This window comes from Schistocerca cancellata, chromosome 5 (assembly GCF_023864275.1).
Source record: "Schistocerca cancellata isolate TAMUIC-IGC-003103 chromosome 5, iqSchCanc2.1, whole genome shotgun sequence".
Lineage (NCBI taxonomy): Eukaryota > Metazoa > Arthropoda > Insecta > Orthoptera > Acrididae > Schistocerca > Schistocerca cancellata.
Genome location: NC_064630.1, coordinates 672,003,947 through 672,148,125, shown reverse-complemented (window position 1 = coordinate 672,148,125; position 144,179 = coordinate 672,003,947).

Genomic DNA, 144,179 nt, shown 5'->3' with positions numbered 1-144,179 from the left:
CGCAAATTTCCACAAAGTGCGCAACCCAGTCCCGAAAGTGGATGAACCGAAGCCGTGATAAACTCTGAGAGGTTCGTTTGCTGTTGCGCAATACTCGCAGAGAACTTTATCGAACTTTATTTTGTGTGTGAGTGTTTCCGTAGCTATGTTGCAAACACTACTACGTTCTTGTCCCTTATAAACAGTTTCTTTTGACCTATATGAGTCGTGACAAGCTCCGCAAGAAAAACATTTTCCCGCTCTCTGTCTTCCACTCAAAGATACTCACACGTAATACACTGATGGGACAAATTACAATGAAATGAATACCCTTTATTGAAAATCTGTGCCCTCACCGGGACTCGAACATGGGATCTCCTGCTTATATGGTAGACAGTCTATCCATCTGAGCCACCGAAAACACAGAGGACAGTGCGACTGCAGGGATCTATCTCTGACACGCTTCCCGTGAGACCCACTTTCCAACTTATTGCCCCGCACTATATTCATAGTGCCCCTGCCCATTACATTCATTACTCGCGCCTTTTTCCGATTCCCGTAAGAGTTCGGACACTGTTTGTATATCTGCACCGAAGAAGATGGTCAAAAGGCGAGTGAGCCTTAACCATATGGACCGAGCGAGGTGGCGCAGTGGTTATCACACTGGACTCGCATTCGGGAGGACGACGGTTCAATCCCGTCTCCAACCATCCTGATTTAGGTTTTCTGTGATTTCCCTAAATCGTTTCAGACAAATGCCGGGATTTGAAAGGGCACGGCCGATTTCCTTCTCGATCCTTCCCTAACCCGAGCTTGCGCTCCGTCTCTCATGACCTCGTTGTCGACGGGACGTTAAACACTAACCACCTAACCACCAATTAACTATATGGTATCTGTTCTTTCGGACATGTCTGAAAAAACAGATACCATCGGTGACCATGCAGCTCGTTAGAATGAAATTTCAATGAAATGAATACTCCTAGCTGCATACACTCGTTGATAAAAGGCAACGGAGACGCTGAAAAATATGAATAAAATTAAATAATGTAACTAACGTGAGACTGGTACCAGTGGAAAACATTAATTATTTTTATTGGGTGTTTTTACGTTTGTTTGACAAGTTGAACTCCCTTAAGGACGTGTTCTCTTTCTGTGTGTCCCTAATTCCACTGTGGTAAACCTCGAGAGCTCGGCTCGCGGTATGCTGGCCTTGACGACTGGGAATCGAACCTGAGATCTCCTGCTTACATGGGAGGCACTCTATCCATCTGAGCCACCGAGGGCACAGAGGGTAGTACAATTGCAGGGACTTATCTCTGGCACGCCTCCCATAAGACCCACATTCCCAACTTGTTGTCCCGCACTATATTCATAGTGCCCCTGCCCATTACACCCATTACTCGCGGTTTTGCCGATTCCAGTAAGAGTTCGGGCCCTCTTTGTACATCCACACAGAAGAAGATGGTCAAATGGCCAGTGAGCCATATATATGTTGTGACAAAATTCGTGGGATAGCGAAATCAAATGGTTCAAATGGCTCTGTGCACTATGGGACTTAACATCTGAAGTCATCAGTCCCCTAGAACTTAAAACTACTTAAACCTAACTAACCTAAGGACATCACACACATCCATGCCCGAGGCAGGATTCGAGCCTGCGACCGTAGCAGTCGCGCGGTTCCAGACTGAAGCGCCTAGAACCGCTCGGCCACAACGGCCAGCGATAGCGAAATCCATATATACAGATGCCAGTAGTATCGTGTACAGAAGGCACAAGGATGGCATTGGTGGAGCTCACATTTGTATTCAGATGATTCATATGAAAAGCTTTCCCGCGTGATTATGTACACACTACAAGAATTAAGGGACTTTGAATGCGGAATGGTAGTTGGAGCTAGGCGCACCGGACATTCCATTTCGGATATCGTTAGGGAATTCAACATTCCGAGAACCACAGTGTCTAGAGTGTGCCGAAAATACCACATTTGAGGCTTTACCTGCCATCACGGACAACGCACTGGCCGACGGCCTTCACATAACGACCGAGAGCAGCGGCGTTTACGTAGAGTTGTCGGTGCTAACAAACAAGCAACACTTCCTCCTGTGCAATCTTGCCACCTTATGAGATTCACTAACTGCCTTCCGTCGACAACAGGCTCAAGAGTCGACACCTGAACTCCACCTCCCCACGCTATGGTTTCTTCACTGGTCACATGTCTGGAAGACACAACATATTAATCGTGAAACACTGGTTGAAAATGAACTAGCACATAACAATACGTGACAGCAATGTACGACATGTCTGGTGATGTGTAAAAGTTCTCATAGCGGCCAACTGGTATATGTGATAGGATATCTGCGTTGGTGTGTTTTAGTGAAGCAGAATATTCTATTTCACAACAGTATGCCGATAGCAACAATGAGCATCTTAACAATCTTTGTTGGCTTTTGAGCAATTCTGCACTACAGCACAGAATATCGTTACCAAAGCTACGCGATCATTTTGCAGTAAAAATTCGTACCTGCACAAATAGTTATGGAACTTTTTTTTCAGTGGCTATGAGGGCTACAGCTTCTCGCTACCTAAGTGTAACCTCATTGCGCTTAGTTGAAAGAACTGGATATGAAAGCAATGTTTTTATCCCCTTTCTCCATTTTATTTGATAACATTGTCACAGTATCTATAACCTAAGCATCGAATTGAATTATTAATTGCTGCAAAAATGTGTGTGTGAATTTCCAACTGCTCAGGTCATCGGTCCCTAGACTTACACACTACTTGAACTAACGTATGCTAAGAACAACGCATACACCCATGCCCGAGGGAGGACTCGAACCTCCGGCGGGAGAGATTAATTGCTCCCGAGGTTTGTACGTTACTAAGGATTTAGAACCTAATTGAGCATTGTTCAGTTTATCAAACGTAATTGTTATATATTTGATCATATGTTGTCTTCCATATACTATCTTTCATAGCTACCCAACTGTCATCTACTGCATTCCTTTCCTCTGTTTCAATCAACTCTTTTCCCAATGCTCCATGTGAAGCTCTCAACAATCTATGGTTCTTACCATTTATCCAAGTCCTACCTCCTCCATTTCTTACCGTTTTGCCCGCCGGAGTGGCCGTGCGGTTCTAGGCGCTACACTCTGGAACCGAGCGACCGCTACGATCGCAAGTTCGAATCCTGCCTCGGGCATGGATGTGTGTGATGTCCCTAGGTTAGTTAGGTTTAAGTAGTTCCAAGTTCTATGGGACTGATGACCTCAGATGTGAAGTTGCATAGTGCTCAGAGCCATTTTTGTACTGATGATCTCAGAAGTTAAGTCGCATAGTGCTCAGAGCCATTTGAACCATCTTACCGTTTTGCAATTTCTTCACTTTAAACCTGCACTTTGTAACCAACGAATTAAGCTTAGGGTACACACCTGCAAATGACAATGTCTTGTAGTTCAAAATACAGTTTCGAAATTTTTGTCTTACCCCCACATAATCAATCTAAAATGTGAAACCATCTAGTACCTCCACACCTCTTTCATGTATATAATCTTCTTATATGATTCTTAACCAATTCTTAAATCTCTTATAAAACATTTAAGAATGATTGGAATTACGCTCCTAGAACATAAGGGATCAGTCCTATTTACAACAGCTGGGACGCCGAGTGCATAGCGGATCTACCTCCAACCAATCTCTGTAAGCCATGGCCAGCTGTTAAGTGGTCATGAGCCAGGACTCCTGTTTCTTAAGCATGATTAAGCACACTTCATCTCTTGAGAAGATTCAAGAACATTCCACTGACATTATAAGGAAATGCCATAGACTAACCTGGAACGCCACCGAAATTTCGCCGGCAGGCGGTGACCGAGCGTTTCTAGGTGCTTCAGTCCGGAACCACGCGTCTGCTACGGCCGCAGGTTCGAATCCTGCCTCGGGCATGGATGTGTGTGATGTCCTTAGGTTAGTTAGGTTTAAGTAGTTCTAAGTTCTAGGGGACTATGACTTCAGCTGCTCAGTCCCACAGTGCTTAGAGCCATTTGAACCATTTTGAACCGAAATTTCCACGCCTTATACTGAGATTGACAAATTTCTGTCAGTCGTGGATGGCAAGTAAACTGTTATGCATCAGGATACTTGTTTCGTAAGTATAACAATCCAACACCCCATCTCTTACAAATTATTTAAGAACTGTTTGAATAAGATTCTAAAGACTTCACGCAGATATTCTACTAAGGGTATCTGGGACACCATCAAGTGAGATTTGAAACTTCCCGGCAGATTAAAACTGTGTGCTGGACCGAGACTGGAACTCGAGACCTTTACCTTTCGTGTGCAAGTGCTCTACTAATTAAGCTACCAAAGCACGAAGTGTCGGAACATTGATGCTGTCAACGGCTTCCTGAATGGCTGTTGACAGCTCAGCAAAGGCTTTAGGATTATTGCTGTACAACTTGTCTTTAAAAAGGAGTGGTATGTGTTCCGATCCGGAGAATATGATGGCCAACCGAGGCCCATGCCAGGGGCCTCTGGGCACCCCAGAGCGAGAATGTTGTCCCCGAAGTGCTCCTCCAGGACATCAAACACTCTCCTGCTTCAGTGGGGTCACTCCCCGTCTTGCATAAACGACATCTTCTTGAAATTAGGGTTATTTTTTATAAAGGGGATGAAATCATCTTCTAAATCCTTCACATACATCCGGTGGTCACTGTGCCATCAAGGGATGTCTCACCGGTTATTCCGTGACTGGACATTGCACAGCACACAGTCACCCGTCGAGGGTGAAGACATTTCTAGATCGCGAAATGAGGATTCTCAGTACCCCAAATGCGCTAAATTTACTTATTGACGAACGCATCCAAATGAAAGTGGGCTTTGTCGCTAACCCAAACCAAATTCACATCAAAGTACTGTTCGTCAGTTCTGTGGACAATTCTTTTGGCTAAAAAACATCCGCTGTTCCACGGTCCTGGGGCATAATGGATGATTTGTTTGAATTTTGTATGGGAAGAGGTGCAGGTCTTCAACAACAATTTGTCGCAGTGTTTTCCGATTGATTCCCTACTGTTGTGCAGCTTGCTTGATCGATTTCCTGGGACTGGTTTGAAACACAGCGCGTGTCTTCTCGATGTTTACAGGCGTTTTCACCCTTTTTGGACGGTCGACATTGCCAACACTATCATCACGAGCGCTACCCGTTCTCTCAAACTTGCGAATGAATCATATTCTTAATTGTTAATACACTTGGACTGGTTGTCTTCAACTTGAACTCCGTCGCAATCTTTCTTTGAGCCGCAGTTGGGCCGTTATGGCTCGCATAGTACGCTTTAACAAGCGCTATATGCTCACGCACGCTGCAACGTGAGATTTTCACGTGCGAATGGCCGACAACAAGAAGGCGCGTTCCCATGCGTATACTAATTCCCATCATGACCCACAGACAATCGTGCAGTCTGAGCGTCCTAATGCAAACCGTTCAGAAGGTATGACGATTTTATTTCATGCAGTTCAATAACTGTCACCCTGCAAATTCTTTTCCCTTCAAATTACTTTCCGCTATTTCAAAAGACGGCGCACAAGCTCGGATTACGAAAGCATAGGGAAGGAAATCGTCCGTGTTGGTTTCATGGAAACCATTCCACCATTTTCCTGGTGCTATTTAGGAAAATGACGAAAAATTAAAATCAGGCTGACCTGATGTGGATTTGAACCATCGTCCTCCACAGTGCGAGTCCAGTGTGCTCATATACTTGGAAAAGAAATCGTCATTTTAATATCCATCAAAACTCAGCTGCTGGTGAGATTTCTTCAACTAATATATACGAGCCATTTCATAGCACTGCTGCATAGCTTGCCCATGCGTCAACATCTTCAAACGTATGTTTGCCACATATGTGTGATTGTGTGTGTGTGTGTGTGTGTGTGTGTGTGTGTGTGTGTGTGTGTGAGAGAGAGAGAGAGAGAGAGAGAGAGAGAGAGAGAGAGAGACGTATGGCTGATTCATTTCAGTTGTAATCAATAAGACAAAGAGACTATTAAACAACGACGAGGTAGCTGTAAAACTGCACAGCCAAAATTGTAAAATTTAAAATATAACAACAAAGACAAAAATATCATTGACCCACAACAACGGCACACTCTCAATACATCATAAAATGGCTCTGAACACTATGGGACTTAACATCTGAGATCATCAGTCCCCTAGAACTTAGAACTACTTAAACCTAACTAACCTAAGGACATCACACACATCCATGCCAGAGGCAGGATTCGAACCTGCGACCGTAGCGGTCGTCTCAATACATCCCAACAAGTAGTGTCATATCTCTCTTGAAAGCTATTATAAAAACTAATTAACGGAAAAATCACAACTCTACGAAGAATATAAAATAAAAGTATAAATATGTTGACAGCGATTTCCAACGATGAAAAGGTTACATCGTTAAAATTATGTGCATTATGTTAGATTTTTTTTTTCCTTCAGAGACAGAACGTGGCCTGATTTCCACTAGAATAAGAGTAGAAATTACTGGGTACGGCATTTAAAATTCTCATCCGCAGATTCCAATAGAGTAATTAGTGGCAATCGCATTCCTCATAAATCAGAATTATCGCAGCAGCAATTAAACACTTGTGATTGCGGATTCAAAGTTTTATCGTTGCGGGACAGGTCCAACCAGCGAAGAACAATGCAGCTCCGAGCACGCACAGCGATGTGTGGTAGTGTTAATGAGGCTGAGTGATATGCGTAAATCTGTCAGGTTTAAGCCTTTACATGCGTTAAGCCGCAGTCTGTCTCCAGTCTCGCTCTAAAAACTCAGTTTGCAGTTCGACTTTTCGCTTTCTGCAACTTCATTTAAGGCAACTTAGCTGTGGACGCCTAGAGAAATAGTAACAGTTTTTATGAGGTTTATTTACTTGGCTCTAACTAAAAAACGCGTGCTCTTTGTAGGACGAAAACTGTGGGACAATAAGAGTGCTACTTGCTGAACGTTTTAATATATAATTAATCACGTTAGTTCTCATACTGACGTTATTACAGTTTTTCTCTGAAGATCAGAAAATATATGTTGTATTTGTCGGTCAATACTCGCAATCTATGCCCTGATTAACTGTCTTACTTAGATGCTTGAAACTTTACATTAAAACATGTTCCTCTACATGGCAGACTACTATCATGTCATTTCAGTCACAAGTTTTTATTCTTGAAATATTTAGCTCCGATAGTCAAAATTAAGGATTGTATTGTATTATATGTTAACTGTGGGCCTAGAAACGACGGAGAGGCTCCGTCCCCGCCGCAGTTGCAGTGGTCCACAACCCCACGATGATTACCACAGTCCACTACACCCCTCCGCCGCCCCACACCAAACCAACCTTTCAGGGTTATCGTGCGGTTCGGCCCCCAGAGAAGAACTTGTTTGCACAACAATCGCCCACATAGTGTAGATGAGGCGGAATAAGGGAAATCAGCCGGGATTTACCGAGACAGATGGAAAACCGCCTAAAACCATCTATAGACTGGTCAGCACAACGGATATCGACACAAGTCCGCCGGAAGGATTCGTGCCGGGGACAAGGCGCTCCTTCCCGCCCGGAAAGACGTACGTTAGACCGCACGGCTAACCTGGCGGGCCAAATTAAGGATACTTTTCTATAACTAATCAGTAAGCATTTTTCTTCCTGTTGTTAGTACGTTAGTGTCTGTAGTCTGCTTCACTTACAATAATATCCTGAAACATCCCAAAAAGCATCTATCTCAAATAGATTGTGCAAGTGTCAGAAAATTTAACTCTCAGGAAATTCAAGTCAAAGCTATACTTCATCTACAGAATACCTCTGTTGTTGCTAATACATTCTAGCTGCATAATTTTATTGGTTTACAGTAGATGTTTCTCATCTTCTCTCTTCCTTTCCTTGATTTTCCTCGTTATTTTGGCCTCTTTAGTTGCCTCAATGACCCACTTCTCAGCTTTGGCCACTCTCTTGGAATCAACAGCCAACAATGATTGCCTCATACCGAACCCAGAATATATTCTTAGGAACTCTAGAACTTCACACCAGTAGAAAAACATTTTTTTAGAAGCATAATAACTTTCGAGAATAACAAAATAGCAAAATCTCAATCTACAGAAAGCAAATTAAAGCAACAAACCCCTGTTTCTCCCTCTTGTGTCCAATCATACAAAATGTCAACAGACGTCCGTACAATCGTGTTCTGCACGGAAGATGGCATTCCGGTCGACGGACAACCACGTCATCGATGACGTCAGGATACCAGTCAAACAGGGTAGTGTTTCCCGGGTAGTCCCATCCACAATCGCTGTGTATACAGTCAAAGACGGTGCAGAATGGCATAAAGAAGACGTCTATCAGACCCTCTGCGGCGGAGGGCCATAACAAGAATTGGAGCAGGACAGTCGCAAACTGATGTGGTCTGAAGGCTTCATGTGAATCGCTCTGTTGTTTCACCGATGTGGCGACAGTTTATAGAGACCGGAACAGTATCCCGAAGACCAGGGCATGGCCTACCACGAGCCATATTAAAAAGAGAGGGCCATTATTTCGCCATAAGTTGTAATGGTCCCCTAGTCGCAGATATTGCTAATTGCTATAATCGCACTATTTCACTCCCATTTGCGGAGCTTGTTAGCACTTGATGTTAGGTTGGCGCCATTAAAATGCATTGTGTTGTGGTAATCGCTGCTACTTGCTGGATCGCTGCTGTGTCTCGATGCTGATGCTGGCTCTAAATCTGGTTGTCTAGGGTTAAAAACATGAGGTCCCGTGTTTTTTATGTGCTTTTGATGATAAAGAACGAGCGAAACCAACAAATATGTAAACTTCAAATATTTATTACTCCGGTGGCCATCTTAATTCCACTGCCCACCACAGACTATGACACAACACAAAGTAGTACTTCCTTTACATGTTCTTTGCATTCTTTATCCACCTCAAACAATAACACACAAACACACTTTAACAAAGTGACATTCCGACTGCCTCCCGACACTTCTTGCTGCTTGTATTTATAACATTGTCAAAGAACTACTAAAAAGAGATATAGTTTATAAGTCACATGTACATCTGTTATCATAATTTGTGCAGAAAAGTTATTAATTTGCATCGAGTGACATAATTTAACATGTTATTAAAATGACAGACAGATTTGTCGACTTGACAGAATAATTCTTTGTTACAAAAAGGCCGTTTTTTAGAAGTTTGTCAATTGACTTCTCTAATTTGCATAAATAAGTACATAACATGAATTATTAAGAATTACATTGGTTTTCGTCTAAAATAGGATTGATTTCGTGAATACTGAGTGAAACCGCTCCTAGTGAACAAATAGGTTTCACTGGGTGATTTTTATTTAAGGAGATCCAAAATACCTAAGTTGGCCACTATTTTTCGTACTTCATATTAATTATTTAAGATGAACTTAGTGTTTTTACATGATGACATTTGCTGTATCAGTGATCAAGTGATATAAACTTTTGTGTGGGTCAGTTATTCAGTATAATTTAATGGGTTGACTGTTTATGGAGACATGTTATGCAATCATTTTTAACATACACAATAACTTTTCTATAATCATAAATACTCGTTAAACTGGTTGAATTTGGAGGGCATCGCATACTTCGGTACAGTAAAGCCTTTAAAATGTTCCGTTACAAAGTGCACGACGGTACTGCCTTAGTACTGCACGCCAACTGGCGTCTAAGCTCCAGCATCCACTGGACGTATTGTATCGAGACAAACGGTGTACAGATAGCTTCGGCAGAGTGGTCTTTACTGTCGGAGACCTTCTGCATGTGTACCTCTGATGCGTCTTCACAGAAGGAAACAAGAGGAGACGTCAACATGCCAACTGGACGGTCGATTAGTAGGCCAATATCCTTTACACACATGAGTCTCAATTTGGTCTGGAGACTGATTCTCGACGCATACGCATCTGGAGAGAAAGTGGAACACGATTTCGGAATCCTAACTTTGTGGAAAGAGACCGATATCGTGGAGGATTCATCATGGCGTGGGCAGGGATTATGTTGACCACTCGAACACCTCTTCATGAAATTGTACGGCTGAATCGGCAAGGTTCAACTGCTATCAAGTTGTTCTTATTGTGTTCTTCAGTCCTGAGACTGGTTTGATGCAGCTCTCTCTGCTACTCTGTCCTGTGCAAGCTTCTTCATCTCCCAGTACCTTCTGCAACCTACATCCCTTTGAATCTTCTTAGTATATTCGCCTCTTGATCTCCCTCTACAATTTTTACCCTCCACGCTGCCCTCCAATACTAAATTGGTGATCCCTTGATGCCTCAGAAAAGCCCTACCGACCGATCCCTTCTTCTAGTCAATTGTGCCACAAACTTCTCTTCTCCCCAATCCTATTCAGTACCTCCTCATTAATTATGTGCTCTACCCATCTATTCTTCAGCATTCTTCTGTAGCACCACATTTCGAAAGCCTTTATTCTCCTCCTGTCCAAACTATTTATCGTCCATGTTTCACTTCCATACTTGGCTACACTCCATACAAATACTTTCAGAAATGACTTCGTGACACTTAAATCTATACTCGTCGACGGCCCGCCCAAGACACGTTCCACTATCGAACACCGACTCGTTCAGCGGTACCTGAATACCAAGTCCCCCGTTTCATCAGCGTCAGCCAAGGAATCCCTAGAAATAAAATGAAATACTGCTTTTATTAATTCCTCTTGTGGTATGTACTTTCCGTCTCTCGAGAGACTGACGTCATGTTAAGATAAAACTTAGACGTACGGTGTCCAGCTGAATTAGTCACCGAATATAGAAACTTTTACACACGAAATGGGATTGTTATGTGTCCATTTCTGTTCATTCTACACCTGAAACTTTACGGGATAAATAATAATTCACACACTCGTATTTTACAGAAAGATTCCTTTTATAGTAGAAACACACAACGTACGTAATAAAATTCATCCTATTTATTGGAAGATACTACACTCCTGGAAATGGAAAAAAGAACACATTGACACCGGTGTGTCAGACCCACCATATTTGCTCCGGACACTGCGAGAGGGCTGTACAAGCAATGATCACACGCACGGCACAGCGGACACACCAGGAACCGCGGTGTTGGCCGTCGAATGGCGCTAGCTGCGCAGTATTTGTGCACCGCCGCCGTCAGTGTCAGCCAGTTTGCCGTGGCATACGGAGCTCCATCGCAGTCTTTAACACTGGTAGCATGCCGCGACAGCGTGGACGTGAACCGTATGTGCAGTTGACGGACTTTAAGCGAGGGCGTATAGTGGGCATGCGGGAGGCCGGGTGGACGTACCGCCGAATTGCTCAACACGTGGGGCGTGAGGTCTCCACAGTACATCGATGTTGTCGCCAGTGGTCGGCGGAAGGTGCACGTGCCCGTCGACCTGGGACCGGACCGCAGCGACGCACGGATGCACGCCAAGACCGTAGGATCCTACGCAGTGCCGTAGGGGACCGCACCGCCACTTCCCAGCAAATTAGGGACACTGTTGCTCCTGGGGTATCGGCGAGGACCATTCGCAACCGTCTCCATGAAGCTGGGCTACGGTCCCGCACACCGTTAGGCCGTCTTCCGCTCACGCCCCAACATCGTGCGGCCCGCCTCCAGTGGTGTCGCGACAGGCGTGAATGGAGGGACGAATGGAGACGTGTCGTCTTCAGCGATGAGAGTCGCTTCTGCCTTGGTGCCAATGATGGTCGTATGCGTGTTTGGCGCCGTGCAGGTGAGCGCCACAATCAGGACTGCATACGACCGAGGCACACAGGGCCAACACCCGGCATCATAGTGTGGGGAGCGATCTCCTACACTGGCCGTACACCACTGGTGATCGTCGAGGGGACACTGAATAGTGCACGGTACATCCAAACCGTCATCGAACCCATCGTTCTACCATTCCTAGACCGGCAAGGGAACTTGCTGTTCCAACAGGACAATGCACGTCCGCATGTATCCCGTGCCACCCAACGTGCTCTACAAGGTGTAAGTCAACTACCCTGGGCAGCAAGATCTCCGGATCTGTCCCCCATTGAACATGTTTGGGACTGGATGAAGCGTCGTCTCACGCGGTCTGCACGTCCAGCACGAACGCTGGTCCAACTGAGGCGTCAGGTGGAAATGGCATGGCAAGTCGTTCCACAGGACTACATTCAGCATCTCTACGATCGTCTCCATAGGAGAATAGCAGCCTGCATTGCTGCGAAAGGTGGATATACACTGTACTAGTGCCGACATTGTGCATGCTCTGTTGCCTGTGTCTATGTGCCTGTGGTTCTGTCAGTGTGATCATGTGATGTGTCTGACCCCAGGAATGTGTCAATAAAGTTTCCCCTTCCTGGGACAATGAATTGACGGTGTTCTTATTTCAATTTCCAGGACTGTATTTCTTGCTTGTAATCAATATTTAGCGCACACATGATATTAAAATGAACGGAGGTACACTTTTCTCAACGTAAACATTGTTGTTGTTGTTGTGGTCTCCAGTCATAGACTGCTTTGATGCAGCTCTCCATGCTACTGTATCCTGTGCAAGCTTCTTCATCTTCCAGTACCTACTGCAACCTACATCCTTCTGAATCTGCTTAGTGTATTATTCTCTTGGTCTCCCTCTACGATTTTTACCCTCCACGCTGCCCTCCAATACTAAATTGGTGATCCCTTTATGCCTCAGAACATGTCCTACCAACCGATCCCTTCTTCTAGTCAAGTTGTGCCACAAATTTCTCTTCTCCACAGTTCTATCCAATATCTCCTCATTAGTTATGTGATCTACCCATCTGATCTTCAGCATTCTTCTGTAGCATCAAATTTCGAAAGCTTCTATTCTCTTTTTGTCTAAACTATTTATCGTCCACGTTTCACTTCCATACATGGCTACACTCCATACAAATACTTTCAGAAATGACTTCCTGACACTTAAATCTATACTCGATGTTAACTAATTTCTCTTCTTCAGAAACGCTTTCCTTGCCATTGCCAGTCTACATTTTATATCCTCTCTACTTCGACCATCATCAGTTATTTTGCTCCCCAAATAGCAAAACTCCTTTACTACTTTAAGTGTCTCATTTCCTAATCTAATTCGCTCAGCATCACCCGACTTAATTCGACTACATTCCATTATCCTCGTTTTGGTTTTGTTCATGTTCATCTTATATCCTCCTTTTAAGACACTATCCATTCCTTTCAACTGCTCTTCCAAGTCCTTTGCTGTCTCTGACAGAATTATAATGTCATCGGCAAACCTTGAAGTTTTTTTTCATCTCCATGGATTTTAATAGCTACTCCGAATTTTTCTTTTGTTTCCTTCACTGCTTGCTCAGTATACAGACTGAATAACACCGGGGAAAGACTACAACCCTGTCTCACTCCATTCCCAACCACTGCTTCCCTTTCATGTCCCTCGACTCTTATAACTGCCATCTGGTTTCTGTACAAATTGTAAATAGCCTTTCGCTCCCTGTATTTTACCCCAGCCACCTTCAGAATTTGAGAGGGAGTATTCCAGTCAATATTGTCAAAAGCTTTCTCTAAGTCTACAAATGCTAGAAACGTAGGTTTTCCTTTCCTTAATCTAGCTTCTAAGATAAGTCGTATCGCGACGAAATCCTGGAACCTCAGGTGTGGTTGTTGCGAGGTGGTGTGGGCCCAGACTTCATACTGATTGAATATAATGCTTGAGCTCATAGAGAACGGGTGGTTGGTGTTTTCTTGGAAACGAAAGAAATTGCATGCATGGCGTGGCCTGCTCGTTCTCCCGATCTGAATCCCATAGAGCATGCCTGGGATGCACTTGGGAGACCGGCTGCAACATGGCAGCATCCACCAACCACTCTCTAAGAGTTTCGAGCAGCTCTGCAGAAAGAATGGGAGTTATTGCCTCAATATGATCTAATGGCATCACTCGCAGAACGTCCTTGTCAGGCCTGCATTGCTGCCAGAGATGGTCACAACCCACTCTGAGCGTATTAACCAGTAGCCGGAATGTGTGTGCAAATCCGTTAAGTTGAAGAAAACGAAGTACATTTTTGTCTACCGCTATGCAAGTTGCAGTGGCTTTCGTTCGGTGTTCTTTAGATTGTTTCTACTTCACTATCACCTATTACTCTGTTTTGTGACAAAATAAACGCAACGTTGCAAATTTTTCGTTCGTTGCTTTAATTTTGGACACCGGTGTAGAAGGTGTTTCAAGGATTTCCTTGCGGGGCGGGGTGTGGCTGTGTACGTAGAAAACGGTATTCGATTTGGGTCTATTGACATATCACGGCACTGTACTGAACATATATTTGAGTGTTGTGCAGGGGCAGTTGAATTTAATGAAACTAAACTCCGAATTGTTGTTGTTTATAGGTCCCCTAACTCTGACTTCAGAGCATATCTGCTCAAGCTAGAGAGGGCTCTTGATTCACTGAGTAGGAAGTACCAAAAATTAGTTATATGTGGTGACATCAATATAAATTTTGTGTATAATGGTGCAAGAAAAGGGATGTTGGTAGATCTCCTAAATTCGTATGATCTGACGCAGACTCTGTTTTTTTCAACTAGGGTGCAGGGGAACAGTAGCACAGCCACAGACAATGTTTTTATTCATTCTTCATTATTAGATGGGCATTCTGTTGATAAAAGCGTGAATGGCCTTTCAGACCATGATGCACAAATTTCAACACTTAAAGGGTTTTGTACGCAAACAAATGTCACATGTAATTACAAACTATGTAGGAAAGTTAATCCAATAGCAATAGAGAGTTTTTTAAACCTTGTCAAGGAACATGAGTGGCAGGATGTTTATAGTGCCGATAACGTAGATAATGCTTTCCTTAACACATTTCTCATGCTCTTTGAGAGTTACTCTCCATTAGAACGTCCTAAACGGGGTATTAGCAGTAAGAGGCAACCATGATGGCTGACTAATGGGATAACGATATCATGTAGAACAGAGCGGGAATTATATCAAAATGTTAGAAGTAGTCACAATCAAACTGCAGTAGACCATTACAGACAGTATTGTAAGATGCTTAAAAATTTTATTACGAAGCAAAGAGTATGTGGTATGGAAACAGAATAGCTAATTCACAGGATGAAATTAAAACTATATGGTCAGTTGTGAAGGAAACGTCTGGTCAGCAGCACAAGGTCGACAATAAAAAGTCAGTTCGCGGTAAAAATATTTCTGTTCCTGATAAATCAGACATATGTACAGTATTTAACAATCATTTTCTGAACATTGCTGGTGAACTAAATAAAAATTTAGCTTCTACAGGTAACACTCTCTCGGCAAATGCCTTTCCGAGATCGATGTCTTAAATACTCCTCTGTGATACAGACTAGGGGGGGGGGGGGGGAGTGCGGCCGGTGTGCCGGGGGGTTCTAGGCGCTACAGTCCGGAACCGCGCGACTGCTCCGGTCGCAGGTTCGTCCTGCCTCGGGCATGGATGTGTGTGATGTCCTTAGGTTAGTTAGGTTTAAGTAGTTCTAAGTTCAAGGGGACTGATGACCTCAGCAGTTAAGTCCCATAGTGCTCAGAGCCATTAGAGCCACAGAGAAGGGGGAGATTAAGTCAATAATTAAATAACTGAAGACTAAGGACTCTCATGGTTATGGTGGGGTGCCTAGCAGAATATTAAAGTACTGTGCTGCACATGTTAGTCCTGTATTTAGCCTTATTTGTAACTTTACTTTAGGAGTGGTCACTTTCCTGAACGATTTAAGTACTCAGTAGTAAAGCCGATTTATAAAAAGGGAAAAAGGGATAATGTAGACAATTTTAGACCTATTCCTATGCCACTAGTGTCTGTTAAAGTTATTGAAAAGCCTGTGTATGTAAGGATAATTGATCATTTTACATCACACGATTTGCTATCAAATGTACAGTTCGGCTTTAGAAATCGCTTAACAATTGAAAATGCTATGTTCTCTTTTCTCTGGTTGTTCCTGAATGGGTTAAACAAAAGGTTTCGAACGCTAGACATGTATTTTTTTATTTTTATTTAACTAAGGCGTTTGATTGTGTTGATCACAGAATATTGCTCCTGAAGTTGGACCATTATGGAATACGGGGAGTAGCTCACAATTGGTTCACCTCTTACTTTAGCAACAGGCAGCAAAAGGTCATTGTTCACAATGTTGAGAATGGCTGTGATGTGGGGTCTAAGTGGGGTTGGTCAAGTAGGGGATGGCCCAAGGGTCAGTTTTGGGGCCACTCCTGTTCCTTATTTATCTAAATGATGTGTCCTCTATTATTACGGGTAACTCTAAAATAGTTCTGTTTGCTGATGACACTAGATTGGTAGTAAAGGATGTTGTGCGCAACATTGGCTCGGTTTCAAATAGTGCAGATTTTGTCCCAAATTCATGGCTTGTAGAAAATAAACTAACGCTGAATCACAGTAAGACTCAGTTTTTATAGTTTCTAACATACAATTCAACAAAATCTGACGTTTTAATTTCACCGAATGGGCATATGATTTGTGAAACTGAACAGTTCAGATTTCTAGGTGTTCAGATAGATAGTAAACTGTCGCGGAAAGCCCACGTTCAGGATCTTGTTCAAAGACTTCATGCTGGCATTTTTACTGTTCTAACGGTATCTGAAGTGACACCGAAATTAGTCTACTTTGCATATTTTCACTCACTAATGTCGTATGGTGCTATATTCTGGGGTAACTCTTCCCATTCTAAAATGATATTTTTGGCTCAGAAATGGGCTGTTCGGGCAATAAGTGGTGTAATCCACGAACCTCTTGTCGACCTCTGTTGACGAGTCTGGCTATTTTGACATTGGGCTCTCAGTATATATATTCCTTACTGTCATTTCTTGTTAACAATATTAGCTTATTCCCAAGAATAATCAACTTTCACTCAGTTAATACTCGGCAGAAATCAAACCTGCATTTGGATCGGACTTCTTTAACTCTTGTGCAGAAAGGTGTGCAATATACTGCTGCATCCATTTTCAATAAGCTACCACTCGAATTCAAAAATCTTAGCAGTAATTCACGCGCTTTCAAATCGAAACTGAAGAGTTTCCTAACGGGTTACTCCTTCTATTATGTCGAGGAGTTCCTTGAAAAAGTAAGCTGATTCTTGTTGTATTGTTGAGTGCTTTTACTTAAACTTATGTATTAACTTTTTTTCGGTTTCATAAACATTTTATTTTTATCTGTTATTACTTCTATGTTGTAATTTCATGTACTGACACGTTCTATGAACTTGGAGATTTGATCCTCAATTTGGTCCTGCGGAACTTGACGTGTAAATAAAATAAAATAAAATATAGAGAAAACATAAGACATTCATACCACGCAATTCAAGAAACAGTTGTTTATTATATCTTTCTTGGGATGGAGTGTAGTGTCAACATTTGACGTATGGAAACAGGCGGGAACGTGGGTTTCCGCGCTCACCCAGAGCTATTTAAGTTGGTTTAAAAACAGTTTCCTGGTGTCCAATTCACTTCTTTTAACTACCATTTTGTTCAAAAAAATAAGCACGGTTTTAAGACGAAAAACAAAAATCCTACTTTTTTTAGCGGATTCGCATGCAAGTGACCTTAAGATATAAATTCTGTACGAAAACAGTCTACGTTGTGATCTAAAGTAAAGTTCCACCTTGTTTTACAGAAATAAATAATTGTTTCTCGCATTGTGCAGTTATTATGGATTACACTGCCTCACAAAAGAAGTGAAGTATACACGAAACGTGGTCAGGAGTCACTGTAACTTCTACACGTAGACACCATTGTCAGATATGTAAATCACGAGGGTTAGTCAAATGAAAACCTTAAATATATTTTTAAATATTATTTATTGTTCAGAAGTGGTACAAAGCTGTATCAGTGTTCAACATAATCTCCCCCACGCTCAATGCAAGTCCTCCAGCGCATACAAAGTGCATAAATTCCTTTAGAAAAAAAATATTTTGGTAGTCCGCGCTAACACTCATGCACCACGTGGCGTACCTCTTCATCAGAATGGAACTTCTTTCCTCCCATTGCGTCTTTGAATGGTCCAATGTGTGGAAATCACTCGGGGCAAGGTCTGGTGAGTATGGTGGATGAGGAAGACACTGAAAATGCAGGTCTGTGATTGCTGCAACTGTTGCACGGGCAGTGTAGGGCCTTGCACTGTCATGTAGCAAAAGGACACCTGCTGACAGCAATCCACGTCGCTTTGATTTGATTGCAGGCCGCAGATGATTTTTTAGGAGATCTGTGTATGATGCACTGGTGACAGAGGTCCCTCTGGGCATGTAATGCTCCAAAATGACGCCTTTTTCGTCCCAAAAGAGAGTCAGCATAGCCTTCCCTGCTTACGGTTCTGTTCAAAACTTCTTTGGTTTTGGTGATGGCGAATGGTGCGATTCCTTGCTCGCTCTCTTCGTTTCTGGTTGGTGGAAGTGAACCCGGGTTTCGTCCCCGTAACGATTCTTGCAAGGAAGCCATCACCTTCTCGTTCAAAGCGCCGAAGAAGTTCTTCACAAGCATCAACACGTCGTTCTCTCATTTCAGGAGGCAGCTGCCGTGGCACCCATCTTGCAGACACTTTGTGAAACTCGAGCACATCATGCACAATGTGGTGTGCTGACCCATCACTAATCTGTAAACATGCTTCAATGTCATTCAGTGTCACTCAGCGGTTTTCCATCACTATGGCTTCAACTGCTGCAATGTTCTGTGGAGTCACAACTCGTTGTGCCTGACCTGGACGAGGAACAACTTCCACTGAAGTCACACCATTTGCGAACTTCCTACCCCATTCGTAGACTTGCTGCTGTGACAAGCATGTATCACCGCACTGAACCTTCATTCGTCGATGAATTTCAATAGATTTCACACCTTCACTACCCAAAATACCGAATAACAGAACGCTGTTCTTCCCCGGTGCAAGTCGCAAGTGGGGTGGCCATCTTTATACTGTGACGGTATGTGTGCATCTGCACTATGCTGCCATCTACAGGCCATTCTGCACGCTGTTTGTAGCACGCTTACCAACTTACAGGACAACCGCGCGAAATTTCGATTTGTTATTACAAATTTAAGGTTTTCATTTGACTCACCCTCGTATTAGAACTGGGACAGATGGGATGGCCACCACACTGCATTACTGTAGTTACCACGCATGGTAGGGGAGCGAAAAGCGTCAGATGTTGAGTAATGGCTGTGAAGGACACGCAGATCGAGAGAGACAGTGTTATTGTAGACCTTCAGAGTTTGAAAAGGGCCTAATCGTCAGTTTCCATTTGGTCGGGTGGTCGAATCATGCAATATCCAGATTTTCGGTGCTTTCGGATGTGACAGTGGCTTGATGTGAACTGCATGGGAACGTTAGGTTAGGTATACTCACCGTTAAGATTGAGGTCGACCACGGCTGACCACCACAAGGGAGGATCACTGTGTTATGCACGAAGCACACCGTGTCCTCTTCACAGATGCGTCTGTCATCCGATAACAAGTAATGGACTCCAAGCAATGTTCTCTGTACACTCGCATCTTTGGTCAGATTAGCAGCAGACGGAGTAGAGAGTTTTTCTCCCGCGGGTAGGAAGCCGTTAGCACCACAACACAAACGGCCGTGCCCAGAAACATGGACTGGTGTGCTCCGAACGTACATGCCCAGAAATTTCTTTCTCAAATTAAGGCTCATGTTAGATACCAGTAGACATCTTGGCAAGGAGTACCTTCTTTGCCTGTGCTAATATGCTTTTTACATCCTCCTTGCTTTGATCATCATGGTTTACTGTGCTTCCAAGATGACACCATTCTTAGTCTACATCATTATCGCCAAGTTTTCTCGCCACTCTCATTTCTGCTGCTTCTCGTTACTTTAGTCTTCTCCGGTTTACTCTCCGTGCATATTCTGTACTCAATCAACTATTCAGTCCAGTTGCGACATAGCAGATTATTACGAGTTGTCATCTTGCACAGAAAGCGTAGGTTCCAGTGGAGCTGGGAGGAGGGCAGATGCTGGTTATCACGCTGGCACAGCTCACGCTGGCTATTGGGCCGAGCGAGCTATGTGCTCGTACTTGACTAACGCTGCGTACAGAACGTTATACATACTCTCTATGAATATGTGGAAGTACTATGAAATATTAATCGATCTTTTTCCTATTTACTGTGCTAAATTCTATGGATAACTGAAAGACACTCTTAAAATTTCAGATCAATAACTTTAATAGTTTCGCAGGTATACATTTTTGCCTAAAACACATAATAATTTTGCTGACATTGTGAAACTTGAGATAGGGACTGTATTGTGTTCATCTACAGTATCAACTGAAACTGCAATCATGTGGATACGTTCACATAATCTGATTTTCTGGATTTTTATTTAGTTTCACTGTCGCAGATTTCTGACGTAATTAAAAGTAATTTGGACAATTATTGTTTCATCGTGTTTTGGTTGTTTGAGTATTTTGGAGAGACTGAGAGAGTGAATGGAGGACATACGTAAAGTGAGAATGTTATATTTTATTAAAACTATGTAAATGTATGAGTGAGGAAGTTGTTGTGCAATATGGAAATTTGTGACGTATGTCCGACAAAGCCGGCCGCGGTGGCCGACCGGTTCTAGGCGCTTCAGTCCGGAACCACGCGACTGCTACGGTCGCAGGTTCGAATCCTGCCTCGGGCGGTGATGTGTGTGATGTCCTTAGGTTAGTTAGGTTTAAGTAGTCTAAGTTCTAAGGGACTGATGACCTCAGATGTCAAGTCCCATAGTGCTCAGAGCCATTTGAATCATTTTGTCCGAGAGAGCTTTCTTTTGTTCTAATAAAATTCCATGTCATTCCAAGCATGTGTGTCAGTTTGTACCTCTCTATCTACATTATTCCGTGATTTATTCAGTTTTCAAATTTATACTGACTTTTTGATCACCCGGTATATATAGAATAAATCTGGGCGTATCACCCTTCTCTGGCTCAGTCTTGACGATACCCTTGTCTCTGACGAACACTCCCCGTCGAGGACAATGTACTGGGTTCTATTACTTAAAAAGTAAATGTTTGCTTTATATGCTATATATTATGTACCTGATCGAAGGTTGAGCTGGCAACCTTACATGTACAATTTTTATGAAAATTTTTGGGCTACTTTAATTGAAATGTCACAGCAAACTCAGAATCCCACAACAGAAACCATATAGCAATATTTCGACACGTTTTGCAAGTCAGTGTGATGTAACATGCGGTATGCCTCTTTCTTGTGGTGGCACCTATGAGAACACTGCCCATGTGCACAGTGTAGAACAAGTTTATTAATAAGTATATACACAAAAGCTCCTACTTAGAGTAAGTTACTTACAGATGAAAATTTCAATGGTACTTATATTTTCAACAAGGAAAGCAAATCATGATTAATTGGCCAAAGGCTAACATGAGTAACAATAATGTTTAAGCCGAAGTTCTCGAGGAATTTTCTGAAGTCAACAACACAATCAGTACGTAGGTGGCATAAGGCCAAAGTCTGAAGAAGATAAGTTAATGTCAAAAGCACGATGGAGAAAAAATGGCTTAAATGGCTCTAAGCACTATGGTACTTAACATCTGAGACCATCAGTCCCCTAGACTTAGAACTACTTAAACCTAACTAACCTGAGAACATCACACACATCCATGCCCGAGGCAGGATTCTAACCTGCGACTGTAGCTGCAGCGCGATTCCGGACTGAAGCGCCTAGAACCGCTCGGCCACAGCGGCCTGCCACCCCGACAGAGATTTGAAGCTAAGCAGTGTACAGCAACTGTCAGAGTATGGTTCGTAAAGAGAGCTCTGATTAATGGGCTGTGGATGCAACTGGGACTGGCTCACATAACTTGTAGTAATGAATGGTTTAGTGCTGAGACCAAACTGCCTGTATGTCATTGAGCAGTAGCCTAGGTACTGTCAGAGCACGTGCAGCACATGGAGCTGCTGGCGAGCGTCTGACATGGTATAGGAACATAGTGCTTCCAGTAACAGTGCCTTGGTTGTGGAAGTACACTCTGCTGGCAACGGACTTGACACCTATCGGCCCAGCTACCAGAAACTGTGGATAAAAATCAGCTTGTTGTTGTCGTCGTCGTTGTTGTTGTCTAGAACATTTACCAGCATGCAAAATGAGGGCGAATCAGTGTTTGCCTTGCAGACGCTTGTGCCTGCCCCCTGATGTGCGGCTACCCGCAGGATGTGACGATGTCGCAGGTTTGCATGTTGCTGTCTTGTAACAGAGACATGTATGCCTTTGGCAAACTATACATAGGCATAGAACTCCATTCTTACTTGAGCATTAACATATACCTGTACATGACTGTACTTAAGAGCCTAAAAATAAATGTGTTATTATAATATAAAGTGTTTATGGCAAGTGTGTATTTTTATTTCTCCCTATAAAAACTCATTTAAGTTATTACGGTCGTACCAGTGTCACCACGACCAGGTGAACAAAATACACTCTTCACAAGGACTTTGTTGTAAATGCTTCATTGCAACCAGACAACATATGTCTGAAAATTGTAGGTCCATTATATTGTAGCAAGAAATATGTCCTTATGTCCTTGCTAAGGCATCCACATGGAACTCACTTTATACATCTATGCATGTTTTCAAAAACACTATCCAGCCCTAATACAAAACTCTGCAGTAGGTTCTTCCAGATACTGATGATATTTCATATGAGACTTTCACCAAAAACAGTGACATCCCATCACCTGAGGTATTGTAATTCAGTACTGTGTTTATATTTCATGATGTTGCAATGTAAGTTAAAGGTCAAACAAGGAAATATTTCTGTCCAAATTAGTAATGGCAATGGTTTTATCTTAGTCACATGCATAGTAGGAATCCAAAGCAATTAATAGGGGATAATGGAGACACTATTGTTGTTTACGAGCTTTATAACACGAATTTAAGACACATGTATCAAGCACATGTAGGAATCGACACGGCTTTTGACGAATCTACAACTTTATCCAAGCTTGTTGGAATCATTCATATCCAAAACAAGGCAACTGCCTTATCCCGGTGGAACATTCAGGAGGTTTTCAAAAAACGATGTGTATGCACAGTGAAGCAGTAAGGTAATTACACCATTATATATCAAAATATGGGCAAATTTACAAATGCATTCACTCACAATCGCTGTGAGAGGGAAAGGCAGAACACGTATCTTCACATAACTGGAAAATTCAGAGTCTCAGCTGTAGTGCCAAATACACAAGAGGCACTGAGACACTCAATACAAGTATTGGGGAAGCAAATGCTTACCGTCAGACCATTTTGAAGTAGATCAGTCAGTTAATTGCAAGGGTTGATATGATTGAAAAGAAATGAAATGAGAGTGTATGTAAGTTGTAGACTATTTCAATGTCTACTCAGTGTATAACAACATGTCAATAAAACATAAAGTCGTTGAAGTGCGCAAAACTATCCAGGGTAAACCACAGTTGCTGAGATTTCGGTGTTTGGAAAGAAACTAACCACTCAGAGAAGCTTTTAGGCCTGTTACTGAATTGCTCAAATGACTCTCGAAGGCAAATGACTCAGGAGAAGATGCTATTGGCGATTTAATTAAACATTATACCGGTGGTAGCATATATAGAACATATGGAGTAAGCACGGAAAAACCATATATGTTGGGTAAACATTCTGTAAGTTTAACCAAGAATGTAATACAGCTTGGTGATAGAGAATTTGAATGAATGCCAGGTTTACTGGATTAAATATTCATAAAAGCATGGAAGGTCAGGAAGTATTAATCGAGAGATATAGAAAGGTGTGGTCAAATACTACATATAGCATAAGTGCATAAGAAAGCCAATGGAGTAGTAACAAAATGCCCTAAAAGTTTGAAATACAAAAATATTACCAACCCCAAATTATTAGATATACTTGGCACTGAGTTTATTGATATACGGAATAAAAGCTTAACGATCGATCTCCACAATACATATATTATGATGACATAGCTGAACAATTGTTAACACCCATAGCATCAGCCGTACCTGAGAATACACCTTATCCAAACGAAATCACTCCATTAATTTGAGAACGTTAAGGAAGTAAGAAAGAAGGAAGGAAGACTGGGCTTAATGTCCCATCGACATTGAGGTCATTAGAGATGGAGCACAAGTTAGAACTGTGTCAAGGATCGGGAAGGAAACCCGTCATGCTCTTTCAAAGGAACCATCATGGCATTTACCTGGAGCAATGTAGAGAAATCGTGGAAGATCTAAATCTGAATGGCAAGACACTTCAGAACTTTGAGGAAGACGTATTATCAGCCAATGGCGGTAGTAGTTCACGAAATACTCAAAGAAGGACACATTATAATTCGAGGTTTGGACGACTTATGACAGATGCAGCTTGTAGATATTAGAACAAAGGTTTAATAAATTTTAATGGTCTTACTCAAAATATGTTTGGGCATTACGTGTGAAAACAAAGTTGGAGAAAGCAGTTGCACAAGTGAATGGCCAACTGTTGCAGATGTGAACCAGATGCATTCTAGGTAACATTCAAATTGCTGATGGTGGATAGTTTCATGATAGATATTTCGAGATGGTAAATTAATGGTATTGAATACACCACTGCTTGATATTCTTCCAGATGAAGGCAAGTACCGTGGAATGTTTGAATGATCAATGCACAAATGTGGATGCATTTCAGATTTTGCAGATCTTATAAACGGAGATCTTATAAATGGACTGATATTACCCCACAAATCATTCATCAATATAAATAAATTATACATTGAAAAATAACAATAAAATCAGATTAATTCAGGATAATGAGATTCTAAATACGGTATACAGTTGTAATAAAATACTGGTTCCACACAAACAGTAATATACGTGATTTAGTGTGTATTTCAAAATACAATTCTGCATTCAAGAAATCATACCAAACTGTCCAATGGAGATATTTACAATTTCCAAGTGCAACGTACAAACTGTAGAACTTGCATCTTAAGGCTAGTAGCGGGGTGAAATACCTGGAATTTTTTCATTGAAAACAATATGGTGAAGCACTGAACTGGATGCACTTTTCATATAGTGTGTCATGTAGTGAACTCGAGAAATTAATTGAAATCAAACACAAAGGGTACAAAATTAAGGAGTTCATTTATTAACGTAAAAGATTGCTTGTATGATCAAAACATGAAAGAAATGTATTTATTTTCTTGCTGTTTAGACTAAACAAAACAAAATTATAAATATCAGGGCCGATTTGACTGGGCATGGACTCGACTCAGGTATTAAGGGAAAGGAGGAAGGAATGAATCGTCTCACCATTCTTCGTTATCGTTCATCATATACTGCTGTCGGCGTCAGGCGCTGCATAGGTGCAGCGCGTCACGTCGGAGCTGTGTTGCACTGGTGGGCCTCCCTCATCAGCAATCACGGCTTTGCGGTTGGGGCCAGGTGCGACCTCCGCAATGTCTGCCCACCGTCGGTTGCGTGGCCGAAGCTGTGCTATCACGGCGTCAGGAGGCGGCCGTTCCTCTCGGTGGAAGAGCGCCCGTGTCCTCTCGCTTCTGCGGTGTCCACACGACTCTATCTATCTCTGAGCTCAACTCCCCTTCGAAATATTCTTCCTTTTCGGCATTGTCATTGGCGGACGAAATTTTCAATGCAGCCCATTGACAGATCGCCGTTTCATCGCCACGCCTCTCTGCACGAGATGGAAACTTCCTATCTGGCGTGGGCTGGCGTGTATATCTTTCTCACGATTTCACATTCTTAAGATATTTTTCTGCATTCAGAGGCTGTTGGGAGAGCAGCTACACAACACTTCTTTATAACCGCTCTCTCTGTGTGAGCCCTGAACAGACTCTTGTTTGGACTCCGTCTCAAAATCTGCTAGCGTCCTCGGTTTACAAGGAATGTCCTCACTGTTGAGAAAAACATGTTCTTAAGAATGCTGGCTTCTTTCACATGTCTCCCAGCGCCAATTCCCCGCGACCTGTGTCCGTGGGGTATTGGAATTGTCGGCACGTCCCTGCTTTTGGTTCAAATGGCTCGTAGCACTGTGGGACTTAACTTCTAAGGTCATCAGTCCCCTAGAACTTAGAACTACTTAAACCTAACTAACCTAAGAACATCACACACATCCATGCCCGAGGCAGGATTCGAACCCGCGACCGTAGCGATCACGCGGTTCCAGACTGTAGCGCCTAGAATCGCACGGCCACCCCGGCCGGCCGTCCCTGCTTTCTAAGGCAGGTAAAATGACTACCACCAGGCCAGAAGAACTCAGATGCTTTCGCACGTACATCCTTGGTATTCCGTCCTAATAGCTGCAGGTGTCCATCAGCTCTCGGCACGCTTCTCATTGTCAGATGGGCCTTTCGCATCATGTCCCACCTTGAGCGAGGTGAGGAGGTGGGACCGGCTTCCCGCTCTGTGCTTTCAGAATAACGGCAGTGTCCCTTTTCTCGGGGGCTCGCCGCAGAGAGTCCGGCCTCTTCCTCCTCGACGGCCGCGGCCGCTCGCAGCGACTTGGCGAAAGTGGCTGCAGTATTACAATATCGAGAACAGGACTCTGCTTCAATGGCTTGGCTTCCCTCCGTCGTACAACAGTTGGGTTGAAGCCAACCATACAGTATATAAAATGGCATGCAAACCTCAAACTGTGCAGTAACATAACATGCTTGATAGGAAGTACATCAGCAGAGGTAGCGTAATTCTCGACAAGTTACCTGTAGAACTGCACGTCCGAAGTTATAACTGCTGCAGACTGGGAACGAAGTTTCATAAACGACTTGTGCATTTTGATAAGCCAATATACTACATGACACCTGTAAGTAACATCATTTTGCATGCACTGCAGATAAAGATATCCCAAAACTTCAAGTTACAGTTCGAATTTTAACTGACAGAGCTAGGGAAATAGTTAAATGGTTGCAAGAGGAGTATGATTTAGTGTAATGACGCACCTATCATTGGCAAAGCATTGCATTCAGAAATTAAAATGGTTATGGCTTTGTATTTTAGCTGAAATATGCACACTCCTCGATGTATGTTGAAGTACAGGAACAAGAAGATGCCCACATCCATTCAATTATTATTGATGGCAGCAAGAAACCTTCTGAACAGAAAAACCGATTAAAATACCTATAATCCTATCACTACCTACATCAGATGATATCCTTTCATTCTTAATTCCAGCACTGGCAGGATATTCAACAATACACTGTTTAGTTGGAGATGTAACACCCTTCGCCAGAACAATGAGAAAAGAAGAAAATGCACAATAGGAGCCTAACTAACCGAAAACATGTAGTGAGTTAATGCAGTCTATGGCTTCTGGAAACGAATTATCTTTCATGGCACACAGGAAAGGGGTAGGACTGTTCATTAAGGAAAAAAGTATCTATGTGTTATTCAGCCCGACAGACCACTTTAAATATCGATACGCTAAAAATTCGTAAAAAAGTTTTTCATTCCATTATCCTGCAGGATTTTTATGCAAAATACGATACCTAAGGCAATACAGAAGTCTAATGAATGCAGAATTGCATGTTTAGACATTGAAAAAGGAGCTAGAACCCTCCAATTGGTAAAGATTGTTGCTTGGTATGCCCATATAAATTGTTGACATTCAAGTGCATGATGTACCTTTAATCGCTAGACGTTTTATTTAACTTTTCACTTACTCTTGAGTTATTTGCCTTGGTGTGCCAATGGGTACATTACCAAAGCTCGCCACAAAACCCCATGCTCGGAAAACAGCACGATATGGAGCACCCTGAATAGTTCAATGCTGAATTCTGAGCATTTGTGCGTGAAATCCCATGAAATCTCTGGCACAATGGAGTAGAATTCAGGATTCAGCACGTACATTCCCATGTATACGCTTTTTAATCGATCGAAAATGTTGCAAGTAAGTGTATATGATGTTAAACCCCTGCCAAACGCCCACGACATACCCATATTCCACATACATTATGACGTTGGCCGTAAGTTTACTAGAGAATGTAGTTGTTGTTGTTGTTGTTGTGGGCTTCAGTCCTGAGACTGGTTTGATGCAGCTCTCCATGCTACTCTATCCTGGGCAAGTTTCTTCATCTCCCAGAACCTACTGCAACCTACATCCTTCTGATACTGTTTAGTGTATTCACCTCTTGGTCTCCCTCTACGATTTTTACCCTCCACGCTGCCCTCCAATACTAAATTGGTGATCCCTTGATGCCCCAGAACATGTCCTACCAACCGATCCCTTCTTCTAGTCAAGTTGCACCACGAACTTCTCTTCTCCCCAATCCTATTCAATACCTCCTCATTAGTTATATGATCTACCCATCTAGTCTTCAGCATTATTCTGCAGCACCGCATTTCGAAAGCTTCTATTCGCTTCTTGTCCAAACAAGTTATCATCCATGTTTCACTTCCATACATGGCTACGATCCATACAAATACTTCCAGAAATGACTTCCTGACATTTAAATCTATACTCGATGTTAACAAATTTCTCTTCTTCAGAAACGCTTTCCTTGCCATTGTCAGTCTACATTTTACATCCTCTCTACTTCGACCATCATCAGTTATTTTACTCCCCAAATAGCAAAATTCCTTTACTACTCTAAGTGTCTCATTTCCTAATCTAATTCCCTCAGCATCACCCGACTTAATTCGACTACATTCCATTATCTTTGTTTTGGTTATGTTGATGTTCATCTTATACCCTCCTTTCATGACACTGTCCATTCCGTTCAACTGCTCCTCCCAGTCCTTTGCTGTCTCTGCCAGAATTACAATGTCATCGGCGAACCTCAAAGTTTTTATTTATTCTCCATGGATTTTAATACCTACTCCGAATTTTTCTTTTGTTTCCTTTACTGCTTGCTCAATATACAGATTGAATAACATCGGGGAGAGGCTACAACCCTGTCTCACTCCCTTTCATGTCCCTCGACTCGTATAACTGCCATCTGGTTTCTGTACAAATTGTAAATAGCCTTTCGCTCCCTGTATTTTACCCCTGCCACCTTCAGAATTTGAAAGACAGTATTCCAGGCAACATTGTCAAAAGCTTTCTCTAAGTCTACAAAAGCTAGAAACGTAGGTTTGCCTTTCCTTAACCTAGCTTCTAAGATAAGTGGTAGGGTCAGTATTGACTCACTTGTATCAATGTTTCTACGGAATCCAAACTGATCTTCCCCGAGGTCGGTTTCTACCAGTTTTTCCATTCGTCTGTAGAGAATTCGCGTTAGTATTTTCCATCCGTGACTTATTAAACTGATTGTTCGGTAGTTTTCACATCTGTCAGCAACTGCTTTCTTTGGGATTGGAATTATTATATTCTTCTTCATGTCATAGGGTATTTCGCCTGTCTCATACATCTTGCTCACCAGATGGTAGAGTTTTGTCAGGACTGGCTCTCCCAAGGCCGTCAGTAGTTCTAATGGAATGTTGTCTACTCCTGGGGCCTTGTTTCGACTCAGGTCTTTCAGTGCTCTGTCAAACTCTTCACGCAGTATCGGATCTCCCATTTTATCTTCATCTACATCCTCTTCCATTTCCATAATATTGTCCTCAAGTACATTGCCCTTGTATAGACCCTCTATATACTCCCTCCACCTTTCTGCTTTCCCTTCTTTGCTTAGAACTGGGTTTCCATCTGAGCTCTTGATATTCATACAAGTGGTTCTCTTTTCTCCAAAGGTCTCTTTAATTTTCCTGTAGGCAGTATCTATCTTACCCCTAGTGAGATAAGCCTCAACATCCTTACATTTGTCCTCTAGCCATCCCTGCTTAGCCATTTTGCACTTCTTGTTAATCTCATTTTTCAGACGTTTGTATTCCTTTTTGCCTGCTTTATTTACTGCAGTTTTATATTTTCTCCTTTCATCAATTAAATTCAATATTTCCTTTGCTACCCAAGGATTTCTACTAGCCCTCGTCTTTTTACCTACTAGGTCCTCTGCTGCCTTCACTACTTCATCTCTCAAAGCAACCCATTCTTCTTCTACTGTATTTCTTTCCCCCATTCCTGTCAATTGTTCCCTTATGCTCTCCCTGAAACTCTGTACAACCTTTGGTTCTTTCAGTTTATCCAGGTCCCATCTCCTTAAATTCCCACCTTTTTGCAGTTTCTTCAGTTTTAATCTACAGTTCATAACCAATAGATTATGATCAGAGTCCACATCTGCCCCTGGAAATGTCTTACAATTTATAACCTGGTTCCTAAATCTCTGTCTTACCATTATATAATCTATCTGATACCTTTTAGTATCTCCAGGGTTCTTCCATGTATACAACCTTCTATCATGATTCTTAAACCAAGTGTTAGCTATAATTAAGTTGTGCTCTGTGCAAAATTCTACCAGGCGGCTTCCTCTTTCATCTCTTAGCCCCAATCCATATTCACCTACTACGTTTCCTTCTCTCCCTTTTCCTACACTCGAATTCCAGTCACCCATGACTATTAAATTTTCGTCTCCCTTCACTATCTGAATAATTTCTTTTATTTCATCATACATTTCTTCAATTTCTTCGTCATCTCCAGAACTAGTTGGCATATAAACTTGTACTACTGTAGTAGGCGTGGGCTTCGTGTCTATCTTGGTCACAATAATGCGTTCACTATGCTGTATGTAGTAGCTTACCCGCACTCCTATTTTTTTATTCATTATTAAACCGACACCTGCATTACCCCTATTTGATTTTGTATTTATAACCCTGTATTCGCCTGAGCAAAAGTCTTGTTCCTCCTGCCAGCGAACTTCACTAATTCCTGCTATCCATTTCCCTTTTTAAATTTTCTAAGCTACCTGCTCGATTAAGGGATCTGACATTCCACGCTCCGATCCGTAGAACGCCAGTTTTCTTTCTCCTGATAACGACGTCCACTTGAGTAGTCCCCGCCCGGAGATCCGAATGGGGGACTATTTTACCTCCGGAATATTTTACCCAAGAAGACGCCACCATCACTTAACCATCCAGTAAAGCTACATGCCCTCGGTAAAAATTACGGCTGTAGTTTCCCCCTGCTTTCAGCCGTTCGCAGTACCAGCACAGAAAGGCCGTTTTGGTTAGTGTTACAAGATCAGTCAATCATCCAGACTGTTGCCCCTGCAACTACTGAAAAGGCTGCTGCCCCTCTTCAGGAACCACACGTTTGTCTGGCCTCCCAACAGATGCTCCTCCGTTATGATTGCACCTACGGTACGGCTATCTGTATCGCTGAGGCACGCAAACCTCCCCACCAACGGCAAGGTCCATGGTTCTTGGGGGGGTGAGAGAATGTAGTATTTTTGGCAATTTGGTTTCTAGGGTTTTTCAATCAAATTCGAATATTTGTACAAGAAGACTTTTTCTTTATAGGACCCGTCTGAATAGCCATGTGAAAAGCACACAACTTCTTTTACATGACATTAAACTGTATGTTCTGAGTCTGCTGAACTACAATAATTGCATTCCAGCCACTGCTTTCGGAAATACATTTTTTTAACTACACGGTTAAAATTTTGTGTACTTTTTTGGTACGTTACCTTAAATAATTTTAATTATACGTAACTTTACGCTCTTCTTTTAGTTCCGTAGACTCAGGATATATATGTTATTACTCCCTGAAAATTGGAATACTCTACTCGAAGTGGTTTCTGAGATTTAGGGAAAAATGAAACAGAAAATGTAAATTTTCATGAACGGCTTCTCAAGTTTCAAAAAACTGTAACTCAATATATGCTGATTTTTTTTCGTTTTCAGCACCCTGCACCCTACACCATACTGTATATCATCCTCTTGATCTTTTTCCAAGTTTTTTCTTCTTTACTTCTTTCTGGGCTCCTTAGTGGCCAACTGTGCTGCATACTCTACTTTATAAATGCGAACCTTCTCCATCCGTTCAAGATCTCCGATGCAGTTTGCTCTAGGATTAATTTCCATATGCTGTAGCACTTTCAGCCTACCAACGTTGTCAATCATTAAAAGCAATAACAGCATCACTGACCCCCACTTTAGTGCCTTCATTCCAAAAAATGTTTTTTGGTGAGCGAGTCCATATACGATTACTGAACGACTCATTGGTATTTGAGTCCGACCATGCAGACTCTTCTTCAGTAATTCAGGATTTGCCAGGTCTCTGAAAATAGGTTTAATGATATCCAAGCCTGCTGCTGGGATGGAATTTTTATGGCTGTATGAACTGTTTGAGTACTGAGCATTGTGGTAACTGCACCATGAATCAGGTCCAGGAGGGCAAAGGTGGTGTACTGGTTTTTCATTAGTTGACAATCTGCAGAAAAAGGTAGCCCATACTGCCTGCTTCATTTTCAATAAATCAGCGGTGTTATTTCTAATGGCCATCCCATAATACTGCTGTAGTTAATCAATCATTTTATCTGTCAGCCTGCCTCTTATGGTTTTACCATCAGAAAGTTTCTTGTCTCTCAAACCTTGTTTTAATTTCCTCAACCTGGTGTCCATCCCCTTCTGGATATGACCAACACTGTTAACCTTTATAACACAACAATCCACAGCCTTCTATACCAAAAACTGCCGACTTTAACTTGAAGTAATGCACGTAAAAATTTGAACATTTTCAACCGGTGTAGATTATATTTAAAAAAATAGAATAACATACTTCCCATGTAAGTGTATAAGTGATATATATATATAATTTTATTCGGAAAATTGCAAATTTTATAATTAGATAGATATCCGAAAATGTGAAAAAAAATTCCGTTCTAACGTCCCTTAAGCCGATTGGCTTCGACCAACGAGCAGGTGGATTTTGATTGATGAAACGTTTAGACTGAAACATTTAGACCGTATGGAAACTTTAAATTTGACAGTTACATGTTGACTGGAGCTTGTGAACATCTCTGTACTCGCCACACTACAGTATTCCAAAGCCATTCTGGGAACCTGCCTACCTGTTTTTTTTGAATACGAATAATTGTTTCAGACTGAGTGTAATGTTCAGCGAATTCCGAGAACAGGCAAAATTTTACGTCTGCAGTTTTTCCAAGATTACGTACTACAGATCTCATGCTCTTTACACCAATAATATGACAGGTTCACTTTTTCTGTTAACATTTGTCGATAAAATTCTGCTTCGACTTCAAAAATCAATTACTTTTATTAATTCTTTGACACGAGCAAAATTATTTGTGGTAAGAATAAAGTTAAGGAGTGTCCTGTTCCGCTAAAGCTTCCTGCATCCCAAAAAGATTTCTATTGCTGCCTCTACATATTAAGTTCGGCTTAGCGAAGCAGTTTGTGGAACTCTCATTCAAAGGTGGAGAATGCTTTAGCTATCTCTGTAAAAAGTTTTCGTGTCTGTTACAAGTTAAAGTGAAAGAAAGGGTATTTGCTAGACCTGGCAATAGAAAAACGATATTCGATTCCAAGTTAAATCAAGAAGAATACGAGTGAGAGGAAGGCCTGGGTATCAAAATCAACGTTTCGTCAAGACATCAAAATTATGGAAATACGGTATCAGTCCCACTGGAAAAACCAATATGATGGGAGGTTACTGTAGATCACTTCAGCGAGACGTGCGATAGGCAATTCATAGAGGAAAAAGCTGTACTAGATTAAGAAGAAGAGAGAAATTAACTAAATGGCAATCGACACACAATTCCTGTACAATAAAGTTGTGTTTTCATGTTATAATTCACTAAAATTTGTGTTCATACCGAAAAATTAGTTTTCATTCCAATTACATCGGTGTTATAAACTTCCCAGTCATAACCTCCTTAGACCAGATGTAGTATGTACATTACCTAAAACTTTTGTTCTTTACTAGCTCAAGGAGTAAATTGAGCGCTCTGTGCCTAATTTTAGCATATACACAATGTCCCTTATGTGCATGATTTGTTTTCGTTGCTGAAGGTTCTCAGTAAGTGGGAGTACTTACAGTAATTGAAAAGAAGTTGTTTATCAGAGTGTCAGCATGTCTTGGAGAAGTAAAGTTAATTTTTGTTAGTTTTTAGCAATTCTCAACTACAATTTTAGAATGTTTTTCAATATGTTAATACGCCCGACACTATCGAGAAAGTGTTTGGCTGCTTTATCACAATAACAGGGTGACACCTTTTTCTTTTCTTGGATCACTGGGCACTACACTTTCACATTCCTATGACATTGTTTTCACAATTTTTAAGTGTTTAAGACTGAGTTCTCTGAATATTGCATATTTTTTAGTTATTTCCTAACGTAAGCAGTATTCACTTTAAAGATGTCCTAAAATTTTTGTGAACCACAGCAATTAATTAAAATCACCCATTTAGTCTTATGTTTTCCCATACAGTACGTTTATCACCAATCCAAACTCTTCATTCATAAAATATAAGGTCTTATTTTACGTTTTTTATTTCCAATGTAGCAGAATTCTTTCACTTCGTCCATTAAATGGTCCTCAGTTTGAATTTGCTGGTCGCTCATCTCTTTTCTGCTGCTCATTCTTCCTTTTGATATTCTGGGACAGTTATTTGATGTGTGAATAAGGCATCATAAACCATTTAATTTTTAATTGGGAGAGAGAGATATGCGTAAAGTTGTAAGCGCTGAATATGTCGAGAGTAACATTTGTAGAACACTAAAATGACGGCGTCAGTTTAAGATTGCTTGGATGGAGAAACTAGCCCAAGATTCGGGGCTATGGAGTACAATGTAAAAACGAGAGCACTTATGATTCCAAAGAAAGTAATAGCCCTCCATGGTGTGCTTGGGGGAAATAAGCTTTATCACAAAAAATTAGCGCAGAGTTATTCACTTGCTGTTCTAGACTCACGTTCCGTCACGAACTAAACTTCAGGAAGACGTCATAAGGAACAACGAAGAGTCAGAAATTTTATAGTAGGCCTCGCAATACAGCCTGCTTTCCCAGTATTGCAGTGTGCTGCCCTAGTCTGGTCTGATACGATTAAAGCGATCCCTCTGCCGTGCCCGGAAGCTATCAGGTAGTGTGGGAAGCTGGTAGATTGCCGTCAGCTGCATAAATACAGCAGAACAGAACACGGGCTGCGTAATCTCACGGTAACCAATAATAATCGACGGAGAGCACCCGAAATCCACCGCGACACAGAAACAGCTCGTGGAAGCTATAAACATACGCCCCAATGCCCAGATCGCTTATATTAACGAACTCTAATAAATTAACTAAACATAATGCCATTTGTTCGACTATAAAAAAATTATTTATACAAAAATAAGTGCTAAAAATCTGAGAACACTTCACGTGCTAAATTTTTCTGATTCATCACCACAGCTGATGAATCTGCGACGGCCAGAAAAGCTACTTTCGTTCTTTTCCGATTCATTTATTTCTCCTTTGTTAGTAAAATGTAGTATGTCGTAATCAGCCTAGTATTGACGACTTGGGAGCTACTTGAACTATAACACAGCTCTACAAAATAAAATTTTTTTTTCGTTGCCAGGGAAGTTTGAACGAAAATGGGATATTGTTATGATACTCATTCCGAGTATATTTGTACTTTTTTCAAATTGGCTCTGGTTTTTGAGATATAGGTTATTTGTGGAAATGAGAGTTTCATGTGGATAATATCGACTGCAGGGTCCATATATGGTGTAATGTATTTGCTACCTGTTTTTTAATTAGTGATATTGTACTATCTTTATTAAACAATTGTGCTCAGGGAGTGCATCTGTGTGGTTCAGGATTACATCATGCAAACATCACACTGTCAGCATGTGTTCAGTCCTGTTGTGCGCTGCGTGTGTTGAAGATATTGAGGGTTGTGCAGATTTGAATTCGGCGGTACTCGACATTCATTTGTTGGCCGAGGTAATCCCCGCAACAGCCGATAGGTAGCGTTCAGTGTAAACAAGAAAAATGGCGATGGTCGAAAGTCACACACATGTGCAGTGCAGCTTCAAGGAGATAAAACCTTTTCATCGTGACGTAGCAAATAAGAGGTGAGTATTCATTTCACACAAAACAATTAATGATGTTTGTTGGATGTGATTGACATGCAAATACAAGAAAGTTCTGCATAATATGTAGTATTTGTGCAATTTTGTTTTAGGAAAACATGGTTCTTCACGCCGTCTTTGCGTGAACCATCCAGATGAGTTCTGCTACATTTGTGGTGAATACGTTCTTCAAAAGAACAGGAAGAATATCACTCCTTTTGTGAAGGAAGCGTATCTGGCATATTTCGGAATTAAACTTGGAGATCAAGACAAGGCGTGGGCACCCCATAAAGTTTGTAAATGCTGTGTGGAGTGCTTACGGCAGTGGACAAAACGAAAAAGGAAAAGCTTAAACTTCGGAGTGAATATGGTATGGCGAGAGCAGAAGAACCATACAGATGATTGCTATTTTTGCATTGTTAATGTGAAAGGTTTTAATAGGTTCAAAAAACGAAAGTGGGAATATCCCGATTTGGAGTCAGCAAGAAGACCGGTGGTGCACAGCAACGATGTTCCTGTACCAACCTTCACAACATTACCCACGCTAACATCATCAGATGACGAGGTGCACGGCGAGGAATGTACAAGTAGTGGTTCGGAATACGAAGGACGTGAGACACAACCCCAGCAGTTCGACCAGAAGGAGCTCAGTGACTTGATACGAGAACTCAATCTTTCAAAGCAAGCATCAGAACTCTTAGCATCCAGGCTTAAGGAAAAGAACTGTCTTCATCCAAGTGTTAAAATAACAGCTTACCGGACGAGAGAAGAAAACCTTCTTCCATACTTCAACCAAGAAGAGGTTACAGTGTATTGCAGCAATATACCTGGACTTTTACTTGAATTGGGGCTGCCGGAATATACACTCCTGGAAATGGAAAAAAGAACACATTGACACCGGTGTGTCAGACCCACCATACTTGCTCCGGACACTGCGAGAGGACTATACAAGCAATGATCACACGCACGGCACAGCGGACACACCAGGAACCGCGGTGTTGGCCGTCGAATGGCGCTAGCTGCGCAGCATTTGTGCACCGCCGCCGTCAGTGTCAGCCAGTTTGCTGTGGCATACGGAGCTCCATCGCAGTCTTTAACACTGGTAGCATGCCGCGACAGCGTGCACATGAACCGTATGTGCAGCTGACGGACTTTGAGCGAGGGCGTATAGTGGGCATGCGGGAGGCCGGGTGGACGTACCGCCGAATTGCTCAACACGTGGGGCGTGAGGTCTCCACAGTACATCGATGTTGTCGCCAATGGTCGGCGGAAGGTGCACGTGCCCGTCAACCTGGGACCGGACCGCAGCGACGCACGGATGCACGCCAAGACCGTAGGATCCTACGCAGTGCCGTAGGGGACCGCACCGCCACTTCCCAGCAAATTAAGGACACTGTTGCTCCTGGGGTATCGGCGAGGACCATTCACAACCGTCTCCATGAAGCTGGGCTACGGTCCCGCACACCGTTAGGCCGTCTTCCGCTCACGCCCCAACATCGTGCAGCCCGCCTCCAGTGGTGTCGCGACAGGCGTGAATGGAGGGACGAATGGAGACGTGTCGTTTTCAGCGATGAGAGTCGCTTCTGCCTTGGTGCCAATGATGGTCGCATGCGTGTTTGGCGCCGTGCAGGTGAGCGCCACAATCAGGACTGCATACGACCGAGGCACACAGGGCCAACACCCGGCATCATGGTGTGGGGAGCGATCTCCTACACTGGCCGTACACCACTGGTGATCGTCGAGGGGACACTGAATAGTGCACGGTACATCCAAACCGTCATCGAACCCATCGTTCTACCATTCCTAGACCGGCAAGGGAACTTGCTGTTCCAACAGGACAATGCACGTCCGCATGTATCCCGTGCCACCCAACGTGCTCTAGAAGGTGTAAGTCAACTACCCTGGCCAGCAAGATCTCCGGATCTGTCCCCCATTGAGCATGTTTGGGACTGGATGAAGCGTCGTCTCACGCGGTCTGCACGTCCAGCACGAACGCTGGTCCAACTGAGGCGCCAGGTGGAAATGGCATGGCAAGCCGTTCCACAGGACTACATCCAGCATCTCTATGATCGTCTCCATGGGAGAATAGCAGCCTGCATTGCTGCGAAAGGTGGATATACACTGTACTAGTGCCGACATTGTGCATGCTCTGTTGCCTGTGTCTATGTGCCTGTGGTTCTGTCAGTGTGATCATGTGATGTATCTGACCCCAGGAATGTGTCAATAAAGTTTCCCCTTCCTGGGACAATGAATTCACGGTGTTCTTATTTCAATTTCCAGGAGTGTAGACCAGAGGACTGGCGTCTCTTCATAGACAGTTCCACTAGAAGTTTAAAATGTGTTCTCCTACACAATGGCAATCGTTACGCATCTATTCCAATTGCCCACTCAACAAAACTTTGTGAAGCATATGCTAACATCAAGATGGTTCTGCAGAAAATTCAGTATATGCAGCACCAGTGGTTGATTTGTGTTGATTTGAAAATGGTGAACTTCTTGCTTGGACAACAAAGTGGATACACAAAGAACCCATGTTTTATCTGCATGTGGGATAGTAGGGCAAAGCACGAACATTGGAAGCAGAAAACATGGCCTCCAAGGGAACATATGGCTGTTGGTAAAGCAAACATCATTAATGAACCTCTGGTTAGTAGGGACAAGATTGTTCTTCCACCATTACATATTAAGTTAGGACTAATGAAGCAATTCACCGAAGCTTTAGACAGAAATGGTAATTGCTTCACATACATCTGCAATACGTTCCCTGTACTCAGTAGTGAAAAACTTAAGGCAGGAATATTTGATGGTCCTCAAATTCGCAGGCTCATCAACGATACCAATTTTACAAGTGTCATGACTGTCACTGAAGCATCGGCCTGGAACAGTTTTGTCGCTGTTGTAAAATGTTTTTGGACAATCATAAAGCTCCGAATTACGAGGAACTGGTCAAAAACATGCTCACTAACTTTCAAAGCTTAGGAGCTAACATGAGCATAAAATTGCACTTCCTTCACAGCCACTTGGATCGATTTCCTCGTAATCTAGGTGATTTCAGTGAGGAACAAGGAGAGCGGTTCCATCAAGATATGAAAGGAATAGAGGAAAGATATAAAGGAAGATGGGACAGGCATATGATGGCAGATTATTGCTGGAATCTGCAACGTGACTGTTCTGAAGAGACCTATAAAAGGAAAGCGTGCAGGAAGCGGTTCGTCATGGACGGAAAATGATATACTTATAGAGAAACTTTTCAATTATGTTTTATACGTGGACAAATGCCTATCGGGTTTTCATAGAAGCTATTTATAAAAATTATTTTCTTTTTTCATTGTAGTTTGTAGCTCTCGAGTTCAGTATTAGCAATTTTTTCTAATTTTTTGAATAAATCATACATTATCTCAAAAACTAGAGCCAAACTGCATAAATGGTTGCTATATTCGTCCTCAGCACCAGTAACCCATCCTAAAGCCACTCAAATATCCTTGGCAAGAAAATGAGTGTTGACCAGTGTAATTAGTAGCTCTCGCTACCAACAGCCACGATAGAGGTAGGTTAATCATACACATTTCCACACTAACACCAAATGACACCACACACAGTAAAAAAAGCAACGACTGTGTGCCTCTCTGGTCCCAATAAGACGCGTGAATTACATTTGCATTTGCGTGTATAAACAGGTATATCTTAAGTCATGCAAATAAAACCAAAATATTCAGACCTCTGATGCTTAAGATTTGTTTCATTTCAGGGTCTGTTTCGAGCGTGAGCCATCATGATATGCAGTGGGACCTAAGGTGTACTGAACGCAAAGTCACAGACTGATGGTAAATAGAGTGCTACACCATGAACATCTTGACCTTAAGCCACTAGACTGATACATCAGACTCAACTGATCCTTTGAAAATGGTCTGTAAAAGCCTGTGACTGAAAAACTTGGTTTCTTTATAAATAACTTTCCTGCTACCAGTCACGATTTTCTTTCATTTATATTTTACACGACGCCTTTTGGGAAATCATTCCCATTTCCAAGTGCGTTTTTTCTCTGTGTACTAATCCATCATTTCGAAATGTTTTTGATGTGTGAGATACTGCATGGCTCTGTCACCTTCACTGCAACATAAACGCGCTACTTTTAGTGGATTAACGATCTTTCTATAAAGTTAGTGGCAAAATCTGAAAGAACTTGTGCTTAGAGTTTTCTTGTGGTCCATTTGTGCAGTCTCACATACATATATCAAACAACACACCCAATTTTCTGTGCAGAGTGTTCATCGATAATAAACTTACATAAACAAGTAGTTGCAAAGATGCGTGTAGACGTAATCAAAACAGAGATAATGTTAAAGGTCTTCCACATAGTTTATACTTTTGTGCATAGGTTATTCATCGTAACAGCCAGGATCATAATTGACCTTTCTTTATTTACAATGGTTCTTATTTCTGCTTGTTACTATCTTCTTTTAAGTATACTTTACAAGTAAATCAACTTTTCCAGAAAGTAGAGCAAAACGCCAGTGTACTAAACCGACTAAACAGACAGCACAAAATGGATCTGTTAGAAGAACTGGAGATATATTTACATTACAGAAAATATGAAGACACAATATGAAACGAAAACCTTGGAAGTGCATCAGCGAATTCCTTCAGATGCCTCGACTGAATACTGTCCCCAACGAATACAGTGAAACATACAAATAAGCACCAGTACAAGTAGACATCAGAAAATTACGATCCGGATTGTTCAAATAAATACCGTAGAACATATTTATATCATACTCTGTGGATGACCTACAGCATTATCTCTGTTGACAACATCTAAAAACGTCTTTGTAACTTTGTTTATATCAGTTTGTTATTCTCGATGGATACTGTGCGCAGGAAATGTGTGTGATATTTAATGTGTGTGACTCCTTGCACAAATAGACCACGATAAAACTGTAAGTACAAGTTAACTGTATACAAAGTTCGTGAATCAACTAAAAATTTTAAGTTTATGTTGAAGTAAAGGCAACAGAACAGCGCAGAACTTCACACATAAAGAACATTACGAAAAAGTGGCACAGTACACAGAGACAAATGCAATTGAACATTGAAATAATTTTCCGAAACGCGTCGTGTAAAACGTAATTGAAAGAAAATCGTGGCTGATAGCAGAAAGGTTGTTTGTAAACAAACCCACTGATACGCCAGTAACCATTACCCGTGGGATATGATGACTGAAATTTAATCAACATTCTGCCGAGTTATTTTTAGTCCGTACTTGCAGTACAGGAAAAAACTATTCTGAGAGGTAAAGAATGTCCGAGCACATGATGGCTACGGGATGTGACTCACGCTACTGGGAATTTTCACCTAGAGATTACAACGCAGCACACTCGGAAGAAGTGCACGTGCAGTTTATAGGCTTGTTTCGGACCTTGAGGAAGGTCCAACATAGACATGAGAGACAAAGGAGCCTCATACCAACTGATCCCCTTCAGTTGTACTAACTCTTTATACAAACCACGACCGGTTTCGGGATTTTAAAATCCCATCTTCAGGTGTATGAAACTATTGTATCTGGTTGCATATAACAGACAGTCGTGCCAGTCAGTGCAATAACTATATTCACTGCAAGTTGGCGGAAACCTACGCTGCTGAGCAGCCGTAGCTACTAGTTGCTCAAGACAGCTTTCATAAAACGTGTCCACGAATTCTTTGCACAACGCTCTGTCTGTACCCCCGTAATGAATCCATAGATATCCCAGTCTATACTCTAATTAGTATTGCATGAGCTGGGTATTTAAGCGCTACTGATAGTAGAAGTTCTTTGACTGACTCTAGAACTGTCACAGCGGAATCGGGTGGACGGTAAGTACATCCAACAGTTAACTTGATTTCCTCTACACCCGTTGTATGCGACTGTCACACTCAACTTCGACCTCAGTAGAGACAGTATTCTTGTCAGGTACAATGAACACTCCCACTGCTAAGGCCTCTAATCTGTCTTTCCGATATACGTTCCACTACTCGCTAAATATCTCAGAGCTCCCCAAGGATAATTTGAAAACGAGAACTACAAGATCAAAACAATTTTTGCATCACCTCGGTTCCGAGAGTTCCGGAAACTATACAGAAAATTGGAGTAGAGATCAAAATAAACATTATTTCCGCCCTTTTATTGCTCATGAAAACTACGCATTGCATGGTGTACCACCATACAGCCAGACCTTCAGATGTGGTGGTACAGACTGCTGTACACACCGGCATCTCTAATACACAGTAGCACGTCCTCTTTCACTGATACACTCCTGTATTCGTCGTGGCATACTATCCACAAGTTCATCAAAGCACTGTTGGTCCACATTGTCCCACTCCTCAATGGTAATTCGGTGTAGATCTCTGAGAGTCGTTAATGGGCCACGTCGTTCATAAACTGTCCTTTTAAATCTATTCCAGTCATGTTCGATAGGATTCATGTCTGGAGAACATGCTGGCCACTCTTGTCGAGCAATGTCGTTATCCTGAAAGAAGTCATTCACAAGATGTGCATAATGGGGGCGCGAATTGTCGTCCATGAAGGTGAATTGTCATCCATGAAGACGAATGTCTCGCCAATGTGCTGCCCATATGGTTGCACTATCGGTCGGAGGAGGGCATTCACGTATCGCACAGCCGTTACGGCGCTTTCCATGACCACCAGCGGCGTACGTCGGCCCCACATAATACCACCCCAAAATAGCAGGGAACCTCCACCTTGCTGCACCCACTAACCAGTGAGTCTAAGGCTGACCGGGTTGCCTCCAAACACCTCTCCGACGATTGTCTGGTTGAAGGCACATGCGACACTCATCGGTGAAGAGAACTTGATGCCAATCCTGAGCGGTCTATTCGGCATGTTGTTGGGCCCATCTGTACCGTGCTGCATGGTGTCGTGGTTGCAAAGATGGACCTCGTCATGGACGTCGGGGGTGAAGCTGTGCATCATGCAGCCTATTGCGCAGTTTGAGTCATAACACGACGTCCTGAAGCTGCACGAAAAGCGTTATTCAACATTGTGGCGTTGCTTTCAACGTACCTCCGAACCGTAATCCGTAGGTAGTGGTCATCCACTTTGCCTTTGCCTTTGCCACTCCGCCTTTGGGCGGCCTGAGCGAGGCATGTCATCGACAGTTCCTGTCTCTCTGTATCTCCTCCATAACCGAACAAAATCGCTTTAGTTCACTCCGAGACGCCTGGATACTTCCCTTGTTGAGAGCCCTTCCTGGCACAAAGTAACAGTGCGAACGCGATCGAAAGGCATGGTTGAACTACAGACAACAGGAGCCGTGTACCTCCTTCCTGGTGGAATGACTGGAACTGAATGGCTGTCAGACCCCGTCCGTCTAATAGGCGCTGCTCATGCATGGTTGTTTACATCTTCGGGTGGGTTTGGTGTCTGTGATACAATATCAACAGTCAACGTCTATCTTCAGGAGTTCTGGGAACTGGGGTGGTGGAAAACTTTTTTGATGTGTGTGTGTTACGGATACTTAGACTATTTAGTGACAAAATTTTGACTATCGAAGTGTCATTACTCTTGCATTTGAACATACAACTGTCATTTCAGTGTTAGAGACACAGAGTCCTATCGTAAAGAGGAAACATTTTCCAAGCGCTTCCGGACTCCAGGCTTAGTTGGAAATCAGTTCACTTCATCTTTCATCTGATCTGCTTCAATGAGCTGAACGTGCAGTAATTAACATTTAGTTCTTGAACACGCCTTTGTACTTTTTCACTGAAACTGCTGTTTTGCTGTCAGTGCTGTTATAATCTAACAATCACATCAGCACATGCCACTCGGGTTTTTGTAATTTTTTCTATTTCTGATATGGGAACTGTTGTGGGTTGGCAGGAGAGCCAACACCGTGATTATTAGAGGAAGCCGAAAGGCACGCGTTTTAGCTCACGCAGGCTGGCGTGAGGTCTGAAACAGGACAAGGAAATTAGAATTTTGAAAAACGGACGTAGCTGGTGGAATACTTAACTCTAATCCATTAATGATGAGCGTCGCTCTTGACTGTACATTATTCAAAATATCAATAGTAACTGAACATGGCGCCTTGCTAGGTCGTAGCAAATGACGTAGCTGAAGGCTATGCTAACTATCGTCTCGGCAAATCAGAGCGTATTTTGTCAGTGAACCATCGCTAGCAAAGTCGGTTGTACAACTGGGGCGAGTGCTAGGAAGTCTCTCTAGACCTGCCGTGTGGCGGCGCTCGGTCTGTAATCACTGATAGTGGCGACACGCGGGTCTGACGTATACTAACGGACCGCGGCCGATTTAAAGGCTACCACCTAGCAAATGTGGTGTCTGGCGGTGACACCACAGGAACTTCAGGAATCAAATATCGACAGCAAAAAACATAAATTCTCGAGATAATCGACTGTGAAGATTTCCAATCATCTCAAAAACGAAACGAAACGCGCCGCTGCTTCACATTTCCATATGGAAGCGTGAACGCCAAGTTGCTCATAATCGGGATTTGATTGACGTAAACTTATTTCCATTGTTGTCGCCATGGCCGAAAGTAATAATGGGGTTTCCTGCCACAAACACTGATATGTATGGATCACTTGACTCCGTGTCGTTCGCTGTTGATAACAACGAGGTTTGCCGTTACGCCTAATTGTGTTATTTACGTATCTGCTTTCTTTCAACTATAGAAGTTGCTTATCTCAGTCTGTGTTTTTTTATATATACACAAAAATGAAGAAATATAAGACATCGACGTTTTCCAGATTGCAGAAATATATTGAAGATTTACCAAACCAGTCTTTGAGTACAGATGGTAAAATAATGCTTTGTAATGTTTGTGAAAAATCCGTGTCGACTGTGCAACGGTTTCTAATATCACAGCATGTACCTGCCCAAAACATAAGATAAACAGATAAGGAAGAATAAATTCCAACAACATTTTTTTTATGTAATAGCCAGTGACTCCCAAAGTTCTACCTTCTGGAAAGATTTGTCTTATACCACGTTTTGTGCAGATACGCTTTATATTGCTTCATACTTTAATAAACGCAGTGGTTAAAAGCTTCCTAGATAAGTGTTCATGCAAACATATCCCTGACGGATCTGCACTTAGAAATAATTATGCCAGCTGCATTTAAAACGAGGAATATTTGGCGTCGATTCGAGACGTGATTCAGGCTTGTCCTACATTGGTCGTAATCGACGAGTCTACGGACACTCAGGGGCGGTCCACTCGCATTGTAGTAACTGGATGACTATTTGAAGATGAATCGAGTAAATCCTTCCTGTTGGCGTGTGAAGAACTTCCTAAATGTAGCCACTAAACATCAGCAAACATCTTTAATGATGTTATGAGTGTTTTACGGCGTTATGGCGCAAAACACGAACAAGTTTTCTTGGTAGTTACCGACGCTGCTCCTTATATGGTTAAAGCTGCACACGTTTTATAAGCTAAATTCATCCATGTAACGTTGCTTGGCATACCGAATAAATAGATTAGCTGACTGCATAAGGATAAATTACAAAAATGTTGACCGTTTAATGTCACACGTTAAAAACATTTTTAAAGCTTCCAGTAGAATCTCAAAATTTAAAGAGATGCGCCTAGATATTATTTTGCCACCAGAACCATTACTGACACGTTGGGGTACATTGCTAGAAGCAGTCCCATACTCACTTCATGAACTGTGCAAATTTCAGTTTGCTCCGTTCAAATCCTAAGATGTAAAATCTTTCAGTCAGTACATAGCATTGTTCCGTTCAAACAAATAGTTTTAATTTTGAAAATTTAACAAGAAAAGACATGTGATTGTGTATTGTAACAGTACAAATCATACCAGTGAGACTGAAAAGCAAAAATAATTTGTTTTTGGTAAGTGTGGTTTATTTGAAGATAGCAGTTTTCTATCGGCAAATTTTTCCATATTTTACTTTTTAAGCCCATATTGTATGTACATATTTTCTCATTTTTAATACATTTTTATCCGAACTCTAACTATCACCATCGTCTTCGTCAGGAGCAAATTACTGCCATGGCTGCTCGTATGATGGCGTTTTATAGCCAGTGCACAGCTTCTTATTGCGCTTTGGCTGGTGACCAATCAGAAGCCGCCAATGGACTATATAAGGCCGCCACATTAGCAGCCACAACTGTCAATGGTTAAGACGATGGTGGTAATCCTCGAGAGCCTGAAGTTTCGCCCAGAATGGACTTGACAAGAAGTCCAATAATATTTTGTACAAGAGTGTCGCCGCGGAGAAATTTGGTTCTCATTGTCGTCAAATACCTTAATTGTCAATTACTAAAGCAAATAAAAATATAAATTCTTGGGATATACTGAACAATCGAAATGTGCAGCTGTTTTCTGATATTGCAAGGTTTGTAAGAGGGGAAGCAAAATGCAGAGATCAAATTATGATCATGAAATAATGTAACCAGTAAATGTGTACTTGTCATACGAGCACTTTTCGTTACACTTCACTGAGTATCACATTCTGCTGACTTCCGTCACACTTTCAGTATGTGTTAAGTCACCTAGCTCATGAACCCTTGCACTCAATCCCGAGTTTGCCGATCACGTTCCAATGTGGCGAAAGATTTGGGTTTAACTTTTGTCGACATCGAGGCCATTAGGGTGGAGCGAAGGAACCATATCGGAATACACATCAAGTGATTTAGAAAATTCACAGAAAACCCAAATCAAGATGGCCCGACGCAGTTTCCAGAATGGAAGTCCAGCCACTGCACCCCATCGCTCGGTCCAACGTTGTAAGATGGCAAGAACTATGCCCCTTACATGAAGTCATTGAAGATCACTGAACTCACGTTGAGCGAACTGTAGGGCTGAACAAAAATGACTGACAAGGCACAATGCATCTTGTAGAGGGTATAGTATGGACGAATTGGAATAATTAATGTTGAGTGATGGTTTTAAAGTAATTCATGCGGCATGAAAACTTTTTGGAAACGCGTCGATTTACTGGAGGCTAGTTTATCCCAGGGAAGTATTCAGAGTTGATCGTGGCCGGGTGGCAGGGCATGGCTGGGGAGCAGTGAAGGGAAGCGACTATAGGCAGTTTAGGGAGGCTCAAACTCTGAGAAAGCGGTAACGGGGCGTGGCCTCCAGCTACCTTAAGATGAGTGACAGTGAGGGGGTGCTTGACCCCATGCTGGTGTTACGGGAAGCAGACGGAGAACTTGTACACCTGTTGATAAATGTCCGTCGTCCTGTTTTCAGTGAAACATGCGAGAAAGCCGCGCAAAGCTATGGTGGAGCGGTCAACAGAGGCCGAAATATGCATGTTCATGACTATAGCAACTTCACACTGAATTCACAGTCTGCTGAGTCTGAAGTAAATCAGGTGAAGAGCGAATGAAATACGCCGCCCTCTGATGGGAACATAGGACCAAGGAATTTGAAGTACTCTCCTGGGAGTCAGAATTTCGGAAAAATTTATGTTTTATGCAGATGCTAACCTTGATGGGTGGCCTGGGCGGAGCTAAATAACAGAAGTTGAGAGGAAGGGAAATTTTGTGGCAATTTGTTCACTTCCCAGAGCAGGCATTGGTCGGCACTGTGAAGTGATGCATAATTAATGCAACTTGCGCAGCAATTGGCGTAAGTGATTTTGCTGGAGGGGAAACTGAGGCGAAGAGCAGACTGGCAGAAGTCTCTGCAAAGGTCTTCCATTCCCAGCTTGCCTAGAGTGCAGATGTGGTGTTCTTTACTCAGCTTGCCTGGGAGAGAGTGAGCATTCTGCATTTTAGGACTTAGGAAACTGAACGATTGAGCTTGGAGATAGAAAGTTTTCGTTCACTATGTGCTGAGAAAGATAGTTAGGAGTGAATAGAGGAGCGCAGCTTTGCAGCACCACAAGGCCGGCCAACGTCCACACAACAACGGCATCCCACTACCCTGAATTCGGTGATATTGCGCCCGCTCTAGCTTCAGTTAGGCCACTGATTAATTTGTTGGATCACGTCGGCAAAGTTTCCATAAGGTATTGTAGAATTCTTCTCGCACTTCACATTACGTCTGGGTCAGACAATAGGAGTTAATTTTGATTTATCGCGCTTTACTCCATGTAAACGCAATTTATTCCCACTGCCTGTTAGGAGAGTCATGTAATGTGATGATTGAAGGTCGAGAGTTAAAATAAATTTGTGCTAATCGACTGCATCTGTTTTCAATCAAGTAGTTGAAATCCCAAGTCACTTTCTTAATTAATTTTATGTTCAACATTTGCATCTGATGTTCAATAGCTGAATATAACATCAATGTGCACCCCTTTTTAATTAAAAGGGATCAATTCTGAATCAATTAATGTCAACACTGCCACCGAAGTTCAATCAGGAGTCACAGGGCCTTATTACTTTCTTTCCGTTATCCGATATTGCTGCAGTTTTGCACTCTCTGTTGGTCTGTTAGTCAATTAGCAGGGGTGAACACACGCCAAAACCAGATAAGTGACAGGTGGGGTGTTACAACGTCACAAGTTAGGAAAGAACTAGATGTGCGCACTGACCGCCCCTTAAATAGCAGGAATGCTCTTCGGTACAGGCGTCGCACTTTGGTGCCCGAAGAAAACAGTGTGGCCGCCCACATTCGCCGAAGGAAGCACAGGGTGCAGGGAAAGACGCAGTCTCCAACAGGGCACGTGGCAGCCCGAGGCCAATCTGGTGTAATGGCGGTGGTGTGGTGGCGGTGCGGCAGGTAATGCGACGTCCTAATTGCCGGGCGACCGCGGCCTGTTCGTTAACGCGCCGTGGCCTTAGCTGGGGGCGTGGGGGCGTAGGGGCGTGGGGGCGTGTCTGCGGCCGCCCCATTAGCGCCGTCGCAAGAACGCGCCGCCTGCCGCCCCCGGCGCTCCTAATTGCTGCCGCCCACACTGCACTCCTCGCCACTACCGCGATCTCTTTGCAATTAAGTCCAGACGGTCGTCGTCTTCGCGGACTGCCCAGAAAGGCACGCCGCGGCGAAGACACGGCAACAGCCACTTCCACTTTGCGCTCTTGCTCGAGTGGTCAGTCCGTGGAGAGACATTGAACGGAAAGTGAAAAAAGTGAGCAGACGGCCAGTAGTGTCGTCCTGTCAGTTCTCTGCAGTACATGGATTTTGGAACCTACGTTGAAGACGTAGGAATAAACTTCTAGTTACATCTCCAGAATGTAACAGTCACATACTGCTACAGGACGTCGACAGCTGAAGAAAAGTTCCAATAATGAAATGTCTGGAAACGGATATATACTTCAAAACAGAAAAACGACACACCACGAAGGAATTATGGGAACTGGTCACAAATTAATAGACTACTGACCATTAAAATTGCCACACCATGAAGATGACGTGCTACAGATGCGAAATGTAACCGACAGGAAGATGCTGTGATATGCAAATGATTAGCTTTCAGAGTATTCACACAAGGTTGGCGCCGGTGGCGACACCTACAACGTGCTGACATGACGAAAGTTTCCAACCGATTTCTCATACACAAACAGCATTTGACCGGCGTTGCCTGGTGAAACATTTTTGTGATGCCTCGTGTAAGGATGAGAAAAGCGTATCATCACGTTTCCGACTTTGATAAAGGTCGGATTGTAGCCTATCGCGATTGCGGTTTATCGTATCGCGACATTGCTGCTCGCATTGGTCGAGATCCAATGACTGTTAACAGAATATGGAATCGGTGGGTTCAGGAGGGTAATACGGAACGCCGTGCTGGATCCCAACGGCCTCGTATCACTAGCAGCCTATGTGGTCTTTCCAACTGAAGTTGTTCGTAATTTTTACACCCAGGTACTTAGTTGAATTGACACCCTTGAGACTTGTACTATTTATCGAGTAATCGAATTCCAACGGATTTCTTTTGGAACTCCTGTGGATCACCTCACACGTTTCGTCATTTAGCGTCAACTGCCACCTGCCACACCATACAGCAATCTTTTCTAAATCGCTTTGCAACTGATACTGGTCTTCGGATGACGTTACTAGACGGTAAATTACAGCATCATCTGTGAACAATCTAAGAGAACTGCGCAGATTGTCACCCAGGTCATTTATATAGATCAGGAACAGCAGAGGCCCCAGGACGCTTCCCTGGGGAACACCTGATATCACTTCAGTTTTACTCGATGATTTGCCGTCTATTACTACGAACTGCGACCTTCCTGACAGGAAATCACGAATCCAGTCGCACAACTGAGACGATACCCCATAGGGCCGCAGCTTGATTAGAAGTCGCTTGTGAGGAACGGTGTCAAAAGCTTTCCGGAAATCTAGAAATACGGAATCAACTTGAGATCCCATGTGGATAGCGGCCATTACTTCGTGCGAATAAAGAGCTAGCTGCGTTGCACAAGAACGATGTTTTCCGAAACCATGCTGATTACGTATCAATAGATCGTGCCCTTCGAGGTGATTCATAATGTTTGAATACAGTATATGCCCCAAAACCCTACTACAAACCGACGTCAATGATATAGGTCTGTAGTTCGATTGATTACTCCTACTACCCTTCTTAAACACTTGTGCGACCTGCGCAATTTTCCAATCTGCGGGTACAGATCCATCGGTGAGCGAGCGATTGTGTATGATTGCTAAGTAGGGAGCTATTGTATCACCGTAATCAGAAAGGAACCTAATCGGTATGCAATCTGGACCTGAAGACTTGCCCGTATCAAGCGATTTGAGTTGCTTCGCAACCCCTAAGATATCTACTTCTAAGAAACTCATGCTAGCAGCTGTACGTGTTTCAAATTCTGGAATATTCCATTCGTCTTCTATGGTGAAGGAATTTCGGAAAACTGCGTTCAATAACTCCGTTTTAGCGGCACAGTCGTCGGTAACAGTACCATCGGCACTGCGCAGCGAAGGTATTGACTGCGTCTTGCCGCTTGTGTACCTTACATACGACCAGAATTTCTTCGGATTTTCTACCAAATTTCGAGACAATGTTTCGTTGTGGAACCTATTAAAGGCATCTCGCATTGAAGTCCGTGCCAAATTTACGGAACGCCGTGCTGGATCCCAACAGCCTCGTATCACTAGTAGTCGAGATGACAGGCATCTTATCCGCGTGGCTGTAACGGATCGTGCAGCCACGTCTCGATCCCTGAGTCAACAGATGGGGACGTTTGCAAGACAACAACCATCTGCACGAACAGTTCGACGACGTTTGCAGCAGCATGGACTATCAGCTCAGAGACCATGGCTGCAGTTACCCTTGACGCTGCATCACAGACAGGAGCGCCTGAGATGGTGTACTCAACGACGAACCTGGGTGCACGATGGCAAAACGTCATTTTTTCGGATAAATCTAGGTTCTGTTTACAGCATCATGATGGTCAAATCCGTGTTTGGCGACATCGCAGTGAATGCACATTGGAAGCGTGTATTAGTCATCGCCATACCGGCGTATCGCCCGGCGTGATGGTATGGGGTGCCATTGGTTACACGTCTCGGTCACTTCTTGTTAGCATTGACGGCACTTTGAATAGTGGACGTTACATTTCAGATGTATTACGACCCGTGGCTCTACCCTCCATTCGATCCCTGCGAAACCCTACACTCCAGCAGGATAATGCATGACCGCATGTTGCAGGTCCTGTACGGGCTTTTCTGGATACAGAAAATGTTCGACTGCTGCCCTGGCCAGCACATTCTCCAGATCTCTCACCAATTGAAAACGTCTGGTCAATGGTGGCCGAGCAACTGGCTCGTCACAATACGCCAGTGATTACTCTTGACGGACTGTGGTATCGTGTTGAAGCTGCATGGGCAGCTGTACCTGTACACGCCATCCAAGCTCTGTATGACTCAATGCCCAGGCGTATCAAGGCCGCTATTACGGCCAGAGGTGATTGTTCTGGGTACTTATTTCTCAGGATCTATGCACCCAAATTACGTGAAAATGTAATCACATGTCAGTTCTAGTATATTTGTCCAATGAATACCCGTTTATCATCTGAATTTCTTATTGGTGTAGCAATTTTAATAGCCAGTAGTGTAATATACAGCTATCGGCGGAAAATGCAAAATTGTAGACTTTGGCGGCCGATGGATGAATGTGTTACGCTGCAGTGCAGTTTCACTGCGCGTCTTGCAAGGATTATAAAGAGAGGACATTTCGATACCTGAGCATAAAGTTTTTGCGAATCTCAATCTGTGTGCCCAGGCGCATGAACGGTATAAGCAGATGTCAGCATTTCAGAGAGGACGTGCAGTTGGGCTCAAAAAGCCGGTTGGAGTAATGAGTGAATCGCTCGACATTTGAATAACAGCGATGCCAATTTGACGATGTTGGCAGGATGGGTGAACCATGGCAGCGTCAAGAAAGAAGCGGCCGACCTAGAGGTACGAGAGAACGTAAGGGCCGAGCAATTATCAGAGCCACTCAGAGACCTGGACACACCGTTATCATCGATCCGACACGCAAATGGTGCTTCAGTGAACACGAGAACCGTTAATGGGTAACACATAGCAAGGAGGCTGAGCCGACGGCGTCCCTTGCGCCGACTGCCATTGCCCTCTGTACACTAAAAATCCCATTTGCAGTAGTGTTAGGCACATTCAATCTGGAATCTCATTGACTGGAGTGGAAATGTCGTTAGCCACGAGTACCACTTCGAACTTAGGCCCGATGGGCAGCAGTGGAATAGATGTCTTCCGCCATACAGCCTGATAGCCCATGTGCCGCAGTCTGGGATGCCATTTCGTTCTATAATAGAACCTTCCATAGTAGAACCCCTTCGACTGTGATCTGCGGCACCCTTACAGCGTGGCAATACATCCAAAAAATTCTGCGAACCGTTTTGCTGCCCTTCATGGAAAGCCATCCTGGACTGAAATTTCAGCAAGATAATTCCCACACACACATAACCAGAGTTCCTTCTGCTTGTCTGCATGCTTGCCAAACCCTACCTTGGCCAGCAAGTTTGTCGCATCTCTCCCCAATTGGGAACAGTTGAAGCATTATGGGAAGGACCCTCGAGATCGGGATTTTGATGATCTTAGACGCCAATGGGACGTAATTTGGCAAGATGTTCCTCAGGACTTCCACCAGCTCTATGAACCCACGCCGAGCTAAATAACTGCTTGCATAAGGGCCCTTTCGGGTGCGCCTTTTTTTTCCTTTTGTTTGAGATAGACCTGTTGTTCACAGTTTGCATTTCTTTTAGTCATGTGGCAGGTTTCGCGAGAGATGGCACAGGAAATTACTATAAAATGTACTCTTGTGGGCAGATGCCAATCCTCGAATAATTATAGAGATGAGGCATCATGATAGCTTCAAAGTCACCATATGAGTAGAAATTGTCCGTCATGGGGACACCACCCATTTGCTATGGATCGTACAACAGTACCTCATCACAACATTTCATGGATTGTGAACTGGTTGATGAGGGCACGAAGCACAGTCTGCCCATTCAGTGGTCTAGAATTGGATTTATGACTATGGTTACATTTAAAGGCATTGGTTTATGCCAAACCCATGAAAAATGTGCAGGCTGTGCGGGAGTGCGTCACCAATGCATGAGGAGAAATTCTGCTAGTGTATTTGGAAGAGTGGGCGATTCACTGTGAAGAAGGGCTGAAGTAAGTGTAAGGATGCGTGGCTACCATACGTATCATTGACTATACAACTTACTTCTGTGTAATAGGCAGAAGGGACTGGGAGCTCACATTACCGCTTCTACCACACGTAGAAAAGAGGGAAGGCCGCTGGACCTGATGGGATACCAGTTCTATTTTACACAGAGTACGCGAAGGAACCTGCCCCCCTTCTTGCAGCGGTGTACCGTAGGTCTCTAGAAGAGCGTAGCGTTCCAAAGGATTGGAAAAGGGCACAGGTCATCCCCGTTTTCAAGAAGGGACGTCGAACAGATGTGCAGAACTATAGACCTATATCTCTAACGTCGATCAGTTGTAGAATTTTGGAACACGTATTATGTTCGAGTATAATGACTTTTCTGGAGACTAGAAATCTACTCTGTAGGAATCAGCATGGGTTTCGAAAATGACGGTCGTGTGAAACCCAGCTCGCGCTATTCGTCCACGAGACTCAGAGGGCCATAGACACGGGTTCCCAGGTAGATGCCGTGTTTCTTGACTTCCGCAAGGCGTTCGATACAGTTCCCCACAGGGGGACTGATGACCTTCGCTGTTTAGTCCCCCTTAAACATCCCAACAACCACCACCACAGTTCCCCACAGTCGTTTAATGAACAAAGTAAGAGCATATGGACTATCAGACCAATTGTGTGATTGTATTGAGGAGTTCCTAGATAACAGAACGCAGCATGTCATTCTCAATGGAGTGAAGTCTTCCGATGTAAGTGTGATTTCAGGTGTGCCACAGGGGAGTGTCATGGGACCGTTGCTGTTCACAATATACATAAATGACCTTGTGGATGACATCGGAAGTTCACTGAGGCTTTTTGCAGATGATGCTGTGGTGTATCGAGAGGTTGTAACAATGGAAAATTGTACTGAAATGCAGGAGGATCTGCTGCGAATTGACGCATGGTGCAGGGAATGGCAATTGAATCTCAATGTAGACAAGTGTAATGTGCTGCGAATACATAGAAAGATAGATCCCTTATCATTTAGCTACAAAATAGCAGGTCAGCAACTGGAAGCAGTTAATTCCATAAATTATCTGGGAGTACGCATTAGGAGTGATTTAAAATGGAATGATCATATAAAGTTGATCGTCGGTAAAGCAGATGCCAGACTGAGATTCATTGGAAGAATCCTAAGGAAATGCAATCCGAAAACAACGGAAGTAGGTTACAGTACACTCGTTTGCCCACTGCTTGAATACTGCTCAGCGGTGTGGGATCCATACCAGATAGGGTTGATAGAAGAGATAGAGAAGATCCAACGGAGAGCAGCGCGCTTCGTTACAGGATCATTTAGTAATCGCGAAAGCGTTACGGAGATGATACATAAACTCCAGTGGAAGACTCTACAGGAGAGACGCTCAGTAGCTCGGTACGGGCTTTTGTTAAAGTTTCGAGAACATACCTTCACCGAAGAGTCCAGCAGTATATTGCTCCCTCCTACGTATATCTCGCGAAGAGACCAAGAGGATAAAATCAGAGAGATTAGAGCCCACACAGAAGCATACAGACAATCCTTCTTTCCACGAACAATACGAGACTGTAATAGAAGGGAGAACCGATAGAGGTACTCAGGGTACCCTCCGCCACACACCGTCAGGTGGCTTGCGGAGTATGGATGTAGATGTAGATGTAGATAACATTTCACCTATTTTTGAGCAAAACAACCCCCAGCAGGAATATGTGATATTTTTTAAGCACTCTATACAAAAGTTCTTTCCTGTAAACACTTCTATGTCAACGACAAGCAGCTTACTCAACTACCAAACTTGAAAATAACAATAACAACTTGAAGATAACACTACTGCAATCGTTTAGATGAAGAATGGTCTCTATTTAGAGGTGAGATGAGGGCAAAACCTGGGACTTAAGCTAAACAAGAATCAGTCTCAATTAACCTTAGTATCCCATCAAAAATTAATAACTTCAAAAGTCAGTGCAAAGTTCTCTCCTATTTTCCTCGACAGTATTCCAGTACCATACCAGAAAATAGTGAATAACTTGGCTGTAACTCTGGTTGAGGATCCGTAACAAGCTGCTCTGCACTTTGTACGGAATTCTGTACCCTGTTTCTTTTAAGAAAAAGGTGAAGTACTTCCTTCTGTCGCCCTCATAACGTTCCTCCAAAAATTATCGTCTATATTATATGTAAGAGAGCACTTGATGGTCCCTAACATTTAAAAGTTAAATAAGTCAATAAATAAAAAAATTGCATTTGTAATCCACTACCCATCACAAACTGCATGAACGTATCCGTAAGGGGGTGTGGACGTCTTCATAAACCCATTTCGTATCCTGCCCGCCACATATACAAATGAGAAATGTATGTGCCATATGGCAACTGTCAAATCCCACTCCAATTGTCAAACGTGGAGAGTGAACTGAGACGTCAAGACGACAGTAGATGTGTTCAGTTAATTTCTTTATTCCTTATTCCGGTCCTCGGCCCTAGTGCTTCAGGAAAAGCTTGGTGGAGGTGTCCAGTTGCCAGACAATAGACGTCTGGAATTGCCGGTAGCGCAAATAGCGGGAAGAGCGTGTCATCTCTCGAATGTCCATTATAATTATCCGGGCTATTATGCCGTGGTCGGTTGATGGGAATTGAGACAAAATTCATCAACCGACCACGCCATAACAGCCCGGATAATTATAATGGACATGATATTTCCGGCCGTGAAAGTCTACATTTTAGCATCTCTCGAATGCCGCTTTCAGCAACGTCTCTGGCTGCGATGGTGATGATAGCGCTGCAGCACAGCTAACGATGGCTCTGAACTTCCTCCAGAGAATGGGCGGCTCTTCCATGCTCAGGGCAGGTTTCCATGTCTCGTGGTCGAACAGTGAACCCCATACTGCATTCCAGGAGATCGCTCCAGGTGTCGCAGTCTCATGGTGTAGGCTGTGATACTGAGATGAGAATGATTTAGCACAAGAACGGCTAAGTACTTATATGCTCCTGACTATGTTCGTTTATGACTTAAGGCACATACTCTAAACACTTCCGTGGTGGCAAGTGAGGAAAGGGTTCCTTCCTTCCGCTAGAATGTTGCAGCATCGCCTGTTACTGTATCGCACCCAGCTGGCTGCGCTTCACAACGCCAGTCGGCTGTCTTTTGCTTAGCAATGCATAACACACTCGCCTTTCTGTGGCTGTCTCTGTTGCAAATCACTTCCGCTATGGCGTATTTTCTGACCAAATACAGTCGATACACTACACAACAAACACAGAACATGTAATTGCTATTGACTAGTGGCAAGTTTATAATGAATAATTTCTTGTGGAATCACCAAACTATTTAGCCATTCAATGGGAAAACAATATCAATTGGTCACCTCCCCACCCCCCCCCCCACCCCCACCTGCCTTTTAACTGAGATCCAGTGCATGTTCTTGGCATGGTATATAGTGTGAACTACGTAATGTACCAGTAAGATCTTCTCTCTTACCCTTGTTCCAGTCTTTAACGACGCACAGGAAGAGAACCGTTCAGTACCACTCGTTATGAGTCCAAACTTAAATAAATGAAAGGAAGTTAGGAATTGAAAATACTCTTATGTGTCATATTTAAACAAAAAGTTTGGCATCTGCTTTGCAATGGAAAACCGTCACAGTGAGACAGACAAATAAGGAATGCAGGGGTATATTTGTCTTTAAAGAGTCACCTGACCAGGATCATTTTTAGGACAATATATCAGCTTTAGGACCTTAGTCTGGGTTTGAAATTCAAATGAAGTCTGAGTGTGATAAGTCGTTCACTTATTTACTTATTTATTGCTTATTTAACCTGACCAGATTAGGGACTTAGGCTCTCTCTAACTACTAAACAGTAACATCACACATCAAAGATATTACAAAGCATTCCCAATAATAATAATAATAATAACAACATAATAATAAATTGTTGTAGTGAAGAGCGTTTAGAATGATATAGATTAGATTAGTAGATCTGAAGCCATGTTTCGTATTGTAGGAAGTGGAACAGATAAAGGAAGAGGAGAAGATTGAAGTGACATCATTAGTTACTGTTAGGAAAGAAAAGAATATAAACAGAACTCTGCCGAAGATGAGTAGAGAAAAGTTGTGAGCGAAGGGGACTGACGAGGGCGAGATGCACAGAATGTGGGAGCGAGAGCTCTTGTGAGAGATTAGCTGTCTTTTGAAGTTTGAAAGGAATTTAGTTTCTCCGATATTTTGAGGAAGATTGTTCCGAAGTCGGTTTTCTGGTACAGAAAATGATTTAGAAAACATTGCAGTATTATGTGATTTTACAGATAGAATTTTACTTTCCTGAGAACGAGTATTTCTGCTGTCCCGTTCAGACAGATGTGTAAGAGTTGAAGACAAGTAAAAAGGGAGCGCTGTGATAGAGAAGGCGATAGAACAAACATAGAATATGATATTCTCTGCGCTTATCGGCAGTTGTTCTTAGGCTGCCGCGATATTGTTTAACTCTACGTCACAAATGTATGGTACACAAGCATTCATCGCCACATCCAGGCTGTGTCAGCTTTCTTACGACAGTCCTTGGAGAATGTCATCAGGATAGTCAAGTATGTGGGTATTAGTATCCCTACGAGCTTCAAGTTAGAAAGGCAATACCTTATTTTACATTTCTGTAGTGAGTGAAATAACACCAACATCTTCTTACAGACTGCAGTTGTGTCTTCAGCCCAGTCTTGGCGATGGAGTGACTTACTCCACATTAAGATTACACAGAATAAGTCTCCAACGAGATAAACATAAATTTGTACTCTCCTCTAAAATAGCCAAGAAATGAGAAGACAAATAATCAAATATCCCTCGGTGATATCTTGGCTGTTATGTCACAAACTGCTACTGCATAGCTCTATCTTCATATAAAAAAGTCACCTCAAATACGGCAGCGCATGACTATCGATCGATTTATGGTTAACAATGGTTAAACGTACACACATCAACAAAAGTTTTGCATCACCCCTTTATTTCGAAATTCATGTCACAAAGAACAAAAATTGACTCTGAGACATTTCGCCGGATTACACGAACACAAAAAAGTCGCTCATCAAACGACAGAACAGCCTGTTTCCCATGGAGGGTTTTCCACGAGACTCCTGAGCAACGACACGCTGTGGAAAGTCTCTGTGCTCGGATGCAGGCTTGAATCCGTTGTGGATATTCTGCATAAGTCGTGCACAGTAAGTAGTCGTTGTCGTCGTCCAAAAACAGCTCGTTTCAGCCGATCGCAGACATGTTTGATTGGATTCATGTCAGGAGAACAAGCAGTCCAGCCAGTGATCCTAGCATGCTGGAGGAACGTGTTCATGAGAGAAGCACAATGAGTTCACGATTTATCACCCATCAAGATGAAACTGTCACCAAAATTTTGGCGATGAGGTCCCACTGTTTGTTGTAGTACCTCGCCCCCGTACCGTACGTCAGTGAAATTGCCCTCAGCAACCACGAGAGGTGTACTGTGGCCCCATGTATTGCCACCCTAGAGCCTCACTCCACCACCGTCTTGTTGTAGGCATGGAACACAGTGCTGGATGCGTTCGATATCATCGGGTTGTCTTCAGACATGTAGACGGCGCACAGTGGGCCAGAATCTTGAAAACGTGGCCAAAAAGGAAAAAAAAATATTTAAAGATGGGTATTTTGGACTATAAGGTTGGCAGCAGCAATGCTGGGACAACTGAATGCCGGCTGTGCGGACGACCAGATGTTCATTTGTTCGGTAATATCTCAGGTCAAATGCGGCAGTTCATTGTTAGCGTGCGCGCAGCTGGCCAGGCTACAAAAACAGTCGTGTTGTTGAAGGAAGTTATTTATGTTTTGTGCAAGTGAAACCAATACTTTCAATATGGAATGTATTCCAGGAGGTATGTACTAGTGAAAAAACAGTTATATCACTATTAAATCATCAATTATGCACGTTTACATTTCAATTAACGTACTACAGAGAAATGAATGACAAAATCGTAAAATGCGCTTAAAAAATAGAGATAAGTTACGAATTCCACGACATTCCGCTTTCTTTTGCGCTGTGTACGCAAGTATATATTATTACCTTTGTAAATTAAGCTTCAAATCCTGCGACTAGTTGCGACTCTGGCTTTGAGCCACGTTTTAAGCGACACTTGCAAAATGTCATTGTTCAGACATCTTCAAAAATGACAATAGAATCAATTAATTGTGAGTTTTATTTGTACAATTTAAATTACAATCGACATGTAGAAGCATTGTAAAGAATAAAATAATTAGAAAAATGACGAAAAGTGTAACACAGACTTTTTTTTAATTTCAGTTTCATCTGATCCAGCGTATTCCAGAATCGGATTTTCGAGGAAAGATATTTTTCTAATAACAAAAGAGCATTTGTCAAATGATTTGGAAGGGTTCATAGAACATTTGGAAAGGTCGTTGACAGAAAAAAGTGGGCTTACAATTAAAATTCCCTATGATATGAGGCCTACCATTTCGATTTTGTTAACAAAGTTAAGAAGCAAGTATAAGGAAGCAACTCGGCGACAAGGATATTTTTCAAGAAGAACGAACCCTGGTTAAATACAATAGTATATATTTCGACTAATTCGAAACCTGCAAGTGTGACTAAATCAACAGGCCGACCTGCCACAAAATTTGAAACATTATCTGACAGGTCTAAAAGAAGGAGAACTGAGGAGATTCGTACGAATTTCAGTCCTGTCGAATTATCGTTCGCCGCGCAAATGAGTCTTCGATCTTCGGGGCACCCAGATGCTGCGAAGATTGTGAAAGACGTCACACTCTCAAGTCCATCCAAGGTGAAAAAATACAAGGCAGGCTTGCGATTTTCAACATCATCGCCATCCTGATATGATGCAAATGAAGGTCTAGCACTCCTTTTCGACTTGAAATTGTCAAAAGAATCTTACCAGCATTTGAGAAATGGGGCTAAAGGAAAAGGCTTAAACAAACTATATCCACCGTATTCAGCTGTTTTGGTAGCAAAAAAAGCTTGCTGCCCTCCAGATGTAACCCTCACTTTTACCGAATCAAAAGCTGAGGTACGGTTGCAAGCTTTGTTAGACCACACTGTTCAACGTGTTCTACTGCTGAAACGAGGCGATATTTTACATATGAGTGATTCGGAAATGTCTAATATGGCCCTTATTTGTAAGTGGGGCTTTGACGGAACCTCCAGGCAAAGCTTGTATAAAATGAAGTTTTCAGATTCGAGTATTTCAGATGCTACTTTATTTTTCACTTCGCTTGTTCCACTGAAACTTGCAGGTGTAAATGAAGAAACTAAAGAAGAAAAGATCTTATGGATTAATCCGAAGCCGTCTTCAACCCTCTTTTGCAGACCACTGAAATTAGGATTTACAAAGGAAACTGAGCAAACGTCTTTAAATGAGAAAGCATATTACGACAGACATTACTACAAAATAAATAATTGTAATTAAAATGAAATAATTTTTTGTAATATTTTACACCATCTTGTAACCTATATTTGGTCCTTTCTTCGACTTTTCCACTTATTTGGTTTATTTTTTAAGCATTAACTACAATAACCCCTAAATACTGACTTTTATATGAATAAAAATATATAAATATAAATAAATAAAAAGACATAGATTTTGACCGCCATCATGGATCCACCATTTTTAAATTTTTTGAACTCTGTCATCAGTAACCTCGATAATTCCCTAAAAATTACTTTTATACGTAAAAAATGATAGTAGTGCACATAGAGCCTGCCATCTTGGGTCCGCCATTTTGGTTTTTTTTTTCACTTTTTGATATCATATTCTTAATCAGAAACTCCCTAAACCCTTACATACTAAGTTTGGTACAAATTGAACAACTACTTATATTTTGACCAGCTTTTTGGGATTCTGACCCACTGTGCGGCGCCGCAAATCTTTGGACGTCCATTCTGGGTGATTTCTTGCCCATCTGTAATGGAAGCTATAGTGATGTGGAGAACGGCGAGGTGCTCGCCATGGTCATCGGGAATGGCAGTTCGCATCTGTTAGGTTTGATGCGACACATTGCGTCCTGTAGCCCGTGTACCGCCGAATTTGATTCTGGAGCACACAGCATTAAAAGTGGAATATATCGATCGTCCTGCACACCTATGAACGAGGACGGCCTGTGTGGTGTAAGCCCTCAGCACTACCTGTCCATTGGAACTGATTTCTTTTCCTCACCTCATTGCTTTGATTTCAGTGCACACGTCGAGCAACTTCATCTACATAAACATCTACATAGATACTCTGCAAGCCACCACACGGTGCGTGGCGGAGGGTACCCTGTACCATTACTTATTTCCTTTCCTGTTCCACTCGCAAACAGAGGGAAAAATGACTATCTAGATGCCTCCATATGAGTCCTGATTTCTAGTATCTTATCTTCGTGGTCCCTACGCGCAATGTACCTTGGCGGCAGTTGAATAGTTCTGCAGTCAGCTTCAAATACCGGTTCTCTAAATTTTCTCAGTAGCGTCTCTCGAAAAGAACGTCGCATATCCTTCAGGGATTCCCATCTAGCAGCCCGCCTCTGCATTGCTTCGATGTCTCCCTTCAATCTGATTTGGTACGGAACCAAAACACTCAATCTGTGCTCAAGAATAGATCTCACCGCGTCCTATAAGCGGTCTCCTGTACAGGTAACCACTTTTTCCTAAAATTCTCCCAATAAACAAAAGTCGACCATTCACCTTCCCTACTACAATTCTCACGTGCTCATTCCACCTCATATTACTTTGCAACGTTACGCCCAGCTATTTAAATGAGAGGACACTAATAATGCTGTATCCGAACATTAGAGTTCTGATCTTCCTTTTTTTTTGGTCATCAGTCTACTGACTGGTTTGATGCGGCCCGCCACGAATTTCTTTCCTGTGCTAACCTCTTCATCTCAGAGTAGCACTTGCAACCTACGTCCTCAATTATTTGCTTGACGTATTCCAATCTCTGTCTTCCTCTACAGTTTTTGCCCTCTACAGCTCCCTCTAGTACCATGGAAGTCATTCCCTCATGTCTTAGCAGATGTCCTATCATCCTGTCCCTTCTCCTTATCAGTGTTTTCCACATATTCCATTCCTCTCCGATTCTGCGTAGAACCTCCTCATTCCTTACCTTATCAGTCCACCTAATTTTCAGCATTCGTCTATAGCACCACATCTCAAATGCTTCGATTCTCTTCTGTTCCGGTTTTCCCACAGTCCATGTTTCACTACCATACAATGCTGTACTCCAGACGTACATCCTCAAAAATTTCGTCCTCAGATTAAGGCCGGTATTTGATATTAGTAAAAAATGGTTCAAATGGCTCTGAGCACTATGGGACTTAACAGCTGTGGTCATCAGTCCCCTAGAACTTAGAACTACTTAAACCTAACTAACCTAAGGACACCACACACATCCATGCCCGAAGCAGGATTCGAACCTGCGACCGTAGCGGTCGCGCTGTTCCAGACTGAAGCGCCTAGAACCGCTGAGCCACTCCGGCCGGCTTTGATATTAGTAGACTTCTCTTGGCCAGAAATGCCTTTTTTGCCATAGCGAGTCTGCTTTTGATGTCCTCCTTGCTCCGTCCGTCATTGGTTATTTTACTGCCTAGGTAGCAGAATTCCTTAACTTCATTGACTTCGTGACCATCAATCCTGATGTTAAGTTTCTCGCTGTTCTCATTTCTACTACTTCTCATTACCTTCGTCTTTCCCCGATTTACTCTCAATCCATACTGTGTACTCATTAGACTGTTCATTCCGTTAGGCAGATCATTTAATTCTTCTTCACTTTCACTCAGGATAGCAATGTCATCAGCGAATCGTATCATTGATATCCTTTCACCTTGTATTTTAATTCCACTCCTGAACCTTTCTTTTATTTCCATCATTGCTTCCTCGATGTACAGATTGAAGAGTAGGGGCGAAACGCTACAGCCTTGTCCTACACCCTTCTTAATGCGAGCACTTCGTTCTTGATCGTCCACTCTTATTATTCCCTCTTGGCTGTTGTACATATTGTATATGACCCGTCTCTCCCTATAGCTTACCCCTACTTTTTTCGGAATCTCGAACAGCTTGCACCATTTTATATTGTCGAACGCTTTTTCTAGGTCGACAAATCCTATGAAAGTGTCTTGATTTTTCTTTAGCCTTGCTTCCATTATTAGCCGTAACGTCAGAATTGCCTCTCTCGTCCCTTTACTTTTCCTAAAGCCAAACTGATCGTCACCTAGCGCATTCTCACTTTTCTTTTCCATTCTTCTGTATATTATTCTTGTAAGTAGCTTCGATGCATGAGCTGTTAAGCTGATTGTGCGATAATTCTCCCACTTGTCAGCTCTTGCCGTCTTCTGAATTGTGTGGATGATGCTTTTCCGAAAGTCAGATGGCATATCGCCAGACTCATATATTCTACACACCAACGCGAATAGTCGTTTTGTTGCCACTTCCCCCAATGATTTTAGAAATTCTGATGGAATGTTATCTATCCCTTCTGCCTTATTTGACCGTAAGTCCTCCAAAGCTCTTTTAAATTCCGATTCTAATACTGGATCCCCTATCTCTTCTAAATCGACTCCTGTTTCTTCTTCTATCACATCAGACAAATCTTCACCCTCATGGAGGCTTTCAGTGTATTCTTTTCACCTATCTGCTCTCTCCTCTGCATTTAACAGTGGAATTCCCGTGCTTTCCTGTATGCTGAGTCTGTATTTCCGACAATCATATCTTTTTCGATGTCTTCACATTTTTCCTGCAGCCATTTCGTCTTAGCTTCCCTGCACTTCCTATTTATTTCATTCCTCAGCGACTTGTATTTCTGTATTCCTGAGTTTCCCGGAACATGTTTGTACTTCCTCCTTTCATCAATCAACTGAAGTATTTCTTCTGTTACCCATGATTTCTTCGCATCTACCTTCTTTGTACCTATGTTTTCCTTCCCAACTTCTGTGATGGCCCTTTTTAGAGATGTCCATTCCTCTTCAACTGTACTGCCTACTGCGCTATTCCTTATTGCTGTATCTATAGCGTTAGAGAACTTCAAACGTATCTCGTCATTCCTTAGTACTTCCGTATCCCACTTCTTTGCGTATTGATTCTTCCTGACTAATGTCTTGAACTTCAGCCTACTCTTCATCACTACTGTATTGTGATCTGAGTCTATATCTGCTCCTGGGTACGCCTTACAATCCAGTATCTGATTTCGGAATCTTCCTACTTAACCGCATTAACTTACATTTTTCCACATATAGTGATAGCTGTCATTCATCACACAACTGGGAATTTTGTCTAAGTCGTCTTTCATCACCCTGCAGTCACTCGACTTCGACACCTTACCGTACACCACGGCATCAGCGGCAAACAAACTCACATTCCTGACCAACTTACCCGCCAAATCATTTCTATGTACAGAGAACAATAGCAGTCCTATCTCACTTTCCTGGGGCACCACTGACGAAACCCTTGTCTCTGATGAATAATCGCCTTCGAAAGCAGCACACTTGGTGCTATTATTTAAGAAGTCTTTGAGCCTCTCACCTATCTGTGAACTTATTCCATATGCTTCTACCTTGCAGTGAGGCACCGTGTCAAATGCTTTCCGGAAATCTAGAGTAATGGAATCTGCCTGTTGCCCCTCATTCATAGTTCTCAGTATATCACCTGACGACAGTGCAAGCTGAGTTTCACACGAGCGATGCTTTCTAAAACCATGCTGGTTCGTGAACCTAAGCTTCTCAGTCTAAAGAAAGTTTATTATATTCGAATTGAGAATATGTTCAAGCAATATGTAGTTCTGCGGGTGCGTTTTTTTAACCCTTCTTATATACTGGAGTCACCTGCGATTTTTTCCGGTCACTTGGGACTTTGTGCTGGGCGAGAGACTCACCACAAATGCAAGCTATGTAAGGGACCAGTGCCGTAGAACACTCTTTATAAAATCGAACTGGGATTCCATCCGTACGTGGTGAGTTATTTGCTTTCAAATCTTTCAGTTATTTCTCTATACCAGGTACGCAGGTATTTTTATTACTATTCGTCCGTACGGGAGTCTGTCGTATGGTCAAATGACGTTATCTTTGTACAATTCTCCTGTATGAACGGTTTCTTGAACGTGAAATTTAAAACATCGGCTTTCATTTTGCTATCTTTAACTGCCACAGCAGAATGGTCAACAAGGAACTGAATGCAAGCCTTAGACCCGTTTAGTGATTTTACGTAAGCCCATAATTTTCTCGGGTTCTCTGCCAGGTCTTTCACTAAGGTGTGACGGTGGTAATTGTTGTATGCTTCATGCATAGGTCTTTTCACAGATACACGTATCGCTACTAACCTTCGCTTGACGTCATTTGTGCGTTCCCTTTTGAACCGAGAGTGCAACAGTCTCTGCTTCGAAGCCGTCGAATTTAGTTATTAAACCATGCTTTAGTAAAATCATAACTCTCCAGACCACGATTTACAATCTGCTTAAACTTTACTCATAATTCCTCTAACTCCATCTTACTGGAACTAAGTGATGCGAATTCACTATCTAAGTAAGATGCTAATAACTGCTAATGTGCTCTATCTAACAGAAACAGTTTCCTAACCTTCTTAACTGATTTGTTAACTTTCGAAATCATAGTTGCTATAATGACATCGCGATCGCTAATCCCCGTTTCTATACTGACATTGTCGATAAGCCTATTTGCAGCTACAAGTTCTCAGATATATCCATTGCATGCGGGCTGCCGAGCTAGCTGCTCAAGATGTAGGCAACCGGGTTAAACAAACCAATATCATCGTATATGGGAGCTAAAAGGACCTTAGATGGTGGTCGAAACACACGCTTGCCACCATATTTCCACGAAATACGACTAATCCTGTTTGAAATGCTCCTACATAAAGCAAGAAGGCCGTAGACTGGTGTCACCTCGGTATTTTCATCACTCACCCAGTGCACAGTTGGTCGATAGTGCAACGCACTTCTGACCCTTCTTTCACTATAACCATTCTGATGGAAGGTCACTTCGAGATGGGCTAACTCAACTGACGAACTCACAGGATGCAAGATTACTTGGGCCCTATGAACGAAGGTACGAAGTACGCCTTCACCTTGAGCTGGATGGTGACAACTATCAGCCTGCAGATACATGCCAGTGTGAGTAGATTTCCTATAAAGGACATGTCTCAGCCATCCTCCTGATCAAAACCTCAAGGAAAGAAAGACGGTCATCGTTTTTCACCTCCATCGTGAAACAAATACGGGTGGACTGAAATAAGATAGTCTAAAAAGTCGTCCAAATTTTCACTGCCATTAGGTCAGACATCCACGTATCTGAAAAAATACGTAGGTTTCAATGTCGCCAAGACACGTTCCTCGAAGTCTTCCATAAAGAAATTGGTAATAAAAGTTGACGATGAGCTTTCCAACACAACTTCATCTTTCTGCTCGTAGTACTGGTCACAGAAGCGAAACTAATTGTAAGTAACGCATGTCGACATAGTCTTGTTAACTCAGTACCAAACCTAAACACAATCAACCGTAACACATCAGACAGAGGAACACGAATGAAGAGAGAGACCACATCAAAACTTACTAGAGTGTCAGAGTCATTCAAACGCATTCGCTCTAATTGAATAAGAAATCCGCCGAAATCTTAATGTGATGCTCCCACAGACCTACCATAGGGTTCAACAGAGTAACAAGATGTTTTGCTACATGATATGTCGGAGCACCAGTGTGACTAATAATCGGACGAAAAGGAACCCTATCCTTATGGACCCTCGGGAGGGCATATGGCCTAGGGATAACAGCTCTATAGCTGATAAGATTCTTGATAGTCTCATGCAATAAGGAACTTTTATTCCGCAGGCTGTTAGTCTCTCTCTCTCAACACATTTTGTGGAGTCAGTACAGATCCTGCGATATGCTGACTCAGACAGCAAACACTGCATCTTTTGAACGTAATCCTACTTGTCCAAAACAACGATAGCGCTGCCCTTGTCCATAGATAAAATAAAAGTATGCGGATCAACTCTAAGTAAACGTAAAGCAGTTTTCTGGCTGCTGTGAGGTTCCTTTCGGGTGGACATGTCCCAGTCAGTACTCGACGTAACTCCCTCCTAGCCTCCTCTGAAACTTTAAGGCGTAGTCTAAAAACGGCATGTTCAACATGACTAATCAACTCAACCACTGGGAAACGGTTGGGTGTCGGTCAAAGATTTAAACCTTGATGATGATTATGTGTTTAAAGGGACTAAACTACTGGATCATTTCATGAGAGAAACAAGTAAAAAGCTAAAAAGCGAAAAAAGTGGGTACTTGGCTGCTCCATCTATGTAATCAAGTCAAAGAGTTTAAAAAAGAGCATGACAGCAGTTGTAACACGATAGGTAAAAGAAAATAGTGATAACCCAGGCAGCCCGCATCTCGTGGTCGTGCGGTAGCGTTCTCGCTTCCCACGCCCGGGTTCCCGGGTTCGATTCCGGGCGGGGTCAGGGATTTTCTCTGCCTCGTGATGGCTGGGTGTTGTGTGATGTCCTTAGGTTAGTTAGGTTTAAGTAGTTCTAAGTTCTAGGGGACTGATGACCATAGCTGTTAAATCCCATAGTGCTCAGAGCCATTTGAACCATTTGATAACCCAGGCAGCACCTTGCAGAATAGGGTCCAAAGGCACAACATGGCGAGGGGGGGGGGGAGGGGGAAGAAATTAACCTACTGTAGCATGGGGGGGGGGTATTACGGTCATATGGGGGGTGGAGTACCTGCCATATGGGGAGACTGCCCCCCCTTAACCACCTCTAACACTGAAAGTGGGGGAGCATTTTAGTTTAGAGTAAAATCCGTTCTCCCTCAGGAAATGTAACACTTTGGTAGTGGTTTTCACGTAGTGAGGTAGCGAAGCAGATCGACCAGTAGGGCGTACTCAACAAAACATGCGGTACTGTCAGTAGACCTCCAGACCCATAAGGAACTCATGGTTGAGTCTCGTTTGGCCGATGCGTCTGGCGTCTTCCCGACAGGCCTGGAAAGGTGTGTTCCACGCCTTAGTGAACCATTTAATCGAACTTGTTTTGGGTCGTAGTAACCTGCCTTCCCAATTCCCAGAACCTCAAAATACTGCGTCGAAGTTGTAAGCGTAAGTGTGTGCATGGTATTCCGAAGTCAAGGTGATTTCCTGTAGTTGCGCCTTTAGATAGATGGTTCATTTCCTAGAGTGTCTCTGTGGCTCGATGTACAGTTGAAGGTCACTGTCTTTCCACAGCTATAGAGGTCAGCCAGTAGGTCTAGGAAGTTGGTGACCAAAAGATCTTTGGGATATCACAGGGTTATGCCTTTTAATCAACTCATGGAATCGCTACAGATCAAAATGTTTGTCGTGGCCTGGGATTTGACGAACCGCAAAGCCTAAGATAAGGCACCCAACTCTGCAGCGTATACAGTGCAGGCACTCGGCAGAGAGTGCTCCTCATGTCCCCTTGCGTGTGCAAAAGAGTAACAGATCCTGTCGTTGACTTTCGATCCGTCCGTGTAGATGCATACCGAACTAGAATCGTGGAGTATCGAACGAAACATGTGTCGGAGGTATCACAGGACAGGGTACTGACCAAGGGGGCGGGCGGGGGGGAGGGGGTTCGAGAAGGACTAAAGGAGGCTGCTGGACGTCCTTGAGTAGAGTATCGAGTCGGATTCCAGCTGGTCTACCTAGTTTTGGGCAATGGCAAACAGTTTGAACTGTTGATTGTGGAAAATTTAGAAATTTGTGTTAAGTTCCTATGGGACCAGACTGCTGAGGACATCGGTCCCTAGGCTTACACAGTACTTAATCTAACTTAAACTAACTTATTCTAAGGACAACACACATACGAATGCCCGGGGGAGGACTCGAACCTCCGACGGGGGCAGCCTCGTGTGTTTGTTGTGGAACAAAATTGAGTAACATGGGTGAGGGAGCATCTGACAAATTGTGACTGCATAATTTGCCAGAAGCTGCTGTCATACAATCCGCAGCAGTGGGACACCGTATTCCGCCAGCAGGAGGCTGTCAACAGGGCTCGTACGGAAGGTTCCACTGCCAACCACACGCCAGTGTGGTTAACAGGGTCCAGCAAGCTCAGTATAGACCGTGCTACCGACCCATAGGCAACACATCCGTAGTCCAAGCGGAATAATATCAGCGCTTTGTAAAGTCTCCGAAGAAATATGCGGTCCGCGCCCCACTCGGAGTTACTAAAAAAACGGAGTGCATTTAGCCTCTTCATACAAGTTGCCTTGAGCTGTCGGACAAGTGGCAGCCAAGTTAGCTTGTCGTCAGATAAAATACCTAAGAACTGAAAAGTTTCAACGAATTCAAGAGATCGGTAATCAAGATAAATTTCCGGGTGTGGGTGCACAGTCCAGAGCGGGCAAAAATGCAAAACTCGTGATTTTGGAGGAGAAAACTGATAGCCGTTATTCACTGCCCAGTCATGTACTCTCCAGACAGCTCCCTGAAGCTCGTGCTCAGTGGTGCGCAGCGATACACAGGCATAGTTCAAGTAAAGACCGTCCACGTACAATAACGGAGAGACTGCATTTACGATATTATTGATGGCGATAGCGAACAGCGTTACGCTCAAAACAGATCCCTGAGGGACTACAGTTTCCAATACATATTGACTGAAGATAGTCGAACCTATCTGTACCCGAAAAAGTCGGAGAGATAGGAATTTCTGGATAAAATTGGATAAACTGCCACGGAAACCCAGCTCATGCATTGTAGATAGGATGGGATGTCGAAAGGTGGTATCGTATGCTTTGTGTAGGTCAAAGAAGACAGCAATCACATGTTGGCGATGCGCGAAAGCACTGCGCACTGCAGATTCCAGACGAAACAGGTGATCTGTGGTGGACCAGAAAGCCCAAAAGCCACTTTGGAATCGTGATATATGCCCTCCGGCTTCAAGGCGCCAACAGAGACAACAGTTGACCATTCATTTGCACGATTTACACAGACCATTCGTCAGAGAGATTGGCCGGTAATCATGTACAATGTGGGGTTTTTCCCCAGTTTCAGGACAGGAATAGCAATAGCTTCCCGCCTTTGAGAGGGAAATTCTCCTTCCCGCCCAGTACGATTAAAAAGTCCGAGGATATGTCGGCTCGAAGATGTGTGAGCATTTGGTTGTGGATTTTGTCGGGTTGAGAAGCCGTATCTCGACACTGCCAAAGCGCTGCAAAACTCACAGTGAAGGACAATGGGTGGCGTTCAATGATGTTTCTCCGTGTCATGACATAAGGCTGGTAACTACTGCAAGCGGACACTTCGCAAACCGTCGTCTGCTTTAATCATAAATATATATCTGAGTGAATACAATGTTATTATCGGTTGCAACAACCTTAATTTTTGTATGTGAATTAGTGAATTTATTCATGGAACTTTTGTTGCCTTGTGCCTGTAACCACTCAGAGAATTCAAATTAACGAATTTAATAAGACTGAACATTAAATTGCTGATGTTCCCTTATACCAGCGCAATAAAACAAAAACAGTGAATAGTAGATGGAATATGAATGAAAACAGTGGCGTATTTAAGCACACTGAGGCGCGCATGGCTCGTGTTCATGCCCTTTATTGTCTGTCATTTTTACTTTCCGATACTATCGTCTCGTTTTCTCATTCCAATTACTGGCGTCACTAAGTTCCTGTCTTACCTGCCCGTGAGTGGCAGCAGCATCGCTTATCGATAAGGACACTGTCGTATTATCTTTGAAGCGACCGCTAGTATTTCCGGCTCATGGTATGTTGGGAGCTCAGTCGGGACGGAGCAGCGGTCGCGGACGAAGGAGCGTCGGCACAGGGCCCCAGTGAGGCGCGGACAACCAGTACTTGCATCTACATCTACATCTGCATGGTTACTCTGCAATTCGCACTTAAGTGTGTGGCAGAGGGTTCATCGCCGACCGCTGGTGACACACGTGGACTGCCTGACTGAAGAAGACTGGAGCGCGAACGACCGTTGGTTGGTCCTGGTCGTGTATTTCATCTTTTGACCGTTTCCGGGTGTGGGCAGTTGGCCGGTTGCGGCGGAGCAGCGAGGAAGTCTCTGCAGCGTGTGATCAGGACAGGGACGCTGGCGGTGTGCACGCGCGGTCGTAGTTGTGTGGCACCAGCTGCGAGAACTGCTAAGTTCGTCGCCCACCGCACCTGCATACTGGAGTTGAGTAATCAGTGAACCTATCATCAAAGCTCAACCGTTGTGACATCTCTTCGTTGACTGCTGGTTGTTGCATCTTGGGCTGTCCCCGCAAGCAGCAATGTAATGGTGTGTTGGAGTCGGCAAAATTTTGCAGCCGTCTCCCTGTATGGTGTTTAACCTTCGAAATGATTATAATTTTTTAGTGAAGTGCGTTGTGGCAGTTGACGTTCCGGTTACCTGCCCTGGTCGTCAGCATAGTTTGGTGGCAGTGTGTTTTCCTCGCCGTATTGGTGCTGTCTGGCACGGCGTGTAGTTCGACAGCTTGGTGTTGTTCTCCTTTTCTCTTTGAGTGTTTATTGTGCCTTGACTGTGTTTTATACGCCAATTATTAAGACATAATCCTGCTGCGATCTTCGTCTTCGTTGGTACTTTGATTGTCGTGCTGCTGGTAGGTTGGAACGGAATTGATTGGTTCGTCAGCCGCCCGTAGGTCGTGCTGCAACTCGATTGTTTAGTGTTATGCTTGGCTGTCTGTCTCACCTAAAGTGTGGTTAGAGTTTCCTCCCCAGGCTGACCCTTGGAACACTACTGAGCACCACTGTTTTTTGTTTGTGATTGTAATTTTATTTGGTCACAAGTATTGTGCCAGGCCTTATGCCATGTGTTAATATTGTCTGTTTTATGTTTAGTATATGGCCTTCAGCAGAACATCATAACAACTTTAAGGTTAGGCCTTCAGCCGTGTTTCATTTACAATTCTTGTTGCTCTGTATTTAGGCCTTCAGCTGCGTTTGTTTCAGAATCTGTGGCTTTAATATGTAAATCCTTGTCTGTAAGGTTTCCCTTTAATTATTTTGAATTCTTGAAACGGCCTTCAGCTGTGTTCTGTAAATTTTTTTCTTAAGGTTGTCTTTAATTATTCTCGAGTAATTGCTTGGGCCTTCAGCCAACAAGAAACTTCAGGCTTTCTTAAGATCTTTTCTTTAAAGTCTCATTGGGGTGAAAGCTACACCAATTCTCCCCTGAATTAATCCCTTTTGCAACGCAATTTGACTTTGTTTCCATGAATCTACTGTGTGCCCCAACTCCATTCAAATGGAATCAGCTACGACCAAGTATATCACAAACTGTGTTTCTCTGGAGAACAGGGAGCTGGAAATATTATTTAACAACCCTATACCGATGCAGCAGTACTTTACTCTTTTTTTCCTTGATTCAGGCAGCAGCATACGAGTAGAACGCGCGACGTGGGCGAGGAACGGTGCTCTGCGGCAGCTGTATGGTCTGACGCGTCCACGAAAATACGGCAACTACACGGCCTGGCGTTCTGATTACTAGAACGCGACAAACTTCCTTACCAGAGTCCTGAAATTCCGACAGATTTCAGGCTGAGGTGCACTCTTTCGCTAGGCCAGCCAAACCCATTTGACCCACAGGCACGACGGTGCGTGCTGGAATTATTAAATGTCAGACGGCCGACTCAGGGCGAATAAGTTCACCCACGTGACACATGCTACGTCCGAGATTATATGCAGTTACGATGTCGATCAGTTGTAGAATGCCACTGGCTCTTAGTCCACCACAAGATACAGACCGAAAGTCTTACCTAGTAGGGAAAGACGTGAGGTTCTCCACCGGGGAGGACCAGAAGACGAAGAAACCAAAGAATTACCAACATTTTCCACCAAGCCTCTACACAGGAGCCGAATTAGGAAAAACGAAACCGTCTTCACACTGCACAAATTAATCGAACTATCCTCTTCTCATTGAATCTCCCCTCCTGATTGTTTTTGACCTGATAGCCAAACCAGACACAGCGCAAGGATTCCTACGCTGTGGGAACAAGCCTCTACTTTGCGTATTCTGAGAGGCGCCAATCAGCGACTCCAATCCCCCCAGTCGGAGGTTCGAGTCCTCTCTCAGGCATGGGTGTGTATGTTGTCCTTAGCGTAAGTTAGTTTAAGTTAGATTAAATAGCCTAGGGACCGATGACTTCAGCAATTTGGTCTCATAGGAACTTACCGCAACTTTCCAAAAAATTTCAGCGAATCCAAATCTCTCTTGTCTGACTAAAGACAAGGGAGGGGTTGTTCCCACGGTAAGCGTGCCCATATTTTGGCAAAAAACATCTACCCCGATGGGACCACAGACTGTCATTTGTGAAGTGATCAAGTCATTCCAGGCTAACCATTTACAATTTGTGAAAGAAAGCTGTTATGCTTCCCAGACAGTCGTTCCCATGAAATATGTTTTTGCCCCTCACGATAAGAACCTAGTGACTTCCTGGTGTCAGGGAGTGGTTACAGTCCCACCTCCGCTAAACACATTCATGAAGTGCTTTGCCCGTATCGTCCCAGCTTCTAACATGTGACTCATGGAGTTTTATGACTTTCCCACCTTTTGCACAAAAGCTCAGTTTACAGCAGTCGCTCTTAAATGGCTTCCTACATCCACTTTCAGCCATCGGGCCACCTTCACAACAGACAGCCGCCTGGCCCAGATAAATTGTTTTATGAATCTGCGTCCTTCTGTTTGACCCTAAGCGGAAAGAGGAGAGTGCTTCGGCAAGAAGAATTAGCAATGATCAACGGCAGAGGATGCATAAGGCAATGGAAACCACTGTATTAAAGACACTTAATGTGTATCCATAGGACATGTGGTCCGTAAATGAAAAAATTTCATGATGATTCCGGAATCGTCTCCCATTCGGATCTCCGGGAGGTGACTGCCAAGGGAAAGGCGATCATCAGAAAAAGATTACACAACCAACGAAATCACGTTCTACGAGTCGGGGCGTGAAATGTCAGAAGCTTGAACGGACAACTAGAAAATTTGAAAAGGGAAATGCAAAGGCTCAATCTAGATACAGTAGGCGTCAGTGAATTGAAATGGAAAGAAGACAAGGATTTCTGGTCAGATGAGTACAGGGTTATATGAACAGCAGCGGACAATGGTATAACGGGAATAGCATTCGTTATGAATAGGAAAGTAGGGCAGAGAGTGCGTTACTGTGAACAGCTTAGTGATAGGGTTGTTCTTATTACAGTCGACAGCAGCCCAACACCGACAACGATAGATCAGGTACACATGCCGACGTCGCAAGCTGAAGATAATGGGATAGAGAAAGTATATGAGGATATTGAAAGGGTAATGGGGGACTGGAATGTAGTTTTAGGGGAAGGAGTAGAAGAAAAGGTTACAGCAGAATACGGGCTCGGGACAAGGACTGAGAGAGGAGAAAGACTAATTGAGTTCTGCAGTAAATGTCAGGTAGTAATAGCGAATACTGTGTTCAAGAATCACAAGAGGGGGAGGTACACTTGGGAAAGGCCGGGTGATAGGGAAGATTTCAGTTAGATTACATCATGGTTAGACAGAGATTTCGAAATCAGATACTGGATTGTAAGGTGTACCTGGGAGCAGATACAGACTCTTGATCACAATATTGTAGTGATGGAGAGTAGGCTGAAGCTTAACAGATTAGTCAGGAAGAATCAATACGTAAAGAAGTGAGATACGGAAGCACTATGGAATGACGAGTTACGCTTGGAGTTCTCTAAGGCTATTGGTACAGCAAAAGGGAATAGCCCAGTAGACAGTACAATTTAAGGGGAATTGACATCTATTAAAAATACAGTCGCAGAAGATGGAAAGAAAGACATAGGTAAAAATAAGGTAACTGCTAATAAACCGTGAGTAACAGAAGAAAAACTTCAGAAAGAAGGAAGTACAACTACATTCAGGGAAATTCAGGAATGCAGGAATACGTGTCGCTGACGAATGAAATAAGTAGGAAGTGCTGGGAAGCTAAGACGAAATGACTGCATGAAAAACGTGAAGAAATCGAGAAAGAAATGATTGTCGGAAGGAGTGACTCGGCATATAGGGAAGTCAAAACAACATTCAGTGAAATTAAAAGGAAGGGAGGTAACATTAAGAGTGCAACGGGAATTCCACAGTTAAATGCAGAGGAGAGAGCAGCTAGGTGGAAAGAGTACATTAAAGGCATATCTGAGGGGGAAGATTCATCTGAAGTGATAGAAGAAGAAACACAAGTCGATTTAGAAGAGATGGGGGATCCAGTATTAGAATCAAAATGTAAGAGAGCTTTGGAAGACTTAAGATCAAGGCAGAAGGGGCGGATAATACTCCATCAGAATTTCTAACATCACTGGGGAAAGTGGCAACAAACCGACTACTCAAGTTGGTGTGTAGAATGTACGAGTCTGGCGACATACCACCTGACTTCCGAAAAAATATCATCCACATAATTCCTAAAACTACAAGAGCTGACAAGTGAGAGAATTGTCGCACAATCAGCTTAACAGCTCATGCAGCCAAGTTGGTGACAAGAATAATATAGAGAAGAATTGAAAAGAAAACTGATGACGTGTTAGATGACGATCAGTTTGGCTTTAAGAAAGGTAATGGCGCCAGAGTAACAATTCTGACATTGCGATTGATAATGGAAGCAAGACTAAAGAAAAATCAAGATATGTTCATAGAATTTGTCGACTTATAAAAGGTGTTCGACTATGTCAAATGGCGCAAGATGTTCGAAATTCTGAGAAAAATAGGGGCAATCTATAGGGAGCGACAGGTAACATACAATATCCACAAGAGCCAAGAGGCAATAATAAGAGTGGACGACTAAGAACGAAGTGCTCGAATTAAAAAGGGTGTATGAGAGGGATGTAGTCTTTCGCCCCTACTGTTGAATCTGTAAATCGAAGAAATAATGATGGAAATAAAAGAAAGATTCAGGACTGAGTCTTGAATTTAAAAATTTAAGGTGAAAGGATATCAATGATACAAATCGCTGATGACAATGTTATCCTGAGTGAAAATGACGAATAATTACAGGATCTCCTGAATGGAATGGACAGTCTAATGCAGGGTGGCCAACCTTTTTGGAAGGCGGGCGAAATTTTTGAGAGGGGATTTCCCCACTGGCCTCATTACCAATTTTTGTTTTGTGATCCAACACATGCAAGAAATATTGATTTACTTTTTAAAGAAACTAAAAATCTGAGAAAGAACACTTATTATACAATTTAATGAAACACAATGTTAATGGGATGTCTGGTTTTGTTTCACTGAACTAAGTGAGTCACTGTTAGTGTCAACTGAAGTTGTTGCTACACGCCAAGAATTATCCAAATGAACATCAGTAATTCGTGTTCTCATTTGTGATTTGACGTAATTCATCTGACTAGAAAGATGTTCACACACGTGTTTCCAAATGATGTAATCATTTTTAAAGTATATCTGTAAAACTCTGAATATTTATTTTTGTCCAAATGTGCATTATAGAACTTTTCCAAACCATGTGATTAAATTTCTCCTTTAACCGTATATCACATTGCGTTTTACAGCATTCCATTTGTAAATGTCCCGGTAGTGAACTCATATCTACGGTGAATGGCGTAGCAAATCCAGAAAATCGGTTTTCGAATTCGTATTTCAAGTCAGATATCAAAGAAGCGTAATTGCGGCCGTCTGCTTGACGTCCTATTTCTTTGACAGCGTGCCTTGAAACTCTGTCCTCTTGACAAGGCCTTTTGCATAAAGAGGCTGACTTCTTATGCCGGTAAATATGGATGTTAATCTGACTGTTAAAGTGAGAGAGGTATGTGTCACCTATGAACTTCAGCGAAGTGTGTCGCAAAACATTCGGCAGGCACCACGGGATCAGTGCAGATGTTACCACTGATAAGTATGCCAAGAGCCACCGTGGTCGGTGGATGGTCACCAAAGCGTCAAAGTTTAGGCCATGCTTGGGGTGGCGCATGGGTAAAGCTATGTCATCAAATGCTTTACCCCTGAGATTTACCACCGAATGTCGAGATATAGATCACAGACTGCGGCAAATGCTAGGCGGTTACAGAATGAAATTTCCATGCAGATTGCTACCATCACGTACTGTCCAGCCAATCCCAAGAAGAAGCCGAAATTTTGTGAACCAATCATTAAATGAAGCCGAAACAATTCCCTGAAAGCAAAATCCAGCTGACAACGTGTGTAATGCATCAGTTCACGAACAAAAGGTAGGTCAGCTCGTTGCTTGATGCCACTGGCGGCGGGAGAATTAATATCGATAATATTTTGGTCGCAACACCTCAGCAAAAACGGCAGCGCACATTGCATCTTACTCTACTGCTGCGAAGTTTATCCAACGACTTCTCTCGGCCGCATGCCCGTAAGTTATTTGATCATTTTTTACGCCAGGAGAAACTCACGTCTAACTACAAACTGTTCATTGAGGCAAGACAGTATCACTACTAACGTGGCGTCAATTTTGGAAGTAAAACCATAACAAGGCTTTACGCGTTTTACCTTTTTGACGTCAGTGACACATAATGGTTTGTTTACTTTTGTCAGCAAGGCGGTAATGAAACACAGTAGACTGCAATAACGCTGTTTATGTTGCCTGATTGTGATCTGATAAATATAAAAAATGGTAGCAAATAAAGATCTGTTTATTAGTATCTGCATGAAGGTGACTATATCGAAATATTTTATATGGAGCATGACTCACTCACAGTATATGTATTTGTAAAAATTAAAAATATTAATCCTACAGCAATTGCCTAGTTTCACTTGTCTAAAATCCGCTTCGGTGTTAGGGGATCTTCGTAGAACACCGCGTACATTCATTTAAAGAAACCTGCTGGAATCACTGTTTTTATTTTTCTGGCGCGTCAGACGGCCCGAAGACGAGACCGGATTTCCGGCGGGACGCGGAAGCAATATGAAGAGGCCGGTCACAATCATGGCCGCTTCCCAACTCTGCACAAAGTTAAAATGAAAGTCCCGCTGCGCACCCTCTGCTCGCGTTTCCTCGGCGTGACTCAAATAAAAAAACTTTTTAGGGGGAGGAAAGAGCTATCTGACGTACGCGAATTCTCACGTGCATCTCCCATCCGGGTACTAAGCAGAGCTTGAAGACACTATATGGGAGATGTTATGAACCATAGGTTACACTTTTTTATTTATATATGGGACAAATAATGAACTTCTTTATCTACATGCGTATCTAGAGCTACACACATAACCCGCAAGCCACAATGCGGTGCATGGCGGAGGGTCTCTTGCACCACTGAAAAATCATTCCCTTTCCTGTCCCATTTGTTAAAGGGCGAAGGAAAAACGACTATCTGTATGATTTAATAAGAACCCTGATTTCTGTTATCTTCGAGATCCTTACGCGAGATGTATGTTGGTGACAGTAGTTTCGTTCTCCAGTCTGTCGAAAATGCCGATTCTTTCTTCCAGCTATTCCCATGACTGCCTCGAACAGGCAAGTCCACATGACTGTACAACAGAGATAGCATACCGCGCAAAACCCAGGGGAAGAAAACCCCAACGGAGCGTTTCCGTAATGCTGATCGAACCTTCAGATAACACATTCAGCAGCCCACCTCTGAAGTGCTTCGAATTTTTTCTTTATTCCGACCTGGTGGGAACGCCATCAGCCGAAAAATTCTCAAGAATAGGTTTACAAGTGTGGCGTACGCAGTGTTCTTTATAGGTCATCTACACGTCCCCATAATTTGCAGCGTTACACCCCAATACTTATTCGACGTGGCTGGTCCATGGGTAACACCACCTATACCGTATTCGAACATTACATAATTGTTTTTCCACCTCATCTTCGTTATCTTATATTTTCCCATATTTGGAGCAAGCTGCCATTCATACCACCAAATAGAAACTGAATCTACGTCATCATATATTCTCTTACAGTCATTCAAAGACTATACCTTCCCACCACTACGTCATTAGCAAACAGTCGCAGATTGCTGCTGCTAACCCTGTAAGACGTGTATATTTCTATTGTCTATTGTCAAACCACAATTTATGAAAGATGTTTATACACTCCTGGAAATGGAAAAAAGAACACATTGACACCGGTGTGTCAGACCCACCATACTTGCTCCGGACACTGCGAGAGGGCTGTACAAGCAATGATCACACGCACGGCACAGCGGACACACCAGGAACCGCGGTGTTGGCCGTCGAATGGCGCTAGCTGCGCAGCATTTGTGCACTGCGGCCGTCAGTGTCAGCCAGTTTGCCGTGGCATACGGAGCTCCATCGCAGTCCTTAACACTGGTAGCATGCCGCGACAGCGTGGACGTGAACCGTATGTGCAGTTGAAGGACTTTGAGCGAGGGCGTATAGTGGGCATGCGGGAGGCCGGGTGGACGTACCGCCGAATTGCTCAACACGTGGGGCGTGAGGTCTCCACAGTACATCGATGTTGTCGCCAGTGGTCGGCGGAAGGTGCACGTGCCCGTCGACATGGGACCGGACCGCAGCGACGCACGGATGCACGCCAAGACCGTAGGATCCTACGCAGTGCCGTAGGGGACCGCACCGCCACTTCCCAGCAAATTAGGGACACTGTTGCTCCTGGGGTATCGGCGAGGACCATTCGCAACCGTCTCCATGAAGCTGGGCTACGGTCCCGCACACCGTTAGGCCGTCTTCCGCTCACGCCCCAACATCTCGCAGCCCGCCTCCAGTGGTGTCGCGACAGGCGTGAATGGAGGGACGAATGGAGACGTGTCGTCTTCAGCGATGAGAGTCGCTTCTGCCTTGGTGCCAATGATGGTCGTATGCGTGTTTGGCGCCGTGCAGGTGAGCGCCACAATCAGGACTGCATACGACCGAGGCACACAGGGCCAACACCCGGCATCATGGTGTGGGGAGCGATCTCCTACACTGGCCGTACACCACTGGTGATCGTCGAGGGGACACTGAATAGTGCACGGTACATCCAAACCGTCATCGAACCCATCGTTCTACCATTCCTAGACCGGCAAGGGAACTTGCCGTTACAACAGGACAATGCACGTCCGCATGTATCCCGTGCCACCCAACGTGCTCTAGAAGGTGTAAGTCAACTACCCTGGCCAGCAAGATCTCCGGATCTGTCCCCCATTGAGCATGTTTGGGACTGGATGAAGCGTCGTCTCACGCGGTCTGCACGTCCAGCACGAACGCTGGTCCAACTGAGGCGCCAGGTGGAAATGGCATGGCAAACCGTTCCACAGGATTACATCCAGCATCTCTACGATCGTCTCCATGAGAGAATAGCAGCCTGCATTGCTGCGAAAGGTGGATATACACTGTACTAGTGCCGACATTGTGCATGCTCTGTTGCCTGTGTCTATGTGCCTGTGGTTCTGTCATTGTGATCATGTGATGTATCTGACCCCAGGAATGTGTCAATAAAGTTTCCCCTTCCTGGGACAATGAATTCACGGTGTTCTTATTTCAATTTCCAGGAGTGTATTTTATTAATAGGATTAAGTAGGAATAATTAATATTTGTCATGTTGGAAATAATTGTGGTAGCAGGGAATGTCTGCACCAAAGTATTGTTGGCAGGAGAGACCGCACATTGATATAATTTTAAAAAAGGGCGGGAGAGAACGCTTATGGTTACATTTTAAGAAAAGAGCAGGAAAGACCGCGCATTGATACATTTTGTAAAGGTAGCAGGGATTGTCTGCACCAGAAAGCACTGTTGGCGAGAGAGACAGCACTTCCGCGTTCGTAGGAAGTCAGTAGTAAGCGAGATGTGAAGCGAGTCGGTAGCAGGTCTGAAGCGAGAGGTTGAGAGAAGCGGTGTGCCTGCCAGCCACCAGCTATGATTTACAAGAAATTATAAACGGATGTACAGAGACATCAGCTAACTATTATATTGTAAAAAGCAAGTCCCATTTGAACGATTGTAAAATCATTTCATTCAGAATATAGTTAATTTTTGCCAGCAATATTGCGTTACTGATTATAATCCATCCCAAAAACCATCAACGTAAAACTTTGCAAAAATTTATTGTTGTCAAGAAAAAGTTTAACTATGAATTACGTAACTTCAGTAAAATTAATTAAAGAATAACATCAGCTTTGCTATTAGAAAATAACGTCAGCTTTGGTATTAAATGCAGCCACTTATTAAGACAGCCCACCAGCAGCAAATAGAGTATAGTAAAACAGAGTAAGTATATTCATGTCGCAGTTCGATGTAACAGTCAGATGGCAATCCAGTAACAGAAAAAAAGATAAGGAACAATTTTGTGTTATTGCAGTTAACGACTGAGGGCCACGATGACGACACATTCTGTTTCGTCGAAATAATCAGAAAATCACTTTTAATAAGCAGCATTTAAATTTGTATGCGAAGACTGAGAAAGAGAATTAATTTCAAAGGGAAAATTTCATTTGTTATTATTAAGCAAGAAATATAAATCCTAAGGGAAGGTTTCATAGGTTATTGTAGAAGGGAAGGTTGCGTAACAAAAGAGAGTTATAGAGGAGACGGAAAGATTTCAACCCTATCCGTCAGATCGGTGCCTTCTTCTGCAGAAGACTCATAGCTCTTGAGATATGCATCTTGGAGGCCATGTTTCCTGACATTTTGTTCCTCTTTTGGTCCATACTACGTCCTCCCAAAACACGGAAAGCAAATTGCTTGCAGTAGGTGTTTTTCACAAGATGGAAGATGAACAAGTGCTTATAGCTCTTAAGGTATGCATTTTAGAATCCTTGGTCACTAGACTTTATTTTTGTTTCGATAGTTACTACCATATCTCAAAATATTCGACACTTTTTTAGAGCCCTGTATGGAGAACAAGAGTGCTTTTGACACTTCCCTGATGCACTCCTGACCATTTCTTTTTCTCCGATGAACATTCGGCGTCCAAGATAACGTACTCCGTTCTATTACTTAAGAAGTGTTCTAGCGATTCACGTATCTGAGATTCTATTCCACTTACCCAAATCTTCACTGTCTGCAACATGGCGCTGGGCCAAGCTTCTTCCAGGAATCTAGGAGAATCGAATCTGCGTGTTGCTGTCATCCACGTTTGGAAAGATATCGTCTGAGAAAAGGGCCTGCCTAGATTCGCACAAGCAATGTATTGCAAATTTGTGTTGACCTGTAGATACAAGTTTCTCTGTCTCAAAGAGGTTCTTCCTAACATATGTTGGACAGTTCGATGTATTCATATCGGGTCTCCAGGCGGAACATCTCGTCATCTGGACACAATATTTCGGCGGTCCATCTAGCCGACGTCTTCAGGTCAGTAGGCCGTCGCACTATCTCACCGGAACTGAAATCAAACACGCCGCGGCGGCTTCTTATCCACCGACCGCGGGAATCAACGGAAGATACAAGCAAATCAGGAGAATATCTTCAAAAAAAGGTATAATTTCAAAGAAATTTAATATTAAAAGTGTATTCCTTCCGCCAGCTAAGACCAGATCCCTGTTGGACTCAGTGAAGAATGATGTAGGTTTGGGACAACCCGAAGTCTACAAGATTTCCTTCCATTGCGGGAAAGTCTACATTGTACAAACAATTTGTACAGTCCAAGATCGTTGCGTGGAGCATCATTGCCACACGCGTTTATTTCAGCCACAAAGATCTGTGATGGCGGAACATTGTCTTACGGAAGGACATAATTGTTGTACGATGAGGCACAAGTGGTTACCCTGCGTCGCAGTATTGGGACTGTGTAGTGAAAGAAGCCGTTGAAAACTGGCTATTTGACAATATTATAAATTGAGATAAGGGGTATCCTTTAAGTAAGAGTTGGAACCCTGCTCTGTTTGATATTAAGAAACAACAGTCCTTGTATTTAATAATCTTTGCATAATGTGGGGCCACAGTAATAATATATGTCTTTAAAGCCAGTGCCACCATTAGACTGTTTTTTATTTGCAGTGTTACATTTACACGACCATGATTTCGGCTTCAAAGTGCCATTATCAAGTGTTTTAATGTTATATAGTGCCTAAGATGGCATACTGTCGTATTTAAAATACACTATTAGACACATTGTCTAATTGTATACCATCTTGAATCTTGAATCAAGATTTTCTTTACCCGCCGTGGCTCTATATGAGGATTGTATGCATTTCAGCCGAGACAGTTTTAATCCTAAGTAAATTTTATTCCATCCACAAGGTAGTTTTCAGTTTACTTGCCGTCATGTGTGTAGTATCTCTAGATTTAATGCCAAACTGGTTTACCTTCTTGTTACCACCCGATTCACTATGACAATGAAGGAGGTTGCGAAACTCACTTCGGGGTTTTCTCACATGATAACCTGAAAGCGATAAATCAAGCTGACTGAATGTATGCACTATTCTTTTACTTCTGACAAGCAATTAGTCATACGCCAATGTTATTAAGTAATGTATATTCACATGGAATACAAACGAAATCTGCAACTCCAGTGAGATTTTCTTGATAGGGGGAACAAATAGCGTTATCTTGGATGCAGAGTGTACAACAGATACTGAGGAAATTTATTATGTGGCCCAGGAAAGTGTTATGACCTTTCCTGTCGCATTTTGTATTAATTACTCAGCAGACATTGTTATAAGTACATGAAATGCATTCGCGGTTGCGAATAGGGACAACCATCAGCTGTGTAATGGAATGACGAGAATGAAAATATGTGCCGTATTGGGACTCGATCCCGTATTTCCCGCTTATCGCGAGGAGTCACCTTACTATTTTTTTCTTTTTTATCGCAGTGACTTGGTACTATCATGAAACTTCAGTAGACCACAGTCAGATCGTCATGTAATATTAGCTGCAAATGGGAGAACAAATTAATTATGATAACAAAACAATAACAAAAGTAGAAAAGGAAGAAAAACAGAACATAGCCGAAAAACCACACCAAGCTCTCATGATATGTATAAACAATGTTTTATGTTTTTATACATTTATTTAGTTTTTAATTTTAATTTATTTAGTGTTATATAGAATCTAAAAGCAGAAAGACAACGAACCAAATCATATTCTAAATACTAAACTAAGAAATATTTCAATATGATTTCAAGGATTATATATACTTCATCTATACATGTTTTACAATAGAACTGAAGCGATACTGAGTCAAAACACTAAACAAAACGAGCAGGAAAACTAGGAGAGGACAACCCGAAGCAAATCAGATGGGGAACATACAGAACGTGGAAAACACCTATCATTAGAAAAATGAAATTAAGCAACACCTTGCCGATGGAAAACAAGATTCAACTTGTTGGCGAAGAGGTCTCGATGTCGAGGCACTCGCAAGCATGTCCAATAGGCAGCGATCACGTACTGCATGAAGTTCACGTAATCTTCCCCTTCGCTTTCTACAACATAATGAACGAAGTGTCCCAGTAATAACCACATAACGGTATGGGCTTTCGACCGTGGAAAGAAGGAAGAGTCCAGTCGCAATATGATGTCCGTAGTGTACAAAGTCTCAGAAGATCGAGTAAGGAAGACTAATTGCGTCATAATCCTAGACCAATTTTCCATATGACCTCCACAAGTAAAGTGATGTTGTATCGCATCTGTAGATGTACAACTACTACATAAGTCCGTGTCGCTAAGCCCAATACGGAAAAGTCGCTCGTTCGTTGGAATCAAGTTATACCAAGAGGACGCTACGCACATTGGCAATATCAGAAGACTGATATTGCACCAAACTGTCGCCCAGTTTGTTTGAGGCGATCCTCTTTCAACGAGGTTCGGGCAAGGGACTGCTTTCCAACGATTCTGTAGGAATTTCATGGTGAGGACGGGTCTCCATAAATTGTAAGCCCCTAAATAGCTCACCGCAAGATAGGAGTCTCGAATGTGTTTTAATTTATAATTTCCACAACTAACATCAATAGGGGGTTCAAGACTCGCACAACGGACACAGAGAAATAAAAGAGACGTGAATGTGTGAGTTTCTTGAGTTACCATCAAAACACTAGGTTGTACACTTGACAGCAAAAAAAGTGGGTCACTGCCGAATACAACCAACATAACATAGCTGTGTTGCAGGTCCTCTAAACACCAAAACCCTGTGGGGTACAGTCGTTTGACTACACACAATGGGTACCGCAAGACTACTAAGAGACCAAAGGTCTTTATGGTAGTCAGTCTATGTTGTTGTTGTTGTTGTTGTGATCTTCAGTCCTGAGACTGGTTTGATGCAGCTCTCCATGCTACTCTATCCTGTGCAAGCTTCTTCATCTCCCAGTACCTACTGCAACCTACATCCTTCAGAATCTGCTTAGTGTATTCATCTCTTGGTCTCCCCCTACGATTTTTACCCTCCACACTGCCCTCCAATACTAAATTGGTGATCCCTTGATGCCTCAGAACATGTCCTACCAACCGATCCCTTCTTCTGGTCAAGTTGTGCCACAAACTTCTCTTCTCCCCAATCCTATTCAATACTTTCTCATTAGTTATGTGATCTACCCATCTAATCTTCAGCATTCTTCTGTAGCACCACATTTCGAAAGCTTCTATTCTCTTCTTGTCCAAACTATTTACCGTCCATGTTTCACTTCCATACATTGCTACACTCCATACAAATACTTTCAGAAATGACTTCCTGACACTTAAATCTATACTCGATGTTAACAAATTTCTCTTCTTCAGAAACGCTTTCCTTGCCATTGCCAGTCTACATTTTATATCCTCTCTACTTCGACCATCATCAGTTATTTTGCTCCCCAAATAGCAAAACTCCTTTACTACTTTAAGTGTCTCATTTTCTAATCTAATTCCCTCAGCATCACCCGACTTAATTCCACTACATTCCATTATCCTCGTTTTGCTCTTGTTGATGTTCATCTTATATCCTCCCTTCAAGATACCATCCATTCCATTCAACTGCATCAACTAATATCGCCATACAAAACATATTAGAAAACACGTTCTTAGCGATGAGATACCCCATAACACTCATAAACTAACCTTAATTACAACAAGTGACATTCCAAAAGTTCTGAGAAAACGGATTATTTTACATATGTCGTACAGTAATCCTTAGTCAAAATTAAATACTTGAGACAGTATATGGAGTTACAAAGCTGCACGGCTCTCTAAAAGTTTTTCCATCCATGTGCTGAAGGTCGATCAACGGCGAGTGGCTCTGGAAAATGGATACTGGACGAACCAGTAGAACCAGTAGAACCAGTAGAAAAAAAGGAAATCTCAACAGCAATATCATTGTTCTCGTATCACATCAACAGCTATGTATACACAAATTTGAACCTTAAATGACGTGACCAACGTCGTCGTTCTGGACCTGGATTCAAACCCAGCACCTATAGCCATTGCTAACTAAGCTAAGCTTTGTTTGTGCGTTATTGAGACCGGATCACTAGGCATAAAGAGACGTGAAGTATAGACGTTTGCACCAGTATCAGTTATCAATTCAGATCCTGAAAATAAATGACGAAAATGTTTGTACTGAACTGGGAATCCTGTCATAATAGTTACCGTCCTGGGAACTACCCCAACGGCGTTCGATATGGTGTCATTCATAAGGAACAAGGTATGCTCATGTTTAAAATTGAAATGCCATCATATAAATCTTGTGACAGGGATGCGAACCCAGAACCTAATCGGATTGTTAACGAAGTACAGTCATTCTCAAAAGTATCCTAACGATCTGAATTACATTTTGCCTGATTCCCATGCAACCCACATAACGCAGCTGTCTAGCAGGTCCTCTAATCGCTCCTTGATACAGTCGTTTGACTATTGAAAATGGTTCCAACAAGACACCACTAGTAAACACTGCTCTGTATCGCAATAACTCACGATGTAAAGTAATACCACGATACTAAAAACATCAGGGAACACCTCATCACAGATAAGACTGTCCTTAAGGCTTGTAAGCTCGCATTTATTGCAATAACTGACATACCTGAAATGTTAGCACTCTCATTATTACGTCAGATAGGTAATGCACGTAGTAAGTTAGTCGTATTCATGATTTTCTCTTCAAAGTAACATAACATACTTGTTATTTAACACAAAATGTCATTCAAAGTTTACGTTATTCACGAGCAACTAGTTGAGAATATGTATGAACTTCAAATGACACGACGAACCGACTCGTTCTGCATATGGATTCAAACCCAGGTCATGCAGACTAAGATTTTGTGACTGACGGAAGTTAACAGTCATTCCTGACTAGGCATAAAGAGAGTGATATACCTCGATTTTAGACAGTATCAGTTAACGAATACCACTTCAAATTACATAACGTAAACATTTTTAAGGGTCGCGAATTCCTACCCAGCATCTATTGTCCCTGTTAACGAACTACGAGAGATGTTAAATTTTGCTACTTCACAAGTGACTTACTTGAAATGCAGTGAGGTAAAGCTTTGTGTTGGACAGGGATTCGAACCCAGACCCTAATCGGATTGTTATCGAAGCACAATCAACTTTGACATATCGGATTTTCTCGGCAGTAGCTAGATGTATTAAATGAAATGACGAGACAAAAGATTAATTTTTTCCTTCCCAGGACTTCAACCCGGTACTTATCGCTGTTATATTCTAGAGAAAAGGAACGTTAAGTATGGGTTTGTTACACCAGCAGCGACATGTGAGCATGTTTCAACTAGACATAATATGACAAAGAGTTCAGTGCAGACTAGGAATCGAACCCCACGCATATCTTTGTTGACTACACACAAAGAGACGTCAGCTAACGAATTTTTCTCTACCAGCAGCTCGGAATAACATCCTTGAACTTACAGTGATCTCGCAAATAGTTCTGTGTCTCACTGGGAGTCAAAAACGTCAGATATCATTAGTGTTGACAAGGAATGAAAATGCATTAAAAATAAAAATTATTATCCACCAACAGATAGGTGTTCTCATGCTAGAGCTTGATAATAAATAGTGAAAAGTTTAGTGCTGGGCCAGGATTCCAACCCATTCATGCGCAATATGTGGAGATGTTGAGGATCTGCAGTTTTGAACAAACAACAAGTTGTAGTCGAGATGTATTGTCACGAAGGGATCAAATTCCGCGTTAAGGGCGGTCTGAGTTGCATTCCCAGTTCAGAACCAATTTTATCGACATACAGAAGCTCAAATAAAAGACGGAATAAGTGTCCTGTGACCATACACAGGGTTTGTTTTTACACTAAAAATAAATAGTATAAGAAAGGTTACTGGTGATAGACTTTCTACATGTCGATACTCCCTACTTTATTGTGGTTCCAAATAATGTCTACTTGGTAGAGAAGGAATATCATGTTTAATGTGATTTTCAGACCACAATGTCATTGTACCTGCCTCTCCCTATCAAAAAACATCGGCAGAAGTTGGAATTGACCCAAGACCAACGTCATACGAAACTATCAACAGTCCAACAGACCACCTAACCCTCTTCTCTACGACTCATTTCTCTATCATAACACCGTTGCGGCACACAAGAAGAGAATTCTGACAAACAGGCTCTCTGTAGTGGTTTGCAGGATGTTCAGTACATTCATTTACTTGGTTGACCGAATGGCCATGAACTAGCTGCCTTGGCTACCCAGTGCATACATTCGACTCTATTTTGTAATCACCGAAATAAAATAACGTAACTGCCACCTACACAGAACTGCCAACAGTGTAGGATGCAGAAATTTAAATAGGAAGTGCTCCTTTCCATTTGAGCTACTCTATTGCGCTATCTGTTTGTTGAAAGCATCGTGCAGTGCAAAAGAAATGCTGTAACTGTCTGTCTCTCAGAAGTCTATATCCGGCCATATGCATTATCTCACAGCACTGGGGAATGCCGAAGTTCTGGAGGAACTGTTGTTCACTTCCAGAGGTCCTGCAGTTTCGTCACAGCTAATAGCGTAACGATAAGCGTCGCGCACTGTTGATAAGACGTCGCGTGTTCTATTAAATTCGCTAACACATTTTTTTTTAAAACGCAATTCTGCTGTCTGCTGAAGTTAACGATTTAATGGAACTTTGAACATAATTCTCTTCACTTCTACACCCAAAATAGTCGCATGTGGAAAAATGGCTAACTTCTGCGTCATTTTGTTCTTTTCAGGTTTAATAGATGGCCAGGCAGCAGATGCGTCTCGAAGCTTTTGTATTATGTATGGGGAGAGCCCATCGTGCCAAGATAGTCAGAAAAGTATTTTCTACATTAGCTGTCGTCTGGTAGTGGGATTTTATTCTTCTTCAAATCTTGTTTGACAGCTTTAACTCAGAACAAGTTTTCTACATGCATGTAATCAATAAACTGCATATGCATTGTCAGACTATTATAGATAACATCAGAGAATTCGCATATATCGTTGATGATTAATTTCTTTCTCATGTTTAGTATTGTTTTAACAACACTAAAAGAAACCTTACGAAAACTGTGCACTGTATTGTAAGAAATGAAATAAAACTACCCACGATAACTTTACGACGAAAGTAAGTCTGTTTTAACAAAACTGAGTATCTGTACACAAGCCTGTCTCTATCTGCACGAATTAGTAACATACTAGTCACTTAGATTTCGATTGGGTCTGTGTTTAAATGGTATGCTGTGTCATTCTCAACAGGTTTGCAAATGTGGCATTTCATAAATAAAGTTACGTATTCCTAGAAACCTAAAACTTGCTGGTCAGCAACGGAAAGAGGCGTTACCTGTTTTGCAGCATTGTACGTTTTTCACCATTGCACTTTGAGCTGAAAGTATTTTCTTGCGATTTGCTAATCAATTTATGTCCTTCATACTTATCACCCTGGCATGGGAGCCGTAAGTGAAGAACATGATTGAATTTCGTATCGTTCACGGTCGATTCGAATTTCTTCAGAGACGCTTCTATTGTATAGCAGACCATTAACACAACTTACTGAGTCGAGCTGCCAAGAGGATTTGATGTGTAAAGGTTTTCTTCTGATTTTGTTACAGAATTTTTTCGGGGATTTCGCAGCTCTATGAAATAATACACAAAAAAAGCTCGCACGCGCTGCCCCTACCACGGTTAGAACTGACGATTTTCTTAACCGTTGCAACACGAGACAGGGGCGGTACCACGGGGCTACGGACACACTGCTGCCAGCACGCCACTCTCGTCATTGTATTGGTCGCTCAGCCTCATAACGCATCGTGAAAGATACTAGAAGTTGTCACTTATGTGAAGAATAACATTTCTTTAGCCAAAAAATTGAAATTTCAGTCTCAGTGTCTTCGTTTACGTGAGGATTATATGCCATGAGTCATTCAAATGGAAAGGGAGTATCAAGTCAATTTAGCGAGTCAGTTCAGTACCATACGCGAAAGTGATTGCACTGTCACAGTGTTGCCAAATGTTTGTGACGATGTTGCCAATTCTCAGCTGTGCTAGGAACAGCTCTGTAGCGTTATAGGAGGAGTATCCTGTGATCGTGTCATAGGAGGATACGAAGAGGAGGCGCGGGGTTTGGTTAATATGCAGCGTTTTCTCCTACCAGCTGTGTCAAACATTCAGGTGTGTAATCTTCCATCAGGATTACAGTTTCCCACAAAATATATACAAATAAAACACTTACCTCGTTACCTTGTTACAAAAGATTATTTCAGTACAATAAAAAGTCTTTGGAAATCAACTTTGCCAACCTGTCACGAAAAGTAAGATAACAAACACTTTGCACTTCGAAATCGATTGCATCTATGAGCAGTCTTGTGATCATACAAATAGAATTTCATGAATTGCAAAAGAATGTAGGAAAATGTTGGTGCGAATGGAAGCTGTAAGAAACACAGTTACCTAATTCTTCTGTACCACGTAATAATCAATTCATTTGACAATTCAGAAGAGAAGAAACTAAAAATTATGCCCATTAAGACAGAAACTAAAATGCAAATGGGGGCACTGTGCAGATCTGCGCTTTTTATCTTCAGACCTATACAAATAATGTATACTAATCAGCGTATTCATTGCTTTCGTAATGTTTCCCTCTTGTTTAGTCTTCTTATGATGAACTGGATCCACACCCATGAGTCTGATTTTTTCTTTGTATCCTTCCATCTACTATATTTGTGTGTGTTATTGTTCGGTGTTCAAAAAGCAAAATATTATGCCTGCTCCCACAAGGTATTAAAATGAGGTCGCAAAAAGGCTAACGAATTAAAATCAAAATACAGTGAGACGCCAATTTTACTGTCATCATGGTGTTAAGTGGACAGAAATAGTTGGGTGTTATTGTCATCTTTTCTTATTGAGATTTTCATATTACCCCGACACAAGACGCCGAGATAAATGTGTATATTCTCCGTGACGAAACATCCCACATTCCATTCATCCTGATCCATTCGTTACGTGCATCGGCGGCAATGAGTGATAGGAAAGCTGTTGTGGAGTAACGAATAACAATAACAATGGTAGTAACTACAAATCAATAATCAAGGGTTTTTACTGCATGACAGACGATTAACAAAATAACCACCGAGCGAGGTGCTGCAGGGGTTAGACACTGGACTCGCAATCGGGAGGACGACGGTTCAATCCCGCGTCCAGCCATCCTGATTTAGGTTTTCCGTGATGTCCCTAAAATCACTCCAGGCAAATGCCGGGATGGTTCCTCTGAAAGGGCACGGCCGACTTCCTTCCCCATCCTTCCCTAATCCTATGAGACCGATGACCACGCTGTCTGGCCTCCTTCCCCAAACAACCAAAACCAAAACCAAACAAAATAACCAAGAATGGCTGAGTGTTTAATTGGCGCACTGAGTAGGTGTTCTTACAACTCTGTTACTGAATTCTGTTCTAGTTGTTTGCAGAGAGAAAACAAAGAACCCTGTAGCCATACATATCGCTAGTACAACGACATATTGCCTATAAACTATCCTTGCTTTACATCACGAGACGAACATGGCGTCACTGAGCTGATATTTGAAATACATTACTGTTTTCTCTTTTATTTTTATTTTTATTTTTATTTTTTGAGGAAAGAATCGAGAAGCGCGATAATAAGCAAGTAGACATATAACCTGTTTACAGTTATTTTCATCGGGATACATAATGCAAAAATACAACTTTTAAGTGTGTTATTGCGTAATTCCAGTTATTGACAGGCTATTCCTGAGCTTGCTCGCATTCAGTGGGGTGAAACCTATCACAGAAGCAAGCAAAACACAAATATTTCTTGCACCATGCGCAACACACAAACGGAATCTCGCTGCACTGACGTGTTGTCCGATATATTGCACGGAAAACATATCCGATTCATGTTGCTAAATACAGCTCTATGAGATATCAATTTGGAAGCGTACCAAGTGTATAAAAGTATATCTTGAAATACGCAGAAAGGCCCATAGAGGTATTCGACTGAAATATAGCCATGACCAAAGTTGTAACTGGGGTCGACAGCATCGTCGTCTACCACCTTGACAACTCGAACGGTGACAGTGCTCGGCCGGTTACTTACGTTTACTGGTATCAAAGCTACAGCATGAAAACACAAAAATGTTAATAACCCGAAGATCATTAGTTTTGGAACCCATAGAAAGTAAAGCACTCATCAGTCGCAAGAGTGGTTTGAACACCACAGTGCTTTAATAGGCACGGACTTGTTGGAGGTGGTATGCTGTTGCTTTCATCCGACCTTTGAGTTGACTTACCTAGCCAGTTAATAGGGTAAACTACAGTTTTACGTGGCTTTCGGACCACAGACAGTGCAACTCGGCATTTTTCACATCAACATACACTGCCCCAGGGGAAATATGTGTAAAACGGCACACAAAAATCGTGGGATTGGTGAGGGATTGAACCTGAGCCTTTTGTATCCATAATCCTGCTCTTTATCACCTTGCCACCATGCAGCCAACACTGTGGTTTCTGCTTGCCATTAAAATTAAGGATCTCTCGTTTGTGCCTGCGTTGGCACTTGCGTGTCCCTTAGGAGACCTTACCGTTGGGATTACCCTCGTATACATGTGTGTAAATGCCTTCCAATGCCCACGCAAGGAAGACAATGATACCTAGTCTAGCTTCAATATTACAAATACGCCTCTCTTTGTGGATGAACGCAGACTTAGGTTGATAATCATTTTGAATATTTATCAGTACTGTACCCATTGGTGTGAAACTCGTTTTCTACCAATGATTCCCACAGCTACAGGAACACTACTTTAATACCTCTTACACAAAATAATTACGCAGTGCTATCAGACGAAAACATCAACCTGACACAAACTGTGGGAAGTTTGTTTTACAACCATCGTACCTGGATGAAGAGCTTTTCCTATTTGAGATATCTGTGAACGTTGCTGCATAAGACGATTTAAGAAGAAACTAAATTCCTTCAGCTACCCCAATGTTTAAAGAAATCGTGTTAACGGCACTAAATCGTGGTTTGTAAATCGTTTACCAGCCGTACTCTGCCGCATTTCGCTGGTTCGAAAGCAAAAAGCTTACTGACAAATTTCACAGAAGGAAAATGGGGACGAAATGTCTCCCACTCGAAGGTCATGTTGTTTTACTTAAATGATTACAAAATCGGGTAAAACGAACAATGAGGTTTTCAGTATAAGCACATTACTGTTGTCAATATGACTTTGCACCGCCCAGGGCCTGTAATGATAAAGGGCCCGTTTAGGTCAGGCATATTGTACACAGAAGTGGAAGAGAGAGCGCCACTAAATTCTACAATCCGTATGCATTGCATACATACAGAAATTACTGTTACAGTGCACTTATGGAGCCAAATGAGTGAACTGCGTATTTTCAGGTGAGAAAGAGCACTGGCAAACAGTCTTCGCTACATTAGGTTACTTAAACTGGCGTCACTTTGAGATAGAATTTATGGTCAGAGACTAAGTGTAAGGTCAGTGAGTCGGATGCGAGTTTTGCAACTGTGAAATACTTTCCCACATTATAGAAGCGAATATTAAATTTTAACTTATATTGCGAAAATTTTGTACTTGTATAGCTTAGAATGAATTTCATTCTGTTTATTGAAAAGGAAAACAATTGATTTTCGAAAACATTCTCTGCCATACACAACTTGAAACAGGTCACGTCGACCAAATAATATGGAAGAACTGACAGCGACATATATCGGAAGGCAGTAAGATCCCTTGGCTTTTGGTTTGGCAGTATTCGACAGCCATTTCTAGGCACAAGTAAATGAAGAAAGGCAGCGCGTTTTCGTTATCAAGTAACGTCTTCATCAATTACTTTAGTTTTAATGTGATCTACGAGTAATTGCTGATGTTTGATATTAACATGAAAAGGAATCCGTAGACAGGGAAAGAACTTGTTCTTGGGCAACTACTTCTATAATGACCAAAAGGACTTAAATGATATTCAAGCACATGTGTTCCAGCAGCGGTACGAAGAAAATGATAGTAACAATGACGGTGATAATCGTATTATCCGGTAACTTCACACTTAAGAGTGGATTTTCTGGAACTAAGAAATTTCCTGAATTAGTGAAATTTTCAAAATGGCTTCAAATCGACGCTATGACGCCTAGAAGAGTCTTTACATCCTGATGACATGAGAATAGCATAATCTCCCCATCAGAAGTTTGCTTCTACTTAACCATTAAATAGATTCGCGTTTTTTTCCACCGTGACTAGTTTAGTAAGGTAAGCACATCATCCATTACAGCACACTCCTGGGGCTGGGAAATGTGGCCACAATAGGGTGGTGGAACGAACTATCACAAGTGCAGTGCGTGGGTTCAGGCATTTACTTTTAAGAGACACAAACAGATTTACTTTACCCCTGGTAACCTCAAGAGAAAGCTGTTATAATCCAGAATCCGCATTAAACATCACATCAGGACTCTTATTTTACTTGTACTTGATTGAACTAGAGACGTTGAAAAATTTGGTGCTGGACTGTGATTCGAATTCGTATCTCCTCTTTCGAGGATCTGAATCTCTCGGAACAGTATAGTTCAATCATTTCGTTCTTTTTCCCAAGACTGCAATCTTCTCTAGGTCTCCTCCAAAGGTAGATATGTGGGTCCGAATCCTAATCCAGTACAAAAGTATTCATAATTTCATTTCCAGCCCATCACGTGCACACCGGCCTGCTAGTGAAAATTAACGTGCATTTTTAATGTCTGTTCATGTTGCCAACAATTTCAGGACAAACACGCACACATCTTACTGTTGGTGAGTAAGCAATTGATACTTAAGCAATATTCGTGGACAATAAAGAAGAACGACAGGAGTGCGGTTCGATTGTCGCTCAGACACAAATATTTGTGTCCTTATTTTAGATTAAAGACCTAGCAGCTGGCAAGAAAAACCGATACGTAACATTTGATTTTACTTAGTTAACAATCCGATTACGTCTTGGGTTCGTATCTCCGTCGCAGAACTTCACATCATGCGCTTGATCTTTAAATTCATACACACTTCTGAATTGACGTATATCAGCCATCTTTCATTGTTAGTTAAAAGGGATGAAAGGGTCTTGATAGGAGTCGGTTTATTACAAAAACTGTCGTCTTTTAAATTCAAGTTTAAATTTGGTTACTGATATAGGCGAAAATTTCGGTTCTTCATGACTCTTCATGGATAGTCAGCAATATGATATAATTAGATTAGATTAGATTAATACTTGATTGATCATGAATACGACATTTCGTAATGATGTGGAACGAGTCATTTTAATGAAAGATTTCTTTACATACCAGTATTCAATTTCTTTACAACAATTTTTTACCCTCTCTCTCTCACACACACACACACACACTCACACACACACACACACACACACACACATTCTCTTTTTATTTTTATTTGTTTGTTGTGCTCGACTATCGGCGAGGCACAAAAACGCCCGTGAATGAGTTTCTTAGTTTTGAGTACAGTTACTTCCTGGTGTGCACGGAATTCAGCCTCAAAGTTCACTTGATTTCTCGTGTCATTTCCATTGAATAATCTGAGTTGTTATCGCTTGAGGTGTAACAGAAGATTATAAATTTACGATTTTCAGCCCAGCAAAGTCATTGATCGTGGCAATCGCAACTAATCTCTTCCTGTAAATAGCGGTTTACGAGTTCTAGCCACTATTGGCCTCGTAAGAGGAAGGAGCAATCCATATCTATCCGCTAGCTCTGTGTTGACGTGCTGACCTGTGGAAAGCGTCTGTTATGGTTTGCGGCTCCAGCCTCGCTGAACGTAACGTTTTTATCCCTTCTGTGTAAGAGCTGAAAGGAATCAGATCAAACAACGATAAGCAAATCGTAAGAAAATACTTTCAGCTCATAGTGCAATGATGAAGAAATTAAAATGCTGCACAACAGGTAACACCTCTTTCCGCTGCTGACAAGCAAATTTTGGGTTTCTAGGAATACGTAACTTTATTTATAAAATGCCACGTTTGCATACCTGTTGAGTATGACACAGCATACCATTTAAACACAGACCCATTCGAAATCTTAAGTGAATAGTGTTTTACTACTTCGTGCAGATAGAGACACGCTTGTGTACAGATACTCAGTTTTGTTAAAGCAGACTTTCGTCGTAAGGTTATCGTGGGTAGTTTTATTTCATTTCTTACAATACAGTGCACAGTTTTCGTAAGGTTTCTTTTAGTGTTGTTAAAACAATACTAAACATGAGAAAGAAATTAATCATCAACGATATATGCGAATTCTCTGATGTTATCTATAACAGTCTGACAATGCACATGCAGTTTATTGATTACATGCATGTAGAAAACTTGTTCTGAGTTAAAGCTGTCAAACAAGATTTGAAGAAGAATAAAATCCCACTACCAGACGACAGCTAATGTAGAAAATACTTTTCTGACTATCTTGGCACGATGGGCTCTCCCCATACATAATACAAAAGCTTCGAGACGCATCTGCTGCCTGGCCGTCTATTAAACCTGAAAAGAACAAAATGACGCAGAAGTTAGCCTTTTTTCCACATGCGACTATTTTGGGTGTAGAAGTGAAGAGAATTATGTTCAAAGTTCCATTAAATCGTTAACTTCAGCAGACAGCAGAATTGCGTTTTAAAAAAAAATGTGTTAGCGAATTTAATAGAACACGCGACGTCATATCAACAGTGCGCGACGCTTATCGTTACGCTATTAGCTGTGACGAAACTGCAGGACCTCTGGAAGTGAACAACAGTTCCTCCAGAACTTCGGCATTCCCCAGTGCTGTGAGATAATGCATATGGCCGGATATAGACTTCTGAGAGACAGACAGTTACAGCATTTCTTTTGCACTGCACGATGCTTTCAACAAACAGATAGCGCAATAGAGTAGCTCAAATGGAAAGGAGCACTTCCTATTTAAATTTCTGCATCCTACACTGTTGGCAGTTCTGTGTAGGTGGCAGTTACGTTATTTTATTTCGGTGATTACAAAATAGAGTCGAATGTATGCACTGGGTAGCCAAGGCAGCTAGTTCATGGCGATTCGGTCAACCAAGTAAATGAATGTACTGAACATGCTGCAAACCACAACAGGGAGTCGGTGTGTCAGAATTCTCATCCAGTGTACCGCAACGGTGTTATGATAGAGAAATGAGTCGTAGAGAAGAGGGATTGGTGGTCTGTTGGACTGTTGATAGTTTCGTATGACGTTGGGCTGATGGTAGTTTCTCGGTTCGATTCCATCTTCTGCCGTTTTTTCTTGGTGGGGAGAGGCAGATTCTATTCTCTTCTGGCTACGCCATGTGAAGAAGGTATAATGGCATTGTGGTCTGAAAATCACATTAAACATGATATTCCTTCTCTACCAAGTAGACGTTAGGTGGAACCACAATAAAGTAAGTAGTGACGACATGTAGAAACTCTATCACCAGTAACCTTTCTTATACTAGTTATTTATTTTTAATGAAGAAACAAACCCTGTGTAAGGTCACAGGACACTTAATCCGTCTTTTATTTGAGCTTCTGTATGTTGGTAAAATTGGTTCTGAACTGGGATTGCAACTCAGACCGCCCTTAACGCGGAATTTGATCCCTTCGTGACAATACACCTCGACTACAACTTGTTGTTTGTTCAAAACTGCAGATCCTCAACATCTCCACATATTGCGCATGAATGGGTTGGAATCCTGTCCCAGCACTAAACTTTTCACTATTTATTAACAAGCTCTAGCATGAGAATACCTATCTGTTGGTGGATAATAATTATTATGTTTAATGCATTTTCATTCCTTGTCAACACTAACGATATCTGACGTTTTTGACTCCCAGTGAGACACAGAACTGTAAGTTCAAGGATGTTATTCCGAGCTGCTGGTGGAGAAAAATTCGTTAGCTGACGTCTCTTTATGTGTAGTCAACAAAGATATGCGTGGGGTTCGATTCCTAGTCAGCACTGAACTCTTTGTCATATTATGTCTAGTTCAAAAATGCTCACATATCGCTGCTGGCGTAACAAACCCATACTTAACGTTCCTTTTCTCTAGAATATAACAGCGATACGTGCCGGGTTGGAGTATTGGGAAGGAAAAATTAATGTTTTGTCTCATCATTTCATTTAATACATCTAGCCGAGAAAATCCAATATGTCAAAGTTGATTGTGCTTCGATAACAATCCGATTAGGTTCTGGGTTCGAATCCCTGTCCAACACAAAGCTTTACCTCACTGCATTTCAAGTAAGTCACTTGTGAAGTAGCAATATTTAACATCTCTCGTAGTTCGTTAACAGGCACAATAGATGCTGGGTGGGAATTCGCGTCCGTTAAAAATGTTTACGTTATGTAATTTAAAGTTGATATTTGCTAACTGATACTGTTCAAAAATGAGGTATATCACTCCCTTTATGCCTAGTCAGGAATGACTGTTAATTTCCGTCAGCCACGTAATCTTAGCCTGCATGATTGGTTCAAATGGCTCTGAGTACTATGGGACTCAACATCTGATGTCATCAGTCCCCTAGAACCTAGAACTACTTAAACCTAACTAACCTAAGGACATCACACACATCCATGCCCGAGGCAGGATTCGAACCTGCGACCGTAGCAATCACGCGGTTCCGGACTGAAGTGCCTAGAACCGCACGGCCACCACGGCCTAGCTTACATGACCTGGGTTTGAATCCATATGCAGAACGAGGCGGTTCGTCGTGTCATTTGAAGTTGATACATATCCTCAACTAGCTGCTGGTGAATAACGTAAATTTTTAATGACATTTTGTGTTAAATAACAAGTATGTTACGTTACTTTGAAGAGGAAATCATGAATTCGACGAACTTACCACTTGCATTACCTATCTGACGTAATAATGAAAGTGCTAACATTTCAGGTATGTCATTTATTGCAATAAATGTGAGCTACAAGGACAGTCTTATCTGTGATGAGGTGTTCCCTGATATCTGTAGTATCGTGGTTTTACTTTACATCTTGAGTTATTGCGATACATGGCAGTGTTTCCTAGTAGTGATATGTTGGAACCATTTTCAATAGTCAAACGACTGTACCAAGGAGCGATTAGACGACCTGCTAGACAGCTACGTTATGTAGGTCGCATTGGAATCAGGTGAAATGCAATTCAGGTCATTCGGATACTTTTGAGGACAACTGTACATAAAATCATAAGTTAAATATCGAATGCTTTCACCAATAGCGAAATGCTGGAACCTTAATTGACGATAGAAACTGTTTTTGCCTGAGTGGGATTCGAACCCAGCATCTAGCACCGTCGTTTTCTAGCAAGGAACAGACGATAAATAAGTATTGTTGGTTCACCAGTAGCGAGATGGGCGCATGTTTAGCTAGATATCAGGCGACGAAAAGTTCTGTGCTGAATAGAATTCGAACCCCGCACACGTGGTCATGAAGAAACTTTAACTATCAAATTCTTTTCCAATAATAGCTAGGAATGGCATGTTTGTACTTTCAGTGATGTGATGGAAGAAGTTGAATCCACAACATGTCGTCGTTGGTGATCACAACGAACACAACGTCGCCGGCCGCGGTGGTCTAGCGGTTCTGGCGCTGCAGTCCGGAACCGCGGGACTGCTACGGTCGCAGGTTCGAATCCTGCCTCAGGCATGGGTGTGTGTGATGTCCTTAGGTTAGTTAGGTTTAAGTAGTTCTACGTTCTAGGGGACTTATGACCTAAGATGTTGAGTCCCATAGTGCTCAGAGCCATTTGAACCATTTGAACACAAAGTCAAATCCAAATCCGTTTTCACCAGTACGATGGAGGAATGTTTGAACTTCAAAAGATGTAAGGAAACGTTTGATCTTGTAATGTTGTGATAAAAAGCTCATCATGTGGCTGTGATTTGAAACGAACACGTTACAGCTGACAACGCACGAAGAGACGTTGAAAATGCAACTACTTTTCACCAGTAGTTCGGAGTGCTCATGCTAGGGCTTGAAATGAAATAATAAATATTTTGTGCTGATCAGGATTCGAAACCAGATAGGTGCCTTTCGAAGACGCCTAGAAGAGTTTGCTATCTTCGGGAACACAGTGAAATCGAATTATAATCCCAGTCCAGCACCACAATTTTCAACGTCTCAGTTTCAAATAAAGTAAGATCCATGTGAACCTACATGGCCATTGGTTCATTAAATGAAATACGTTTTCTCGTTTACGACGGTTTGCTGGTTACAGAGTCTCTGCCTTACGTGGTTTCTCCATCTGTCACAGCTCAAACAAATGCCCAGTCGGCAGCGAAGGGATGTTATGTTTACTGCGAATATTGAACTACCGGGCTTACTGGCGTTCTGCACTTGGCGTTACTAGGGGTGAAGGAGAGCTACTTGTGTGTGTTAAAAATCTACGCCTGACGTGAGATGTGAACCAACACGTTTTACACATCAATACAAGATTAATCCACCAGACCACAGAACCCCCTGCCAAGCACATAATTATGAATTGCAGACTATTCATTTAGATGTAGATGCAGATGTCAAGGGACGCGTAACAGGAACGAGGGCGGGATCTGGGAATGGATAGAAGCGCAGAAGTGCAAAATATAAGCGTGAAATGCTTGCAAAGTATTGCTTACTTAGATGTGTGCCACAGTTCGTTTTATCTTAGGACCGAGAGGTAAGGAACGACTGTTCTCAGAACGAAGAATGGGTTATAGGGGAGGGGAGATCAAAGAATACGGCTTCATAGGTGGTGAGAGGAATGATAGAGAGTAAAGACAGCTGCAATTAAAAAAGAAAATGTAGCGTCATTGGAAACCGCTAAATTTGTTTACAAAGTTTTGGGGGAGTGTAATAGAAGGGCACTTGCGGCGATAGTGTCAGAGAGAGAGTGTGTGAGAGAGAATAGAAGAGATATTAACAACGAGTAAACATAAATGTTCAAATGTGTGTGAAATCTTATGGGACTTAACTGATAAGGTCATCAGTCCCTAATCTTACACACTACTTAACCTAAATTATCCTAAGGACAAACATACACACCCATGCCCGATGGAGGTCTCGAACCTCCGCCGGGACCACCCTCACAGTCCATGACTGCAGCGCCTAAGACCGCTCGGCTAATCCCGCGCGGCGAGTAAACATAATATGAAATGGTTGGCGTATTGTGTGAAGGGCGGAGGGTGTATTCATGGATGGAGGGGAAGAGAGAGACGTATTTGAAATAACAAAAACTACTGTGACAGAGTCCATCTACGCTGATTAGTTTGTAAGTATGTAGACAGGGTATAAATGAAATCAAAATAGAATACTTAACAAACTGTATATTCAAAAGAAACCCACTTGAATTAAAAGGGCAACTCAAAGGAAAGCTAACCCATATTGTATCTTTTCTGTTACCACGCGATATTCCACTATCTCCCAATGAGGAAAAATGAGAAAAAGAAAACATAGCAAAACATTTTAAGAAATCTAATATTTTATCCAGAATCCTTCATTATTTTGTACTTCTATCATGCGTCTTGGCATAGAATGTATAAGCCGTCGGGCGTAACAGCCTGAAGAAGCCACTTCCTCTCAGGCTTCCAGGACGCAGTCCCAAAGAGCGTCCGCAGTAGTTGGTTGGTTTCGTGGCCAGTTCTCTGTTAATGTTCTGGCGACCTCAGCCCACATGTTTTCCATGGAGTTCATATCAGCCGCCCGTGGCGGCCAGTCCATGACGTTGACGCCAATCGTGGAGAGCCGCTGCTGAACAAATGCCGACTTGTGAATGGGAGAATGGTCCTCTTCCAATGTGACGCCCCCTTCTGCGTACAGCAGTCGCACTGACGGGAACATAACATTTTCCAATATGTGGGCATACTGTGCTCTGTCCAGAGTTTCTTCTATTCTGTGAAGAATTCCCGCCCCTCTCGCAGAATTCCAACCCCAGCAGGTAACAGATAGCCGGCCACTTCTTCTCGTTGTGGTCACATATTCGCGTCGATGGCGAGTCCCTTGCGGCCTGTAAACGATTCGTGGACCGTCGTTATTGGTGGAAAACACCTTCTCATCAGTGAAAATGACGTTGTCCCACGACGCCCTCAGATGGAGCTCCGCAAATGCTAACCGGTATAAAACGTTGTCTTCGCTGAGCTCTTGTTTCACGCCGGATCGTCGTGCATGCAGTCCAGAGTCTCTCAGCCTTCGGCGAATCGTGTCACTAGAGCCGGGGAAGTTGGTCTCCCGCCGCAACTGCTTCGCGTTCAGAAAGGGATTTTCTCTGCTCCTAGACACTAGGTCCCTGTCTTCCTGCTGTGAGATCACTCTCTTCTTGCCTGAGCCAGGAGCCCTGTTGGTGGTGCCTCTTTCAAGGCAGATCCTCCACCATCTCGTTGCAGTGGTATGTGGTACGCCATACCGTCTGCCAGCTTTTCTGATGGAACATCCTCCTTCCTCAATGAGAGCGACCACTCTACCTCGGCCGGCCGGAGTGGCCGAGCGGTTCTAGGCGCTTCAGTCTGGAACCGCGCGACCGCTCGAATCCTGTCTCGGGCATGGATGTGTGTGATGTCCTTAGGTTAGTTAGGTTTAAGTAGTTCTAAGTTCTAGGGGACTGATGACTTCAGATGTTAAGTCCCATAGTGCTCAGAGCCATTTGAACCATTTCTTGACTCTACCTCGAATAGACCTCTCCCAGCGAGCCATTACGGCAGACAGCCTGATGTGTATTTCTGCTTGCAGCTCTTATACTGATTTGCAGGAGAGGAGGTAAACATATTTACGTCAAACGGAGCGGCAGAGGCCGAGGCATGCGGCGCAGCCGTGCTGGCTCGTCCCGGGCTGTTGGCCCACCAACGCCACCGCCAGCTCGCTCACTTGCGTCTCGCCTCGGCCAGCCTGGCTGGCCCGTAGCTCGCGAGCCGCGGCTAGTACAGACCCGGGCCGCATGGCCACAATCACCCCTTGAAAGATCAAAAGTTACACCTTACCTACCCAAGTCTGTAGTACAAACTAACGCAGCTACAGCTATTGTGTTATAACATGTGCAGGCTCACCTACAGTTGACGATTTATTCAGATATTTGACGAACAATACTTTCAAAAATACATTCATTTTAAACATAGCTACCGCAAAATATTTCATCTAGCTAGTAATAACATGACGCAGGAAACTATGCTTTCTTGTAAGCGCTGTGCATTAGATGTAGCCTTAAGAAAACCTGTATTCAACCAAGACAACTAAGCGGAATGTAAAAGTAAACAGGTTTGGCGGCAGTTTCTCCAAATAATAGTATATACTTAGTATATAATACACGTTTTGTGCACTTATAACATGTACTCAGTGTCTCTGAAACAATACGTGCTGCAAGACGGAAATTACTTTCTGCCGAGGCACTTCATTTACATCTCAATGATACACGACTACTAGAGAACATTGCTCTTTACGGCAGTCAATCCACTTGTAAATTAACATCATGATATCGCAGATATTAGGCAACACGTTACTAGGGATGAGTAAGGCCTTAAGGTTTGCAACTAAACATGCTACTCCTAGCTACTACTGAAAATGAAGTTGATTATTAACGTGTCTTCATAACCATGTTTGCGGCATTCGACTCTCAGTCAGCATAGACGTTTTCGTCACCTTATTTCTAGTTAAACGTGTGCACATCTCGCTGATGGTGGACCAACATTTGACATTTCTCGTCTGTTCCTGGTTAGACAACGACGTCGTTAGGCGCCGGGTTCGAATCCCGGTCAGGCAATACAACTTCAGTCGTCATTTAAGGTTCCAACCCCACTACTGGTGACAAACTGTGATATCTACATTCTGATTTTACGTACGTATTCAACAATCCGATTAGGTGCTGGGTTCGCATCCTTGTCCCCAGCATTACATGATGGCATTTCAATTTTAAACATGTGCAGCCTTTATTCCTTGACAATGCAATACTATACAACGTCTTTGGAGGTTAATTACCAAGAAGGTAATTGTCATGTTAGGGTTCCTGCTTTTGTACAAACATTATCGTCATTTACGTTCAAGTTGAGAATTGATAACTAATACTGGTGCAAACGTCAATATTTGGCGTCTCTTTCTGCCTAGTGATCGAGTCTCGATAAGGCACAAAGCTTTGCTTGGTTAACAATTGCTTTACGTTCTGGGTTTGCATCCGGATCCAGAACGAAGACGTCGGTCATGTCATGTAAAGTACAACTTCGTGTACAAGTAACTGTTGATGAGTAATGTGAACAATGATATTACTTGTGATTCGCTGTTAATGTTGGGATTTCCGTAGAGTGGTTGCCGCCGTTAATCACGTTTTCTTTTAACTGCTTAGTATTACTTAAAGTTGATGCGAAATCACTCCCTGTTGAACGTTGAACGACGTTCAGCATGTGTTGGGTAAACCTTTTAGACAGCAAAGAACTTGTTTCCAACTGCCATACAACTTTTTTAAATCCATATACTGTCTCAAATATTTAATTGTGCCTAAGGATTACTGAACGATTTATGTGACAAAACTAGTTGTCCCATAACATTTGAAATGTCACTTATTGTAATTAAGTTTAGTTTACAAACGTTAAGGACTGTCTGATCTCTTCTGTACTATCGTGGTGTTACTTTACATCTGGACAGACTGTCATAAAGACTGGTGTTCTCTAGTAGTCTCTAGCGGTACCCATAGTGTATCTTACAACGACTGTACTGTGGAGGGTTGCGACTATGTGCAACACAGATATGCTATGTTGGTTGCATACATTCAGGTGCAGCCTACACGTTGGAATTCAGGGGTGACCCACTTTTTTTGCTGTCAAGTGTACATACGGTACAGCATCTGCGTCCTCCTTCATATGTCAGCCAGGCCCAATCCCCCAAAGTAACGAGGCTTTGTAACTACCGCATCCCGTAAGTGAAAGATACGTCTTTTCCATAAGAAACGATCAGACAGTTGCTGTAAGTTTCTTCGAGTGAAGCATATAAACTTGGACCACGTAATAAGCTTGGCATAAAACATACGAGTATTCGGACTTTCTGGAGCAGAGTATGAGAACGCCTTCATGTTCTAGTATCGTTCCCTGAATTTTTTCCATAACAGACTTCCAGTTGAGCGTCGCCGTTTTGAGTGGACAACGATCAATGATGATACCGAGAGATGTATGCCGATCCACCACAGTAGCCCACGGGACAACTGCGACATCAGCCCATTCTTCATGGAGTGCTGCACAGAGAATAGGTATCGATGTCGGTGGGGCCTGGCACGAAGTCTACATTCCAAAACATCCCAAAGGTATTCTATAGGATTCAGGTCAGAACTCTGTGCAGGCCAGTCTGTTACAGGGATGTTATTGTCGTGTAACCATTTCGCCACAGGAAGGTGCATTATGAACAGGTGATCGATCATGCTGAAAGATGCAATCGCCATCCCCGAATTGCCCTTCAACAGTGGGAAGCAAGAGGTGCTTAAAACATCAGTTTCGTCCTGTGCTGTGATAGTGCCACGCAAATCAACAAGGGGTGGAAACCCCTCCATGAAAAACCGACCACGCCATAACACCACCGCCTCCAAATTTTACTGTTGGCACTACCCCTGCTGACAGATGACCTTCATCGAGCATTCGCCATCGGATCGCCGCATTGTGTACCGTGATTCGTCACTCCACACATCGTTTTTCCACTGTTCAATCGTCCAATGTTTACGCTCCTTACACCAGGCGAGGAGTCGTTTGGCATTCACCGGTGTGATGTGTGGCTTATGAGCAGCCGCTCGAACATGAAATCCAAGTTTTTCACCTCCCGCCTAGCTTTCATAGTACTTGCAGTGGATCCTGATGCAGTTTGGAATTCCTGTGTGATGTTCTGGATAGATGTCTACCTATTACACATTACGATTCTCTTCAACTGTCGGCGGTCTCTGTCAGTCAACAGACGAGGTCGGCCTGCACGCTTTTGAGCTGTACGTGTACCTTCACGTTTCCAGTGGAATGTTTATGAGTGTGGAAATCTCGCATACAGATGTATGACACAAGTGAAACCCAATCACCTGACCACATATGAAAAATTATGTCTTTGGGGGTACCCGAATACTTTTGATCACAGAGTTTATCTCCGCAGAATTGCCGAATAGAGCCATCACATCGTCCACGTATGCACGAACAGCTATAGTCCCTCCGGAAAGCGTCCAAACTTTCAGCTGCGATGCTAGCCTCCGAAGTAGGGGCTCCAAAAACAACACATACAACGTCATCGACAGCGGGCTTCCTTGAGGCACTTCCCGACGGATATTTGTCGGGGGCGTCAGTTGGTCAGTAACAACCACCGAAGTTGAAATACCCGTAAACATATTTGAGAGCACTCGCCGTGTGTCAGCAATAAAACTAACTGCCTCCAGAATCCGAAGCAAAAAGTCATGATTAACAAGATCAACTGCCTTATCAAAGTCTAGGAAAGCAAGGGTACAAGGGACGGACGTTACAGCAGCAACCGAAACCACGTCATGACACTCTACTGTACGAGTAAGAATGGTACGACCAGGTAAGCAGCTTTGATGTTTGGCAACAATCATCTCCATCAGACCCGACATCCTACTGTTAACTGCCCTGGCCACAGTTAATAAAGTGATTGGGCGAAAGCTATCAGGGGAAGCCGGTCCGAGGCGTTTCGGGATTAAAACAATTTTTCCCACTTTGAACGAGGTCGGCACTACTCTACCCTGTAACACCTCATTCAAAAGAGACGCAAGGGTAGTAGCGTCCAACACCTGCCAAAAGCGCACGTGAGGTTCCTTGGGAAGTCCATCCAGACCCGGAGATTTTTGAGAAGGCGATCCCACAATAAGATTGTAAACTTCCTCAAGCTGAAATGCAGCTAAGAGCGTTTCTATATGTTCAGGTGGAACTGTCATATGCAAGATGCTGACTAGTGAGTTGTAAAGCGTTGCGCTGGACTCATCGATGTCGTAGATGTCTACATAGTATTGGTGTAAGACACGTGCTATATCAGCTTGCTCCGATACGATACGTCCATTATTTGTCGTGAGGGAATGAATACAAGCGCGTCGGCGATGGGTCTGATACCGAAGCAAATGATATAAGGAAGTCAGTTTTTCCGTCACCAGTGATCGTGGCTTGGATCACATTTTCAACCCTTCCATTTGTATTCTTTTCAAGGACAACAAGTTTGCCTTTACACAAATAACATCCACTATTCGCAGAGGGGCGTCATCATAAAGTTCACGCAGTAAGGAATAGTAATATTCGTAAGTTCTCCGAAAGTCTCGCGCTTTGGCAGCACAGGAAAGTATCAAAGTTTACCTGAGCCTCGGTTTTGCCAGCTGTGTCCACCAGTCGTAGATAGAATAGTACTCCCCAGTGGACCGTACAGTACGCTCCCACACGGCTGGTATCACGTCATGGAGAGAGGCGTCAGCTAGGTGAGCGACGTTTAACATCCACGGAGTGCGAAACAATTTAACTGGTTGCCGTTCTAGATTGAGGGTTGTAGTCACAGCACAGTGATCCGATCCGTAAAGGAATCTGCGACGATTTAAACATCAATAATCAGTCTCGCAGGCAGCCTGATAAGTAAAATCTATCTAACCGGCTACTAGAAGTCGCAGTAAAATGAGTAAATTAAACTAACGTTGGCTATTTGCATACCCAGACATCTTGTTGGCGTAATGAGTGGGCCAATTCATGTAATTCGCGACAGAAATTGAAATTTGGAGATTGATCTGCTGAATTCAATACACAGTTAAAATCACCACCCAACAGAATACCCAGAAGACTCTTACGCAACAGATAAACAATATCCTCTTTAAAAAAAAAAAAAAAAAAAAAAAAACGTGAACGAGCCACTGAGCTACCAGTGCCAGGACGAGCATATGAATGAAGGAAGGTAAAATTAAAATGTTGGCAACCTATTCCCCTGCCAGAATCCAAAATTTCCAACTCGCGAAAGAATAAGGCGGTCCCCGTAGAATATTCAGGTGCTTCAGGTAATGAGAAATGCCTAAATAGCACATCCTGTAAGAAGAACATGTCCGCGCATGAATCATAAATGACCTGACGCAGCGAAGACAATTCCATACGATTAACGTTTAAGGAAAGGAACATGTAGTCTTGGTTAATTGATCACAGCTGTGCAAGGATGTACGGAACGTCCGAGCAGAGTTAGGTAGACAGCTGAGAGTCAAGGTCCATTGCGGAATCCACAGAGGAATCAGACACTGGGGGACCAGAACCCCAATCATCGCAACCTTTTCTTCTTAGAATTCTTACGGGCCACCCCACGGGAATGGACATCTCTAAAAAGGGCCATCACAGAAGTTGGGAAGGAAAACATAGGTACAAAGAAGGTAGCTGCGAAGAAACCATGGGTTACAGAAGAAATACTTCGCTTGATTGATGAAAGGAGGAAGTACAAACAAGTTCCGGGAAAATAAGGAATCCAGAAATACAAGTCGCTGAGGAATGAAATAAATAGGAAGTGCAGGGAAGCTAAGACGAAATGGGTGCAGGAAAAATGTGAAGACATCGAAAAAGATATGATTGTCTGAAGGACAGACTCAGCATACAGGAAAGTCAAAACAACCTTTGGTGACATTAAAAGCAACGGTGGTAGCATTAAGAGTGCAACGGGAATTGCACTGTTAAATGCAGAGGAGAGAGCAGATAGGTGGAAAGAATACATTGAAAGCCTCTATGAGGGTGAAGATTTGTCTGATGTGATAGAAGAAGAAACAGGAGTCGATTTAGAAGAGATAGGGGATCCAGTATTAGAATCGGAATTTAAAAGAGTTTTGGAGGACTTACGGTCAAATAAGGCAGAAGGGATAGATAACATTCCATCAGAATTTCTAAAATCATTGGGGGAAGTGGCAACAAAACGACTATTCACGTTGGTGTGTAGAATATATGAGTCTGGCGATATACCATCTGACTTTCAGAAAAGCATCATCCACACAATTCCGAAGACGGCAAGAGCTGACAAGTGCGAGAATTATCGCACAATCAGCTTAACAGCTCATGCATCGAAGCTGCTTACAAGAATAATATACAGAAGAATGGAAAAGAAAATTGAGAATGCGCTAGGTGACGATCAGTTTGGCTTTAGGAAAAGTAAAGGGGCGAGAGAGGCAATTCTGACGTTACGGCTAATAATGGAAGCAAGGCTAAAGAAAAATCAAGACACTTTCATAGGATTTGTCGACCTGGAAAAAGCGTTCGACAATATAAAATGGTGCAAGCTGTTCGAGATTCTGAAAAAAGTAGGGGTAAGCTATAGGGATAGACGGGTCATATACAATATGTACAACAATCAAGAGGGAATAATAAGAGTGGACGATCAAGAACGAAGTGCTCGTATTAAGAAGGGTGTAAGACAAGGCTGTAGCCTTTCGCCCCTACTCTTCAATCTGTACATCGAGGAAGCAATGATGGAAATAAAAGAAAGGTTCAGGAGTGGAATTAAAATACAAGGTGAAAGGATATCAGTGATACGATTCGCTGATGACATTGCTATCCTGAGTGAAAGTGAAGAAGAATTAAATGATCTGCTGAACGGAATGAAGTCTAATGAGTACACAGTACGGTTTGAGAGTAAATCGGAGAAAGACAAAGGTAATGAGAAGTAGTAGAAATGAGAACAGCGAGAAACTTAACATCAGGATTGATGGTCATGAAGTCAATGAAGTTAGGGAATTCTGCTACCTAGGCAGTAAAATAACCAATGACGGACGGAGCAAGGAGGACATCAAAAGCAGACTCGCTATGGCAAAAAAGGCATTTCTGGCCAAGAGAAGTCTACTAATATCAAATACCGGCCTTAATTTGAGGAAGAAATTTCTGAGGATGTACGTCTGGAGTACAGCATTGTATGGTAGTGAAACATGGACTGTGGGAAAACCGGAACAGAAGAGAATCGAAGCATTTGAGATGTGGTGCTATAGACGAATGTTGAAAATTAGGTGGACTGATAAGGTAAGAAATGAGGAGGTTCTACGCAGAATCGGAGAGGAAAGGAATATGTGGAAAACACTGACAAGGAGAAGGGACAGGATGATAGGACATCTGCTAAGACATGAGGGAATGACTTCCATGGTACTAGAGGGAGCTGTAGAGGGCAAAAACTGTAGAGGAAGACAGAGATTGGAATACGTCAAGCAAATAATTGAGGACGTAGGTTGCAAGTGCTACTCTGAGATGAAGAGGACAGCACAGGAAAGGAATTCGTGACAGGCCGCAAACAAACCACTCAGTAAACTGATGACAAAAAAAAAGGGGGGGGGGGAATTGCTATAGTCGGCAAATGCAGGAAATTGTCAGCGGCTGAAGACGAAGGAGCAGGAGGATACTGCATCGTCTCAGACTGTAACGGAGGACACAAAGACGAAGGGGGGGGGGGGGGGGAGGGGACGACTCCACTCCCTCTCCACACACAGTCATCTCAGAAGGAGCCACTTCGCAAGCAAGAAGGATGCTGGAGATAACTACTTTGCGACTCACCGTACCATGGACGGGAGGTATTGTAGCAGGGGGGACAATCGATGCGGAGGAGGTTGGCGCAGAAGGCACAGCCAAATCCTCATCATCACCATCCTGAAAGCGACGTCGCTTGTTTGTCGCCGTTACATGTTCTATCCTGGGGACAACAAGATTCTGAACCTGTCGCGGAAGTAAAGGGGGAAAATCATTGATGCGATTATCAGAACTGACTGTTCATTATAACCCAAAGCAAAAGTAGTGAAAGGTTAGCCCGGTGGGGACTATATAAATTATTGAAAATGAAGCAAAATTTACTAGAGTTCTAACAACATTTATTTTTCAAAAGAAAATAGCAGACATACATTTTGCTAGATAAGTTATTGGTTGAATACCGTAAACAACTAACAGGTGGTTTAAGACCACAATGGACAAGGATCGTGGGTGGCAGGAGTTAGTCAAGTACTCTGACCCTAAAAAATGTGGATAATGCAATCTGAATTGATCTCACGCTGAGCAGACTTTGATCAAATCTACAGAGGTTTCTCTATATAGGTGCAGCTGAGAGAAAGTGGCGATTGAGATTAGCACGCCCTGACAATGGCGGAGCAGCAGTACGTTCATCTTTTTGCTTCGTGTGGCTATGTAACTTGCTGTTGGCGAGATGTGTGCGGCAGAGGCGAGGCATGAGACGGCACCTGTGAATCGATCGCGCCCATGACTGAAATGCAAAAATCTCACTATCTAGCGATCAGGCAGACGGATCGCAATTTACTCTCTACCAGAGCCCGGAAATCATGGTAGATTTGAGTGTGTGACACACCCATTCGCTGGTCATACCAAGGACCAATTTGGCTCACTTATACGACAGAGAGCTCAAGGATACCAAACGTCAAGACTGGAAAGCCGGAAACGAATAAGTGTGCCCTTGGCAAATGAGTAGTCTGAGACGTTTGAAGTCACATTGTCGGTACAGTAAGAACAGCACAGGCTCCCGAGTCGAAACTACTCGTAAGTGAAGTCAGTCTTAGGACAGGTCCCAAGTACCAACCACACATGCCAGAGCTTCGACCAGAAGATGCTTACAAGACCAAAGTCCAGCACCCGAGTGCCTCACACCTCTCCAGAGAAAAAGATCCGTTTTCCCACAAAGTGCATGAACGACACCTCCATCACGCCATCTTGAGCCAATCACAGGGCTTTAGAGGCGCTAAAGCTCCCCTCTCACATGACAGCACAAACCCATGTCGAATCAGCACAAGAGTTAAGAAACCTGCGTTTCTGGGAAAAAACGTCAATTACTGGCTTTCTTAAGTTTTCGTGTAGGGGGAACGTGATTTTCTCCAAAGTCATTCGCTTCCCACACCAACAATTGAACAGGTACTATCTTAAAGATCTTTATCTAAATCACCTGTGCCTGGGGGTTGTTAGTCCTAGCTGTGAGGTGTAGTAAAGATTCTATCTCTAAACGTTTCTCAGATGCTGGAATTCCTTATACAATCAAGGCGGCCAATGGAAGTGGTTCACAGACCTATTTGAAGTAACAGCGAACACAAAAATTTGTGAATTTTTATTATGCGTGTCTCCACACACAATGCCTGGTTTACGACTCCACTGTATACACTCGTTCTTTCAGACCATCGCTCCCAGCCCAGCCTTCCGCTGGCACCACTGCAGGTAGTTCGGCATTGTTCTGCTGGAGACCTGTCTCGAGGAGGGGCTGCCCTCTCTGCCCTGTACAGTTGTGGGCCTTTCCTGTAAGATTTACTGAGGGATGGGCTAGTCGCCAATTGGTTTCAACTCCCAACATGCCGTTTCTGTAAGCTAAGAACCATAAAATCCTCATGCTCTTAGTGACCTACCAGGCTCCAACAATGTCTGCTCAGGCCGTTAACTTTTTAGAATCTCGCTCATTATGCGTCAGGTTGTAAGAAAATCTTTAATAAATTTCCATATACATAAAATATGTAAGAGAGTAACTTGTCCTCTCTCAGTAGGTGTGATGGCGGGAGTGGAAAGAACAAGATCAGCAACCGTCAATTTGCAACACTTCACTAATGATGGCTTTAAAACAAAAACCCTCCACGGTAAATTAGAGAGAACGTGTCCACATTGATTACATAGGAAGCAGGTTCCCTCTCGACCAGTATACATGACACGGATGCAGTAACCACACAGCTGTAAATGTGATGGAATATTGCGTTTGGCATGCATTTCCATGGAACGAATTCCATTATAGCACTGTAATCTGTCTCGAGTAGAGCAGCGTTCACGGCGCACGTTTTTCACGTTAACAGAAGGAGTCAATATGTCCTTTAGAAAGTTGTCATCAATTTCCAGTGGGAGGTTGAACACTCGAACATTGGTTCAAAATGGTTCAAATGGCTCTGAGCACTATGGGACTCAACTGCTGAGGTCATTAGTCCCCTAGAACTTAGAACTAGTTAAACCTAACTAACCTAAGGACATCACAAACATCCATGCCCGAGGCAGGATTCGAACCTGCGACCGTAGCGGTCTTGCGGTTCCAGACTGCAGCGCCTTTAACCGCACGGCCACTTCGGCCGGCTCGAACATTGGTATATTCGATTTCAGCATCTGCAAGTGGCACCACACTAACGGAATTATCGCGATGCTTGAACGGGACGTGAGAACTATGTCGCGAAAGTAATCTTTCAACATGAAGGAGATCCATAAATTTCATCAAAATAAGCGGTGTGGACCTGATCAGAGTTCACATGAATTGTATCGTCAAGCCAATCGTGGATTTCCGGAGACCCAGGCTGCACGTGTCGCGTTGTTTTATCAAAAGCAAAGCTCACTGTACCTTTTCGTGGAATACACGTGGAAACCTTGGTAGCCACAGCCGAGCTGCCGACGCCTCTGCAAGTAGACGAACACAAACAGACAGTAAGGTGGAGCGGAAGCGCTACGACTCACTCGGCAGACAGAACAACACTAACGGGGAGAAGTCCACGCAAGTGACGCTGCGGCAAGTGAAATAAACAAGAACCTTTCCGTTCAGCCGTCGAAGCGGAACTAGTGTTTGGCAATCCGAGCGCGACTCATGGTCAACCTTTACTCGTACATCCACTATGTACTATTCTCATATTTTTACTTTTTACTTGAGAGTCGATTGCCCATTGTCGGCGGATAAATATGATACTGCAGTATCTAAAAGTCGTCGTAGGGCCGTCGGCTGGTGTGGCTGAGCGGCTCTAGGCGCTTCAGTCTGGAACCACCCGACCGCTACGGTCGCAGGTTCGAATCCTGCCTCGGGCATGGATGTGTGTGATGTCCTTAGGTTAGTTAGGTTTAAGTAGTTCTAAGTTCTAGGGGACTGATGACCTCAGATGTTAAGTCCCATAGTGCTCAGAGCCATTTTTCGTCCTAGGCGGTGGCGGCCGATGGCGGCCGTGGCTGCATCTCCATTCCGAATATGCGTAACTTCTTCCTACACTGAATGAGCATGGAATTGGCGATGCTTACTTGCTTGTTGCTTGGCCTCTTCATGTCTGCTGCGTTGACAACTCTGAATGTAATGTTCTTCTATAGCAAAAGTTCCACAACACATTCTTTCCGTGTTACTATATTTATGCCAGTGGTCTTCATGATGTGTTTCAGCTGGCCCCTAAGGCGCTTAAGAAGGGCTCCATGATGTCTACATACACAGCAGAGCTCACCACAAAGGATTTGGCACGGAAGCCTTATGTCACTCATTCGATGGACATGGCGTAACCACCTTGATGAGCGATGATGGTTGCCTCAGTGCTGTTTAGATGCACTTTGTCGAGGGCCTCAGTGTTGGCACATAGTTCTCCCACTTGATGCTCTTTTTTGTTGGTGTAAGAGCCCAAGTTTTTTGACGTCACAGTGATAAACTGTCCAAACTTCAAAGAAATGAAGCAACATGTAATGACAGCAACTGTTACTGCACGCCATGAGTTTGGTGTAGCGCAGGCCCCACGAATTCATGGACATAAGATGTCAAGAAGGCACAACGTAAGCTGTTGGTGGCTCCATAATATTGTGTGCTGTCTTTAAGTGGAATGGACTGGGTCCTCTGATCCAACTGAACAGATTACTGACATTAAATGGTTATGTTCCGCTTTTTCGAGACAATTTGCAGCATTTCATGGATTTCGTGCTCCCAAAGAATGACGGAATTTTTATGAATGACAATGCACCATGTCACCGGGTATGACTGGTTCGAAGAACATTCTGGACAGTTCGAGCGAATGATTTGGCCACCCAGATCGCCCGACGTGAATCCCATCGAAAATTTATGGGACATAATCGATAAGTCTGTGCACAAAATCCTGCACTATAAACACTTTCACACTTATGGACGGCTATAGAGGCAACATGGTCCAATATTGATGCAGGGGACTTCCAACGACTTGTTGAGCCCATGCTACGTCCAGCGGCTGCACTATGACTGCATCAACCGTCAGAATGCTCCGTGGGTAGCCCCAACTCACATCAACATCCTGCTCGCAACTACACCGTTCAAGAAACGTACAGACTTTATGCAGATGACGGAGTTACCTTCAAAGAAGAACTATCTGAGAAAGGTGGAACACATCGTCATCGAGATCTTTATCAGATTTGAAACTAGTGTAGAGACTGGTGCAATCAAAAAGTTGATGAACGTAAAATTTTTCACTTTTCGGAACGTTTAAACGTCATATCCTGCTACAGTGATTCACAACTGGAATCAATCGAATCCAAACAAAACATGCCTGTAACAATTTGTGGCGATATGAAATTAAACTATCAACTATTACAAATTCTCAATCATAATTAAAGCTGATTTCGGTTCATTTGTAGGATACTGGGAAAATGCAATCAGTCGTCAAAAGGTGACTTCTTATAAAATACTTTTACACCCCTTAGTAGAATATCGATCCTATCTGTTGGATCCATACCAACTTACAAGGAAGACTGGAAGTGCAGAAGTAAGGGAAGCACAAAAGGTCACAGATTTGTTAGTCTGACCCAAGGGAGAGAGAACGGGGGCGCTGAAGAATCCTGAACTGGCAGACACTTAAAGACAGACATCAACTATACCGCAAAAGCTTACTTTCAAAGTTTGAAGAACCTAGATTAAGGAATGAAGCTAAAAAAAATACTTCGACATTTTATATATCACTTCCGTAGGGACCATAAAGAGAAAATTAGGTTAATGACAGGCATATTAATAATGTCTCTTCACTCAATATGAGAATGAAAAGGAAAGAAACCCTGTTATGTGGTAGAATGGGATGCACCATCTGTCGTATTGTTGATTTACGAAACAACCAAATAACTTCATGTCGGCTGTATTATTCTCCTTTATTGATCCACTACATCACGGACATGTACAAACATATTTCACAAGAGGAGAGTTCAAATGAAACAGTGGCAAGTAGCGGTTTTCTTATTTTTATTGAACGTCATAGTCAAATTGAAAGCTGTCTTTATATTTTCTGTGCTCCCTTCTTTCACTGTCACTAAAATGATAGTTTGCCTATACTGAGTGGGATTTAATGATGTATTGGTTCCCCGAAACCAAATTACTTTGAATAAATTGCTACAATTATTGCAAGCACACTGCCATCACTAAGAGCGAAGCCCATACTGGTGTGACCTAAGACCAGCATGCAGATATTACAATAATCAGAAAGAGTCACATCAGCTATTTGAAATCCAAAAGACGTGCAATGGTTTCATCTGTCTCTATGCTCTGCGGCAGCTGTCTGTAACATACTTGCCTGTTGTATGACATACATGCATATAAGAATCACAAATTATATGATAAAGAAAAATTAAGTGGCAGGAGCGTTGGGAATTAGGAAAATCAGTGTTCTGTAGCAAATATCATGTGGACAACTAATACTTCTCTTTTCAGTTACACTTTCGGTTGAAAGCATAAATATATTGGCAACAATAACGAACAAGAATGCGAACAAAATACAAAAGCGTATGGCCAAATCTGATGAGGCACGTCAATTAGACACACGTGTACGCTGTATCGACAACTGTGGCTCAAATAACTACTCCCAAAATTATTTAAAATAAGTATATTATGAATGAAAGGATATAAATGAATCGAGTATTAGATTGCGCAAAGCTCTTAGCGTCGCATTTGCTTGTAAACAATATCGTAACAGACCAAACGCAGCAAGAATCTGAATATGCATTTGGGATTCGTAACACCGTAATCACAAAATACACGATTAACTGTAACAATCACAAAACTTGTTCGTTTGAGCGATAAAGTTAGCTAATACTTTATTGCCTTGGCGTGATGTATCGCCTGATATAGCGCGTTAGTAGAACTAACATAAAGGATACATGTCTTTCGTGAATCATAATCAAATTATGATAAATAATTCACGGCTCATTTTGTGTTGCCTATCTTCCCTCCAAGATGCATACATCTATACATTCAGTGATACCCAATTTCAGCCAAACAGAGTGACAAAGATATGTGTGTATGTGTGCAGTGAATAATCAGCTGCTGCCAGACAAACGTGCTTAAATATCGTCCACTTCGTAATAATGCATGAAAGAGGAAAACAGAGTCACGTTTCAGACGGTTAAACATACGTTTACTCTTTCAAAAGTAGCGTGTTATGATATTGAATTCAACATCAAACATTCGTATCACTTCCTCATATTTGCCCCTTCAATACTGCAGCACATGCATTAGTTACGTAGCTGTAATGTTAATGACCAAGAGATTGTTGATGTGGTCGCCCATAACAAGGAAGCAAGAATAACTGAAATCAAAGACAACTGCGATATAGTTATGACAACCGAAGTCTACTAATGCTTCAACTTTATAAACAGCGTACATCTACCTTTTCGAAGCCGTAAATGAGTGAAAGTCCCTGGAGTCCTTGGACAAAATTTATTAGTGTACGTTGTTTTTGGAGAGAATTCACAGCGTTGACATCTCTTGAAAATAAAAGATCGTAATTGTTGATATTTGTTATAGTGTAACAACGAACGATATTAACATAGCTGATGTGGAACTAAATACCAGGTTTCTAAAAGTTCCTTTGTCTGCAGATGATACAAATATGTTCATAAACAGCATATCAAGTACAGATTTACAAAACGATGTTAATGAAATCTGCTAATGTACGGATTTCAATTCATTCCTTGTCATTAAATTTAAGAAGGCTGATTGTATACACTATCTTATAAGAAGTTCTTTCCAATACACTCATAAAATATGAGGAGGTGTAGCAGAAGTGTGACTGCGTTAATTTCCAGAGACTGTCACTTGAAAGTAAAATCAATTAGGAAAAGCATACTACAGAATTTCTGAAGCTTGAAACTAAACAGTTTTGCGTATGTATAGCTAGACATAAGTAAGTAAAAGACATTTCTCATTTCCATTCCATGATACCGCAGTATAGTACATTTAAGGTGGCTTCCCAAGCACATGTATTCAGACTACTAAAACGTATATAGTAACTATATAAGATGTGAATTCAATAACATCTGGCACAGACAGATTTTAACAATTGTATGTAGGAGACACTAACTACAGTCTTGTAGTATATTTATTCATAGACGAAATTTGTCGTAAAAAATAAAAATTTTTTCATAAAAATTTGGGATAAGGTCAATCTACATAAAGATTTAAATGGGCCTATACTGAACCAAAAGAGTATCCATCATTCAGGAACACAAATTTCAATAATTTCCAACAACAGTTTAAAAAAGTTATCTACTAACAAGTTATAGTTTAAGATGAACTGCTAGGTCTTACTTGGATGCCGAACACTTGTGCTACTTATCTGAATTTATTCGCAGAAATAACTAGTGCTAATGTCGTTAACGGTGGGTTGGCTTTCTTCCGCTATTTGTCAACTTTTTATAATCTGTGATTGTATTTATGGTATTTTATTTGACTTGATTTTTAATCTGACTCGTTTAATAATGTCTGCTGTAATTCCTTCCTTTCCAGATACTTGATTGATTTGAAATGTCTTCATTTATTTGATGATCTTATCTTGTAAGGAATTAGGACTTATACAGTGTATGTTGGTTTTCGACAACTCAGGACTTTTCAAAGTACTTTGAGACTTGTTGCAGCTGTCGTGATGATTGAATGGCAATCACGTCATTTAATAAGAAGGGTGTTTCGTGGCTGATATCCTATTGACTGTTCTTATAGCTCATGTCGAAATTTCATGACTTGTCTTTTTGAAAATCTTCTGCGGTGTGTAGTTATTGATCTCTCCGTAATTCATTTTTGTGTCATATTAGTTCGGCGGTCTTTCCAAATTGTCAATATTGTTTTGTGATCAACTGCTGTCATTTTGGTATAGTATACTGTGCCTGTTCTTAATGCGAATTCGTCGTACCAACAGGCATTTGAACATTTCATACACAATAATAGTATATGCAGAATTATGGAAAATCTTGCGTTTTCTCTGATGCTTGACTATAGTAATAAATTTTATTTGAAAACATTTAATTTTTTATGACATTGTATTGATATGGAAATTCAAATGCATTCCAACTCTTTAAATAGTTTCAACTTATTTGAATCCATTTTAGTTATGATCTGTGGCATGGACAGTAAATTTCTACATGTAGTTCTTATGTAAAATTCCAATTCATTGTTGTGTATTGGAGATCCACGAGGGCCTGAAAGTGGATTTAGGAAAGGAACGTTCTCTTACAGCGTGATTCAGCTGCCCCTAACATTGTCGTTTTATGCAAACTGCAGTGCTAAAGCTGGCCTTCATGAACCACGTGCGACATTTTCATATTCTCTACGTTCAAGCAGTTAGACCTACAGAAAAATATAAACGATCTTTTTGTATGAAATTTAATGTACAGAAATTTTTCTCTAAAGGCCGTGGTTTTTGAGTCATTCAAGACAAACGTAAAAAAGTGACCTACGCACCCCCATTCCCACATTCAGCCCCGACCGGTCAGGATTTCTAATATACTGTTCATAGCACACAGTCCTACCACTGTACAATTATTTGGGACTGCACGAATTATTTCCCATATTCGATCTGTTTTGGTCTTCATTGCCAGGCCTTACTACGCCACCAGACTAGTCGGCTACTTCGTTAACATTATTAGTTTATACGTGCACGTAAGGGTAACGTGCGAAAAACGACTTGTGTAATTGTTACGCTAGAACTAATTAAGTTGAGCATTCGATCCGAACTTCCCGTTACAAGCACAGTAGTTTCGCAGTCAGAAAGTCTGACGAACACAACGATGTAATTGTTTATTATATGCTGTTAAAATTCACAAAACTATTAAGTAAATTTTGCACAAAAGTCGATTTTACAATTTGTAAGTGCTCGACTAAGCCGGTTGCGTAATAAGGCCAGTCAACGAAGACCAAGAAAGGTCTAGTTTGGGAAATAATTCATGTCGCAAATATTTGTGCAACGGTAGAAGTGAGGGCTATGAACAACATACCACAAATCCTGAGCAGTGGTGGCTTGGTGTCAGAATGGGGTGCGTTGGGAGGTCACGTTTGAATGTTTCTCTTGAATAACTCTAATACTACTGTCTCTAGCTAAAATGAATCCCAGTACAAAATTTAACTGCATTAAATTTACTACAAAAAGGTCCTCTTCATTTTTTCTGTAGGACTAATAGCTTGCGCAGAGCGAGCGAGAGAAGATGAAAATCTCTCGCTGGTGTATGAACGCCAGGTATAACAGTGCGAGTTGCACAAAACATCAGCGGTATGGGCAGTATCACAAATTTTAATGTTTGGTATTGCAACAAATGACAAATCACCTGCTTAATACAGAAACGATACTTAGTTCTATCGACTTATCATGGAAAAAATAAGTGGTACGACGAACATAGAGAAACTGTTTTAGCAAATTTGTGTTGGATATAAGGATTTCATATCTGACTAAGAGGGCAGCACATGATATCACAGGAATGCGTATAAACCGACACAAAATCCTCTTGAGTGGTCCGTCTCATTTCCGAGAATCACCGTGGCTGTAGGTTCCGCGGACGCTAGACCAGAGTAATCTGAAATTCTGAACCCAAACGAATCCCTGGCAAGCACTCAGGGCTAGTCGACTCGCCGGCACTTTAAAGGTTGCACGTAAGAGTGGAAGCTAATGGAAGAGCTTCATAAATAATCAGTGCTGCAACTTCTGGCCTCAAAGCAAACTTTCAAGGCCTAAATTACTCGCCGCACATGCCACTTAGGACGCATAGGTGAACGCATATGATTCCCGATCCTTTTCACTGCACTACGCTAAGGTCCCGAGATTTTAAAGCCAAGAATTATTCGGCGTATTTGCATGTGAGACCTGGAACAACTCCACTTGAGCTTGTTTCTGCAGCAAGAAAACTGAAGAGAATATCTGAGTGTAAGAAACGACATGCAGCTGTGGAGCTCCAAGTGGTATTAATTAACAATCGATTTCTGGCATTTGTGGGCGTCTACATACACTTAAGCTGCAGAATATTAGCACGCAGTATCGCCCTGATGCAGGTCATTTTGTCAGTAGAAATCCATTTTTAAGGGGAAACGGTGGCAGTCTTGCACTGATATTTTTGTAACTCCATATCTTTGCCTTTTTTTGTTCAATCTCATTGAAACTTTGCACACTTATGTATAGAGATCTAATACGATGTTTTAAAAAAATTATGAATTTTTAATAACAATCTAATGCAGTGAGATAATTTTGAATTTTTTTTGCATTATTATTTTACGGTACACTTTTCCATAATTTCGAGGCAAATTTGGCAAATTTTTTTAATGGTAAAATAATCTACACTAGTAGGTGTAGAATTAAGTTCAGTAACTTTCTGGTAAATTAATGCTATTATTTTCTGTGATATTTTGGATTCGAACATTTTTTACAAGCAAATCTTTCAATATATTATCAATCACAAAACTGTATATGATATCTCGATTAAAATTTTGTTCCACTTAAACATCGCTTCAAAGTAAAAGAATAGGTGTGCCATATTTCATTGCAATCCTTCCAGTAGTTTCTGACATATGTGTTCCTGAAAGCAGAAGACCTTAAGTTACAGAAAAATCACTTTAAATTTCGAATTAAATGTAAAAATAAAAAAAAAGCTATCATACCTTAGCTAAAACTGCTCATATCCATATTCCATTTCTTCCTCATCAACCTCTACAGCTCTTTTAGCTTCTCTGCTCCATTGCCTAGCAATTTTTTGATGTTCTGGACTGAAGTCTCCGGCTTCGCGATTCTTTGCTTACCGTTGCTTATCGATGATCTGCAGTATCTGCTCAGTGAAGACTCCAGGTGTATAGCCCAACTTGCTGAGGATGTGAAGTCTTGCCACATTCCCATCACTAAACACTGCTGCAGCTTGCGAAGCAGAAATCTTCACCACCAAATTGGAAAGAAACACAGTCTTTGGACATCTTTTCCAAATAAGAGCATTGAAACTTTCATTTGGGTTCTGTGTTTTCCCATGCAGACATTTTTCTAGCAATTCTGGTGAAGCCAGTGCTCTAAACGTTGGTTTAATGGCCATTGAAATCTCAAAAGGAAGGTTATTTTTATGGGTATAAGCTTCCCCACTTTCCTAACTTTTCAAAAATTTGCACCATTCATTAGAGCAGAGGCCATGTTGAGGTGTAGTGTCTGTCGACAAGTAATGAAACCAAATGGCCCATACTGCTTTCTTCATACTGTCCATGCTTGTGAGGTTACTTCTAATTGCAGCACCATAATGGACTTGCAGGCTGTCAGTTGTCTTCTTTGTTAGTCTGTTTTTACCTCACAGTGGCTTCCCGTTCTCTAGTAGCTTGCCTTTATTGTCTGCAACGAGTCTTCGGAGTCGTCCACCCATCCTCTTCTGAATATGGCCTAAGCACTCCAGTTTCTCAATAGTGCAACCTTTTCCATAGGGCTGACTTTCAACTACATTCTTGAAAGCACTAGAGTCTCCATCTCCTAAATACTATACGTATCTTACTCCATACTTTTGTAAAGTTCTATGGAAAATGAATTTCATGCCTGCAGCTTCCATCCCACCACTGGAACCTGCGTAATTTCTGCTACAAACAGCTTTATAGGCTTCTTGCCATTCTGTTTCTTTACCTGCATCAATATATTTCTTGTGCAAGGAACATGCAGAACAATATTTAGACATCACCTCGAAGTCTAATACTTTTCCAGTGTCGACACTAATGATTGTTGAAACTCCATGCAGTGAAGTATGCCCCCTCTTCATCCAGGAACTGTCACTTGAAACTGCTATAGCGTTGCTGTTAGTTGCTTCACACAAATTTCTTGAATTGCCCCCCCCCCCCCCCCCCGCCGGACTGCCATTTTCATGCTCTCTTCACTTACTTCTGCAACTGCATTGAGGAGAGCAGTATTCGCTGCAGAAAATTTTAGGGGAGGACCATGCGTGTTCATAATACCATATAAAAAGTTTCCACCATCTCTTCCAATCCCTACACATCTTAGTCCATAAGCAAGTCTCATATTGGCTTCACAGATTCTATTACTGACCTTTGATGTCTTGAATGGTCTGTCAGCATCACAGTTTTGACACAAAATGTGCAATGTGCAAACCAAACCTTCTCTCTTTCCATCATCGACCAAATCGACATTTCCTCCACAAACAAAGCACTTGCAGGCTTCTGCCACCATTTCCAGATCCACAATTCTGAAACCTGTATTTCTGTCATGATTTGTTTCTTCTAACACTATCCCTGTCCCAAGTTTTATTTTAGATGCACTTGGAGACAAGCTAATGTTTGCATCTTCAGGCCCGACCCTAACTTCAATGTCAGTTTTTCGCTTTATATTGGAATAGGGGACTTACTACACTTTAAATACTTTACCAGGTATAGCCATTGTAAAAAGGGATCAACAGACTCAACCTTGCACAAAGAATGGCACAATAAATCACGAGTCACTCGAATTCCGCTGAACAGCACAAAAAAAACTTGTTTACAACACTCCACAGCCTTCTGTACCACACTGATTGAATCAGAAAATGGCTCCACAGCCATCTTTACAACACTGCTGTTATGTATACAAAAAATCACAGTCTTCTAAAGCTTTATTTTCTAGGCTCACAGGCCAAATTCTGCAATAAAATTTTTCCTCCATTTGGTACATTGAAAAGCGGGCTTGGCGCATTACACTGCTTAGGGTTTTAATCTTTTTATGCCATTTGTAGTTCAAATTTCAAGGAAAAAATTTTGGATGATAATCTCAATTATATTTACTACCAAATAAGCAAATAAAAATAATTTGTAAATTTTTCATTATTTATGCCACCGTCTCCCCTTAACACTCTTCATACATTCTTCAGATGTAGCTGCAAAATCTTTATGTGGTAGTCGCTTCCTGGTGTATAACTATTTCTGCACCGTTTGAAAACAGTTTTGTTCCCTCGGAGAGCATGGTTCATAGTAAACCTGTAATTACGAAGCAATAAATACAACTTATTAAGATGAGTGACTTTATCTCGTGGCTATGAAACATTGGTGAAAATGTATTTTCCTGAAATGTGGCAGACAGCATTTGAGACGACGAGAAACAAATATGTACTTATACGGCAGTTTTTGCTCGATCTTTCGACCTCCAGCTGGTAGACTGTAAAATATAACGTATGAGATGAAAAAACTGAGCTTGACCTTAATACAATGACATGTAAATATGATAGCAGTATGAGATTTGAACGGTAATTCTGTAATAAAAGATGATGATTTTCTTATGAACAGGAAGGTTCCATCACAGATCGTACAGGAAGCTCTTGAGCAATTAGTGGAGTATACATCAAGGAATAAGACAAAAATAATGAAATTAATGAAGTTCGACGACGAGAGGAAAGATGTTTGCATTTCTGTGATAGGCTTAAATTTAATCTAGCGGATCATAAGACGACAATGTTTAGGTGAGCATAGAAAAGTATGCCGCCAGTTGCTGTACCAGCTGAACCTTCCCTTCCCTTGGGCAAGGTAATCCCTTACGTTTGGAACAGTTGGGCAGTCGGAACTCTTTTTAAAACTTGTTGAAGTGGCTGTATGTTGTTTTTACCTGAAACCTGATGACAGATTAAGTGGAACTCAAAGCAAGTATTCTTTCATGCCCGCAAGCTTCGTTCCAATTTATCTGTGAAAGTAAATTAGTTTTCTTGGAAAAAACATTCAATTTGCGGAGACTTACTATAAGATCTTGAATCTTTATTTTTGGCGCAATCACTTTTTTATGATGTAATCAGTACCTGTTTCGGTCTACGATGTCCATTTTCAGATGCTACAATAGAGAAAGGAAAAGTTTATATCAAGATATTAAACAAGAGCAATTATTCTCACTAGCTGTAGAATTTAGTAAAGTGCTATTACCATACATATGATTCATACCTATGGGCAGCATTTAGTGAACAAGTGTCCTTGCATTGTCATCTAAATATAAAGTCGGAAATCCGTGGGGTTTCTATACGCACAGTCAAGAGTATTTTTCCTTCTCTTACTCTTTGCGTATATGCGCGCGTCTCTGTAAGACAATCTTCAACCGTAAAAACCATAAACTATGACAAATATCACAATAATATTTCCATCAGTCATTCATGAAACATGAAAATAGAATACAGGTCATTAAAATAGTAAAACATATTTAAAACATGGTGAGACCTTTACAATAAGACAGAACAGCAGTCCTTAGGATATATTTTCCGGTACCAGATGGCGCTGCCCTTCAGGCTATTAGATGTTTACGCCACTAGGCATGGGCTTAGAAGAGACGACATGGAATGGACGACTAGGGTAGTTCTTTATTGCACTGCGAGGTGTTGGTCGTTTTGTTGGAAATGTAGAATGCCCGGAAGTCATGTTCCAGTTTAGCTGTGACAGTAAGCTAGTCTTTTTGTCGGAAAAGTACGCTGGCGTTTTTAGAGCGTTTACCCACCATTGGTTTTACTGTGTGCTAGGGGCAGGAGTTTGTTTATTTAGTGGGGCACGTTATCACTGCAGTGTGTGAGAAAGTTGTCGCTTTGGACGTAGCAGTTTCTAATGCATATGATGCAGAAACATGGTTTACTGTACTGATGGTGGCTGTGACTAAACAAAAATAGTGCCATATTTTGATTAAAAATATGGAACTCCAGTGTGATCTACGAAGACATGCTAAAATCTGTTGCCTCTTAATTTTTTATGTGAAACTCTTACAGCTCTTTAAACTATTTTTTTAATATTCTGTTTTTTATTTTTTGTGTCTATGTATCTATTTCCCAATATAGTGATCGTGGAGACGAACATATTTGTCCCAACAAGAGTCCTGTTTGTTGATACTGTCACTGTAGAACATTTGGGTTCATTGACGCAGAATCTCACCTCTACTTGCACCGTTTCATCACTATCAGAGTGAAATCCTCGAAAATGTTCTTTGAGTTTTGGAAACAGATGAAATTCAAATGGGGTCAAGTCAGGATTGTATGGAGGATGAGAAATGACAGTGAACCCAAGGCATCGGATTACAGCAGTTGTCGAAGCGCTCGTATGGCATGCTGAAGAACAGGGTATTCCACGTGCGGACGATCTCTTCGAATTCGAAAAACGATTACAACACTCTCTTGTTCACGCACCGACGTGGTTATGTTACACCCCGCCATGGTATACGCCACAATTCGAAGCCCTCTAGAGGCAGAGGGCTGTAAATACATAGACATGAAGAATAAAGATGTAGAATGTTAATAACGTTTCTTTATTTAAGAGTTTTCACATAAAAATGAAGATACTTTACTTTTCAGTACGCCCTCATGTATGGGCTACTTATTTCGGTCAATAAATTTTGTTGAAGGACGCTTTTTATGGGTCTCAATATACGTTGGTATTTCTCTGTCACTGGAACTTGTAGCGAGTGTAACCAGTCAGTTGTCAATTTACATACTTATTGTTATTTAGCGACAATTTGGAATTAATTTTACTACTACGATTATCGCTATCGATTTTGAACTTATTTTAGCTATTTACGGACAATTTGGAATTAATATTACTTCTGCGATTATCGCTATCGATTTTGAATTTATTTTAGCTATTTACGGACAATTTGGAGTTAATATTACTTCTGCGATTATCGCTATCGATTTTGAACTTATTTTACAGTAGGTTACAGGAATGACTAATGGGCAATTAACTCGGGATTATTGTGTATTTACGTGTATACTTAAATTTTTGATGCATGAATGGTATCAAAAGAAGAAATACCAAGTTAGTAATTCCCAGATTCACTTTTGGTTAGCGAGAGCAGCGTTGAGGAGATCACCGTCTTCATGCTGGACCTCTGGGTGGAGCAGTCCAGAGTGACAACTGGAACGACAATCCTATCGATCATGGTAGTGGTCCCCCAATAGACTCGATATAAAAGCGTTCTATCCTAGAGTCCTTAGAGGATTACCACAGTGCTCACCACAGACCATCAAGCACTTTTTTAATGACCCCATTACAAATTAAGAATGCCCTGCTTCGAACACTCGTCCAAATTAATTTTAATTTTAATAATCAACAGCCTCAGTTGCACCGTTTACCTAGAATTTACCTAGGTTTCAGTCGAGATAACCCAACCTACTTCAGAATAACAGCAACTACCGTTTGTCCATAGTGGACATCGTCAAGCTAAAACTACAAATCTATAAATTATCGTCAGACTGTGAAAACGTATCTCAAACTGCCTCGGCCCCACTTCGCGACCGCGATGCGGCAACCACGAGTGCTGTATTGGAACTGAATGTTGAAAATATGTAACCTCGTCCAAATGTAAGGATTTAGAACAATTGCTGTCCGAACTTGTATGACCAAGTTCTTATATCTTGGAGACCAATTCGTTATAGTCAAGCAATAAACGAAGTACACTACTGGACATTAAAATTGCTACACCAGGAAGATGACGTGCTACAGACGCGAAATTTAACCGACAGGAAGAAGATGCTGTGATATGCAAATGATTAGTTTTTCAGAACATTCACACAAGGTTCGCGCTGGTGGCGACACCTACAACGTGCTGACATGAAGAAAGTTTCCAGCCGATTTCTCATATGCCGGCCGAAGTGGCCGTGCGGTTAAAGGCGCTGCAGTCTGGAACCGCAAGGCCGCTACGGTCGCAGGTTCGAATCCTGCCTCGGGCATGGATGTTTGTGATGTCCTTAGGTTAGTTAGGTTTAACTAGTTCTAAGTTCTAGGGGACTAATGACCTCAGCAGTTGAGTCCCATAGTGCTCAGAGCCATTTTTTGAACCGATTTCTCATACACAAACAGCAGTTGACCGGTGTTGCCTGGTGAAACGTTGTTGTGATGCCTCGTGTAAGGAGGAGAAATGCGTATCATCACGTTTCCGACTTTGATAATGGTCGGATTGTGGCCTATCGCGATTGCTGTTTATCGTATCGCGACATTGCTGCTCGCGTTGGTCGAGATCCAATGACTGTTAACAGAATATGGAATCGGTGGGTTCATGAGGGTAATACGGAACGCCGTTGTGGATCCCAACGGCCTCGTATCACTAGCAGTCGACAGGCACCTTATTCACATGGCTGTAACGGATCGTGCAGCCACGTCTCGATCCCTGAGTCAACAGATGGGGACGTTTGGAAGACAACAACCATGTGCACGAACAGTTCGACGACGTTTGCAGCAGCATGGACTATCAGCTCGGAGACCATGGCTGCGGTTACCTTTGGCGCTGCATCACAGACGGGAGCGCCTGCGATGGTGTACTCAATGACGAACCAAGGTGCACGAATGGCACAATGTCATTTTTTGGATGAATCCAGGTTCTGTTTACAGCATCATGGTGGTCGCATCCGTGTTTGGCGAGATCGAGGTGAACGCACATTGGAAGCGTGTATTCGTCATCGCCATACTGGCGTATCACCTGGCGTGATGGTATGGGGTGCCATTGGCTACACGTCTCGGTCACCTGTTGTTCGCATTGACCGCACTTTGAACAGTGGACGTTACATTTCAGATGTGTTACGACCCGTGGCTCTACCCTTCATTCGATCCCTGCGAAACCCTACATTTCAGCAGGATGATGCACGACCGCATGTTGCAGGCCCTGTACGGGCCTTTCTGGATACAGAAAATGTTCGACTGCTGCCCTGGTCAGCACATCCTCCAGATCTCTCACCAATGGAAAGCGTCTGGTCAATGGTGGCCGAGCAACTGGCTCGTCACAATACGCCAGTCACTGCTCTTGATGAACTGTGGTATCGTGTTGAAGCTGCATGGGCAGCTGTACCTGTACACGCCATCCAAGCTCTGTTTGACTCAATGCCCAGGCGTATCAAGGCCGTTATTGCGGACACAGGTGGTTGTTGTGGGTACTGATTTCTCAGGATCTATGCACCCAAATTGCGTGAAGATGTAATCACATGTCAGTTCTAGTATATTTGTCCAATGAATACCCGTTTATCATCTGCATTTCTTCTTGGTGTAGAAATTTTAATGGCCAGTATGATAGTTAACAACTCGAAAGAAAATTATTTTTGGTTCTGCACACATATGAATCTACGAGTATATTAGAATTTTTCAGATTTCTGAAGACAAACGAAATGAACTTCTGCGAAACTGGTGCAACAAATGACAATTCTGCTCTATCGTTTTACAACACCAGTTTGATCCTTTTTTTGAGCAGGAAATTTCTTCTGTCTTGTTATAACTTACGTTTTACTAATTCATTTCAATATCGAGTGTAACAATACCAGTCAGAAATCGATAAATTGGATACAATCGTTGGCCAACCTTTAAGTACGTGTCATCCGTAAATTCAACAATGCAGACACGTCCTGTTAGAAACTGACGTCTTTTTGTCAGACTTGTTATAGTTCTAAGGTAGAAAAAATGGTCCAAATGGCTCTGAGCACTATGGGACTTAACATCTGAGGTCATCAGTCCCCTAGAACTTAGAACTACTTAAACCTAACTAACCTAAGGACATCACACATATCCATGACGGAGGCAGAATTCCAACCTGCGACCGTAGCGGTCGCGCGGTTCCAGACTGAAGCGCCTAGAACTTCTCGCCACAATGGCCGGCTTCTAAGGTAGAAACTGGCATTAAAATGTACAGCCACACCTACTTCCCAGCCTAAACCGAAATCTATTTTTACGTAGTAGATATATGAAGTGTCAGGCTTTCAAAGTCACAGAGTCATATAGAGCAGATGTAGCATTACACCCAACGTCCTCTAATATTTGTCGGATATTCCAGTTTGTCTTCTTTTACAGTTTTCATCATCTACGGCTCCCTCTTAGCCCATGGATGTTATTCCTTAACGGCTCAACGTTCCTACCATAGTGTTAATCCTTTTGTAAATGTTTTCCACTTATTTTGCGGAGAACTTCGGTTCTTCTCATATCACCGCATCTAATTTTCGGTACCTTTCTACGGCAACACGTCTCATTTGCTTTGATTCTTTTCTTCTCCGGTTCTACCACATTTTCTGCTCAATGTTTGATGTTGCTGGACATTTAGCTGTCTGTGGTACTCTACTTTTTGTCCTCCTGGCTTCATCTGTCATACGTTTTTTGCTCCAGGTTTGTAGAAATCGACGAGTTCGTCTCATTTGTGCTTATCCTCATTACTCTCATATTTCTTCGATTTACTCTCAAACCATATTCATTGTTCATTAGACTGTTCATTCCACACAGTATTTAAGGCAATTCTTCCTCCCTTTCACTGATGATAGTAATGACATCACCGAACCTTATCGTTGGCATTCTTTTATCCCGAATATTAATCATAGTCATGAACCTGTCTTATTTCCATCATCGCTTCCTTGACGTGCGTATTAAACAGTAGAGGAGAAAGGCTGCATCCCCGTCTTTTTTAAATCGGACACTTCGTTCTTCGTCTTCCAGTTTTACTGTTACTTCTTGCTCCTTATACATTTCGCATATATTATGCCTATTTTCCCAATGTTTATCTCAAATTTTTTTTGAGAATTTCGAACATCTTGCACCATTTACAATCATCATCATCATCATCGTCATCATCATCATCATTTAAGACTGATTATGCCTTTCAGCGTTCAGTCTGGAGCATAGCCCCCTTATAAAATTCCTCCATGATCCCCTATTCAGTGCTAACATTGGTGCCTCTTCTGACGTTAAACCTATTACTTCAAAATCATTCTTAACCGAATCCAGGTACCTTCTCCTTGGTCTGCCCCGAGTCCTCCTACCCTCTACTGCTGAACCCATGAGTCTCTTGGGTAACCTTGCTTCTCCCATGCGTGTAACATGACCCCACCATCTAAGCCTGTTCGCCCTGACTGCTACATCTATAGAGTTCATTCCCAGTTTTTCTTTGATTTCCTCATTGTGGACACCCTCCTGCCATTGTTCCCATCTACTAGTACCTGCAATCATCCTAGCTACTTTCATATCCGTAACCTCAACCTTGTTGATGAGGTAACCTGAATCCACCCAGTTTTCGCTCCCATACAACAAAGTTTGTCGAAAGATTGAACGGTGCACAGATAACTTAGTCTTGGTACTGACTTCCTTCTTGCAGAAGAGAGTAGATCGTAGCTGAGCACTCACTGCATTAGCTTTAATACACCTCGCTTCCAGTTCTTTCACTATGTTGCCATCCTGTGAGAATATGCATCCTAAGTACTTGAAACCGTCCACCTGTTCTAACTTTGTTCCTCCTATTTGGCACACAATCCGTTTATATTTCTTCCCCACTGACATTACTTTCGTTTTGGAGATGCTAATCTTCATACCATAGTCCTTACATTTCTGATCTAGCTCTGAAATATTACTTTGCAAACTTTCAATCGAATCTGCCATCACAACTAAGTCATCCGCATATGCAAGACTGCTTATTTTGTGTTCACATATCTTAATCTCACCCAGCCAGTCTGTTGTTTTCAACATATGATCCATAAATAATATGAATAACAGTGGAGACAGGTTGCAGCCTTGTCTTACTCCTGAAACTACTCTGAACCACGAACTCAGTTTACCGTCAACTCTAACTGCTGCCTGACTATCCATGTAAAGACCTTTAATTACTTGCAGAAGTTTGCCTCCTGTTCCATGATCTCGTAGAACAGACAATAATTCCTCCTAGGAACCCGGTCATATGCCTTTTTCTAGATCTATAAAGCATAGATACAATTCCCTGTTCCACTCATAACACTTCTCCATTATTTGCCGTAAGCTAAAGATCTGGTCCTGACAACCTCTAAGAGGCCTAAACCCACACTTATTTTCATCCAATTGGTCCTCAACTAATACTCGCACTTTCCTTTCCACAATAGCTGAGAAGATTTTACCCACAATGCTGATTAAAGAGATACCTCTGTAGTTGTTACAATCTTTTCTGTTTATATGTTTACAGATTGGTGTGATTACTGCTTTTGTCCAGTCTGATGGAACCTGTCCCGACTCCCAGGCCATTTCAATTACCTTGTGTAGCTATTTAAGACCTGACATTCCACTGTATTTGATGAGTTCCGACTTAATTTCATCCACCCCAGCTGCTTTATTGCACTGCAATCTATTGACCATTTTCTCCACTTCCTCAAATGTGATCCTACTTCCATCATCATTCCTATCCCATTCTACCTCGAAATCTGAAACATTACTGATCGTATTTTCACCTACGTTGAGCAACTCTTCAAAATATTCCCTCCATCTGCCCAAGGCATCCACAGGATTCACCAGCAGTTTTCCTGACCTGTCCAAAATACTTGTCATTTCCTTCTTACCTCCCTTTCGAAGACTGCTAATTATACTCCAGAATGGTTTTCCAGGAGCTTGACCCATAGTCTCCAACCTGTTTCCAAAGTCTTCCCAAGATTTCTTCTTGGATGCTGCAATTATCTGTTTGGCTTTGTTTCTTTCTTCAACATAACTTTCTCTGTCTACCTGAGTTCTAGTATGTAGCCATTTTTGATACGCCTTCTTTTTCCTTTTACAGGCTGCCTTGACTGTGTCATTCCACCAAGCTGTTTGCTTCATCCTACTTTTACACACTACTGTTCCAAGACATTCTTTAGCCACTTCTAGTACTGTATCCCTGTACCTTGTCCATTCCTTTTCCAATGACTGTAATTGACTACATTCAACTAACTGGTACCTTCCTGAGATCGCTGTTATGTACTTGTGCCTGATTTCCTTGTTTCAGATTATAAATCTACACTGTAACAATATCTGCAGATCAGTAGAAGACTGAAGTATTTCATTTGATCTTCTTCTTGGATTTCTGTGCCAATATGGGCTTAGTAATCACAAACTCCTTTTTTAAACATAAGAACATTCACCGGTATACTTGAGAAGGCAGGGGAACCAGATCTGCCATAGACTACATAATAACAGATCAGGAATTCAGGAAGGCTGTGAGGGACACAGCGTATTCAGGGGATTCTTTGATGACACTGATCATTATTTAATCTGCAGTGAAATTGGGATTGTGAGGCCGAAAGTGCAGGAGGTCAGGACCATATGTAGGAGGATAAGAGTGGAGAAACGAGTAATTCTTAACCATCCAGAGACCGAATGAAACTTTGTACTTAACTGCAACATAGCGCTCTACTTGAAGATGAATTTCGATTGCGGAGTGTGGCTAGATGGAACCTGGGTCAGTTATGACCACAGTCTCGTGTAGGTCTGGATCTTGCCTGGCAGAGCGCAGTTCGCGAGATATTTCCCTACAGTGGACGCCTCCCTCCCACCCCCTCCAACTCTGCTCGGTCGGTGTCTTCTCTCTGTCTCGGTTGCGGCCCTGTGTTCGTTTGTTTATCAGGAGTCGAAAGGGGCAGCGTCTCTTTGACTTTGAAGAAGCATCGCGGTTTCGATAGTCCTCTTGCTCTCTGAATTTTCTTCAGCTTTACTCTCCTTAATACTTCGATATCGCAGAGGTTGTCATTTTGTTTATTACTGTGGCTATCATTATGGCTTAGGTTCAGGATTTTACTTTGGCTATTATTCTATTACAGTTCCTAAGAATATCAAAAGAAGGAGTATTAAAAGCTGTGGTTTTCATGAGGAGTGGGAGATTAAGCAGTTCTTTTTACACAATATAGATCAAACCCCAACGATTAATATCTAAAAATGCTGAAGTCAAAACAGTTTAGTAATCTTCCTTAATGTTTCTCGTTGCTCCATGAAGAAACGCAGTGGCGTTACTCTCGTGATGAACGGTGCCCTTGTGTCGATAACTTAAAAAAAGGAGTATAAGAGTTAAATGACGTAACCTTAAAGAAAGAAGTTGAACTGCATCGTATGTCGCATGCTTAAACTTAGCAGAAGCTCAGAACTGCTTACGGACGACTTACTCGGAAAAGTACCTGCATTAGAAATGGCAAAAGTATTTGTATGGAATTATGCCGCTGTACACTTTAACGCAGGTGCTTTGTCACGTAACACAGAATTCTTGATATGGGACATAATATAAATGGACATAATATAAAAAAGAAACTTAACAGTTTAATTCTAATTTGTTGGTTTTTTCGTGTCAGTGCGTGGACGAGAGTACTGATCAACCAGATCATAGTCAACTACTAATTCCTTTCTAAGGTTCCGTGACTCAATCGGTAAAAGCGGAACCCTTATAAAATCACTTTGTTACCGGTCTGTCTGTCCGACTATTAGAAGCCCTTTTTCTCAGGAGCGAGTAGACGTATCAAGTTAACATTTATACCATATACTAAAGTCTGTTATCCCTTGACGGTGCAAAATTTCTAAAAATATCTCCATTTATGTCACACATTTTGAAGCTCGCAAACTCACTCATCAAAACCTATAGGGTACTTCCTGTTGACCTGGAATCTTGAAATTTGGCAAGAAGGAAGGTTTCACAATACAACTAAAGGGAAAAAATCCGAAAACTTTTAATTTTTAATTATTTCACACGAATAATACTTTTTTCATTTGTTATCCGACAGTCCGTTCGTTAAGACCTCTTTTCCTCAGTAACGGTAGACGCCTCAAGTTCAAATTTATGTCAGACACTTAGTCTATGGTTCTTTCGTAATGTAAAAGATGAAACTTCTAAGTCAATGTAGACAAAACGTACGACCGTTTATGTCACATTTTGATACTCGCAAACTCACAAACCAAAACGTATAGGTTACTTACCGTTGACCTAGAATCATGAAATTTGGCAACAGTCAAGATTTTACAGTATAACTAAAGAAAAAGTCCGAAAATTGTTAATTTGTAAGTATCTTACAATACATTTTTGTGCCATTTGTCGTTTGACTGTGTCTGTCTGTCCATCACTCTGCTAAGAGCCCTTTTATTTAGGAGTGGGTAGACGTATGAAGTTGAAATTTATGTCACGTACGTGGTGTAAAACATTTAAGCTTTTCGTCAGTGCAGTCGAAAAATACGGCTATTTATGTCACATATTTTCATACCTTACAAGATCTATATCTATAACAGACAAAAATCGTCGAAATTTTCGACTCCCGGGATGGATTTACTTACATAACTAAGTTTGTACGGAAACCTCGGTGTGTGACTCCCTGTAATAAAGAGACGACTTTTCTGTACGTGAAGAGTCACTCTTTCTAGTCCATATGCTAGGAACATCAAGTTTGGAAATTTCTGTGCAGTTGAAATGTTTGTTGATATAGTTAGCTGTGGTCGGTAGCGAAAATGATTTCGTGGATCAGTTAAGAAAAAACAGAATAAACTGTTTAATTTTTCATTTGCATTATTCATCAGGAACTACTAGCTGAAAAAATTGTCAGACAACTGTCCCCAATGAAAGATATGAGAATTACGAATATAAAATGCTGAGGAAATCGATATCTCATCGAAAGTTTGATTAATTTCAGGAAGAATCTGACGCAGAATACACAGACATACTTCTTCATTTCGAAATACGTTGTTTGAGCGCAGAAGAATGTTTAACTTCTTTTTTTTAGAATGTAAATTCCCAAATTTCTTAAATAAATAAGTGGTGAAATCGTGTACTGCGAAGTGCGAAGATAAGCTGAAGGAGTCACCATTTTTATCCGAATTACCGCTTTTAACATATTTTACAGATCATTTAAATAAGTTGAGTTTATGTTTAGGAACGTAGTATTTCCAACACGTTGAGGATATTAATGGATTCCAGTGGAAACTTAACTGTTTAAATTGCAACTAAACAAGGAAAATTTGCGTTATTTCTCGAGGTGCTATGAACTGAAACAAGTATACATGCAGGTAAAATCTTCAAGTTTCACTTCCATTATTGGTGAAGTCTACGTTTCATAATCGTGTTAAAGATCTTAAATGTATAGAGTCGAACATCATTTCATTTAACAATCCAGTGAACATATATCTTGGCAGTGTCTGAAGTGATCTTCAAGAAGAAGTTTGCAGATTACAAAATGATCCACTCATGCTTTCCAGAACAGAAACTAATGCCGAAAGTTTTGAATGATCCCACAAATCTGTACCGAATAGTATGAGACTTAGTTTTTAAAGCAAAATATTTTTTCGCATCAACATAAATTTGTAACAGTACATTCAGTTCAGTAAAGGACATTAAATCTCTCCAACGTACAGTAGTGTCCATTGGGTCGTTGGAACACCACAACGCTAGTTGTAGTCTAATTATAAAGCGTGTAAAAACGAAGTTAAATAAATCTAACCTGAATATTTAAGTAACTTGTTAACGTAAGTATAAGACTTCGATACAAATAACTAAATAAAAATCAATGTTTTGGTAGTGTCTCTTTTGGCCTTTACATATGGCAAGTTCTTATTATACAACTCATGATCCACGATGACTGACAGTCGTCCGTTGTTGCTCTCAGGACAGTGATGGAAGTGGCCTGGTCTGGGCCAAGACCGTGACGAAAGTAATGGCACCCAAATCTTTGTAGAAGTGGACTCTCCTGGATTCCTGTGGCAATGAATTCTCACGAACTGTTTCCTTTTTAAATCAAAGGAGACAGAGAAATGAGTTATATTTTTTGCCAAAATTTCGTAGATTTGCTGAGATCAAATGTAGAGAAGTTGTTAATAGTTGTATAACTATTCTCGTCGTTACTTGTAAGTCGACAAGACGTCAGCTGTGACACACCTGAAGAAGGAGATTTAGAGTTTAAACATTGACCCGACTCTCCCCAAAGCAGGATTCCCAAATACGAAATCGATGAGACGTTGAAACATACGGCCATACAGTCACTAGGGTGTCACGTCTTGCTTCAAATGGTTCAAATGGCTCTGAGCACTATGGGACTTAACTTCTAAGGTCATCAGTCCCCTAGAACTTAGAACTACTTAAACCTAACTAACCTAAGGACATCACACACATCCATGCCCGAGGCAGGATTCGAACCTGCGACCGTAGCGGTCAAGCGGTTCCAGACTGTAGCGCCTTTAACCGCTTGGCCACCCCGGCCGGCGGTGTCACGTCTTGCTATTTCAACCTAGTGCAGTTAGCCAGGGTTCAAGGTGAGGATTAAGACGCTAATGTTATAAAACTACTGGATAGAAAACGCTTGATATAATTCAGCTTTTACAAAAGAATTTTATTAGTATAGACATGTTTTACAGAGTTTACATGATATTATTTATTTTTGAATTGGTCTACAATAAGCAAATTTTATGTGAACTCCGTAATCGATTTTGAAACTAATTGTATGTCCTCCATAAAAAGAGGAAAATTTTATCTCTGGAGGAACCTTAAGCAATGAAAAGTTTGCTGCAGGGCTCTATATCTACATCCATATCTCGAGAACACTGTGAAATACAAGACAGACGGTACTTCCCACCGTATGACCTATTAGTGTTTCTTACCGTTCCATTTTTCTATGGAGCTTGCGAAGACTGTCAGCTTAAATGTCTCTGTCTGCGCTGTTATCAGCGTAGCCCTAGTTTCCCAGTCCCTACGGAAGCGATACCTAGGAGAATGCAGTATATTCAGGAACTTATTTATTTATTTCTCGTTTAATTCTGTTGCTTTCTTTGTAAGGTTTCACTGTACAGCTGGCGTATATCTTCAAGTGGCCGTCAGGTCAGTGGAAACACCAGAAGCACTACACATTGTCATGCCTATTACAGTGTAGACAAACCGCTGTAATTAAAATCAACTTCCAGTTGTCTCGGATTGGATAAAAAGATGTCCTATGTGGTTTCCAAGGAACTCATAGCATTCTTCTTGCAATGGTGGCAAGTCCAAGAAAATGCCAAGTCAGGTGATTACAGATTCGCAGAACACTTCAACACGCCATTGTTGCAGATAGATAGATGATAATTGCCACTGGAGCTGAAGATAGTTGTGTCATTAATTCCTCTAAAGCAGTACCAGCATTCAATATTCTCCTTCGTTTCAGGCCAACTAAAGAACACAGTTAACCCTATTCTGTACTCCTGTAACTGTTGAATCACTTGCTTTCTTCTGCTATCATTCGTCCCTACTTTTATGGAGCTAATTTTCCTTGGAAGTAGTTTACCGTGGAAACTTCTCACCTGCCATCCCCCCCCCTCCCCCCGCTTCTTAATTATCTTTTTGTATTTTTTTCTGTCTTCCATTACTTGTTTATTTATCGTAATTTCTTCTAGATCATTGTGGACTTTCCTGAGTTCATTTGGTTTGCCTATAGATTTTTGAAATTACAGTACCAATTCTCTTGTCACACTACCAGGAGTCATTCTTCTAATACAGATCAGTCGGCTTCTATATAACCATGACAACGGTGGAATTGTCTTCTCTTCTCGATACAGTCAGCTGAAGAGGTTGGTTGAATACTTCATTTTTTTACTCTGACTTCTTGAAAATGTTTTGTCTTGTAACCCTTCCCATTAGTCAATATTGTTTTTGTATTTCGGTCTGTGTCCAATTTCTTATTTATTTATGCCTTTTTCTACTTGATCAGCGTGCACCTTGCTAAGGGTAATTTGGTTTCCCTTTTAATTTTTCGAAATTATGAGCAATTTCTCTTGTTAGTCAGCTGGAATTCATACTTCGCACAGTGGTTAATCAGCTTCTTTCATTTACTGAGAGAGGTATTAAATTTCAAAACTGAAATTATCTTGTCTACTCTTCTCGTTACAGTGCAGTACGCCATAAACTGTTCACTTTTTATTTTCCTCTCTTCTACAGTTCTACTCTATCTACTTGAAACTGTTTTGTCTCAGAAGACTTACTACTTAGCAGTTTCTTCAATTTCTTGCTCGTTTATGCCAATTTCTTCTAGTATATGAAAGTGTGGTATCGTCTTTCGCACACGTTCGAAAGAACATACACCACACACAATCGGCAGCTCCGATATTATTGTCGCAGAACAAGCCGAGTAACACAATCGGCGTGGTGTAGTCCTTATGATACTAGATTGTTTCATGGAGTTTCGTGAGTTCAAAACTCAAGTGAACTAAAACATTTTGATTTCTATATTCGGTTAGAGTACATTTCAGAAGTATCCATAAATGGCAAGAATCATTGTACTGGAATGTTCTGTAGCTGTATATATACCGTATGTGTTCGGGCCGGAGTCAGTTCGCTCCACGCTCTTGTATCTGTAAGTGCTGAATAAACCTTCGTTAAGTGAAAAAAAAACCTTTAACTCATTCAGGCCCTCAGGGGTGATGAATGCAGTTTTCTCACGATCAGCCTCATCTACTTCGATTTGCCAGTATCCCGAGTACATGTCCATCGTAAAGAAAATGATGAAGAATTACATCATTCAGCCTTCGCAGAGTCCATGGTCGTCACCAGCGGTTCTCATCAGGAAGAAGGATGGCAGTTGGCGCTTTTGTGTTGATTACAGGAAGCTTAATAAGATAACTAAAAAGGACTTTTACCCTCTTCCACGAATTGACGATACACTAGATTGTCTGACGAGGGCTCAGTTTTTCTCAACCATGGACATGTACTTGGGATACTGGCAGATCTAAGTAGATGAGGCTGATCGTGAGAAAACTACGTTCGTCACCCCTGATGGCCTGTATGAGTTTAAGGTAATGCCGTTTGGTTTGTGTAATGCACCAGCAACTTTTGATGGATAATATTCTAAGGAACCTGAAGTGGACGATGTGTCTTTGTTATTTAGATGACATTATAGTGTTCTCAGAGACATTTGATGAACACGTAAAAAGACTGAGGGCCGTTCTTAAGTGTCTCCAACAAGACGGACTGAAATTTAATCCAAGAAAGTATCTCTTTCGAGCAAAAGAAATCAAAATACTTGGGCACCTTGTGTGAAACGAAGGTGTGCGGACAGACCCAGAAAAGGTGAGAGCTATAACGGAATTTCCTATTCCTAAAAGTATTAGAGATGTGAGAAGCTTCCTCGGATTGTGTTCTTATTACCGTCATATTATCAGAGACATTTGTATCAAGGCCAGGTCAGTCCAAGCGTTGTTAAAAGCCGATGCTAAATTTATCTGGGGTGGTGCTCAACAAGTGTCTTTCGATGTACTGCGAAAAGCTCTGACGACTGACCCTGTACTTCGTCTTGTATGATGAGAGAGCATCTACAGAACTACATGCAGATGCCAGTAGGTATGGGATCGGTGCAGTTCTCGTGTAGATTTCGGATGGAAAAGAGAAGCTTATAGCCTTTGCTTCCAGGACACTTACAAAAGCCGAGAGAAACCACACACCGACAGAAAGAGAATTATCGCTGTGATCTGGGCCATGTGCAAATTTCGACAGTATGTCTATGGAAGGCCATTCACAGTTGTTACAGACCATTATTCACTTTGTTGGTTGAAAGGTCTTAAGGATCCAACAGGACGACTCGCCAGGTGGGCACTACGTCTTCAAGAGTATGACATTACCATTGTGTACAAAAGTGGAAGAAAACACCAAGACGCCGACTGTCTCTCAAGAAACCCTGTCCGAGACCATCAAGACTTTGATGAAGATAGTGACTGTCAAGCTGCACTGCAGGATCTCTCTGCTGAGCAGATGAAGGACGCCACGATATCTCAAATTATTCTTGCTTTAAATCGGTCAGAGGATATGAAAGGACAATTTAAGGTAGTTAATGGATTACTTTGCATGAAAAACTTTGATCCGTTTGGAAGGAGGTGGCTACCAATAGACATGGGCTTAGATGTTCTACAGAAATTCCATGATACACCTGAGGCAGGACATTTAGGATTTATTAAGACATACGGTAGGATCCGCAAGAGATTTTTCTGGCCAGGTTTATATAGGAGTGTCCGTCACTATGTGTTGCACTGTCGAGAGTGCCAAAGGAGAAAGGCACTTCCTCAGAAAACCACCTGGCCGACTCATACCAAATACACCAGCCGAAACGCCTTTCCAGCGTGTTGGGATTGACCTCCTCGAACGATTTCCAACGTCTGATAGTGGCAATAGATAGGTTATTGTTCGCACTGATTATCTGACGCGCTACGCCATTACAAAAGCCGTGAAAACAGCCGAAGCATTCGAGGTAGCCAAATTCATCGTAGAAGACATTGTAGTAAAACACGGTGCCCCAAGGTCGTTAATTAAGGATCGAGGGAAAGTTTTTCAATCGAATCTTGCGACAGAGATAAACCGTCGGTGCAACATTACTCATCACATGACGACTGCCTCCCATCCGCAAAATAACGGGCTCACTGAACGCCTTAATAAGACCTTGGCCGACATGCTACCAATGTTCGTCAATACTGAGCACAGCAACTGGTTTGAGGTGCTACCTTTCGTGACATTTGCCTACAACACCGCCAAACAAGACACCACAGTATTTACGCAATTTTTCCTGGTGCATGGGCGTGAGGCGACGACAACGATGGACACTGTTTCCGTAGCATCCTGATGACGTGGACGACGACTACATCGGCCAGGTGTTATCCAGAGCTGAGGAAGCTCGGCAGTTAGCTCGACTCCGCACGCTGCAGGATCAAGAAAACGATCGCCGAAGGTATGACGAGAGCCACCGCCCTGTTGTCTGCCAGCCTGGTGACCCCGTCTGGATCTGCACTCCTGTACGGATGGTTGGTCTCTCTGAGAAGCTCCTCAGGCGCTACTTAGGATATTATAAGGTTGTAAGACAGTTGTGTGATGTTACTTATGAAGTTGAAGATTTCGACCCCGACACAAGACGACGAAAGATCAGAGATACGGTCCATGTCTTTCGAATGAAGCCCTATAAGGATCCTGCAACCCAGGGTAAATTCGAAGCTCCAGCGACAGGCAACAAGCGGAAAGGTAACGAAGAACGTAGCGGTAAGCGAAGATCTAAGAAGATCACCGCCAGGGCAAACATCAGTCATCGGGAGTCGGAGTATGCAGAACCGATGACTCGTTCCCGGACTAGGAGGATGCAACACCGAGACGCTGTTCTCTTAAGGAGGAAGCAACGTCGCAGAAGAAGCTGAATAGCGCAGTCGCCGTAGATAAGTGATTATGATACTAGTTTGCTGTATGGAGGTTCTTGAGTTCAAAACTCACCTGAACTAGAACATTTTAATTTCTGTATTCGGTTCGAGTAGATTGTAGAAGTATCCACAAATGGCAAGAATCATTGTACTGGAATGTTCTATAACTATATACAGGGTGAGTCACCTAACATTACCGCTGGATATATTTCGTAAACCACATCAAATACTGACGAATCGATTCCACAGACCGAACGTGAGGAGAGGGGCTAGTGTAATTTGTTAATACAAACCATCAAAAAAAAAAAAAAAATGCACGGAAGTATGTTTTTTAACACAAACCTACGTTGTTTTTTTTAAATGGAATCCCGTTAGTTTTGTTAGCACATCCGAACATATAAACAAATACGTAATCAGTGCCGTTTGTTGCATTGTAAAATATTAATTACATCCGGAGATAGTGTAACCTAAAGTTGACCCTTGAGTACCACTCCTCCGCTGTTCGATCGTGTGTATCGGAGAGCACCGAATTACGTAGGGATCCAAAGGGAACGATGATGGACCTTAGGTACAGAAGAGACTGGAACAGCACATTACTTCCACATGCTAATACCTTTTTATTGGTCTTTTTCACTGACGCACATGTACATTACCATGAAGTGGCCGGCCGCTGTGGTCTAGCGGTTCTAGGCGCTCAGTCCGGAACCGCGGGACTGCTACGGTCGCAGGTTCGAATCCTGCCTCGGGCATGGATGTGTGTGATGTCCTTAGGTTAGTTAGGTTTAAGTAGTTCTAAGTTCTAGGGGACTGATGACCACAGATGTTAAGTCCCATAGTGCTCAGAGCCATTTGAACCATTTGAACCATGAGGGGTGAGGTACACGTACACAACTGATTTCCGTTTTCAATTACGAAGTGGAATATAGTGTGTCTCGACATGTCAGGCCAATAGATGTCCAATGTGGTGGCCATCATTTGCGGCACACAGTTGCAATCTCTGGCGTACTGAATGTCGTACACGCCGCAGTACATCTGGTGTAATGTCGCCGCAGGCTGCCACAATACGTTGTTTCATATCCTCTGGGGTTGTAGGCACATCACGGTACACATTCGCCTTTAACGTACCCCACAGAAAGAAGTCCAGAGGTGTAAGATCAGGAGAACGGGCTGGCCAATTTATGCGTCCTCCACGTCCTATGAAACGCCCGTCGAACATCCTGTCAAAGGTCAGCCTAGTGTTAATTGCGGAATGTGCAGGTGCACCATCATGCTGATACAACATACGTCGACGCGTTTCCAGTGGGACATTTTCGAGCAACGTTGGCAGATCATTCTGTAGAAACGCGATGTATGTTGCAGCTGTTTGGGCCCTGCAATGAAGTGAGGACCAATGAGGTGGTCGCCAATGATTCCGCACCATACATTTACAGTCCACGGTCGCTGTCGCTCTACCTGTCTGAGCCAGCGAGGATTGTCCACGGACCAGTAATGCATGTTGCGTAGATTCACTGCCCCGTGGTTTGTGAAACCCGCTTCATCGGTAAACAGGTAGAATTGCAACGCATTCTCTGTTAATGCCCATTGACAGAATTGCACTCGATGATTAAAGTCATCACCATGTAAAAATGGCTCTGAGCACTATGGGACTTAACTTCGAAGGTCATCAGTCCCCTAGAACTTAGAACTACTTAAACCTAACTAACCT